The sequence below is a fragment of the Balaenoptera acutorostrata genome, chromosome 15 (genome assembly GCF_949987535.1).
Source record: "Balaenoptera acutorostrata chromosome 15, mBalAcu1.1, whole genome shotgun sequence".
Lineage (NCBI taxonomy): Eukaryota > Metazoa > Chordata > Mammalia > Artiodactyla > Balaenopteridae > Balaenoptera > Balaenoptera acutorostrata.
In genome coordinates this window covers 21070672-21214850 of record NC_080078.1, presented here as the reverse complement: position 1 = coordinate 21214850, position 144179 = coordinate 21070672, and the positions used below count along the sequence as shown (strand labels likewise).

At 45.2% G+C, this 144179-nt stretch overlaps 2 protein-coding genes across 4 annotated transcripts in view; one reads left to right on the top strand and one right to left on the bottom strand.

Moving 5' to 3' along the window:
- SCNN1B (sodium channel epithelial 1 subunit beta) overlaps positions 1-54354 on the top strand; it is a 77105-nt gene extending 22751 nt beyond the window's left edge. For both annotated transcript variants that reach the window (XM_057530230.1, XM_007198285.2), the window contains exons 2-13: positions 23544-23862; positions 26239-26515; positions 34991-35181; positions 44818-44921; positions 46727-46890; positions 47184-47291; positions 49722-49839; positions 50903-50978; positions 51071-51128; positions 51822-51883; positions 53163-53238; positions 53511-54354. In XM_057530230.1, the coding sequence (XP_057386213.1) occupies positions 23552-23862; positions 26239-26515; positions 34991-35181; positions 44818-44921; positions 46727-46890; positions 47184-47291; positions 49722-49839; positions 50903-50978; positions 51071-51128; positions 51822-51883; positions 53163-53238; positions 53511-53891 (1926 nt within the window). In that variant the 5' untranslated portion in view covers positions 23544-23551 and the 3' untranslated portion in view covers positions 53892-54354. The remainder of the gene's footprint in view (positions 1-23543; positions 23863-26238; positions 26516-34990; positions 35182-44817; positions 44922-46726; positions 46891-47183; positions 47292-49721; positions 49840-50902; positions 50979-51070; positions 51129-51821; positions 51884-53162; positions 53239-53510) is intronic.
- Positions 54355-57335: 2981 nt separating this feature from the next.
- COG7 (component of oligomeric golgi complex 7) lies at positions 57336-135210 on the bottom strand. 2 transcript variants are annotated; one of them, XM_057529798.1, is made up of 17 exons: positions 134827-135209; positions 128491-128639; positions 128067-128183; positions 126312-126480; positions 115880-115962; positions 114985-115107; positions 109221-109419; positions 103224-103351; positions 102136-102290; positions 96838-96954; positions 94659-94724; positions 88904-89090; positions 87144-87284; positions 81216-81299; positions 77372-77486; positions 60389-60532; positions 57336-57757 (listed from the first exon to the last, which is right to left on the bottom strand). In XM_057529798.1, exons 1-17 carry the CDS (start codon positions 134993-134995, stop codon positions 57591-57593), a joined length of 2313 nt encoding a protein of 770 aa, XP_057385781.1. In that variant the 5' UTR covers positions 134996-135209; the 3' UTR covers positions 57336-57590. The 2 variants fall into 2 exon arrangements, with proteins under 2 accessions (XP_057385781.1, XP_057385782.1); XM_057529799.1 differs by lacking the exon at positions 60389-60532 and having other exon boundaries at positions 134827-135210.
- Positions 135211-144179: the final 8969 nt, after the last annotated feature.

The window sequence follows — 144179 nt, the reverse complement described above, 5'->3', positions numbered from 1 at the left end:
TTCCATTCATTTTAAATGCTGCAGTTTTCTTTTTGTATTTGGAAAACAATAATTTTTTTTCACTTGCATAGGCCCTTGAATAAAAGCTATTAGGTGCTGAGGCGCGTATATTGCTGCAAACCAGGCATTGTTCTAATCACCCTCAGAGGTAGGTGTAATACTGTCCCCAGTATTCAGATGAGGAAATGAAGGTACAGAGGCACCTTGTAGCTTGCCCAACGTTGCACAGCACACCTGGATTCAAACTCAAAGCTCGGCTTTAGCACTTAAGTCCTGAGCTGTTCCCCTATACAGGGAGTTGTGGGTACGCCTTTACTGAAAACTATCTTTATTGAATTTTTTCCTGGGGAAATTCATCCCCACATTCCAGCCAATGCATGGGAGAGTCTTCTTTTGAAAATATGGCCCAGCTGAGCCAAATGTTGGCGACTGTGGCTCTGGGAAGAAGCTGATGGTTGACAGGACCTCCCCTTCTAGCCCATACGACGCCTTCGAGCAAATTAGAAAAAGGTGCCTCTCTGCCCGGAGCAGCCCTTGGGGGCTCACAACTGGGCACGCGGAGCATGGGCTGGACTTCGGTAACTCTCCCCCATCCTCCAACCTGAACAGACTGAACCTGTATAACTCCTCCCAGTCCCCCGATGGTTAGGGAGAAAAGCAGGTACAAGCAGCCATTCCTGGGGCCTAGATGCCTCGTTTCCATCAGGGACATCAGTCCACCATGAAGCACTGAAAAAGCGTTTCCTCCCAAATGCCTCTCTCTTTCGGATTCTGCAACCTGCTTTTTGTGTAGTCCCTGAGGGGCGAGGGTGTGTGGCGTGCTGAGCTCTGAGCAATGGGATCTCTTGTGCTCCATGGAGCTGGCTGGGGCCGGGGTCGGGGTGGAGGGTTGCGGGGAGGTCTCCCATCATGGCTTCACATCTGGAGACTAGACCAGGTTTTCTAAGAACGCTGGTGCCTGCTTCCTGCAAGGTGTGGCCAGTGTTCTTCGCCAGCTCTGAGCGCTTATCTGACGTGATGACTCATCTTCCATCCCAGGACCAGCCAGACTGGCACAGCAGGGCCGCTTGGAACAGGCAGGTGGGCAGGATGGAGCCTGACGTGGGGTTGGGGTGAAGATGACAACGGCCTCTGCCCATACGCTTTGCCCCATGCTGGCTCCGTCAGGGTCACCACTCTGTCCCTATTCCTCCTGGGCCGTGTCCAGTGCCTGACGGGCTCCCTTCCTTTCCCAACACCCCAGATCACGAAGTGCATGTCCTAAGTGGCCTCTCCCGGAAAGACAGTTTCATTTTGCTTGGGGACAAAGAGAGAGTGCTAGCACCTGAGTCACTGCAGGATGTTCCAGGTTTTTAAAGAAGGTGCAGGGAGGGAGGTACATGGGGTGGGGTCCCCTGCCCCTCAGCTTGACACAGCAGGGCTTCAGCAGGGACCCGTGCCACTTCTTTCCCAGGATAGCTTAGAGTTGGCACAGGAGGAAGGGATCCTGTATTCCAGTTCTGGGTTCTGCCTTGCCACCTGCATCTTTGTGGGTTGGCCATGGCCGTGCAGAGGGATGGGATGAATCTACACCGCCACAGGTGTGGGTTAAGGGCTTTAGAGGGTAACCCACAAGGCCAAAGTCAGACACACAGTCATGTTTTTGTTTTTGTTTTTGTTTTTTAATTCATTAATTTTTTTTGGCTGTGTTGGGTCTTCGTTTCTGTGCAAGGGCTTTCTCTAGTTGTGGCAAGCGGGGGCCACTCTTCATCGCGGTGCGCGGGCCTCTCACTATCGCGGCCTCTCTTGCGGAGCACAGGCTCCAGACGCGCAGGCTCAGTAATTGTGGCTCACGGGCCTAGTTGCTCCGCGGCATGTGGGATCTTCCCAGGCCAGGGCTCGAACCCGTGTCCCCTGCATTGGCAGGCAGATTCTCAACCACTGCGCCACCAGGGAAGCCCGCAGAGATGTTTTTGATCCCCCAGGTTTCCCATCATCCCGCAGACAGACATGCCAGGGCTAGGGTATGAAGAGGTGAGGGCTCTATGTTGGGGAGGGACCCTCAGCTCCATGGGTCTTCTTTCATATGGAACAAGCGTAGAAAGTCTTTCATATGGAACAAGCGTAGAAAGTGCTCTTGTCAGTGGCCAGTATACATGGTCTGTGTATACGGGCTGCATACACAGCTGCTGATGCCAGGCAGCCTGGGATTAGGTACAGCTGTTTATAGGAATTGTCTGGGAAAGCCAGTTGCCAGCCATGGGGACTTTGGGGACCACTAGAGACCTTGGGGATCATGGGATTTCCCTGTCAGGGAAGGACTCAGTCCCACAGGAAGCAGAGCCTGGGTGCCACTTCTCCAGCTGGCCATTTTGCCACAAATGACAGTCCCCAAAACTCAGGCTGAATACTCTGGTTAATTTTGAATAATTCTTCTCGTTGCATAAAATAATAATAATAATAGCATCTATCACTTATCAAGACTACTACGTGCAGGCACTGTGCAAAGTGCTTCCCACTCATTATCTCATTGAATCCTGACAACAACCTAGAAGGCACAGCTACTATTGTCCCCACTTTGCAGATGAGAAAATTAAGACCCCTAAAGGCCAACCCCTTGTTGTCATGAATTGAGCCCCTCCCCACTGGAGGAAACAACGGAGCCAGACCCTAACTGGGGACTGACTCCCAGGCCCTCCCCTGTCTGACCCTGATGAGAATGTAAGTCCCTTCTGGGTCCTTAACGTCGCGTGTTTGGTGGCCTGTCAAAGCCCCAGGATGTGCTTGTCTGTGCTGTGTGTGGGAATCCCTCGTTGCCCTGGGAGGGTGCTCCCTGCCCTGTAGGATCAGAGGGTGACTCCGCCATCACCCCTCCGTGGAGCGAAATAGTGGGACACCTGCGGCATCCCCCATACCACCCCCGGACCCCACCCCCAAGGCGTGGGGCAGTGACCCCAAAGGACATCTCCACAGGGCGCGGAGTGTGGTCACTGCCTCGACACCATAGAGGAGGAGGAGGGTGAGGACTCGGACGTGACCTCGGCAGTACAGAGCCACGCATTCTTAGCATTTCGGGGCTAGAATGAACATGAAAGCGCTTCTAAACCAGTGCTTTCCAACCTCTCACGTCATGGAAGAGAGAGAATGGGCATGTTTGTATCAAGCATTAAGGTGAAGGGGCAAGACGGCTTGTGCCTGCCAGCGATGGGGGGGCGGGTGCTCCTGCTGCCCCAGCCCGCGCCTGCCACCCAAAGGCCAAGGGCACCAACGCCTCAGCTCACCTGAAGCACTGACTCCGGCACACCTGTCGGGACTGCTCTTCCTTGCTTTGCTCCCATAGCTCTCGTGGAGAGCAGTTGGCACCTATCCACCCTCCAGCAGCCTCTTCATTCTGGGCACTGAGGTGGTTTCTAGTTTGAGAGTATTACAGTGTTGCAGTCACCATCCTTCCTGTGTGTACCTGCACACGTGCGCACACATGTGCACACGCTCACGCACACACTCGCGCAAGCACCCATGCACACAGGCACCTAGGGACACATGCCCAAGAAGTGGAACTGTTGGGTCCTGGCTGTCACATTTTAAATGCAATAGGGGGAGTTCCCTGGTCCAGTGATTAGGACTCGGCACTTTCACTGCCAGGGGCCTGGGTTCGATCCCTGGTTAGGGAACTAGGATCCCTCAAGCTGCGCAGTGTGTCCAAAAACTTTTTTTTTAATAAAAAATAAAAAGGGACTTCCCTGGTGGCACAGTGGTTAAGACTCTGTGCTCCCAATGCAGGGGGCCCGGGTTCCATCCCTGGTCAGGGAACTAGATCCCATATGCATGCCACAACTAAGGAGCCAGCGAGCTGCAGCTAAGGAGCCCGTGAGCCACAACTAAGAAGCCCGCCTGCCGCAACTAAGACCCGGCGCAACCAAATAAATAAATAAATAAAATATATTTTAAAAATAAATCAATAAATAGTAAATGCAATAGAGACTGCCAAACTACTCTCCAGTGACTGCACCAACTTAAACCCCATTGGCATGTAAAGGTGTGCTTTGTAATACCTGGTATTACAAAACGTTTTCATCTTTGCGAATCGAATGGTTGCCATGCAGATTTTTTTTCCACTTAACTCCAATCAGCATAAATTTTAAAATTGCTTTTTTAAATGTTTTTTTTCTGTCTCCTGGGAGCGTGTAGGCTACACAAAGGCAGGGACTTCTTACTGAGGGTTGCTGGGTGCCTAGAACAGTGCTGAGCACACAGTAGGTGCTTAGTAAATATTTCGTGACTGAATAAATGAATAGATTAAACATTGAAATGGTCCAAAATACAAAAGGTGCCAAAGGAGTAACTCATTTTTAAAAGTCTCCTTTCCTGCCTGTGCCCCTAGCACCCAGTTCCCCTTCCTGAAGGCAGCTTATGTCAGCACTTTGTTGTCTGGCCCCTTGGAGATGGGCTATGCACACACAACTAAATATCTCTATGCTGTTTTCCTTTTTAATGTATTTATTTGTTTATTTATTTTTGCTGCATTGGGTCTTCATTGCTGTGCGTGGGGTTTCTCTAGTTGCGGCGAGCTGAGGCTACTCTTCATTGCGGTGCGCGGGCTTCTCACTGAGGTGGCTTCTCTTGTTGCGGAGCATGAGCTCTAGGGCACATGGGCTTCAGTAGTTGTGGCTCGCAGGCTCTAGAGCGCAGGCTCAGTAGTTGTGGCGCACGGGCTTAGTTGCTCCGCGGCATGTGGGATCTTCCCGGACCAGGGCTCGAACCCGTGTCCCCTGCATCGGGAGGCGGATTCTTAACCACTGTGCCACCAGGGAAGTCCCCCCCTTTTTTTTTTTTTTTAACACAAATGCATACCAGCTTTATATATGGTTTTGCCCTTTCTTATCTCTCACTTAATGATATACCTTGGCAGCACTCTTCATCTCTGAGCAGCTCAACTAAGACCACTGTGTCTCCTCTCCTGGAGGACGGGAGGGAGCCACTTTTTTTTTTTTATTGAAGTATAGTTGACTTACATGATTAAATTAGGTTCAGGTGTACAGCATAGTGATTCAATATTTTTATAGATTATACTCCATATAAAGCTATTATAAAACATTGGCTATATTCCCTGTGCTGCACATCCTTGTATCTTATCTATTTTATACCTAGTAGTTTGTACCTTTTAATCCTCTTACCCTATTCTGCCCCGTCCCCCACCCCCCTGGGAGCCACTTTTTTAAGGTCTTACCAGTCACACTGCATTTGGCTTTATGGGAGGACCCCTGGAGGCCCGGGAACCACAGCCTTGGGCAAAGGAGGTGCATATGTGCACACACAGGAGGTGGAGCCTATTGCTCCCCTGCAGACTTCCCCAGCACCCACCAGATCGGGAGCAAGAGGTCACATGTCCCATCAGGCGTGTCAGTAAGAGGTGGCTGGAAGCCAAGGGACCTGATTTCTGTTTCCAGATCTGCCTGACTCACTGTGACCGTGAGTAAGTGCCTTTGTGCTCTGGTTACCTTCTCTGTGAAATGGGCATAATTTTGGCTACCCGAACTCGCTTGAAAGGCTGACATGAAAACGCAGGAGGAAATGCTTGATAGAGATTGTGTGCTCCAAGTGGGCAGAAAACAATTAACAGAGAATTTCCTCAAGGATCATAAGGAAGATGGTTTTAAATCTTTTGAGAGGAACCCTTTATTCAATCGTAGAGTTATTTTAATATGTCTTAAGAAAAACATGGCTTAGCACATCAAACTTATTCACAGGCATAGTGTTGCTTAGGATGAGGGTGAATTTTTTTTAAGCAAAAAAGACAAGTTCAGATGATGTTATATATTAAGTGAATAATGTTACAAGTGCTATCGGGATTTAGCAAAAATCGTGAAGGTGGTATGCAAATGATTGATGTTTGGGAAACATTGAATTAGCAGGTATTTGGGGGAGCAAATAACGAAATCAAACTTACAAATACTTATTTGAAAACCTATTTTAAGGATTTTTTTCTTATTTAATGCAAATATATAGGACACAGTAAATCAGGTTTTGACAAACTTTTTCTGTAAAGGGCCAGGTGTAGTTAATAGTTAAGGCTTTGTGGGCCACAAACACTGCATATTCTTTTTTTTTTTTCTTTACAACTCTTTGAAAACATAAAAACCATTATTAACCGGAGGGCCACACAAAAACAGGCTGGCTTTTCAACTTTACAGACCCTTGCAGTAAATTAAGGAATTTATTGAACATAATAGCTGCTAGTGCTCCAAATACAGGTACAACAACCTGTGTGGGACCCATTTATTAATGACACATTTATTAATAACATTAATGTTCTACTTACTCCCATTTTTCAGTATTATTATGAACTCATGGATTTTTAATGTATTTAATATGTTTCAATTAATCGCATGCTTTTTAAAAATTTTTTATTTTATTTATTTATATTTTTATACAGCAGGTTCTTTTTTTTTTTTTTTAAAGGGCAGTTTTTAATATGGATACATGGGAGCCATTTTTTTTTAAAGTATTTGTTTATTTATTTATGGCTGTGCTGGGTCTTCGTTTCTGTGCGAGGGCTTTCTCTAGTTGTGGCAAGCGGGGGCCACTCTTCATCGCGGTGCGCGGGCCTCTCACTATCGCGGCCTCTCTTGTTGCGGAGCACAGGCTCCAGACGCGCAGGCTCAGTAATTGTGGCTCACGGGCCCAGTTGCTCCGCGGCATGTGGGATCTTCCCAGACCAGGGCTCGAACCCGTGTCCCCTGCATTATTGGCAGGCAGATTCTCAACCACTGCGCCACCAGGGAAGCCCCTACAGCAGGTTCTTATTAGTCATCCATTTTATACATATTAGTGTATACATGTCAATCCCAATCTCCCAGTTCATCCCACCACCGTGCCCCCACCCGCTTTCCCCCCTTGGTGTCCATACATTTGTTCTCTACATCTGTGTCTCTATTTCTGCCTTGCAAACTGGTTCATCTGTTCCATTTTTCTAGATTCCACATATATGCGTTAATATACGATATTTGTTTTTCTCTTTCTGACTTACTTCACTCTGTAGGACAGTCTCTAGGTCCATCCATGTCTCTGCAAATGACCCAATTTCGTTCCTTTTTATGGCTGAGTAATACTCCATTGTATATAGGTATCACATCTTCTTTATCCATTCATCTGTCGATGGGCATTTAGGTTGCTTCCATGACCTGGCTATTGTAAATAGTGCTGCAATGAACACTGGGGTGCATGTGTCTTTTTGAATTATGGTTTTCTGTGCATATATATGCCCAGGAGTGGGATTGCTGGATCATATGGTAATTCTATTTTTAGCTTTTTAAGGAACCTCCATACTGTTCTCCATAGTGGCTGTATCAATTTGCATTCCCACCAACAGTGCACGAGGGTTCCTTTTTCTCCACACCCTCTCCAGCACTTATTGTTTGTAGATTTTCTGATGATGCCCATTCTAACCGGTATGAGGTGATACCTCATTGTAGTTTTGATTTGCATTTGTCTAATAATTAGTGATGTTGAGCAGCTTTTCATGTGCCTCTTGGCCATCTGTATGTCTTCTTTGGAGAGATGTCTGTTTAGGTCTTCTGCCCTTTTTAATTTATTTATTTATTTTTATTTTTGGCTACGTTGGCTCTTCCTTGCTGCGTGCGTGCTTTCTCCAGTTGCGGCGAGCGGGGGCTACTCTTCGTTGCTGTGCGTGGGCTTCTCATTGTAGTGGCTTCTCTTGTTGCGGAGCATGGGCTCTAGGCACGTGGGCGTCCGTAGTTGTGGCTCGCGGGCCTTAGAGTGCAGGCTCAGTAGTTGTGGTGCACGGGCTTCGTTACTCCGCGGCGTGTGAGAACTTCCCAGAGCAGGGCTTGAACCCTTGTCTCCTGCATTGGGAGGCGGATTCTTAACCACTGTGCCACCAGGGAAGCCCTGCCCATTTTTTGATTGGGTTGTTTGTTTTTTTAATACTGAGCTGCATAAGCTGTTTATATATTTTGGAGATTAATCCTTTGTCCACTGATTCATTTGCAAATATTTTCTCCCATTCTGAGGGTTGTCTTTTCATCTTGTTCATAGTTTCCTTTGCTGTGCAAAAGCTTTTAAGTTTCATAAGGTCCCATTTGTTTATTTTTGTTTTTATTTCCATTACTCTAAGAGGTGGGTCAAAAAAGATCTTGCTGTGATTTATGTCAAGGAGTGTTCTTCCTATGTTTTCTTCTAAGAATTTTATAGTGTCCGGTCTTACATTTAGGTCTTTAATCCATTTTGAGTTTATTTTTGTGTATGGTGTTAGGGAGTGTTCTAATTTCATTCTTTTACATGTAGCTGTCCAGTTTTCCCAGCACCACTTATTGAAGAGACTGTCTTTTCTCCATTGTATTGTATATCCTTGCCTCCTTTGTTGTAGATTAGTTGACCATAGGTGCGTGGGTTTATCTCTGGGCTTTCTATCCTGTTCCATTGATCTATATTTCTGTTTTTGTGCCAGTACCATATTGTCTTGCTTACTGTAGCTTTGTAGTATAGTCTGAAGTCAGGGAGTCTGATTCCTCCAGCTCCGTTTTTCTTTCTCAAGATTGCTTTGGCTATTCAGGGTCTTTTGTGTCTCCATAACAATCTTAAGATTTATTGTTCTAGTTCTGTAAAAAATGCCATTGGTAATTTTTTTTTAAATGATGCTCAAATTGTCCCATCTTTGCCAGTAAGATGGGACAATTTGAGCATCATTTTAACCGACCCAGTAGTCTTTGATAGCTTTCTTTGCTTTCTGGTATGGTAAGAGATCTCAGACTCATCTTGTACATTTCCTGCACCAAAACTCGTATCAGCCATTTTTCTAAGAAGCCCTGGTTCCCTTTAGTCGAGAATGGTATTTAGAGACCAAAATCTAGGTGTCTGGAATGCACACATTTGCATTTATAAGTAGAAATGATGTCGAGGATATGTCCTGGTCCCTGGGGAGGTTCTGACTGCCCCCCCTAAAACTCTCCTTCACCATCTCCAGCCTGGTACAGTGAGCCCCATCAATGGCTCTGACCTGGCTAAGTTTTCAAGAACAAAGAGTCAGTCATGCTCTGGGGCTAACGAGGCAGAAACGTGAAAGATTTTTCAATAACCAGAGTCCAACCCATTTTCAGGTTAACCTTCAATTAACTATAAAAATCCAGCTGCCCAGAACTCTTATTCCCTGATAACCTTGGATAATTGAGGTTTTGCTGCAAAAATAAATACAGGGGATTTTAATGAAAGCATCTGACCTGTAATTTATAGGGGTCACAAAGTCAGATGTCCGCATAAGCCAAGGCAGGAGTTAAAAAATGAGTGAAGTGGGCTGAGTATAAGAAAATAGAGAATGGGGAGAATTGGGGTGAACTGGGGAGCACAGTCTCCATCTAAGGAGGGCAGCCACTAGTCATTTCGAACAGAAACTGCCATGTGGGGACAATTACCAGATCTTTCTGATTTTTCAAAAGTTGAAGAAAATCTAGACTTTTTAAAAATGTGAACTTGCATAATTTTGAGATGGCAGTGGATTTAAGTGTTTTGTTAAAACTTTATTTAGATGTAATTTATTGACAATTAAATACATCCATTTCAAGTATAGCATTTGATGCATTTTTACAAATGCATACATCTAATTAACCACCATCTCACTCAAGACATAGAATATTTGCATCACCTCCAAAAGGTTCCCTTGTGTACCGTTCCAGTCGATCCACTATTCACATCAAGCACAGGAAATCACTGATCTGCTTTCTGTCACTATAGATTAGTTATGTCTTTCCCAGGACTTCATATAAATGAAGTCATATCTTATGTACTTTTTTGTGTCTAGCTTCTTTTACTCAGAATAATGGCTTTTTAAAAAAATATCCATCCATGTTGTTGTATGTATCAATAGTTTGTTCCTTTTATTGCTGAATAGTATTCCATTGTATGGATATGCTACAATTTGTTTATTTACTCACCTGTTGGTGGACACTTGCTTATTTCCAGTTTGGGATTATTAATGAATAAGGTTGCTGTGAGTATATATGTACACACCTTTGTGTGAAAATATGTTTTCAGTTCTCTTGGATAAATAAGAGTGGACCTGAAAGGTCATATAATAAGTACCCATTTAACTTTATGAGAAACTGCCAAACTGTTTTCCAAAGTGACTGTACCATTTTGCATTCCATCCAGTCATGTAGGAGAGTTCTGATTGCCTCACATCTTCGCTAACACTAGATACTGTCAGTCCTTCTAGTGGGTGGGAAATGGTATCTCATTGTGGTTTATATTTGCATTTTCCCAGTGACTAATGAGGGTAGGCGTTTTTTCATGTGCTTATGAGCCATTCATATATCTTCTTTTATGAAGTGTGGTTTTAAATCTTTTGCCCTTCATTGCGGGGGTTGGGTTGTTTGTCTTATTATTGAGTTGCAAGGATTGTTTATGTATTCTGCATACAAATTCTTTGTCAGTCATATTACTACAAGGATTTTCTCCCAGTGACTTGCTCTTTCATTTTCTTAACAGTGTTTTGAAGAGCAGAAGATTTAATTTTAATAAAGGACAAATCTTTTTTTTCCTTTTATTATTCATGATTTTACTGTTCTATCTAAAAGGTCTTTTGCCTACCCCAGGATTGCACAGATTTTTCTCTTATACTTTCTTCTGGATGTTTACAGTTTTAGCTCTTGTGTTTAGGTCCCTGATCCATTTCAAGTTAACTTTGGTATCTAGTGTGAGATAGGAGTTGAGATTCCTTTCTCTTATATGGATATCCATTGTTCCAGCATGTTTTGTTGAAACGACTATCCTTTCTGCATGAATTACCTTGGCACCTTTGTAGGTCTATTTCTGGACTCTATCGTGTCCCATTGATTAATATGTCCATCATCACACCAGTATTACACTGTTCTGATTATTATACTTGATAGTAAGTCTTGATATCAGATAGTATAAATCCTTCAATATTGCTCCTCTTTTTCAAAATTTTTTTTCTTCTATTTTGAGTTTTTTTACTTTTCCATATAATATTTAGAATTAGCTTGTCAATTTCTACACACTGTCTGCTGGGATTTTGATTGAGATTGAATTAACTCTAGAGATTGATTTGAGGTTAATTGACATCTTAACAACATTGAGTCTTCTGATCCAGGAATATGTTATATCTCTTCATTTATTCAGGTTTTCTTTAAATTAAATATATTTTTTTAAAACCACCAAGGCACCAAGACAATTAAATAGGGGAAAGAATAGTCTTGGTGTTGGGACAAGTGGTTATCCTCATGCAAAAGAATGAAACTGAACCCCTACCTCACACCATATACAAAAATTAATCCAAACTGGATCAAAGACCTAAATGTAAGAGCTAAAACCATAAAACTCTTAGAATAAATCATAGGAATAAATCTTTATGACCTTGACTTAGGCAATGAATTCTTAGATATGACACCAAATCATAAACAACAAAAGAAATATAGACAAGTTGAGCACCATCAAAATTAAACATTTTTGTGTTTCAAAGGGCACCATCAAGAAAATGAAAATATGACCCACAGAACGGGAGAATATTTTTGCAAACCCTATATCTGAAAAGGGACTTGTATACAGAATATGTAAATAACTCTTAAACTTAATAATAAAAAGCCAAATAACCCAATTAAAAAATAAGCAAAGGATTTGAATAGATATTTCTTGAGAGAAGATATATTGGCCATATAATGGATATAATGGCCAATAAGCACATGAAAAGACATTTAACATCATTAGCTATCAGGAAATGCTAATGAAAACCAGAGTAAGATGCCACTTCACATCTACTATATTAATGGATAATAACAAGTGTTATAGAGAATGTGGAGAAATTGGAGCCCTCATACACTGCTGGTGGAATTGTGAAATAGTTCAGCCATTTTGGAAAACAGTCTGGCAGTCCTTCCAAAGGTTAAACATAGAATTACCATATGGTCCAGTTGGTATATCCACTCCTAGGTATATACCCAAGAGAAAGGAAAACCTATGTCCACACAGAAACTTGTACATGATTGTTCACCGCAGTATTATTCATAATAGCCAAAAAGTAAAAATAATTCAAATGTCCATCAATTGATGAATGAATACATAAAAAGTGGTGTATCCATAATATGGAATATTATTTGGCAATAAAAAGGAATGAAGTAGTGATGCATGCTACAACATGGAGGAACCTTGAAAACATTATGCAAAGTGAAAAACCAGTCACAAAAGACCACATAATGTATTTATGTGAAATTTATATGAAATTTCCAGAATAGGCAATCTATAGAGACAGAAAATAGATTAGTGATTGCCTGGGGTGGGGGAGGGTAGAGGAAGGCGTGAGAAGTGACTGGTAATGGGTACAGAGTTTCTTTTGGAGGAGATGAAAATGTTTTAAAATGTACTGTGGTGATGGATGAACAACTCTGTGAATATATTAAAATCCACTGAATCTATACTTTAAATGGATGAGTTATATGGTATATGAATTCTATCTCAATAAAGCTGTTATTTACAAAAGGAAATTATATTTTTAAAAATACTGTGCTACAGTGTTCATTGCAGCTCTATTTACAATAGCCAGGACATGGAAGCAACCTGGGTGTCCATTGACAGATGAATGGATAGAGAGGATGTGGCACATGTACCCAATGACTATTACTCAGCCATAAAAAGAAACAAAATTGAGTTATTTGTAGTGAGGTGGATGGACCTAGAGTCTGTCATACAGAGTGAAGTAAGTCAGAAAGAGAAAAACAAATACTGTATGCTAACACATATATATGGAATCTAAAAAAAAAAAAAAAAGGTCATGAAGAACCTAGGGGCAGGACGGGAATAAAGACGCAGACCTACTAGAGAACGGACTTGAGGACACGGGGAGGGGGAAGGGTAAGCTGGGACAGATTGAGAGAGTGACATGGACATATATACACTACCAAATGTAAAATACATAGCTAGTGGGAGGCAGCCGCATAGTGCAGGGAGATCAGCTCGGTGCTTTGTGACCACCTAGAGGGGTGGGATAGGGAGGGTGGGAGGGAGGGAGACGCAAGAGGGAAGAGATATGGGGATATATGTATATGTATAGCTGATTCACTTTGTTATAAAGCAGAAACTAGCACACCATTGTAAAGCAATTATACTCCAATAAAGATGTTAAAAAAAAATCTTTTTCAAACCCACAAAAATTTAATGAGAAAAGTGGCATTGGTTTTTGTTTTCACCAAATCTCTTTAACATCTTGTTTAATATATTGCCATATCTGTTTTGGTATTTATTGTGTTGGAAAATACTATTTTGCTTGGAGTACATGAAATAAATTCAGCTTCACACAGAAAAAAAAAAACTGTGCTAACAACAACAAAAAACTTTTGCAAATCCAATACAGCTCATGGGTCATCCATTTGCAACCCCTCGAAGTCCATACGTGGACTCAGTCTCCACTTGGTTCCCACTGTCCTTCCCCCCAGGACACTGAGTCAAATCTCAGGTACAATTTATCTCTGAAAGTGAGCAGATATTTTCTCTTATAAGAGAACAGAAACGGTTGTACACAACATTTATTGTTTTTGCATTTGCTGCCAGGAATGTTCTCCACGAGTTCGGGGTCAAGTTGTAGATAGTGATCTGTGACTCTCAAAGCATGACAGTGTCCACTCTTCCTGAGTCCATACCTGGACTCAGTCTCAACTTGGCTTGTTTGGGTTGGTTTAAGCTGTAAGCTGATTCAAACCTTTCTGCACAAGCTGTGTATACATTCCAAACAGAGACCATCTATCACCCTGGTGGTGAAATCTGACAAGAACAACATAAAGTGATTTATAGCACTTATTGATTTTAACTTGGCTAATGTCCCAAACTAGTTAGGAGATAAGGCAGTACTCAGCAAACTTCTGTTATTTGCCTACCATTGTCACAGTTTTTGTTGTATGTATTACTATTTTTTGTAATTAATAATTTTCTTTAAACCTATTTCTCTTTTTTTTGAATTTTATTTTATTTATTTTTTATACAGCAGGTTCTTATTAGGTATCTATTTTATACATATTAGTGTATATATGTCAATTCCAGTCTCCCAATTCATCCCACCAGCACCACCACCTCCCCTGCCACTTTCCCCCCTTGGTGTCCCTACGTTTGTTCTCTACATCTGTGTCTCTATTTCTTCCCTGCAAACCGGTTCATCTGTACCATTTTTCTAGGTTCCACATATATGCGTTAATATACAATATTTGTTTTTCTCTTTCTGACTTATTTCACTCTGTAGGACAGTCTCTAGGTCCATCCACATCTCTGCAAATGACCCAGTTTCGTTCCTTTTTATGGCTGAGTAATACTCCATTGTATATATGTACCACATCTTCTTTATCCATTTGTCTGTTGGTGGGCATTTAGGTTGCTTCCATGACCTGGCTATTGTAAATAGTGCTGCAATGAACATTGGGGTGCATGTGTCTTTTTGAATTATGGTTTACTCTGGGTATATGCCCAGGAGTGGGATTGCTGGGTCATATGGTAATTCTATGTTTAGTTTTTAAGGAACCTCCATACTGTTCTCCATAGTGGCTGTGTTAGTTGACATTCCCACCAACAGTGCAACAGATGCCCATTCTAACTGGTGTGAGGTGATACCTCATTGTAGTTTTGATTTGAATTTCTCTAATAATTAGTGATGTTGAACTTTGAAAGTTGAGCACAGCTTTTCATGTGCTTCTTGGCAATCTGTATGTCTTCTTTGGAGAAATGTCTATTTAGGTCTTCTGCCCATTTTCTGATTGGGTTGTTTGTTTTCTTAATATGAGCTGCATTAGCTGTTTGCAAATATTTTCTCCCATTCTGAGGGTTGTCTTTTTGTCTTGTTTGTAGTTTCCTTTGCTTTGCAAAAGTAAGTTTCATTAGGTCCCATTTGTTTATTTTTGTTTTTAATTCCATTACTCTAGGAGGTGGGTCAAAAAAGATCTTGCTGTGACTTATGTCAAAGAGTGTTCTTGCTATGTTTTCCTCTAAGAGTTTTATAGTGTCCAGTCTTACATTTAGGTCTCTAATCCATTTTGAGTTTATTTTTGTGTATGGTGTTAAGGAGTGTTCTAATTTCATTCTTTTACATGTAGCTGTCCAGTTTTCCCAGCACCACTTATTGAAGAGACTGACTTTTCTCCATTGTATATCCTTGCCTCCTTTGTCATAGATTACTTGACCATAGGTGCATGGGTTTATCTCTGGGCTTTCTATCCTGTTCCATTGATCTATATTTCTGTTTTTGTGCCAGCACCATATTGTCTTGCTTACTGTAGCTTTGTAATATAGTCTGAAGTCAGGGAGTCTGAGTCCTCCAGCTCCGCTTTTTTTCCCTCAAGACGGCTTTGGCTATTCGGGGTCTTTTGTGTCTCCATACATATTTAAGACTTTTTGCTCTAGTTCTGTAAAAAAATGCCACTGGTCATTTGATAGGGATTGCATTGAATCTGTAGATTGCTTTGGGTAGTATAGTCATTTTCACAATATTGATTCTTCCAACCCAAGAACATGGTATATCTCTCCAACTGTTTGTGTCATCTTTGATTTCTTTCATCAGTGTCTTATAGTTTTCTGAGTACAGGTCTTTTACCTCCTTAGGTAGATTTATTCTTAGGTATTTTATTCTTTTTGTTGCAATGGTGAATGGGATTGTTTCCTTAATTTCTCTTTCTGATCTTTCGTTGTTAGTGTATAGGAATGCAAGAGATTTCTGTGCATTAATTTTGTATCCTGCAACTTTACCAAATTCATTGATTAGCTCTAGTAGTTTTCTGGTGGCATCTTTGGATTCTCTATGTATAGTATCATGTCATCTGCAAACAGTGACAGTTTTACTTCTTCTTTTCCAATTTGTATTCCTTTTATTTCTTTTTCTTCTCTGATTGCTGTGGCTAAAACTTCCAAAACTATGTTGAATAATAGTGGCAAGAGTGGACATCCTTGTCTTGTTCCTGATCTTAGAGGAAATGCTTTCAGTTTCTCACCATTGAGAATGCTGTTGGCTGTGGGTTTGTCGTATATGGGCTTTATTATGTTGAGGTAGGCTTCCTCTATGCCCACTTCCTGGAGAGTTTTTATCATAAATGGGTGTTGAATTTGTCAAAAGCTTTTTCTATATCTGTTGAGATGATCATATGGTTTTTATTCTTCAGTTTGTTAATATGGTGTATCACATTGATTGATTTGCATATATTGAAGAATCCTTGCATCCCTGGGATAAATCCCATTTGATCATGGTGTATGATCCTTTTAATATGTTGTTAGATTCTGTTTGCTAGTATTTTGTTGAGGATTTTTGCATCTATATTCATCAGTGATATTGGTCTGTAATTTTCTTTTTTTGTAGTATCTTTGTCTGGTTTTGGTATCGGGGTGATGGTGGCCTCATAGGATGAGTTTGGGCTTATTCCTTCCTCTGCAATTTTTTGGAAGAGTTTGAGAAGGATAGGTGTTAGCTCTCTCTAAATGTTTGATAGAATTCACCTGTGAAGCCATCTGGTCCTGGGCTTTTGTTTGTTGGAAGTTTTTTTTTTTTTTAATTTATTTTTGGCTGTGTTGGGTCTTCGTTTCTGTGCGAGGGCTTTCTCTAGTTGCGGCAAGCGGGGGCCACTCTTCATTGCGGTGCGCGGGCCTCTCACTGTCGCGGCCTCTCTTGTTGTGGAGCACAGGCTCCAGACGCACAGGCTCAGTAGTTGTGGCTCACGGGCCTAGTTGCTCCGCGGCATGTGGGATCTTCCCAGACCAGGGCTCAAACCCGTGTCCCCTGCATTGGCAGGCAGATTCTCAACCACTGCACCACCAGGGCAGCCCCTGTTGGAAGATTTTTAATGACACTTTCAATTTCATTACTTGCGATTGGTCTGTTCATATTTTCTATTTCTTCCTGGTTCAGTCTTGGATGGTTATACCTTTCTAAAAATTTGTCCATTTCTTCCAGGTTGTCCATTTTATTGGCACAGAATTGCTTGTAGTAGTCTCTTATGATACTTTGTATTTCTGCTGTGTCCATTGTAACTTCTCCTTTTTCATTTCTAATTTTATTGATTTGACTCCTCTCCCTCTTTTTCTTGATGAGTCTGACTAAAGGTTTATCAATTTTGTTTATCTTCTCAAAGAGCCAGCTTTTAGTTTTATTGATCTTTGCTATTGCTTTCTTTGTTTCTATTTCATTTATTTCTGCTCTGATCTTTATGATTTCTTTCCTTCTACTAACTTGAGGTTTTTTTGTTCTTCTTTCTCTAGTTCCTTTAGGTATAAGGTTAGATTGTTTATTTGAGATTTTTCTTGTTTCTTGAGGTAGGCTTGTATTGCTATAAACTTCCCTCTTAGAACTGCTTTTGCTGCATCACATAGGTTTTGGATCGTTGTGTTTTCGTTGTAATTTGTCTCTAGGTATTTTTTTATTTCCTCTTTGATTTCTTCAGTGATCTCTTGGTTATTTAGTAGCGTATTGTTTAGCCTCCATATGTTTGTGTTTTTCACGTTTTTTTCCTGGTAATTGACTTCTAATCTCATAGCGTTATGGTCAGAAAAGATGCTTGATATGATTTCAATTTTCTTAAATTTACTGAGGCTTGATTTGTGACCCAGAATGTGATCTATCCTGGAGAATGTTTCGTGTGCACTTGAGAAGAAAGTGTAATTTGCTGTTTTGGGATGGAATGTCCTATAAATATCAATTAAATCTATCTGGTCTATTGTGTCATTTAAAGCTTATGTTTCCTTATTAATTTTCTGTCTGGATGATCTGTCCATTGGTGTAAATGAGGTGTTAAAGTCCCCCACTATTACTCTGTTACCGTCGATTTCCTCCTTTATAGCTGTTAGCAGTTGCCTTATGTAATGAGGTGCTCCTGTGTTGGGTGCGTATATATTTACAATTGTTATATCTTTCTCTTGGATTGATCCCTTGATCATTATGTAGTGTCCTTCTTTGTCTTTTTTTTTAAATTAATTAATTAATTTATTTATTTATTTTTGACTGTGTTGGGTCTTCGTTTCTGTGCGAGGGCTTTCTCCAGTTGCAGCAAGCGGGGTCACTCTTCATCGCGGTGCGCGGGCCTCTCACTGTCACGGCCTCTCCCGTTGCAGAGCACAAGCTCCAGACGCGCAGGCTCAGTAGTTGTGGCTCACGGGCTTAGTTGCTCCACGATATGTGGGATCTTCCCAGGCCAGGCTCGAACCCATGTCCCCTGCATTGGCAGGCAGATTCTTAACCACTGTGCCACCAGGGAAGCCCAGCCTTCTTTGTCTCTTGTAATAGTCTTTATTTTAAAGTCTATTTTGTCTGATATGAGAATTGCTACTCCAGCTTTCTTTTGATTTTCATTTGCATGGAATATCTTTTTCTATCCCCTCACTTTCAGTCTGTATGTGTCCCTAGGTCTGAAGTGGGTCTCTTGTAGACAGCATATATATGGGTCTTGTTTTTGTATCCATTCAGCAAGCCTGTGTCTTTTGGTTGGAGCATTTAATCTATTCACGTTTAAGGTAATTATTGATATGTATGTTCCTATTACCATTTTCTTAATTGTTATGGGTTTGTTTTTGTAGGTCCTTTCCTTCTCTTGTGTTTCCCACTTAGAGAAGTTCCTTTAGCATTTGTTGTAGAGCAGGTTTGGTGGTGCTGAATTCTCTTAGCTTTTGCTTGTCTGTAAAGCTTTTGATTTCTCCATCAAATCTGAATGAGATCCGTGCTGAATAGAGTAATCTTGGTTGTAGGTTCTTCCCTTTCATCACTTTAAATATATCGTGCCACTCCCTTCTGGCTTGTAGAGTTTCTGCTGAGAAATCAGCTGTTAACCTTATGGGAGTTCCCTTGTATGTTATTTGTCATTTTTTCTTGTTGCTTTCAATAATTTTTCTTTGTCTTTAATTTTTGTCAGTTTGATTACTATGTGTCTCGGTGTGTTTCTCCTTGGGTTTATCCTGCCTGGGACTCTCTGCACTTCCTGGACTTGGGTAGCTATTTCCTTTCCCATGTTAGGGAAGTTTTCAACTATAATCTCTTCAAATATTTTCTCGGGTCCTTTTTCTCTCTCTTCTCTTTCTGGGACCCCTATAATGCGAATGTTGTTGCATTTAGCGTTGTCCCAGAGGTCTCTTAGGCTGTCTTCATTTCTTTTCATTCTTTTTTCTTTATTCTATTCCACGGCAGTGAATTCCACCATTCTGTCTTCCAGGCACTTATCCGTTCTTTTGCCTCAGTTGTTCTGTTATTGATTCCTTCTAGTGTATTTTTCATTTCAATTATTGTATTGTTCATCTCTGTTTGTTTGTTCTATAATTCTTCTAGGTGTTTGTTCTTTAATTCTTTTAGGTCTTTGTTAAACATTTCTTGCATCTTCTCGATCTTTGCCTCCATTCTTTTTGCGAGGTCCTGAATCATTTTCACTATCATTATTCTGAATTCTTTTTCTGGAAGGTTGCCTATCTCCACTTCATTTAGTTGTTTTTCTGGGGTTTTATCTTGTTCCTTCATCTGGTACAGAGTCCTCTGCCTTTTCATTTTTTTAAATTTATTTTATTATTTTCATTATTATTTTCAATTTATTTTTGGCTTGGGTCTTTGTTGCTGTGCGTGGGCTTTCTCTAGTTGCAGCAAGTGGGAGCTACTCTTTGTTGCGGTGCACAGGCTTCTCATTGCGGTGGCTTCTCTTGTTGCGGAGCACGGGCTCTAGGTGTGCGGGCTCAGTAGTTGCAGCTTGCAGGCTCTAGAGGGCAGGCTAAGCAGTTGTGGTGCACGGGCTTAGCTGCTCCGCGGCATGTGGGATCTTTCTGGACCAGGACTCGAACCCATGTTCCCTGCATTAGCAGGCGGATTCTTAACCACTGCGCCACCAGGGAAGTCTTGCCTTTTCATTTTGTCTATCTTTCTGTGAATGTGGTTTTCCTTCCACAGGCTGCAGAACTGTAGTTCTTCTTGCTTCTGCTGTCTGCCCTCTGGTGGATGAGGCTAAGAGGCTTGTGCAAGCTTCCTGATGGGAGGGACTGGTGGTGGGTAGAGCTGGCTGTCGCTCTGGTGGGCAGAGCTCAGTAAAACTTTAATCCGCTTGTCTGCTGATGGGTGGGGCTGGGTTCCCTCCCTGTTGGTTGTTTGGCCTGAGGCGACCCAGCACTGGAGCCTACCCGGCTCTTTGGTGGGCCTAATGGCAGACTCTGGGAGGGCTCACGCCAAGGAGTACTTCCCAGAACTTCTGCTGCCAGTGTCCTTGTCCCCACCGTGAGCCACAGCCACCCCCTGCCTCTGCAGGAGACCTTCCAACACTAGCATGTAGGTCTGCTTCAGTCTCCTATGGGGTCACTGCTCCTTTCCCCAGGTCCTGATGCGCACACTACTTTGTGTGTGCCCTCCAAGAGTGGAGTCTCTGTTTCCCCCAGTCTTGTCGAAGTCCTGCCATCAAATCCCGCTAGCCTTCAAAGTCTGATCCTCTGGGAATTCCTCCTCCCATTGCCGGACCTCTAGGTTAGGAAGCCTGACGTGGGGCTCAGAACCTTCACTCCAGTGGGTGAACTTCCATGGTATAAGTGTCCTCCAGTTTGTGAGTCACCCACCCAGCGGTTATGGGATTTGATTTTATTGTGATTGTGCCCCTCCTACCGTCTCACTGTGGCTTCTCCTTTGTCTTTGGATGTGGGGTATCTTTTTTGGTGAGTTCAAGTGTCTTCCTGTCGATGATTGTTCAGCAGTTAGTTGTGATTCCAGTGCTCTCGCAAGAGGGATGAGCGCACGTCCTTCTTCTCCGCCATCTTGAACCAATCTCAGGTCTTTTTTAATTTTTAACTTGAGTGTATTTATGAACCTAAAGCAAAAGCCAGTGTCTCTTACCATAAATAGAAGATCCCTCTTAAAAAGAAACCCAGTGAAAACAGAAGGTTGTTTTTACAGATACAGTTGCCTGACAGGGCTCTGAGCGAGCCTGAGGCCTCTTTGTTAAACTGGGAGATTAGAGGGGGTTAGATGGATGTTAAGGACCTAAAACTTTCTTCTTGACTGAATCAGAATGGTTAAACTAGAATGGAAGAGGGTAGATATCAGAGAGGCCCTTGGTCTATTTCTTCCACTATTTATAGGAGCCTAATGTGCTCTTCACCTCTTGGGCCTTGGGGTGTTGGACTATACAAGACAGATGAAGCCCCAGTTCTTTCCAAGTTTAAGGTTGTGGATAAAAATGTATAGGAATGAAGTAACATATGAAGCACATTGCAGTTCCTGGATCATGGTAAACACTTAGTACTTTAATGTTGCTCTCATAGTTGTTATTATTATAGTTATTATTACTTTATTATCCCAGAGCAGGGACTGGGTCCTCTGGGGAAAGGTGGGGGTTGGGTTAGTCTATGAACATCTGTCCTACAGCCATGATGGCCTGGACAGGCACATGGAGCTTGATTTCCATCAGAGAGCAGAGGTAGTGGTGTTAAGAGAGTAAAGCCCTTAATGCTTTGGCCAGGCAGGTGAGGAATGTTACTGTGTCAGACAGTTAGGTCAGGAGTGAACATGCCTGGGTAAGTTTAAGATCTCTGTTTAGATATGAAGGTCTGGCATTATTCATTTCGATATTCAGTGGTGTTCTAGGTGCTGTGCTGGGCTTGTCGGGAATGCAGTGCTGCTACCTTCAGGAGGATTATGATCTCATGGAAGTGAGAAGCCACAGGACAAGCAACTATGACACAGAGTAGAACGAGGAGAGTTTCTTTCTCTGTTGGTTGCAAATGATAGACATCCAGCTTGTATCAGCATAAGTAAGAAAGAAAATTTATTGGTTCCCATATCTGCTGAGTCCGGGAATAAAAGCCTTCAGGAATGGCTGGATCCAGGTGCTCAAACGATGTTGTCAGAAATCTGTCTCCATCTTGTGGCTCTGCTTTCCTCTGTGTTGGCTTTCTTCTCAGGCAGTCTCCCCATTTGTGATGCCAAATACCACCAGCTTAGTAGTCTTAGCTAAAAAGGAGGTCTCTTCCTCAGTTATTCCAACATAAAGTAACAGAATTGAGTCTAATGGTCCAAACTGGGGTCATGTGAGCCCACCCCCCCACCCAGAGCTAGGGATGGTAGCCTGGCCACTCACACCAACTGAGACTGGGGGAGGGGTTCACCCAAGGAAACATCCAAGCAAGGGGAGAGGGTGATGGGAAGCAGGCAACACCCTGCCCACCACAGAGCCCCCAGAAAGGCAGAGGCTCTCAGAGGGGGTCAGGGCTCATTCCAGCCAGGGAGTCAGGACAGCTTCACGAAGGAGGTGGCCTTTGGCCAGTTGGGGCTCCAGGGCTAGGGCTGGGGTGCTCCTTCAGCAGGTTCTGGCTCTGTATATGGGCAGAAGGAAGGAGGAAACGGGTATTTCCTGAGAGCCATCATGTGCCAGGCTCTTTGACAACTGTCTTGGTTAACGTCACAAGAACCCTGTCTGCTCACGCAGGTGGGAAACAGCCTCAGAAAGGTGAAGCATTCCTGGCTGACCCACAGCTAGCACCCAGCACTCCTGGACCCACCCTCACCCTGCTCCAGTCCGTCTCCACCGAGCAGCGGGGGCGCTCTTTTCAGACCGCAGAATTGACAGCATCTCGTCTCCACAGGTTCCAACTGTCCTAGGATTGAAACCCCACTCCTTAACATGGCCCACAAGGCCCTGCGCGGCCAGCTCTGTTCATGTCCCCAGGCTCCCTCCCGATCGGCCTCTGCTCCTGCTGTCCCCTCCCCCTCCCACCACCACTCGTCTTCTGTCCTTTAACTCAACTCCTCCAAGGACTCCCAGACTTCGGCCCCCCCCCCCGCTTTGTAATAACAGTAGCTGACAGGTGCCAGGCATTAATCCACACTCTACATATTCTCATTCATTTCAGTCTTCACATCAACCCTGTGAGGTGGGGACCGTTATTATCCCCATTCTACAAGATGAGGAAACTGAGGCACTGAGAAAGTGAATTGCTCAAAGTCACACAGCTAGAAAGTGGCAGAGCCGAGATTCAAAGCCAGACGTTTCACTCCAGAGTCCTCATTCTTAACCACTGCCCGCTACTGCCTCTTGGTACTCAGGGTCCCAATCCTTGCTATCACATTTTGTAACCGTTTGGTTGACCTCTGTCTCATCACTCACAGCTGGTAATAATGGTAGCTAACATATTGAGCACTTAGCCTGTGCTAGACACTGTAGTTGGCACTTTTTATGTATCACCTAATTTCACCCTCTCAGCAATCCTGTAAAAACTAGGTACAGTTGTCCCCGTTTTGCACACGGAGAACCTGAGGAGTTAAGAGTTTAAGTAACTTGTCCACGAAGCTGGAAATTCTCAGAGGGAAGAAACCTTGTCCATTTTGCTCATCATTGAGTCCAGAGGGGCTAATTCAGTGCCTGGCATACAGTAGGCACTCAATAAATGCTTTGGGGTTGGTTGGATGGATGGATGATAAATGGCAAGAGGGAAGGAAGGAAGGGAGGGAGGGATAGAAAGAGGGCCTTCCTGTCCCCAGTGCCCATGCTCTGGCCACGACTGGGAGATCCTGGGACGGGAGGCTGGTGTGGTATCTGAAGTGGCGCTCCCGGGTGTATCTGCAGGAACCACGATGCACGTAAAGAAGTACCTGCTCAAGTGCCTGCACCGGCTGCAGAAGGGCCCCGGCTACACATACAAGGAGTTGCTGGTGTGGTACTGTGACAACACCAACACCCATGGCCCCAAACGCATCATCTGCGAGGGGCCCAAGAAGAAGGCCATGTGGTTCGTGCTCACCCTGCTCTTCACCTCCCTCGTCTGCTGGCAATGGGGTGTCTTCATCAGGACCTACCTGAGCTGGGAGGTCAGCGTCTCCCTCTCCATCGGCTTCAAGGCTATGGACTTCCCCGCCGTCACCATCTGCAACACCAGCCCCTTCCAGTAGGTGGTCCCTGGGGCGCGGCTGGTCTCAGCGGGGCTGCATTTCTTCTTTTTTTCCATTCCTTCCAGCTCTCCTTCCTTCTTTCCCTTTTTCCCCTTTCTCTCTTTCTCTTTCCCTCTTTGCTTTCATCCCTTTGTAGCAAGTAAGATTCAAAATTCATAAACCTCCTAGGCTTAAAAAGAACCTCAAAAAATACCTAGTAGTCCCTGCCTTCAGGTATGCCAGTGCCTTTTTATTGATTCAGTGTGTATTTATTGAGCACCTACTATTGCCAGGAACTGTTCTAGGCACCAGGAATGCATCAGTAACTAAAACAACATGCCTGCCCTCGTCACAGCCTACCAGAGAAAACAGACATTAATCATTTTTTTCCATAAATATTGAATTCATTGTAATTGTGAGGATTAAAATATATATATAGCAACCATACATTGAGTGCTTATGAAACACCAGGCAGCGTGTTGAGTGTTCTTTGGGTAATTCATGTCATTCTAATCCACACAACCACCCTAGGGGTGGGCACTACTATAGTAGCCCCAATTCATAGGTCAGGAAATGGAGGTTCAGAGAAGTGAGGGAACTTGCCCAGAGACACACAGTGAGCAACTGTAGAATTTGAATCCAGGCCTGATCTGACTCTAGACCTGCCACTGTTTAACCACGTGATGGCAAGGCCTAGGAAGGGGACACCCAAGGACACCCAACCTGGTCAGGGTTGAGGAAAGGCAGACGGTCAGTCAGAGAAAAATGCCCTGAGGAATGAGTAGAAGTTAGCCAGGCAGAGTGAAGAGAATGCCCCAAGTGGAGGACACAGCACATGCAAAGGTCCTGAGGTGAGACAGAGCTTGGTGCATTCAAGGACTTGACAAAAGGGCCAGCATGTCTGAGTCTCAGGGAACGTTCTTGTCCAAAAGAAGGTCCTGGAAGGGAATTCATATTTCCTGATTACATTTCCAGCTATCAGAAAGTCACTTCTTTCTAGTAATAGGGCTGCTCTTCCTTGCTTGGGTGGTCTTTGAAGCTACTTGAGAAAACTCTTAATAATTATAATAATAACACACCCTGCTTTATAAGCATCACCTAATTGAATCCTCCAAAAGCCCTCTAGGGTAAATATTTCAATCCCCCCCATTTTGTAGATGAGAGAACAGAGCCTCAGAGAGGTTAACCTACCCAAAGTCACACAGATATTAAGTGGCATGCCGGAATTCAAACCCAGAGCCCATGAATTCCAACACAGGACTTACCAAGCTCAACAGCAGCTGTGGACATCTAGGCTGTAATAGCAGCCCCTACCCCGCAGCCCGCCACCTACCCAATCCTCCTTGCCCTGTGTGCACAGAGGCAGCTGGTCTGATGGTCAGGGTACAGGTTGTATCGGCATCTGAGGCTGGTGTCAGCTCTGGCTGGTGTACACCTTCATACCAGGACTTGGGCCTGTGTCCAGGGTTTAGTGCTGTCTCCTGCAGGAAGTCCTCCAGCCAGAGCTGATACACACCACCCTGGAGATCACACTCTGGGGCAAGGTCTTGGATAAATTGGGTTTGGAGTGACTGGGGTGCAGAGCCTGGGGCCCCCACCCAGGGCCTAGTGGGAACACCCGCTGGTGTGGACACATTTCTGCCAGACTGACTGGTCACCATTTCCAATATGGGGGCCTCAGGGGCTGAGAGAAGATCCTGGATCCCAGCCCCACAGTCCCATCTGCCTTCTCCCTCCTGAAACTGGCTCCTGTTCCCCAAATTGCTGCTGGAGAATTAGGACCTCAGATCACAGACCTGCCCCTCCCCCAACATTCTCTATCCCTCCTGGGAGGGAGAAGTCAGAGCCCCGTGCCTACACAGCACACCTACTGGAGCCCACCAAACCCAGGTTCCAATCTCAGCTCTGCGGCCTCATCAGTGGGATGAGCTCAGGAAATCACAGCAACTCCCAGAGTTTCTATATCCATATGTGGGGATGATTATAGAATTGTGGCAAAGATTAAATAAAAATACGTAGGAAGCACCTAGCACCTGGCACATGGTAAGTGATCAGTAACTGTGAGCTCTTAGGATTCTTTCCCACTAGCCTGTGAATTTCATAAGGAAAAAGAACCATTCTGTCTTGTTTGCCATAATATCCTCTGTGCCTTGCACAGGACTTGGCACATAGTAGATGCTCACCAAGTACTGGGTGAATGAATGAGTGAGCAGGTGGGTGGAAGGACGCATGGATGCCTGGGTGGGTAGACAGAGAGGTGGGTGCTTGGGGTGGAGGAGCATTCTTCTCACATGTGGTGGCAGCCACACGGGAGTAGGAGGGGATCCCAGACTCCAGTCGTTCTGCTTTGAAGCTGCCTCTTGCCTCCCTGACTTGCCCTCTCTCCCACACAGGTACTCCAAAGTCAAGCATTTGCTGAAGGACCTGGATGAACTGATGGAGGCAGTCCTGGAGAGGATCCTGGGCCCTGAGCTCAGCCATGTCAACGCCACCAGGGCCCTGAACCTCACCATCTGGAACTACATGCCCCTGGTCTTTATCAATGAGCAGAACCCCCATCACCCGGTGGTTCTTGACCTCTTTGAGGACAACTACAATGGCTCAGCAAGCAGCAGCCCAGCACCAGGAAGGACCTGCAGTGCCCAAGGATGCAAAGTAGCCATGAGACTAGTAAGTGGGCCCCAGGCACAGGTCAAACAATGGGCCCTAACTAGTGAGGCTGATGGGAGTTTCTTTCTTTAAATAATCTGGGTCTTGCTGGGGGAAAAACAGGCTGGAGCCAGTGCCTATTTTGTATGTTTGCAGTGCTTTTTTAAAGTTAGAAATAGTTGGAATGTTAGTCAAGACACTTTTGGATGCCAGTGACCCAGCTCAAACTAGCTTAAGCAAAGCAGGGAATTCCTTGGTTCACAAAATGAGAAGTCCAGGGGTGTATTAAGTGGAGATGTGGCTGGATCCAGGCGTTCAGATGCTGTCATCAGGGGTCCATCTCTCTCCACCTAGGTTCATCTTTTCTCTCAGTTGGCTTTGCTCTCTGGCTGGCTCTCTCCACATGGAAGACCCTGGCAATGCCAGACATACATCCCACAAGCTTAGCACTCTTCCCAGAAACAAAGCTCTTCTTTCCTAATTGCCCCAGTGAAAGTCCTGAGACTGATCATCAGGTCACATGCTCACCCCTAAACCAATCACTGTGAGCTGGAGGACAGGCTTTCATGATTGGCCAGTCCTAGATCATGTACCCTGGAGCTGAGGATGATGTCAGCCTTCATCAGACCACATGGACTGAGCCAGGGGGAAGGGGTGGCTTCCTGAAAGAGGAATTAAGTCTTTCTTTTTTTTTTTTTAAAGATCTTTATTGGACTATAATTGCTTTACAATGGTGTGTTAGTTTCTGCTTTATAACAAAGTGAATCAGCTATACATATACATATATCCCCATGTCTCCTCCCTCTTGTGTCTCACTCCTACCCTCCCTACCCCACCCCTCTAGGTGGTCACAAAGCACCGAGCTGATCTCCCTGCGCTATGTGGCTGCTTCCCACTAGCTATCTATTTTACATTTGGTAGTGTATATATGTCCATGCCACTCTCTCACTTCACCCCAGCTTACTCTTCCCCCTCCCCGTGTCCTCAAGTCCGTTCTCTAGTAGGTCTGCGTCTTTATACCTGTCCTGCCCCTAGTTTCTTCAGAACCTTTTTTTTTTTTTAGATTCCATATATATGTGTTTGCATACGGTATTTGTTTTTCTCTTTCTGACTTACTTCACTCTGTATGACAGGCTCTAGATCCATCCACCTCACTACAAATACCTCCATTTCGTTTCTTTTTATGGCTGAGTAACATTCCATTGTATATATGTGCCACATCTTCTTTATCCATTCATCTGTCGATGGACACTTAGGTTGCTTCCACATCCTGGCTATTGTAAATAGAGCTGCAGTAAACATTGTGGTACATGACTCTTTTTGAATTATGGTTTTCTCAGGGTATATGCCCAGTAGTGAGATTGCTGGGTCGTATGGTAGTTCTATTTTCAGTTTTTTGAGGAACCTCCATACTGTTCTCCATAGTGGCTGTATCAATTTACATTCCCACCAACAGTGCAAGAGGGTTCCCTTTTCTCCACACCCTCTCCAGCATTTACTGTTTGTAGATTTTTTGATGATGGCCATTCTGACCCGTGTGAGGTGATACCTCATTGTAGTTTTGATTTACATTTCTCTAATGATTAGTGATGTTGAGCATCCTTTCATGTGTTTGTTGGCAATCTGTATATCGTCTTTGGAGAAATGTCTATTTAGATCTTCTGCCCATTTTTGGATTGGGTTGTTTGGTTTTTTGATATTGAGCTGCATGAGCTGACTGTATATTTTGGAGATTAATCCTTTGTCAGTTGCTTCGTTTGCAAACATTTTCTCCCATTCTGAGAGTTGTCTTTCGTCTTGTTTATGGTTTCCTTTGCTGTGCAAAAGCTTTTAAGTTTCATTAGGCCCCATTTGTTTATTTTTGTTTTTATTTCCATTTCTCTAGGAGGTGGGTCAAAAAGGATCTTGCTGTGATGTATGTCTTAGAGTGTTCTGCCTATGTTTTCCTCTAAGAGTTTTATAGTGTCTGGCCTTACATTTAGGTCTTTAATCCATTTTGAGTTTATTTTTGTGTATGGTGTTAGGGAGTGTTCCAATATCATTCTTTTACATGTAGCTGTCCAGTTTTCCCAGCACCACTTATTGAAGAGGCTGTCTTTTCCCCATTGTATATTCTTGCCTCCTTTATCAAAGATAAGGTGACCATATGTGTGTGGGTTTATCTCTGGACTTTCTATCCTGTTCCATTGATCTATATTTCTGTTTTTGTGCCAGTACCATACTGTCTTGATTACTGTAGCTTTGTAGTATAGTCTGAAGTCAGGGAGCCTGATTCCTCCAGCTCCATTTTTCTTTCTCAGGATTGCTTTGGCTATTCGGGGTCTTTTGTGTTTCCGTACAAATTGTGAAATTTTTTGTTCTAGTTCTGTGAAAAATGCCATTGGTAGTTTGATAGGGATTGCACTGAATCTGTAGATTGCTTTGGGTAGTATAGTCATTTTCGCAATGTTGATTCTTCCAATCCAAGAACATGGTATATCTCTCCATCTGTTTGTATCACATCTTTAATTTCTTTCATCAGTGTTCTATAGTTTTCTGCATACAGGTCTTCTGTCTCCTTAGGTAAGTTTATTCCTAGGTATTTTATTCTTTTTTGTTGCAATGGTAAATAGGAGTGTTTCCTTAATTTCTCTTTCAGATTTTTCATCATTAGTGTATAGGAATGCAAGAGATTTCTGTGCATTAATTTTATATCCTGCCAGTTTACCAAATTCATTGATTAGCTCTAGTAGTTTTCTGGTAGCATCTTTGGGATTTTCTATATGTAGTATCATGTCATCTGCAAACAGTGACAGTTTTACTTCTTCTTTTCTGATTTGGATTGCTTTTATTTCTTTGTCTTCTCTGATTGCTGTGGCTAAAACTTCCAAAGCTATGTTGAATAACAGTGGTGAGAGTGGGCAACCTTGTCTTGTTCCTGATCTTAGTGGAAATGGTTTCAGTTTTTCACCATTGAGAACAATGTTGGCTGTGGGTTTGTCATATATGGCCTTTATTATGTTGAGGTAATTTCCCTCTATGCCTACTTTCTGGAGAGTTTTTATCATAAATGGTGTTGAATTTTGTCAAAAGCTTTTTCTGCATCTATTGAGATGATCATATGGTTTTTCTCCTTCAATTTGTTAATATGGTGTATCACATTGATTGATTTGCATGTATTGAAGAATTCTTGCATTCCTGGGTTAAAGCCCACTTGATCATGGTGTATGATCCTTTTAATGTGCTGTTGGATTCTGTTTGCTAGTATTTTGTTGAGGATTTTTGCGTCTATTTTCATCAGTGATATTGGTCTGTAGTTTTCTTTTTTTTTTTTTTTTTTTTTTTTTAATGAGGATCTTGAATCAGATGCGTATGTTTGATTGATTGATTGATTGATTGATTTTGGCTGTGTTGGGTCTTCGTTTCTGTGCGAGGGCTTTCTCCAGTTGTGGCAAGCGGGGGCCACTCTTCATCGCGATGCGCGGGCCTCTCTCCTTGCGGAGCACAGGCTCCAGACGCGCAGGCTCAGCAGTTGTGGCTCACGGGCCCAGCCGCTCTGCGGCATGTGGGATCTTCCCAGGCCAGGGCTCGAACCCGTGTCCCCTGCATTAGCAGGCAGATTCTCAACCACTGCGCCACCAGGGAAGCCCTCTTTTTTTTTTTTAATGATACTTTTTTTGTTTTGTTTTGTTTTTACATTTATTTATTTATTTATGGCTTTGTTAGGTCTTCGTTTCTGTGTGAGGACTTTCTCTAATTGTGGCAAGCGGGGGCCACTCTTCACCGCGGTGCACGGGCCTCTCACTATCGCGGCCTCTCTTGTTGCGGAGCACAGGCTCCAGACGCGCAGGCTCAGTAGTTGTGGCTCACGGGCTTAGTAGCTCTGCAGCATGTGGGATCTTCCCAGACCAGGGCTCGAACCTGTGTCCCCTGCATTGGCAGGTGGATTCTCAACCACTGCGCCACCAGGGAAGCCCTGTAGTTTTCTTTTTTTGTGACATCTTTGGTTTTGGTATCAGGGTGATGGTAGCCTTGTAGAATGAGTTTGAGAGTGTTCCTCCCTCTGCTGTATTTTGGAAGAGTTTGAGAAGGATAGGTGTTAGCTCTTCTCTAAATGTTTGATAGAATTCGCCTGTCAAGCCATCTGGTCCTGGGCTTTTGTTTGTTGGAAGATTTTTAATCACAGTTTCAATTTCAGTGCTTGTGATTGGTCTGTTTATATTTTCTGTTTCTTTCTGATTCAGTCTCGGGAGGTTGTGCTTTTCTAAGAATTTGTCCATTTCTTCCAGGTTGTCCATTTTATTGGCATATAGTTGCTTGTAGTAATCTCTGATGATCCTTTGTATTTCTGCAGTGTCAGCTGTTACTTCTCCTTTTTCATTTCTAATTCTATTGATTTCAGTCTTCTCCCTTTTTTTCTTGATGAGTCTGGCTAGTGGTTTATCAATTTTGTTTATCTTCTCAAAGAACCAGCTTTTAGTTTTATTGATCTTAGCTATTGTTTCCTTCATTTCTTTTTCATTTATTTCTGATCTGATTTTTATGATTTCTTTCTTTCTGCTAACTTTGTGGATTTTTTGTTCTTCTTTCTCTGATTGCTTTAGGTGTAAGCTTAGGTTGTTTATTTGAGATGTTTCTTGTTTCTTGAGTAGGATTGTATTGCTATAAACTTCCCTCTTAGAACTGCTTTTGCTGCATCCCGTAGGTTTTGGGTCATTGTGTTTTCATTGTCATTTGTTTCTAGGTATTTTTTTATTTCCTCTTTGATTTCTTCAGTGATCTTTTTGTTATTTAGTAGTGTATTGTTTAGCCTCCATGTGTTTGTATTTTTTCCAGATTTTTTTCCTGTAATTGATATCTAGTCTCATAGCATTGTGGTTGGAAAAGATACTTGATATGTTTTCAATTTTCTTAAATTTACCAAGGCTTGATTTGTGACCCAAGATGTGATCTATCCTGGAGAATGTTCCATGAGCACTTGAGTAGAAAGTGTATTCTGTTGTTTTGGGATGGAATGTCCTATAAATATCAATGAAGTCCATCTTGTTTAATGTATCATTTAAAGCTTGTGTTTCCTTATTTATTTTCATTTTGGATGATCTGTCCATTGGTGAAAGTGGGGTGTTAAAGTCCCCTACTATGATTGTGTTACTGTGGATTTCCCCTTTTATGACTTTTAGCATTTGCCTTATGTATTGAGGTGCTCCTATGTTGGGTGCATAAATATTTACAGTTGTTTTATCTTCTTCTTGGATCGATCCGTTGATCATTATGTAGTGTCCTTCTTTGTCTCTTGTAATAGTCTTTATTTTAAAGTCTGTTTTGTCTGATATGAGAATTGCTACTCCAGCTTTCTTTTGATTTCCATTTGCATCGACTATCTTTTTCCATCCCCTCACTTTCAGTCTGTATGTGTCCCTAGGTCTGAAATGGGTCTCTTGTAGATAGCATATATACAGGTCTTGTTTTTGTATCCATTCAGCCAGTCTGTGTCTTTTGGTTGGAGCATTTAATCCATTTACATTTAAGGTAGTTATCGATATGTGTGTTCCTATTACCATTTTCTTAATTGTTTTGTGTTTGTTATTGTAGGTCTTTTCCTTCTCTTGTGTTTCCTGCCTAGAGAAGTTCCTTTAGCATTTGTTGTAGAGCTGGTTTGGTGGTGCTGAATTCTCTTAGCTTTTGCTTGTCTGTGAAAGTTTTAATTTTTCCGTTGAATCTGAATGAGATCCTTTCTGGGTAGAGTAATCTTGGTTGTAGGTTTTTCTCTTTCATCATTTTAAATATGTCCTGCCGCTCCCTTGTGTCTTGCAGAGTTTCTGCTGAAAGATCAGCTGTTAACCTTATGGGGATTCCCTTGTATGTTATTTGTTGCTTTTCCCTTGCTGCTTTTAATATTTTTTCTTTGTATTTAATTTTTTTTAATTAATTTATTTTATTTTATTTATTTATTTTTGGCTGTGTTAGGTCTTCGTTTCTGTGCGAGGGCTTTCTCTAGCTGCGGCAAGTGGGGGCCACTCTTCATCGCAGTGCGCGGGCCTCTCATTATCGCGGCCTCTCTTGTTGCGGAGCACAGGCTCCGGACGCGCAGGCTCAGCAATTGTGGCTCACAGGCCTAGTTGCTCCATGGCATGTGGGATCTTCCCAGACCAGGGCTCAAACCCATGTCCCCTGCATTGGCAGGCAGATTCTCAACCACTGCACCACCAGGGAAGCCCTACGGCTGTTATTTTTGACAGAAGAGCATTCAAAGTCTTTGCTGATAAATAGTGCTTATAGTAGTACAACTGAAACAGAAGAAATGCAGAACTTATCAACGTTAAAAGTGCCAAAATCACGTTCTTATTGATCCTACTCATTAGTCTGTAGTGCTCACTTGGTTGTCTTTTGAAAGTAACCCAGCTGGTTTCATCTTTTTTGGTAAGAACATAATCTTGTTTTCTGTGAACAGAGAGATGTTTCTCAGCCAACAGCAGCAGCAAAGAGGAATTAAGTCTTATTATCAAAAGACAGAGGCATAAATATCAGACAGGTGAAAAACCACAGCTATGCAGTACAGTCATTGCCAAAGCATAACTGGGATGCTGGGATGCCCGCAAGGCAGCAGTAGAAAGAAGGTTCCCTGTCTGTGCCCCGGGATCCCCTGGGAGCTCTGTAACTGCTCAGATCCCTGGGCCCCATTCCTGGAGAATCTGAATGGGCAGTTCTGGGCCCAGACCCAGGAATCTGTCTTGTTAATAGGCTCCATGGTGATTCTGATGATCAGCCTTGTTTGGGGACCCAGGCTGGGGCTAGACACTCCCCAGAAGGAGGCCATTGCCTCCCGTGCCCCCCATGTGGTCAGGACTTCCACAATCCAGCCCCCCCACCTCTCCACGCAAACCAGCAAACAGCACGAGGCTCCAGAGGCCCAGTACCCGCTCTGACCCAATGCCCTACTACTTTTTGGTGCAGTTAGCAGGCTTCCTGTGTCCATTTCCTCATCTGTAAAGTAGGCGTGGTCCTGGTGGCTGCACCAGCTCTCAGCATCAGGCCCCACGTGTGTGTGTGAGCGCATGTTGTGTGGGTGTGCAAGTGGGCTGGGGACCTCAGTGTCTTCATGATGATGGAGCAGGGCTGCTGTGAGAATTGATGAGATAATAGAACTAAAGCCCTGAGTTGGGAATTCCCTGGCAGTCCAGTGGTTAGGACTCCAAGCTTCCCCTGCAGGGGACCCAGGTTCTATCCGTGGTCAGGGAACGAAGATCCTGCAAGGTATGGGGTGTGGCCAAAAAAAAAAAAAGTCCTGAGAACAGAGCCCAGGACAGAGTGAGTCATGTTTTTTTATATATATATAAATTTATTTAGTTATTTATTTATTTTTGGCTGCATTGGGTCTTTGTTGCTGCATGCGGGCTTTCTCTAGTTGCAGCGAGTGGGGGCTACTCTTCGTTGCGGTGTGCGGGCTTCTCATTGCAGTGGCTTCTCTTGTTGTGGAGCACGGGCTCTAGGTGCGTGGGCTTCAGTAGTTGTGGCATGTGGGCTCAGTAGCTGTGGCTCGCAGGCTCTAGAGCTCAGGCTCAGCAGTTGTGGCGCACAGGCTTAGTTGCTCTGTGGCATGTGGGGTCTTCCCAGACCAGGGCTCAAACCCGTGTCCCCTGCATTGGCAGGAGGATTCTTAACCACTGTGCCACCAGGGAAGTCCCGAGAGTGAGTCTTAAGTAGTATCATCTCCCTGAGGTGAGGTGAGGACCTCCAGGAACCGGCCTGAGGATAGCGCCCCATGCCGGCCTAGAGAGGGCTGTCTCAGAACTAAGGAGAAGCTTCTCCCTCAGGCCTCCTGGGTTCCCACCAGGAGGACCAATAGAGGCAGAGTGGCCAAGGCTGGAGTGTCAGGGCCTAGTCTGTCCTGTGTCTACAGGGGACCTGGGCTTCATGGTGGAGGGGCCTGCACCCCTCTGTAGGCTCAAGCTGACAAGGCCCGGGTCCTTCTCCCAGCCGAGGGGTGGGCAGACCTGGAGTCTTGGGTCCTTCATGGTCCACACAGCCTCCAGGGAGCTGCCTCTGGATGTCTGGGGAGGGGGCTGGGAAAGGAGTCAGGGGAGTGGAGGGTCCGAGTGTGTGCTGTAGAGGTGCCCACGTGAGCATGAATGTGGTGCCACTTGTGTAAATCAAGGTACATGGACGTGTGTGTGGAGTTGTGACCCCAGGACATCATGTGACTGCAGGTATCAGAAAGCGGGGTCTGTCTGTGTATACGTGTGTACGTGTGTGTGTTCCCTTGTGCCTGAGGCTGTATTATATGGGGGTGGCTGGTGCTGCGTGTGAGTCCTTGTGACTGCAGGGCTGTGGGTGAGGGAACAGCCTGAGCCTTGTGACCGTGAGTGCACACACACTCCCCCCGGCCCAGCCGTGGGCAGCCCTCGCACCCAGGCGCCCCCTGCAGAAGGGCAGCTGGCAGTGCCTTCACCGCCCTGGCCCTCGGGGCGGAGGCCTGGCCGCAGCCCCCGCCCACAGGAACCCCTCTTGCCCCCGCAGTGCAGCCACAATGGGACCACGTGCAATTTCCGGAACTTCAGCAGCGCCACCCAGGCCGTGACGGAGTGGTACACCCTGCAGGCCACCAACATCTTCGCACAGGTTCCAAAACAGGAGCTGGTGGCCATGGGCTACCCCGCCGAGCGGCTGATCCTGGCCTGCCTCTTCGGGGCGGAGCCCTGCAACTACAGGTAAGAGCCGCCGGGCCCCCTGCAGCCAGGGTCCACCTCCCGCTCCACACCCCAGCTTGGCCACTCAGCCCGCACCACAGTTGCCTGTGCCCAGGTGTCTTTGGTTTTCTGGGGGCAGAGCCTGGGACGGGGATGCGCTGAAGGCCCCATCACGTACTGAGGGAAGCGCTTTAGGAGAAGTCTGCAGGAAAGAGGACTGAGCTAAGGGAGGCTGTGACCACAGGTGACATCTAGGCCTGACCTGATCCACGGGGAGCGTAAACCGCACCGCAGAGCTGACCTCCCCTAAGCGGAGGTCGGGGGCGGGGGGGTGGGAGCAGCCCCTTGTACGTGCCCCCATCAGTTACTCACTGGCTCTGTGCCACCCCCAGGAGGATGGGCCGGGGTCTCCTAATTTCCCAGGCAAGGTGGCGGGAGAAGGGGCGGCTGTGAGCTGTTAGCCTCCAGTACCCTGCAGCTGGGGGTCTGTGCCGGTACCCCAGCATCTACTGCCCTCGGTGTTCTCATCCCTAAGACAGGGACAATAGCCGTATCCACTTCCTGGAGTTCCTGTGAAGAGTAAATGAAGTGGGGGGCTTCCCTGGCGCTCCAATGGTTGAGACTCCGCGCTTCCACGGCAGGGGGTGCGGCGTTCGATCCCTGGTCAGGGAACTAAGATCCCACATGCTGTGCGGCCAAAAAAAAAATTTTTTTATAGAAAAAAAAAGAGTAAATGAAGTGGCTCATGTCAGCACTTAGGGCCCTGGAAGTCTTCGCTGTAAACACCTTTTTCCCAAACAACCCCCAATGTTGAAAAGATGGCAGAAGGAGGGCAGGGTCAACCCCAAAAGCCTGTGTCCTCTTACAAATGGCCCACAGATCTCCCCCTCCTTCCCCTCCCCAGCTTCTGACCATCCAGACCCTGGGCCTGAGAGCCAAGCTCTGTCCCCGAATCTGGGGCAGCCGTCAGAGGGCTGCAGGTCGGCTGGTGGGTCAAGGGGGAAGGGAGGGGCTGGGTACAGGCAGAGCTGCTGAAGCCCCAGGGCCCCCTCCTGGCTTCCTGGCCAGGCCTCCGGGTGAGGGGGACCACACCACCTGGGTCCCGCCCCGGGCTTCAGCCAATCCTGTTTCCCAGAGGTGCTGGCGTCTTCCTGGCCTGGGGCTTCAAATTCCCACACTTAAGGCCTCTGGAGAAAGGGGCGTTTTGCTGAGTCTTGCCGCTTTGGATGAGTGACAGGCTACCGGTTTCACCCTCCCAGGGATTGTGGCCTCAGCCCAACTCAGTCAACTCGTACACCTTCAGGGACCTCTGTTGAGAATCTGCTGACAGCTATGGACCCTCTGTCCCCCAAAACGCACAGGCACTCAAAAGGCAGGCATCTCGTAGGCTGTGTCATGGAATCAAGGCCCACTGGGGAGGCAGAGCTGCACATTTGGTCCGTTGTGAGAATCAGAAAAGGCCAGGCCTACAGGTGGAAGAGCTACGTGATGGCTCCCTGCTGATGGCATGCATCCTGGCTGGTTGGTTACAGGCTGGATCCCAACCCTCTCTCTGGGCCAGGGCACTTGGTTCAGAGCACACCTGCCCAACCATTCCTGGCAGCCCTGCCTGAAGGTTGTTGGTACCCAATGGACTAGTGCTGTGCCCACAAGTTCATCTTTTACCCTCTCAGCTAAAAGAGAGAGATGTAATACTGTTCATTGCAAATACATGGCCCATCTGCTCAGTCAGAATATGTCCTGAAGTGCAAGTGAGTCGGGACAGTGGGTTCTGCCAGGATCCACTGGGATCTGCTGTCGGGTCCCTGGTGCCTGAAGCGTGAGCATCTCCCATTGAGCAGGATCCCAGTGCGCGAAGGTGTGCGCTCTGCACACAGCACGGCCCCTAAACTGAGCCAGCTGTTTCCAGGCCTGCTCCAGGGCCAGAGGCAACCTGGGGATGACCTGCTTGTTGCCAAGATGGCACCCTCCAAAACGAGTCGCATTTGGGTCACGTGGACTGAGGGTGGTCCCCCAAAGAGAAGATGGCTGATGGGCAGGCAACACCCGCTATTGGCCACACAACTTTCGTGGTGTAGCTAGGGCTGTGGAGTTAAGTCCAGTGAAGGGGTGGGTCAAGGCTGGACTCTGCAGTTAGACTGTTGGGTTCAGATCCTTGCTCTGTCTTACAAGCTGTGTGGCCTTGAACAAATTTCTTAAGCTTTTTTTTTTTTTTTAATTTATTTATTTTTGGCTGCGTTGGGTCTTTGTTGATGCACACGGGCTTTCTCTAGTCTTCGTTGCCGCGCGCGGGCTTTCTCTAGTTGCGGCGAGCAGGGGCTACTCTTCGTTGCAGTGCACGGGCTTCTCATTGCGGTGGCTTCTCTTGTTGCAGAGCACAGGCTCCAGGGGCACGGGCTTCAGTAGTTGTGGCACACAGGCTCAGTAGTTATGGCTCGCGGGCTCTAGAGCACAGGCTCAGTAGCTGTGGCGCATGGGCTTAGTTTCTCTGTGGCGTGTGGGATCTTCCCGGACCAGGGATTGAACCCGTGTCCCCTGCATTGGCAGGTGGATTCTTAACCACTGCACCACCAGGGAAGAAGTCCCAAATTTCTTAACCTTTATATGCCTCCATTTTCCTCCTCTGTAAAATAGATAATAACAGTGCCTACTCTACAGGGTTATTTTGAATATTCAGTGAGTTAATATGCATGACAGGCTGACAGTAGTGAGGACTCAGTATTATTCTCATTAAACCCACATTTGACAAGGAACTCATTCTTCAATAATGATGCTAACGTTTATTGTGCCCTTCTGATATGCCAAGCACTATTCTTAGCACTTTACATGTATAAAATCAGTTTGACCCTGGCAACAAGCCCTCGTTTTATATGATGCAACCACTGCCCAGAGAGGTTAAGCAACTTCTCTGAGGTCACACAGCTGGTGAGTGGCAGAGGTGGCAGTCTGGGCCAGGCCCACCCTGTGTCACTTCACCACCTCATCAGAAATCGAGATCATCTTTCCTCCCCACCCACCCCTCCCAAGCCTGTTTCTTCAGCACTCGGCAGTCTGAGTGGAGGGTGTGACCCAGCCACTTGGCACAGAAACCCTAGTCCACCCATCTCTGTGCTCCTGCTCACTCCCACAGCCAACTGGTCACCCACCTTCCTGAATCAGCCTCAGACTCAGTGCTGAGGACACGTGCCTCTCTCCGCCCTCCCAGTGCTGGGCTCCAGACACTACGGCTTCCTCACTCTGTTCTGGACTCCTTCCTCTCCCACTCGTATGTAGCAAATGCTCAAGACTCAGCAGCTGCAGTTTTAGGAAAATATGAGCCACGTTTGGACCCTGACACCAAACCACCCAGATTTGAATGCCAGCTCTGTGTGTTGTTGGGCACGCTACTTAGCCTCTCTGTGCCTCAGTTTTCTCATCTGGAAAATGGGGATAGTGAAATGACCCCATAGGGCTATCATGGGGATTAAATGAGTTAACATAGATAAAGTGCTTATGTGAAGCAATTATACTCCAATAAAGATGTTAAAAAAAAAAAAAGTAGAGGAGACCAGAAAAAAAAAAAAGTGCTTAGAACAGTGCCGAGCATGTGTTAAGAATTATATGAGCACTTTAAAGATAAACTTTTTATTGTGGAATAGCTTTAGATTTATAGAAAAGTTTCAAAGAGAGTACAGAGTTCCCTTGTACTCCTCACCCAGTTTCCCCTCTCGGTAACATCTTACATCACCATAGTAATTTATCAAAACTAAGAAACCGACATGGGCACATCATTATTAAAGAAACCTAACACTTTATTCGGATTTTGTCAGTTTTTCCTGGTGACCTTTTCCTGTTCAAGATTCCATCCAAGAGACCCCTGTCGGTTGCTGTCGGTTGTCACGTCTCCTTTGTCCATTCTGGCTGTGACACTTTCTCAGACTTCCTTGTTCTGGATGATTGTGACGGTTTCAGAGTACTGGTTGGGTGTTTTATAGAAAGCCCTTGATTTGGGTTTACACAGATAAGATGGATTTGGGGGAAGAAGACCACAGAGGTGAGGGGGCCCCTCATCACATAGTGTGTGGGGTACATGTTAGCCATTCGACACCACCCGTGATGTTGGCCTTCCTCCCTTGGTTCAGGTGCTGTGTGCTGGGCTTCTCCGCTCTAACGTAACCACTTTTCCCTGCCTGTGCTCTGTATCATGGAAGCACGTCTCTGAGTTCAGCCTGTACTCTGGGGGGTGGAGGTGACGGCAGGGGGAGAGGGACTAAACTGCACTTCTCCTGGAGAGGGGAACAGACACTATTTGGAATTCTTCTGTAAGGAAGATTTATGTCTTCTCCATTTGTTTATTTATTCAGTCTCTTAATTTATACCGATATGGACTCATGTATATTTGGGTTGTAATCCAATACCACACTATTTATTTTCTTACTCAAAATTTTCCATCTTTGGCCACTGAGAGCTCCTTTAGTTGTTGGCTCCTATGTCTCTTTGACATGTTCCCATCCCTTTATTTATTTTTTAAGTACTTCCTTACTTTCTGGCACAACAAGATGCCCCAGTCCTAGAATCAGCCAGTTCTCTGAGGAGCTCCAGTCCTTTTACTGGAGAATGGTATTTAGAAACCAAGATCTAGGCATCTATAAGTGTTACTGTTGTTGTTATTATTGCTTCAGGGATTGGCCAGCTAGTTTCTGCCCTTCCCCAAACCCTACTACACAGTACCACTGTTGTTATACTGCTTCCTGCTAGGATGCTCTGTTTCCCAGTCTTTTCTGGAGGCTTGCTGATCTCTGTCTATAGGCCTAGCCTCTGTTCCAGGGAAGGTTTTTGGAGGGAAACGCCTAGCTCTGGAGCCGGAGGTAGCCAGTGCTGGGAGCAGCCTCTCCAGGTAAAGAACATTATCAACAAGCAAATAGTTGGCAAGACTGAGAGTGCAACCCAGGACAGGAGGGGATCTGGCCGTGCCCTGAGCCGCCTCCTGCTCCTGAGCTCTAGATGACCAAGACAGCTCCTTGGGCACACACCGTATCCCCACAGCCCTGGGGTGGGGTCTCTCCTTCCAGAGCAGGGCCTGCCTGCAGCTGGTTTGCCCTGCTCCGTTCCTTCCCTGTGGCCACAGCCCTGATCCCACACAGGACAGAGACTCTGTAGTGCCCGCCCAAAGCTGTTTCTTCCCTCTGGGACTTCGCATGTGTCGTGCCCCTTGCCTGGGCTGCCCTTTCTCCTCCCCACCCCCCAGGCTCGGCTACCTCTTACTCATCCTTAAAGTCTCAGCTCAGGCCTCACCTCCTCCACGAAACCTTCCCTGACCCACTCCCTACCCCGACACCCACTCTCCCAGGCTTATCTCTGTTGATAGTCTTACCACATATTATAATTTATCCAACAAATATTTACTGAGTGTCTACCGAGTGCCAGGCTCTGAGGATGGGGGGTGAATTTGTTCAGTATTTCAGTGTGCTTGGCTTCCAACCCTCACGTCAGTCCCTTTGGGTGGGCGCTGTTGTTACCCCAATCTTACAGGTGGAGAAACGAGACACGGAGAGGTGAAGTAACTTCCCCCAAGCTCACCAGCTAGTAAGTGGCAGAGCCAGAATTCAAATTCAGGCAGGCTGGCTCCCAGGCCTGAGCTCTTAGCCTTTAAATTCTTTCTCCCTGCAAACAGACAGCTGCCCTCCCTGGGATTATGGTCTAAAGCAAGAGGCAGCTGATAAGCAAGCAGTTAAAGAAGATGAGTTCAGCTTCTGATGCATGCCAGCAGGGGAATAAGCAGGTGGAAATGGTCAAGTAACTGGGAAGTGACTTTGCGTAGGGAGGTCAGGGGACGGCTCCGAGCAGATGAAACCTGAAGGATGAGGAGAAACCAGCAATTTCTCCTCAGAAATTGCTGCTCAGAGAATATCCCAGGCCCAAGGAGCAGCGGGCCTTGAATTTGGAAACATCTTGGAGTGTCTCTGGAGTATAATGAACAAGGGGGGAGAAAGCCCGGTAGGGCGTTTGCATTTTATTCTGTGAGCAGCAAGGAGCTTCTGGAAGGTTCTAGCAGGGGCGTGCCGTGGGCTGATTCACAATTTGAACACTCGCCCTGACCACTGTGCAGGAGGAAGACTGTGAGGGAGCAGGAGTGGAGGCAGAGGCTCCAGCAGGAACTGGGGTGGGAGATGCCGGCGGCCGGGACCAGGGTGGGAGCCTTAGAGGTGGAGGAAGGCAGGTAGGCCAGAGATGCACTTTGGAAGGACAGAATTGCCATGACGCTGCTCCGTGGCGTCCCCCACGCTGTGAGCTTCGAGGGTAGGACTGTCTTGCCAGCCTCAGTGTCCCCAACGCAGTGTGCGCCTCAATAAATGTTGGGTGAAGAAATGCACTTTCTTCCTGATTTCCCTTTCACCGTGGGGGACACCAGAGCTCAGAGGTTGAGGAAGCAGCTCCCATGTGTCAGGCAGGGTCAGCTCCCAGATCGGATTTCACTGCCTGCCCTGGACCCACCTCATTCTGCTGGCACAGACGGTGAGACAAAAGACAGAGGAAATGGTTTCCTAATCTGAACACAGGGACAAAGAGCAGCTGACCTCATGGGGTTATTTTGATAATTAAAAGAGAAATCTTCAGCACGGGCCTGGCCCGTGAAAGTTGCTTAGTAAAAGTTGTGGAACAGAAAGCTTAGAAAGTACTGCATTTCAGGTGATATTTCTGCAGTACTTGATGCACTGAGCCCCATTCCTTCCTGCTTTTTAATAAAATAACAAAAACAGTATAAAAACATCCAAAGACATTTTAAATGCTATTTCCTATGAAGACTTGAGAACATACACATAGATAGAACAGGGTGTGATGAACTCACATGGACCTACCACCCAGATCCAACAAGCGTGATTCACATCCTGTCCTGTGCTGTATTTAAAGCAAATCCCAGACATCATATTCTTTCATCTATATAGTATTCAGAATGTATCTTAAAAGAGAAGACTTTTTTTAACAGAAGCACAATATCGTTATCCTACCTGAGAAAGAGATGAACAGTGATTCCTCAATACCATCAACTATCCAGTCGTGTTCACACTCGTCAATGTCGTACTTTTTTGTTTACTTGTTTGAATCAGGATCCAATTAAAGTCCACACATTGTGATTGTAACCAAGTCTTTGAAGTTTATTTTAATCTATAGGTTATCCCCCTTACCCTCTCTCACAATTTCTTTGTTGAAGAAACTGGAGTCTGGATTTTGCATATTGACTTTTTGTAGTGTCTTTGAACTGTTCCTCTGTCTCCAGTATTGGCTATAAATGGTAGAGACAGATGCTCGATCCTGTTCAAGGCTGGGTTTTGTTGTTGTTTTGTTTATTGGCAAGGCCACTTCCTGGACAGCCTGTGCTCTTCCATCAGGACACCCAGCATTGGTCACTACTGGTGCACATTGCCCAAAATCCCCAAAATCAGGGGTGCAAAATGATGATCCCCTAATTGTATCACTCCCTCTTCAATTATTAGCTGGATGAAACCAGAACTCTTTTATTTATTTATTTATTTATTTATTTATTTATTTATGGCTGTGTTGGGTCTTCGTTTCTGTGCGAGGGCTTTCTCCAGTTGCGGCAAGCGGGGGCCACTCTTCATCGCGGTGCGCGGGCCTCTCACTATCGCGGCCTCTCTTGTTGTGGAGCACAGGCTCCAGACGCGCAGGCTCAGTAATTGTGGCTCACGGGCCTAGTTGCTCCGTGGTATGTGGGATCCTCCCAGACCAGGGCTCGAACCCGTGTCCCCTGCATTGGCAGGCAGATTCTCAACCACTGCACCACCAGGGAAGCCCGAAACCAGAACTCTTAACAGCTATTTTACAAGGACAAAAAAAAAAGTCAGATGAAGGGAGCCATAGATTAAGAGATTTAAAAGGCATATCAACTAATCACATGTCAACGTCATTTGGATCCCAATTTAAACAAATAAATTGTAAAACCAGAATTGACCTCTGTGAGACAATATAAATTGAATGTTTAATAATATTAAGGAATTTTTGTTAGTTATGTTTAGCATGGTTTTTTAAGAGTTCTTGTAGAGATACATATAGAAATGTTTACAAATCAAACTATGATGTCTGAGATTTTCTTCAAAATAATATGGGAGGGAGAGTGGGGGCAGGTAGAGATGAAACATGACTGGCCGTAGGGGGTTGGTTTTTTTTGTTTGTTTGTTTTTATATTTATTTTTATTTTTGGCTGTGTTGGGTCTTCGTTGCTGCGTGCGGGCTTTCTCTAGTTGCGGCGAGCTGGCTTCTCATTGCGGTGGCTTCTCTTGTTCCAGAGCATGGGCTCTAGGTGTGCGGGCTTCAGTAGTTGTGGCACGTGGGCTCAGTAGTTGTGGCTCGTGGGCTCTAGAGCACAGGCTCAGTAGTTGTGGCACACGGGCTTAGTTGCTCCGTGGCATATGGGCTCTTCCTGGACCAGGGCTCTAACCCGTGTCCCCTGCATTGACAGGTGGATTCTTAACCACTGCACCACCAGGGAAGTCCCGTAGGGGATTGTTGAAGCTGGTGGTGGGCTTCATTCTCTCAACTTTTTACGTTTGAAAAGTTCCATATCAAAAAAAAATTAACCAAATTTTCTGAAACTACATTATACTGTCGCTTCTTCCGTGAGCATCTTTATGCAAACATTTTGTGTTGTTGCTGAATTATTTCCTTAGGAAACATTCTCATGACATAAGATAGGATCCTGGATAGGGCTCTTCACACCTCGTTGTGAAGTTCTCTCTTTCCTGGCCTCTGCTTGCACCCTCTCCTGATTCACAACCCTCCATCTCCGTCTACTTTCCTCTTTACCTGAGCTCCCGAGGTTCCCCGACAAGCCCACCTGTCTGGATTCTGCCAGCTCCTTGGAGCAAACACCTGGAGCTGCCCTCTCACTCTTATGATCTGTATTAGTTTCCTGTGGCCGCTGTAACAAATGACCACAAACTGGGTGGTTTAAAACAACGGAAATTTATTCTTTCACAGAGGAGGCTAGAAGTCGGCAGTCACGGTGTCAGCAGGACCAGGCTCTCTCCAGAGGCTGCAGGGGAGAATCCTTTCCTGCCCCTTCTAGCGTCTGGTGGGCCCAGGTGTTCCTTGACTTCTGTCTGTGTAACTCCAATCTCTGCCTCCATCTTCACGTGGCCTTCTCCTCTGTATCTGTGTCTCCTCTTCTGTCTCTTTAAGGACACTCGTGGTTGGATTTAGGGCCCACGTGGATAAAAGAGGCTGATCTCATCTCAAGATCCTGAATTATGTCTGCAAAGACCCCTTCTCCAAATAAGATCACACTCCCAGGTCCCTGGGGTTAGGACGTGGACATCTCTTTTTGGGGGTTACCGTTTAAATGACCACATGACTTACAAGGCCTTGTAGATGAGACAGATGAAAACATCAGATAAGCTTCTTTTTCATCACTCATGGCTAAGCCAGAGAGCCTAGTTCCACCCTTCCTCACCCTTCTTTCCCAAGGGAGTCTGGGAATCTCCTCTCTGGTGGGTGCATGGGTGCAGGTAAAGGGACAGAATGACCTATCGCTCACCGCTCCCTTCCTAAGCCTCTCTGAGCAGTAATCTACCAGCTCCCCTCTGCCACGAGCCCTGGGCAGGGGGGGCATCAGCTGGGGTGGGGTGGGCCCTGCTCTCTAGCTGATGGTGTTTCTTTCAGGAACTTCACACCCATCTTCCACCCGGATTATGGCAACTGTTACATCTTCAACTGGGGCATGAGGGAGAAGGCCCTCCCTTCAGCCAACCCCGGAGCTGAGTTTGGTAAGTCTTGGTTTGTCCTGGAGCCAGGGCCATGAGGATTTAAATCCTATCATGTGGAGCTGAAAGACCAAATTACCATCGGCCATTGAGGGGCAGGACCGAGGTTAGACGGAGGCCGGCACGCGGAGGGGCAGGCTCTACTGTGTGCACGGGGGCTGGGCCAGGTGCCTTCTCAGCCATCCCCCCACCCAACGCTCATAAATCCCTGGGGTAGCGACTGGTGTGCCCATTTTGCTGATGAGCAAAGCGAGGTAGCAGTAAGCTTAGTGGTCGAGAGCGCAGGCTTCTGTGACCGGGTGGAATCCCAGCTCCACCATTTATCCCCGGGTGATGCTGAGCTGAGACTTAACTTCTGGAAGCCCTTGTTTCCCCATATCGTACAGAGCAAAGCATATATATAGTATAGAACTCATCGAATCATCCTGGCCTAAGGCAGGTAGACCTCTGAGCACAGAGCAAGCAGCCTTGTCTCTAAGCCTGGCAAGTAGCAAATGCTCAATAAATGCAGATATTCTGAGAAGTTGTAAATAATTTGCCCACACTCACATAGTTAGCCTGGGGCAGAGCCCTTACTCTCAGCCTTGTTTCTGTGCAGTTCTTGAGAGACAGAGAGCAGGTGAAGTAGTAAACAGAAGGGAGGAAGAGGAAGTGGTTGATGGCAGAGGCTGCTCGTTTTGGGAGAAAGGCTGGCGGACTCAGCGTGTGCACCAGGCCTTGGGGAGCAAATCCTTCCTCCCCGCTCAGGTTCTGCCCTCCCCAGCCATCAGAGGGCAGGTGTCATTCAGCAACTGTCAGGGCTGCTGGTCAATAGGGGTGTGGGTGGGCTGCCTACCCTTCACCACCCCTGTGCCCTTGAAGACACTGGGCATCACAGAGGTGCTGGTCAACTCAGTCTATAGGAGAAGATGATTAAGATCAAGGAGCCTGGCTGCCTGTTTAGAAGCCCAGCAACCCTCCACGTCCTCACTGAGTGACCTATGACAACATCCCTTCTCCTCTATGAGCCTCAGTTTCCTCATCTGTAAAATGGGGACGATAATTGTACCTAACTCATACAAAAAAAGCACCAGTGGGATCATGTAAATAAAGCCCTTAGCCCAGCACTCAGCATGTAGCAAGTGCTCAATAAATGCTAGCCTTCTTGTCCTAACCACCTAGCCCGGTCCCATGGTGCATAAAATAATGGGTCTGGTCTCTACCTTCAAGAAGGCAACAGTGGAGTGGGGCAGGAAGACAGATAATAAAAGAAGAATCTCAAGAGTGAGAGAGGTACTTGGAAGGAAGGTTCCAGGGCTAGGAGAGCATATCACAGAGATCCTGAGACCCAGTCTAGGTAGTCAGGGAAGGCTTCTGAAGGATGTGACACTTGGGCTGAGATCTGAAGGAAGAGCAAGAGTTTCTAGGTGAAAGGTGAGTCTGGAGACAGCATTCCAGAGAGAAGGGAGAGCGTTACGAAGTCCCAGCAGCAGGAAGGAGCACGGCAGCAAAGGGAAGTGAGTGGAGAGAATGAGGACCTGTGTGATTGGAGGTAGGACCGCCTGTGCTGTGGCCCTAGGTCTACCTGCCCTGTGGAAGAGAGATCACGGGGGGTGGTACAGGGGGCAGAAGGAGCCCAGAGAGGAGACCATGGTCGCTCGGACTCGAATGGGGGCCTTAAAGAAGGCAAGAAGTCTGGATTTTCGTAAAGTGGAGCCAGCTTCCTGCACAGACCCTTGGCTGGAGGGGACTTGGACCAGTGGGTGGTGGGTGTCCCTTCAGCCTTGGGGAGCGAGCTCAGGCAGCCCTCGGCCCCATCTTCCCCTCAGGCCTGAAGCTGATCCTGGACATGGGTCAGGAAGACTACGTGCCCTTCCTCACGTCCACAGCCGGTGCCCGGCTGATGCTTCACGAGCAGATGTCGTACCCCTTCATCAAAGAAGAGGGCATCTTCGCCATGTCGGGGATGGAGACTTCCATCGGGGTGCTGGTGGTATGGCTGCAGCCCAAGGGCACCCCACCTGCCCAGCGCCCACCTCCCAGGGCCTGAGGGTAGGAGATCTGGGCCTCCCCAAGTCCTGGACCTCCTCACCTTCTGGCTGGAACCCCACCGGGCGGCCACGCTCTGGGGGAAGATGAGTGCCCCCCAACCCCTGGCGCCTGCTGGGGCATCGGCCCTCTATCCCCTCTCAACATCCCCTAGACCTGCATGCTAGATGGGAGGGAGGAACAGAGGGGGCTTCCTAGCGGTGACCAGGGGCCCCCCACAAACAACCTCTCACACAGGACAGGCTGGAGCGCAAGGGTGAGCCTTACAGCCAGTGCACCATGAACGGCTCCGACGTCCCCATCCGAAACCTCTACAGCGACTACAACACGACCTACTCCATCCAGGTGGGAAGTTGGTGCAGCCTCATGACCCTGGGGCCCCGTCCACGTCTACCTAGCCTGAGGCCTGAGGTCTCTGGGAAAGCTAATCCCAGCAAGGCTGACTCTGCTGGATCTTTGGGACCACAGGATGCCCTGGGGGTTACGGAGCCAGTCTAATCCTGGTTCTCACCAGGGCCCAGGGCTGGCCGCTTCTCCACCCTGCTTTGTAGGTGTGCCCTTGGGGTCTTGCTCTGGGGTCTCCCAAGAAGAAGCCTTGTGTGTGTTAAGGGTTTACATGAATTACATCATCATTTGATCCTTTCAATACCCCTACGAGGCAATAATATACTAACAATAATTACTAATTATTGTTAATGTATTATGCTATTAATAGCATTTATTATATATGCTATTTATTATAAGTATTACTATACTAATAACAGCAGGCTTCTGGAGTGCTAGGCAGGCACTGTTCCACGTGCTTCACATATATACATTAAATCATTTAACCCTCACAACAACCCTAAGATGTAGATACTACTATTAGGAATGAGGAAATTGGGGCTTACAGACCCCAGTCCAAATGCCTCACTGATGTACCTGAGAAGTCCCTCTTTGTATCTGGCCTCAATCCCCCTTGCTGCAGCTGGGGGCTTCCCCCTTATGCTGATCTCCAAGGTCAGCCCAGGAGGCCTGGCCTCTGACCTGGCCCCAGTGGAGAGGACACACTGAATCTTTGCAAAAGTGACCACTTGCTGACATTTTCTCTCCCAGCCCAGTCTGCCTTGGTGGATAAGGAAACTGAGGCATAACAAGGGCCAGGGCAGAGCAGTGCCTGGCTCCGTGTCTGAGGGCCCCAAGCAAGGTGTGGTTTTCCCGTTTGCCTTAGTCAGGGGACTCCACTCTCCCCCCTGCCCGCTGCCCGCCCACTCCATCCAGCTGACCCCAGGCACCCCGCACTCTGGCCCTCCTGTCTAGAGGGGCTTCTGCCTGCGATGGAGAGCTCAGGGAACCTTCCAAGCCTCTGGAGGGACAGATGGACAGACAAGACATCACAGGGAGGTGGGGAGCACAGAGGAGGAGGCCAGAGACATCAGGCCCCAGCCCTGGAGAGCTCATTCCAGAAAAACCTCAGTTCTTGCTTCGTCCAGTGCAGTCACCACTCTGGCCGGAGACCTTGGCAAAGCCCCAGGCCCTGGTCAGGTGCTCGGCCCGCCCAGGCCCCACCCTAGCCCAGCCTCAGCTGGGCCCTGGAGAGGACTCCCACCTTCCAGGTGAGACAGTGAGGTCTGGGCGAGTGTGAGACACTTGGCCAAAGTCAGGGCTCCCTTCTGACCCCACTGCCCCTGACCTCGCCCCAGACCCGCTCCTCCCGGCTGTGCCATTTCATCTGCCACCTCCCCCCGGCCACTTCCTCCCGCAGGGAGCCCACAGGTTTGCCAGGGAGAGCAGAGGAGAGGGTGCGTTAGCCTGGGAAGCAGCAGGCAGGAGAGCGGAAAAGAAGCTGTGGGCTCCTTGGCCAGGGTGGGAGCAGGGAGTCCTCCAGAGGCAGCACTTGGGAACCTGGGCAGCGAGAGACGTGAGGGATGGCTGCTTCCGTTCGCTGAGCGGCCCCTGGCAAGCCGACCTCCCCGCCTGAGCCGACGGGAGCGACAGGAGTAAACTGAGGCTCGGAGGCTACGGGCTGGCCCGGGACACATAGCTCGTTTCTGAGTGGAATGACCTGAAAACCCAGTATGAGTAGATTCATCTCATCCAGCCCGGGGCCGGGGTGGGGGGAGGGGAGGGCTGAGTCCACTCTCCCCCTCCCCCATCCCCAGCCAGGGGACATTCCGTAGAAGGTCACTTCCTCTTCCATCCACTCTGAGCGCTCACATCACACTTCTCGCCTTCCCTGAGTGTTTCTCCCCAGGAAGAAGGAGCACAAGCCAAGCCTGCCTGTCTCCCCTTCTGGGTCCTTCCATGTAAAGGGCTCAGAAGCCTGCTGGCAGCCTTGTGACAAGAGCTATCTAAGAGTTAGCTTTTCTTTTTTTTTTTGGCCACACGCAGATCTTAGTTCGCTGACCAGGGATCAAACCCGTGCCCCCTGCAGTAGAAGCACAGCGTCCTAACCACTGGACCGCCAGGGAAGTCCCTAAGAGTCAGCTTTAGTGTTGGAACAAGCCACCCCTCCCCATGTCCTCCGTGGGGCCCCAACTCTGAAAGGTGGCAGGGGCCATCCTCAGAGAGCTGGCGTCTGGCCTGAGTCCCTCTGTGGGGGCCAGGGACAGGGGAGGACCACCACGCCCCAACTTGGCGGCAGCTTGGCCACCGCTTCTGCGTGGGAGGGGCCCTTCCCCCCGCTTCCCCAGCCCCCTTGGCCTGGGCAGCAAGCTCTCCGGGCCCCCTTCCCCCGGGGCTGGGGTGGGGACATCACTGTCAAGTCTGCATTCTCTGCTCCTTCTCCACCCCCAGGCCTGTATTCGCTCTTGCTTCCAAGACCACATGATCCGTAACTGCAGCTGCGGCCACTACCTGTACCCGCTGCCCCGCGGAGAGAAATACTGCAACAACCAGGAGTTCCCAGACTGGGGTGAGTGGGCAGCCCCCGCCAGCTGGGCCACCGCCCCCGAAGGCCCTGACCACAAGGGAGGTCAGAGCTCCATGCCCTCAGTCCCCGTCCTCTCGGACCACAGCCCCTCTCACCGCTCCCCCTACTCTTTGACTCCGTTAAGCGTACACTTGAAACATGTATGTTCGGGAGAGGATTTGTCCTTGAGACCTGAAGCCACAGGAGGAGGAGTCCCTGCTGGGCTCACACTGAGCTGGGATCCAGGCTTGGAGTCCAAACACCGATGGATGTTGTCAGCAGCGAAGAGCATCCCACCACCTCTTTTTTTTTTTAACCTTTTATTTATTTATTTTATTTTTTGGCTGCATCGGGTCTTAGTTGCGGCACACGGGATCTTTCGTTGCAGCATGTGGGCTCTTCGTTGCGTCGCGCGGGCTTCTCTCTAGCTGTGGCGTGCGGGTTTTCTCTTCTCTAGTTGTGGCACGTGGGCTCCAGAACGCATGGGCTCTGTAGTTTGTGGCACATGGGCTCTCTAGTTGAGGCGCAGGGCTCAGTAGTTGTGGCTCATGGGCTTAGTTGCCCTGTGGCAGGTAGGATCTTAGTTCCCTGACCAGCGATCGAACCAGCATCCCCTGCATTGGAAGGCGGATTCTTTACCACTGGACCACCAGGGAAGTCCCCTACCACCTCTTAAAACTAACAAAATGTGTGGACAAGAGGGGAAAACCTTACCCCTTCCAACCACCCATCCCTTCCCACATGACCCCATCACCCCAGCCCACCGGCCAGGATCAGGGGTGACAAGTGGAGGGAAAGCTGCTCTGATGCTGCTGAGCTGGGGCTGGGGTGTCTGGGGAGAGGATCCCCCAGGCCAGGCTGGGGTGAAGTGGCTGGCGACGGGGCAGGTTGGGGGTGGACGTAGGTGATTATCCATGACCAGGGGAGTTCGGATTGAGATATAACTCCCCCCACTCAACCTAACCACAGGCCTTAGGTGGCCCAGGGCCAGGAGGGCAGAGGGCAGCCAGAGGCTCAAAGCACAAAACCCCGCTCAAAGTCTCTCTCCCCACCCCCTACCGCTCAGCCTATTGCTACTCGGCCCTGCGCATGAGCCTGGCGCAGAGGGAGACCTGCATCGATGTCTGTAAGGAGTCCTGCAAGTGAGTCCTGCCTGGAGGCTCGGGTGGGCGGCGGGGCGGGCTGTGGACGGTGGGGCGGGCGGGGACGGTGACAGGCACCTTCTCTCTTCCAGTGACACTCAGTACAAGATGACCATCTCCATGGCCGTCTGGCCTTCTGAGGCCTCTGAGGTGAGTCAGGGGGGCGGCCAAGCTCCTGGCTGCCCGTCTCTGGGTGGGAGGCAGGTCTGGGCAGAGGTCTGTGGGCCGTTTGGAACTTTACAGAGGGGGCTCCTCCCTCCTTGCCCTCCCTCCCCGCTTACTTCCACCCATGTCCCCCAAGCACTGTGCTGGGGACACGGCAGTAAGCGAGACACACAGTCCTTTGACCTTACGGAGCGTACTTTCTACCTGGAGAGACAGACAATATACCGAAATAAGATCATTTCAAATGGCTGTGTAGGGTAGACCAGATGATGAGAGGGTAACTGGGGGAAAAGGCCTTAGACAGGGTAGTCAGGGAAGACCTCCCTAGAAAGGTGACATTTGAGTTAAAACTGGAGGATGGGGCTGAGCCAGGCTGGGCAGGTCTGGGGAGGATCTGGGCAGAGGGAACAGCAGGTGCAAGGGCCAGAGGTGGGGAAGAGCTGGCACAGGGAGGCCGGGCCTGTGGGGGAGAGCCTAGAGACCCGGGTGCCTTCTCCCCAGAACAGCAGCCACAGCGTGCACTGTCACACCCTCCCCGTCCTCCCTGTGCCAACACATGGTCCCCGGGGGCTTCAAGAAGATACAGGGCTGTGGTCTGCCTCCACAGGTAGCAGGGCCCGTGATTGGGAGGGGATGCTGCAAGGCACCATTGTTTTCAGCTGCCTTTTTGGGTTCCAGGACTGGATTTTCCATGTGTTGTCTCAGGAGCGGGACCAAAGCACCAATATCACCTTGAACAGGTGAGCTCAGAGTCTGGACAGGCCAGGGAAGGCAGAAAAGAGGAGGAACCAGAGCCTCAGGGGAGGGGCTTGGGCATAGAGCAGCTACTCAGATACCTTCTCACGCTGGTCAGATTCAGAAGCAAGCCTAGAGGAGGAGCACTGGGGCTGAGAGAGAGGCCAGCCGGGGGTGGGGGGGGGCTCAGAGCCTACCGCTTCCTAAAGGACAGCGTGTTCTTCCACCTGTCACCTGTTCATCCAGCCATCCACCCCTCCAGTCCTTCATCCTTGTACCCATCCACCCATCCACCCACCTGTCCATCATCCATCCTTCCAGTCTTCTACCCATCCATCTCTCCACTCACACATCCATCCATCCATCCATCCCTTCATTGTCCATCCTTCCATTCTTCCACTCATCCATCCACCCATCTGTCCATCATCCATCCTTCCAGTCTTCTACCCATCCATCTCTCCACTCACACATCCATCCATCCATCCATCCCTCCATTGTCCATCCTTCCATTCTTCCACTCATCCATCCACCCACCCACCCTCCATCCATTCAACCATTGTTCCATCCATTCAACATAAACATGCATTGAGCACAAGAAAGACAGAAGGTTCAGTCTATCAGGAAGTTCGAGTCTAGAGGACAGAGGTATGCGAACAGGGCTTATGATGATGGGAGCATGCCCAGGACCCTTCCCGTGGGAATCCCAGCAGGGAAGGAGGCTCCTTCTTCCTGAGAGATAAGGGAGGTCTGTATAGGGAGGTGACACTTGAGCTAATCCTCCAAGGAGGAGTAGTAACGGTTCAGACAAATAAGAGGAGGCAGCAATGTCCCGGCAGAAGCTTGGAGGTGTGAGAGAGCATCGCCTTTCTGAGGACCATCCGGTGTAAGGGAGAAGCCCACTCGGCCACCCTGCCCTGCCTCAGGTCCCCTGACAGAGAGCCAAGGCTGAGGACTCTATGTCAAGCCTACTGTACATGGGCTGGGAGCGGGAGGGGGGAGCCCAGAGCTGATCCTCAGGACTGTCTCAGGCCCCAGGGTCCTTTGGAGAGCTGGTTCAGAAAGGGGCACACAGGACGGGTGCTGGGCAGTGGTGCCTTTTGTGGCCCCAAGGCCTAGAGGGGCCCTTCCTGGCTCTTGTTTGGACCTGACCACTGCTGGGAGTGGCATGTGAGAAGCTCGAGCCAGAGGAGGGCTGGGGGGCCCTTGCTGCCTTTCGCGCGCACGCGCGTGTGTGTGTGTGTGTCTTGGGGAGAGGGCACCAGCTCCCTTTGCTGCCTCCTGCAGGAAGGGAATTATCAAGCTCAACATCTACTTCCAAGAATACAACTATCGCACCATTGAGGAGTCAGCAGCCAATAACGTGAGTTTGGGGGCTCCTGGCACCTCAGCCCTGCCTGCAGTCCCTCCACCTGGCACCCTGAGAGTGGGGAGGGTCCTGAGCCCAACAGAGGAATGAGGAAGGTCCCTGAAGCCGTGTCAAATTACTTCCCTGGGCTGAGACGGTCACCCTTTCCCCCTTCCCGGCCAACAACCCACCTCACAGGAACCCGTGAGGCTGGGCTTGAGGCAGGAATCTGTGGCCCGACCAGCCCCCCTTCCCCGGCCAGGCCCTCAGTCCCCTGCTCCCCACAGATCGTCTGGCTGCTCTCAAATCTGGGAGGACAGTTTGGCTTCTGGATGGGGGGCTCGGTGCTGTGCCTCATCGAGTTCGGGGAGATCATCATCGACTTCGTGTGGATCACCATCATCAGGCTGGTGGCCCTCGCCAAGAGCCTGCGGCAGAGGCGGGCCCAGGCCTGCTACGATGGCCCGCCGCCCACCGTGGCTGAGCTGGTGGAGGCCCACACCAACTTCGGCTTCCAGCCTGACACGGCCACACACGGCCCCGATGCTGGGCCCCACCCCCATGAGCAGACCCCGCCCATCCCAGGCACCCCACCCCCCAACTACGACTCCTTGCGTCTGCAGCCACTGGACGTCATCGAGTCTGACAATGAGGGCGATGCCATCTAGACCCTGCCCATCCCGGGCAGCCCAGGAATTCGGACCTGAGCCGTGGAGACCGTTGCCCAAGGCTGCATTTTATGATGCCCTCTCCACAGGCCTGGGACGGTAGGTGGCCAAGGCCAGAGTCCAGGTCCCTCTACAGAGAGCCAGCAGCTCCTGGCCAGTCCCAGGCCGAGGGCTCCGTGGAGTAACGGTGCTGGTACGGACGTGGGAATTGTGTTCCTGCCCGCACCCTCCAAGCTGACCCAATCCTTGGCCTGGGATGCCCCCAGCCAGGCTCCAAGACCCGAAGCATCCTCCCCTGGAGGCAGGCCACTTCCCTCCCAGGGCCGCTCACCGTCTGCCCCAGAGATGAACAGGCAGCACGCCTGTGACCTTGTGAATGGGTTTAGTGAGGGCAGCTTTGGTGGACAGCAGGCATCAGAGGCCCTGCCAGGTGGCACATGTTTTGTTCTGGAAAATAAAAGTAGAAAACACGGAGTCTAGCTTTGTTCTTTGTCTGGGCAGCCAGAGTGCCCTGATGCATCTCTGGGGGGTGGTAGGGCGTCCATAACAACTTGAGAGCAGAGGCCTGGCCAAAGAAAGGTCCAAGCTGGTGATTTTTAAAGTTTCTTTCAAGTTGTCCCTGAAACAGTGGCTTTATACCTTTTTCAGTGTCGTCCAACTTATTTCTTTGGGTTGCAAGAATCAAGAGAGAGAGAAAGAGAGGTAAGATGGGAGAAATACTCATAACTGGCTTAAGCAAAAGCATCTCCAGCAGCTCAAGTGATGTCTGTTCTCTCTGCCTTCCCAGGCAGGCTGTCCTTACATTACAGCAGCAAAGGGCCATCTGCAACTCCAAACTCAGCTAGGAGAGAGCACCTCTTTCCCAGTTGTCACAGCAAGTTCCCAGGCAGACTCTCACTGGTCACTGAGTGGGTCACATGCCTCTCTCTGAGCCAATCAGTGTGCCCAACTGGCAGGCTGCTGGGATTGGTCAGACCCTGCCCATACCTGAGGCCAGTTGGCCCCCAGCAGAATCACATGGTCTGAGGGTGGTGGGGACATGGCTCTTAGGGGTGCTGGATAAAATATAGGCCACCAAGTTAAACTGGAACTTTAGATAAACAGCAAATTAATTTTTTAGTAGACGTACATCCATGTAACATTGGGGGCATATTAATAAATCATTCACTGTTTTTCTAAAATTCAAATTTAACTAAGCTTCCTGTATTTTTAATTGCTAAATATGGCAACCCTAATGGCTTCCCAAAGAGAGATCAGGGAGCTGTTATCAAAGAAGAATGTGGTCTGGCAGCTGCAGACGGTTGACCACTGCAGGGCCCTGCTGTCACCTGCTGGCCCTGGTGGTGAAGGAGCTCTCGCTTCAGACCCTGGGACCAGGGCATCCCAGCCCTGCTGGTCTAGAACACCTGGGTCCTTGGCCTGAAAGGCCAACAAGCTGTCCTCCCATTAAGTGCCCACGATGGCTGGCACCTGTGGAGGAAGGAGGTGTCACAGGCTGATGCCACTCCAGCCAAAGGCAGCATTGCTAGGGACTGAGTGGGGCAGGCCTTGGGGAAGCCGGGTTTCCGAGCTCAGGGCCAGGCGAGTCTGTACGCTGGAGTCTCAATTCTTGGTAATTACCGCACTTACTACTATGACTAGGACTTTTATCAATAGCAATGGTGGTGGTTGTCACCACACTCACTATTATCATTTGTTGTTTTTAAACAATGGCTCTATTGTATCAAACACTTACGACATGCCAGGCACCAAGCCAAGTAGTTTATAAGTCTTATTTCATTGAATTCTCATAACCACTGAGAAATATGATCATGCCATTTTACAAGTAAATAAACTGACGCTTGGAGAGGTAGAGTAAGGTGCTAGACTAGATTGCTATTCTTGTAAGTGACAAAGGCGAGACTCCTGGTCATAAGAATACCAGTTCCTCAGAGAAGCCCAGGGCTTTCATATTTATTATCTCATCTGAGGCTCTGGGGCAGGCAGAGCAATGATTATTATCTAACTCCATTTGCCAGCCCTTTGGTCACAAGTTAATTTGAACTTGAGCTAAAAGGGGAATTCATTGGTTCTTATAAATAAAGTGCAGGGATTTCAAGCACGGCTGTATCCAGGGGTTCAGCTGCAGGCTCTATTTTCTTCTGTGTTGATATCCCTCTCAAACGGTTTCTCTTCATATGCCGCTCCTCCCTCCACAGTCCCAGACTCCATTCCCTCAGCTCAGCAACCACAGCAGGAAGAAAGCTTTTCCTTCACAGTGTCCCAGCAAAAGCCTCCACAGTGAGGCTCATTTGGATCGGCCTGGGCCACATGCTCATTCTGAACCGACCACTGTGACTGAGGATGGGAGATGCCGCCTGGCCATCCCGGGGTGTATCTACAGCGGGCAGCCCCTTACAGACTCCTGTGAGAAGTTTTGCTCAGAGACGTGTTGAAGCGGAGCGGGAAGGAGCTTCTGGCCCCCAAAGCTGCTTGTAGACGGGAGACGGGGACCAGGCTGACGTGGGTATCAGTTGCCATCCCTCTCTTGGGGAGTACTGAGGGCTGGGGTGAAGATGGATTATGGCCCCATCTCCAAAAGCAGGCTCTGGGTCAGGCAGACAGGCATTCCTCTCCCCTCCGGATCTAGAGGAGATAAGGGCTGTCCTATTCCTACTCTGGGGTCCCATTAGAGCTGTTTAGGGGTGACAAATTAGTCTAGCAGGGCCAAAATTGCCCAGAAAAATGGCATTCTGTAATTCCCTCCTCTACCCCCAAAGGGAAGGTAGGTTACAGACGCTAGAGGACTATGAAATTAGCAGCTATTGTGCACGCACTTACTACATGCTGTTGCCCCCACTGTGTCTCAGTGGCTCTTCAAATAACCCTATGAGTTAGGTACCATTATGACCCCTGTTTTTCGGATTAGGAAATGAGGCTCGGAGAGGCGAATGACTTTCCCAAGGTCACACAGCTGGAAGGTGGCAAAGCTGGGAATCAAGACCAAGCCTGTCCTGGTGGCTCTCACCCACACTGGCACAGAGGTCACTGCAAAGAGGTTTCCACTTCAAAGCAGCTCTTTTCACCTTCCAGGTTTCCAGCTCCCACTTCAAGGCAGGAGCCAGGCTTGAGCCCTGCCACGGACAGTCTGTGATCCGCCACATGAGAAACCAAAATATTTTTCTTGGTGCGGATTCGCAGCTGATGCTCTTTCGGGGCCAGCCAAACTGGTTCCAAAGATGTGGGGACAGAATGTGTGGGAATCCCTGGATGACAAACCCAGAGAGACACGGCCCTGGCAGCCCAGTGGGGCTGGTTCAGAGGCCACATTCGCGGCAGTGCCCCTCCGGAGGGCTGGCACGAGCAGGCTAACCCAGCTGGGATTATCCTTTCCGCCGAATCCTCAGTGCAGACAGCGCAGCACATGAGAAGCACCCAAATATTCACTGAGGAAAGAAGACAGCCTTCTTTCATTTCACAGTATGTATTAATTGCACTTTCAAGACAGGATCATTTAAAAAATCACCTGAAAATTCCTCCCTGATAAATAATACACCTCTAACTTACAACCTTTTTTTTTTTGATTATACAAATGAACCACATCTTTCTGAAACAAATTCTGCCCAATCCCAGGCAGATTTTTAGAGCAAATCCATTCTGGGGGCTTCTGTGGCCCCGGAACTCCAGCCCCGACCCTCTCATCAGCCGGGTGCGCGGGGGTCAATAGTCCACACCCCGCATGGCGGCCACCGTGGTGGCGAGGCGACGGGGCAGGCCTTTGCTGACCTGTCTGTAATCCTCGGGTTTGGCCTTCAGGAGCATCACGATGTTGTGGAGGGTGCGGGACGGCTGCAGGCCCAGGGCGTCCATCACGTTGATCAGGTAGTCTGTGGGGTGGGGGCAGACAGACACAGCTTGACAGACTCAGCACCGAGAGGACGAGCCCCAAAGGCCTCCCCGCGGTAAGGGACAAGACACCCCCCAACCCCCAAGTGCTGGCTGCCAGGTCTGCCCTCAGCCCACAAGCCTTCACTCTGAGGGCTCTTCCAAGGGGCTCAGACCTGCCTGTGAGCTCGGCCTGGGTCCAGGAATTCTAATCTCATAAAGGAGTTGCCAACATCACCCCATCCCCGCCACTCCCATTGCACACTCAGCCCTCCAGCCCAGCCAGCCGACCTCAGCCGAAGCTCTACCCTGGGGACTCCTGTGTTCCCAGCCCTGCTCCCCAGCGGACCCCACTGACGACATGGAAAACCCAAGGGGTCAGGAGACACAGGGCTTGTCTAAGCAGCTCCCGAAGACAGGGGGGACTTGGACGGTGCAGGGGGCCAGGCCTGGTGTAATGCAGTTCCCACACCTCCCAGATAACCCCTTAGGGTACGAGTTAGGACAGATTACTGAGCCCACCCCCAGGCCAAGTCGATGAGCATTTCCAGGAGAGGGTCTGCGGCTCCTGCCCTTCTGAAAAGCAGCAGTGCCCTCCAACCGGCAGGCAAGCTCGGGCAGCGCCGGCACAGTGGGGGAGAAAACCGGGTTTCCGAGGTCAGGGTGACCTCAGTGACTGCATCCACCTCTCGAGCCTCTGCTTCCACCTGTGGATGCAGTTCGTACCCATCGGGCAGCACGTTCGGGGGATGAAGTGGGACAAGGACCGCAGACGCGCCTGACGTGACGCGGGTGGTCAGTAATCGGCTGCTCCTTCCCTTCCTCTTCCTGGGCAGCAGGGCTGGCTGAGCCCGAGGAAGGGCACTCTCCAGCTCCTCCCTCTTCCTGCTCTGAGGGACTGCGAGACGCGGCAGGTCCCCCCTTATGTTCTGATGACCACCCACGTTGATCTTTTCTGCCCGACTAGGCTGGAGCTCCAGGCACGGCTCTATCTTCCCTGTGTCTTCTTTCTGAGGCCCGGCTCAGGGCAGAGCCCATAGGAGGTGCCCGTTCTGCCCTGGCTGCCTGACTCACGTCCCAGCAAGCCGCTTCCCGGGAAGGGCACCACCAACCAGCCAGGCACCTGCCTCTGGCACAAATTCACCCATAAAACTGAGTTCCCCTCGACTGCAGGCCAGGACCTGCGAAGCGGCAGCCCATGATCTACCATGATGTCTTCTGTTCAGACAGCAAGAGTGTTTTTGGTTTTGTTACATTTTAATGTTTAATTTGAGCGTCTTTAAGGTGGCCACACACTGCCACAGACCTCTCCGCTCTCTATCGTGTTACCACCTGGCAACTTCCCGGCCCCTAAGCACACTCCCTCACGGCGTAAGCTCAGTGAGCACAGGAACTGTCCAAACCTCTCTTGCATCCCATCTCCTAGCACGACGGCTGGCACGTAACAGACACTCAGTCAACGCTGAGCGAGTGAGCCGACGGATGTGGACGGCAGCTTAACAGGGAGGGCAACGCGGTGTGGACCAGTGAACTCTAGGGACCACTCCCACATCTCACACATTAGCTCCGCTGGTTCTCCCCTCAATGCTCCCGCCTATGCTAACAGGGACCACCGACGAGCATCTGAACCCCTTCATCTCTTCTCTGAACCTGTACCCAGTGAGATGACAAAAGCTGGCTGCTGCCCTGTAACTGCTGAGAGCTGACCACGAATGAGCACAGCCGGGGGTTGGGGCAGCTGGGTTCCAGGCCTGGCCCCATCACTCACTGCTCTGGGACCCGGAGCAAAGGGCCTCACTTCCATTTCTTCCTCAGCAAAACAAGAGGCTGGCTCGGGCCTGGGGTCACCCAGGGCAAAGCTCTGGCTGGGTCCCCAAGGAGCTAATCTTTAAGGCTCCCACCACCCTCTCCCTCGCCTGCTCCAAGAGCTGCCTCCAGCTAAAGAACAGGCAGGCAATGGACTGATACCAAGAGGCTGGGGAGACGCCCCGACCACCTGCCTGCAGTACCCCCTGCCTCAGAGCACCCTGCAGGCGGCATCAACTCCAGGGACGTGCGCCAGCAGGAGCAGGTGGGCACACGCCCCTGTGACCCGGGGGGCAGGCAGGTACTTGGATGGAGACCACGGGGCAACCCTGGCTGGGTGCCCCCGCTTCCTTATCAGTGTGACGAAGGCAGAGGCGCTGAGCTCACAGGGGAGTTTTGAAGATTGCGTAAGCCAGTGGGTGCGAGTGCTTGGCTCAGCACCTGGCATGCCTGCGCACAGTGAGAGCTCATTCATCGTCAGTTTGCATGATGATTCTGTCGATGGGCAGAAGGCCAGGCGGGGCAAGTCTGCCTCACTCATCCCAACCCATCTCGGCAAAGCGCCCCTTAATGGCTCTCAGCCTCGGCAGCTGTCGGAGTCCACGGGGACACCTGTCAAAACACTGGTGTCTAGGCTTCTATCCAGGCTTATTATGTCAGAATCTCTGGGGGTGGGGCCTGGGGAGTCCACATTTTTAACAAAGCTTCACAGACAAGCCCAGAGCTGAAGTTGAGAGGAGACCTGGGACGACGGTCCAGGAGGGTAGGGGGCCTGACGGATGCAACAGGCCAGAGCTGACCCCCCCCCACCCGTCCCAGGGACCCACCAATGTCGGTGGCCAGCTGCTTGGTGGAGTGCGGGGTGAGCTCAGGGATCTGGAGGACCGCGTCACAGTAGGTCTGCATCGTGGCTCTGGCGACAGAGCCCAGCCAGCTGTCGGCCATGTTGTCCAGCTCGGGCAGTTCGTCCCCTGGAAAGGGAAAGAGGGTCACCCAAAGAAACACAGCCTGGTCAGGAAGAACCGGCCACCGACAGCTCTTACGGGGCTCTTCGGGGTGACCAGGCCCCATGATAGGTGCCACATGCAATACACAAAGCTACAGTCTCAATGGGCAACGCAGGAAACGGAGGACAGTTACACCTTAGGTCAACTGGTACTGACTCAGTACAATGAGGATTCAGAAAAGAAAGCAATCAGGTGAGGCGGGACAACCTCAGAGGTCTCAGAGGCTGGGGGCAGAGCAGCCAGGCAGGCCAGGAGGGGTTCTGCAGACAGAGCAAGAGGGAGCGGGGCCACACCACAGGTGAGAGGGTGGAGAGCTGGCCCAGCCCAGCAGGAGACAGACGGCAGTGCTGAAGACACAGGCGGCACAGCAGAACCGAGACCTGGGCTCAAGACCAAGCCTACCACTAATGAGCCGGGTGCCGCCTGACTGTTCGCTTCATCGGTAAAATAGAGATAACATCAGTCCTGGCTTTTCAGGGCTGCTGTGGGAATTACACGGGGCCCTCGCGTGGGCCCTTCCGCACGCTTAGTGCCATGTGCACGGTAGCCATTAGTGCTAGAATGACTATTGGGGGTGGGGGGAGTATGTGCAGGGAGCAGTGGGAAGCGTGTTAGGGGACTGGGCTGGGTCACAGAGGGCACCCCGAGAACCACGTGCACCCCATGTAGTAGGGAGCAGGCGGTGACTGCAGGTTCCCTGCAAGGTTGTGAGAAGACGAGCCCATGTTGGGAGGGCCTGCCAGGCCAGGGCGGGGTGAAGGAGGGAGATGCAGCGGCCATCCAGGCACGAGAGGCACGGGCCTGACGCCTGAGGGCAAGGGGGGCACCCCGCAGCAGAAGTGGAAAGAAGGGGAGAAATGAGAGCAACATTTTTTTATAAGTAAGTACGGAGCCAAGCAGTGGAAAATTAGAAGAAGATAAGCAAAATGCTACCACTACCACCACTAATAATAATAGTGACAGAGAATATAAAGTTATGTGTAAATACCATCTGCTTACAGAGGAGCCCAAAGGGCACGTGGGAACACGGCAACACCGGTGAGTGCAATGGTGGGATGATGGGATCTATTTTCTTTGAGAACTGTGACCTGTTTTACATAGAGCATCTGTACAACAAATACAAGCCAGAAGGCTAAAAATCAAAACAGGATAAACACAAATGAGGACAAGGACAGTAACGTGTGATCTAGCGTTTCCGCCTTGGAACTGGACTGGCTATAGTGTGGCCAGAAACGCAGCTGGGAGGGAGGCTGGTTTGGGGGATAAACCTCCTTCTCACTGACTCTGACCCAGAAAGGGCTGAACCTAACAGGCCAGAGCACCAAACACCTAGATTCTAGGGTTGTCGGACAGAACTGAAAGCTGATAGAAACGGATGAGAGGGAGACGTGAAAATGAGTAAGAGACTTAGGCTGGTGCTTTGGGAGACCCTCCAGGTCAGGGGAAGAGGAGCCCAGAGACACAGACACATGGACACAGTGGGTGGCGGGCAGTCGTGTGTTAACTGCATAAGTCCCATTTGTGGAGACCCTGCTGGGTCTGGCGCTGTCCTGGGTGGCCCTGCCCTTCAGGCACTCTCTGGCCAGGCAACAAAGACAGCCCTCAATGAGGTCAGTGCTGCAGCAACTGCACATTCTGAGACCAGCGGGAGCCCACAACCAGGAGCGAGTGCCTGTGCTTACTTGGACAGATGGGCAGTTTGCCAAACGCACATGAGGAAAAAGAGCATTCTGAGCAGAGAGAACAAAACTCGTTTTTAAAAAGTGCCCGTGATAAACAGAGCACGTGTGAGACGGTCCAGCTTGTGAAGAAGCGCATGTACGTGCAGATCCGCAGAGAAAAGCACGTGGGGAGAACAGTCCCTCAGATGCTACCAGTGACTGTCTCAGGGCAGTACATTTTTAATCAAAACTTTTTTTTAATTTTGAAAATGAAGAAAAAATCCTTCTGAGTGGCTGGAATGTGCGCATATGGGGCACAGGAGAGACAGAAAGGGAGGCGATGAGGCCGCAAGCACTCCCTTGGGCAGGACTGGGAAGGTCCCCAACACCAGGCCACGAGGGGTTTGGATTTTGTCCTGTAGGTCCTAAGCGGCCATCAGAGGTTTTTAAGTGGGCAGGGAATCATTAGTCAGAGGGTGAGGGCAAGAACCAGGAAAGAGAAGCAAGACAGACAAAATGCAGGAAAGAAAAGAAATCTCAAGAAAAAGGGGTTTTAAAAGGCCAGGCTGGGCTCAGCAACGCTTGAGCTTTTGCACTGACTTCAGCAATGGCCTGGCCACGACAGACAGCAACCCCTTCCTGAACCATAGTCCCCGCAGGGCTGGCTCTTCCCGGGGGCCCAGCACACAGCAGCAGCTCCGCAGAGAGGCTGCACCTGCCCATCAGATGACCTGCCAGAACCAGGAGCTGGGCCCTCTCTGCCTGTCAGCTGGGCCACAGAGAGTGCAGGAGCCTCCCGGGCCCACTGCCCACACCTGGGAAGCACTTTTCCCCAGTGCCCAGAATCATGACTCCACGGCAGCTCCAGCTGCCTCCATAGATCTCCCAAGTCCACTGCAGCCAAACCTGGTAACTCCACCAAGGAAGAGGACCATGACACGTGGAGGCTGGAGTTTTCCTGCAAATGCCTCTGCTCTAACCCACTATGTTTGTGACCCTTGGACACATCCCTTTACAATTCCCAGAGTTCAATTTCCTCACAGGAAAAAGACTCGCAATGATTTTTAAATCTCCCTCCTACTCATCATTTATCTAAGCCAAAAAGTTCCTATTGGCTGTTTAGCCATCTGCTTCATAAAACTTTCAATGTTAAAATGGGAGAAAACTAGAACTAGTGCCAACTATTATATATAGGATGGCTAAACAATAAGGTCCTGCTACTGTATAGCACAGGGAGCTATATTCAATATCCTGTGATACACCATAATGGAAAAGAATATTAAAAAGAATATACGTATATGGGGCTTCCCTGGTGGCGCAGTGGTTGAGAGTCTGCCTGCTGATGCAGGGGACACGGGTTCCAGCCCTGGTCTGGGAAGATCCCACATGCCGCGGAGCAACTAGGCCCGTGAGCCACAACTACTGAGCCTGCGCGTCTGGAGCCTGTGCTCCGCAACAAGAGAGGCCGCGATAGTGAGAGGCCCGCGCACCGCGATGAAGAGTGGCCCCCGCTCGCCGCAACTGGAGAGGGCCCTCGCACAGAAACGAAGACCCAACACAGCCAAAAAAAATAAATAAATAAATAAATAAATAAATAAATAATTAAAAAAAAAAAAAAAAAAGAATATACGTATATGTATAATTGAATCAGTTTGCTATACACCAGAAACTAACACAACACTGAAAATCAAATATACTCCAATAAAATTTTTAAAAAAGAAAAAAACCCCTAGAACTAGAATGCTAGCTAGTTCACTGGGTAATTCTTTCCTATTTTCTGTATGCTTGAAAATTTTCAAAATAAAACGTTGAATGAAAGGTAAAAACAAAAAAATTACCCGGATCAGCTTCTTCTTGTTGTTATGTATTCAACCATTGTTCAAATGTTACTTTATGGCCGGGAGCTTTTTCCTTCTGAACAATGCTCAACCCAGAGTCCAGCACACAGAACGATTAATAAACATTTCTTAAGTGAGTGAATGAATGAACGAGTGAGCAAATGAAAACAATCACATATTCACTAAATCTGTATATATTTATTTGCAGTGGAACAATAAGACATTATGCTCTTCCTGATGTAAGGCAACAGACGATAAACATAGCACCACATTTCCTTGCCAAAGAATTTGAACCTGAATTTAATCCTTATCAGTAAGAGATACATAATGAAGTATTTATGGATGAAATAACATGATGCCTGGGATGTGATTTAAATACTCTAGCAAAAAATGTGAGCAGAATACATGAAACAAGAAGCCATTCTTGAAGACAGGTGATGAGTGTCTGCGTTTCCTTCTACTATTCTCACTACTTTTGCGTGAGTGTGTGTACGTGAAAAGTTCTATGAAAAAAAAGTTTAAAAAAATTTTAAACTTAAAAAGTGTATTAGCCAATAGATGGAAATAAGAACCACTTGGAGCCCTTGAGTCCAAGACGGCAGCACAGGAAGCCCCTGAATTCACCTCTCCCCCAGCACACCACACCCACAACTATTCACGAAGTGACACCCACTGCACAAGGACTGAGCATCAGCTGAGCGGCTTCCTCCACAGCAAGGGAGGAGGGGGCCCCATGAAGGTGGGGAGGAGAGGCAGACATACAGCCTCACGAAGCCCCACACAGTAGGGCAGGATCTCACGGGCAGAGCCCCTTCCTGAGCGGCAAGAGGTCTGTCTGTGCCCCGCACTGGGCACCCCAACCCTGGGACCTGCAGCCAGACGAAGCCCCCAAAACATCTGGCTTTGAAACCAATGGAGTTTATGTGCAGGGGACCCGGGGTCTGTGGGAATCTGAGGCACTCCTGCTGAGGAGCTCGTGCACAGACTCACCCCAGGAACCAGCGCAAAGGCAGCAGTTTGAGAGGTGACTGGATTCTGTGCGAAGGAGATTCAGCTGCTAATCCTAAAGCATCTGCCAGTGGGGCAGGGAGTATCTAGGGTTGACCTCGGGGACAAAGGGGCTGGAAAACGCCATTCTGCACTCTCCCTCTCCCTTGGGGCGCAGGTGGACAGGCGCAGACATGGCCTCGGGAAAGCTGAGGGTGCGCCCCGCTCCACACTCTCCTCCCACATCACTACAAGCACGGGTGTGCCCTGCCCCCAGCGTTCCTCCCCAACCTTGCTAACGCCAGTGGGCAAGTGCAGTCCACACAGGGAACACCTCGACTGCCTGGCTCTGATAACCAGAGGGGCTTGTGCTCCTGGGCACAGGACTGCAACAACCAGAAAGCCAGTTCTGGGCAGGACATCACACCCAGGACACTACGCAGCAGACTGAACCACATCCCCAGTCCGCAGGTGAAAAAGGGCCATTTAATTGTCCTGGAGCTTCAACCTGAGGATAGGCTTCAGGTCTGCCACACACCTAAGGGCTACAGAGGTGCTCTCAGGGAAGCAGGCAGGCAGGCACCATTCTCGCACCCTCCCTTGGCCTCACCACTGCTCACTGGTACCTCCCAGCAAGGAGCTTATACACTCGTCTGAAGTCCCGATGCTTGCAACTGTTGCCCAGGAGACACCTCCAGATCTCCCAGTCTGGAGGTCAGCAGGGTCTATGATTGCAGTCCCATAGGACTGTATACATCTGCATACTTGAAAAGCTGCTGCCTGAGTATCTGGCTTCCAATCAGCCTGAATCTGGGTGCTGAGTGAGATCATTCCCTTTGGAACACTGACAGGTCTTGGTGCATCCTCAACAACTGGAGCCTATCAAGAATAAGCCAGGCTACTTAGACAATCACAGAGGTTTGAGAGACAACCAAGAGCTAGGGAAAAGTTGAATGATAAGGCTCATCTCCTATACAAGGTCACTCCTTCAAGACTGGGAGAGGTGGCTCTTTTGCCTATTACATAGAAGCCAACATAGAGAGTCAAGCAAACTGAGGGAACAGAGGAATAGTTTCCAAATGAAAGAATAAGACAAAACCTGAGAAAAAGGCCTTAATGAAACAGAAATAAGTAATCTACCTGATAAAGAGTTCAAACTCACGGTCGTAAAGATGCTCACCCAACTTGGGCGAAGAATGGATGAACATAATGAGAACATCGACAAAAAGATAGAAAATATAAGAAAGTACCAAACAAAAAGTGCAGAGCTGAAGAATACAATAAGAGAACTAAAAAATACATTAGAGGGGTTCAATAGCAGACTAGATGAAGTAGAAGAACAAATCACTGACCTGGAAGACAGAGCAGTGGAACTCATTCAAACAGATCAGCAAAAGGAGAAAAGAATTTTAAAAAGTGAAGATAATTTAAGAGACCTATGGGACAACATCAAGTAGAATAACATTTGCATTATAGGGGTCCCAGAAGGAGAAGAGAGAGAGAAATGGGAAGAAAATTTATTTGAAGAAATAATGGCTAAAAACTTCCCTAACCTGGGGAAGGAAACAGACACTGAAGTCCAGGACACACAGAGTTCCAAACAAGATGAACCCAAAGAGATCCACACCAAGATACGTTATAATTAAAATGTCAGAAGTTAAAGAGAGAATCTTAAAAACAGCAAGAAAAAAAAAAACAACTTGTACATGCAAGGAAACCACCATAAGATTATCAGCTGATTTTTCAACAGAAACTCTGAAAGCCAGAGGGATTGGCATGTTATATTCAAAGTGCTGAAAGGAAAAAACTTCTGACCCAGAATACTCTACCAGGCAAGGCTAGCATTCAGAATTGAAAGAGAGATAGTTTTCAAGACAAGCAAAAGTTAAAGGAGTTCATCACCACTAAACCAGCCTTATATGAAATATTAAAGGGTCTTCTTTAAGCTGAAAAGAAAAGGTACTAATAACAAGAAAACATATGAAAATAAAAATCTCTCTGGTGAAAGATGAATATATAGTAAAGGTAGTAGATTAATCACTTTTAAAGCTAGTATGAAAGTTAAAAGAAAAAAGTAGTAAAATTAACTACAATAATTAGCTAAGGGATACTCAAAATAAAAAGACGTAAAATATGACATCAAAAACATTTAACGTGACGGGGGGAGTAAAAATGTAGAGTTTTTAAAATGCATTCAAATTTAAGTTGCTACCGGGCTTCCCTGGTGGTGTAGTGGTTAAGAATCCATCTGTCAATGCAGGGGACACAGGTTCGAGCCCTGGTCTGGGAAGATCCCACAAGCCGAGGAGCAACTAAGCCCATGCACCACAGCTACTGAGCCTGCACTCTAGAGCCTGAGAGCCACAACTACTGAAGCCTGCATGCCTAAAGCCCGTGCTCCACAACGAGAGAAGCCAACACAATGAGAAGCCCACGCACCGCAACAAAGAGTAGCCCCTGCTTGCCACAACTAGAGAAAGCCCGTGCGCAACAACAAAGACCCAACGCAGCCAAAAAATAAATAAGTAAATTAGAAAAAGAAAAATTTAAGTTGCTACCAACTTAAAATATATTGCCATATATATATTTGGCAGTATATAATATATATATTTATATATATACTTAATATATATTAGTATATTTTATATATGCTAATATAGTATATATATTTTTATATATACTAATATAGTATATTTTATACATGTTATATATATATATATATATAGAGAGAGAGAGAGAGAGAGAGAGAGCCACTGTTATATGTGAACCTCATAGTAAGCACAAATCAAAAACCTACAGTAGATACACAAAATATAATGAGAAAGGAATATAAACATAATACTAAAGAAATTCATCAAACCACAAGGGAAGAGAAGAAGGAACATAGAGGAATTACAAAACAGCCAGAAAATAATGAACAAAATGGCAATAAGTTCATACTTATTACTTTAAATGTAAATGGACTAAATTCTCCAATTAAAAGACACAGAGTGGCTGAATGGATAAAAAACAAGACTCATCTGTGCTTCCTAAAAGAGACTCACTTCAGATCTAAGGACACACACAGACTGAAAGTGAAGGGATAGAAAAAGATTTTCCATGCAAATGGAAATGAAAAGAAAGCCAGTGTAGCTATACTTATATCAGACAAAACAGACTTTAAAACAAAGAATGTAATAAAAGACAAAGAATGTCATTACATAATGATTAAGGGGTCAGTCCATCAAGAGGATGTAACATTTGTAAACATTTATGCACCCAACATAGAAGCACCTAAATATATAAAGCGACTATTAACACATCTAAAGGGAGAACTTGACAGCAATACAATAATAGTAGGGGGCTTTAATATCCCACTTACATCATTGGATAGATCATCCAGACAGAAAATCAAGAAAATATCAGCCTCAAATAACCTGTTAGACTAGATGGCCACATGTATATATGTGTGTGTGTGTGTGTGTGTGTGTATGTATATATACGAAACATTCCAGCCAAAAAGCAGCAGCAGCAGAATATACATTCTTCTCAAGTTTGCATGGAACATTCTCCAGGACAGATCACATGTTAGGCCACAAAACAAGTCAATAAATTTAAGAAGATTGAAATCATATCAAGCATCTTTTCCAATCACAATGGTATGACACTAGAAATCAAGAAGAAAACTGGAAAAATCACAAATATGTGGAGATTAAACAACATGCTACTGAACAACCAATGGGTCAATGAAGAAATCATAAGGGAAATCAAAAATACCTTGAAACAAATGAAAATGGAAATACAACCACCTCAATCTATAGAATGCAGCAAAAGCAGTTCTAAGCAGGAAGTTCAAAACAATACCGACCTACCTCAAGAAACAAGAAATTTTTCAAATAAATAATCTAACTTAACACCTAAAAGAGCTAGAAAAAAGAAGAATAAATGAAGCCCGAAGTTAGTAGAAGGAAGTAAATAATAAAGATGAGAATGGAAATAAATGAAATAGAGACTGAAAAACAATAGAAAAGATCAATAAAACTAAGAGCTGGTTCTTTGAAAGGATAAACAAAATTGACAAACCTTTAGCTAGACTCACCAAGAAAAAAAGAGAGAAGGCTCAAATAAATAAAAGCAGAAATGAAAAGAGGAGAATGATACCATAGAAATACAAAGGATCATAAAAGACTACTATGAACAATTATACACCAAAAAACTGGATAACATAAAAGAAACGGATAACTTCCTAGAAACATACAATCTTCTAAGATTGACCCATGAAGAAATAGAAAATCTGAATAGACCAATTACTAGAAAGGAGATTAAGTCAGTAATCAAAAACCTCCCAACAAACGTAAGTCCAGGACAACACAGCTTCACTGATGAATTCTACCAAACATTCAAAGAAGATATAATACATATCCATCTCAAACTCTTCCAAAAAAACTGAAGAGGGGGGAACATTTCCAAACTTAATTTATAAGAATAGCATTACTCTGATACCAAAACCAGAAAAGACACCACAAAAAAATAAAACTACAGGCCAATCTCCCTGATGAACATAGATGCAAAAATTCTCAACAAAATATTAGCAAATGAAATTCAACGATACATTAAAAAGATCATACACCATGATCAAGCGGGATTTATCCCAGGGATACAATATTCACAAATCAATGTGATATACCACATTGACAAAATGAAGGATAAAAATCATAGGATCATCTCAATTGACATTTGACAAAATTCAACATCCATTTACGATAAAAACTCTCAACAAAGTAAGTATAGAGTGAGTACCTCAACATAATAAGGGCCGTATATGACAACCCCACAGCTAACATCATACTCACTGATGAAAAGCTGAAAGTTTCTCCTCTAAGATCAGGAACAAGACAAGGATACCCACTCTTGCCACTTTTATTCAACTTAGTATTGGTAGTCCCAATCATGGTAATTAGGCGAGAAAAAGAAATAAAAGGCATCCAAATAGGAAAGGAAGAAGTAAAACCATCACTATTTGCAGATGACACGATTCTACATATAGAAAACGTTAAAAGACTCCAGCAAAAAACTCTTAGAACTAATGAATGAATTCAGTAAAGTTGCAGGATATAAAATCAATATACAGAATATTGATTGGGTTTCTGTACACTAATAACAAACTATCAGAAAGGGAAATCAGCAAAGCAATCCCATTTACAATTGCATCAAAAAGAAAAATACCCAGGAGTAAATTTAACCAAGGAAGTGAACCACCTGTATACTGAAAACTGTAAGACACTGATGGAAGAAATTTAAAAAGACACAAATAAATGAACAGATATTCCATGGTCATGGACTGGAAGAATTAATATTGTTAAAATGCCTATACTACCCAAAGCAATCTACAGATTCAATGCAATCCCTATCAAAATTTCAATGGTATTTTTAACATAATTAGAACAAATAATTAAAATATTTGTATGGAACCACAAAAGACCCTAAATAACCAAAGCAATCTTGAGACAGAAGAACAAAGCTGGAGATATCACACTCCCTGATTTCAAACTATATTACAAAGCTATAGTAATCAAAACGGTATGGTATTGGCATAAAAACACATAGATCAATATAACAGATTACAGAGCCCAGAAATAAACCCACACATATATGGTCAATTAATTTGTGACAAAGGAAGCAAAAATATACAAAGTGGACAGGACAGCCTCTTCAATAAACGGTGTTGGCAAAACTGGACAACCACATGCAAAAGAATGAAACTGGACCACTGTCTTACATCATATACAAAAATTAACTCAAAATGGTTTAAAGACTTGAACCTAAAACCAAAAACCATAAAATACCTAGGCAGTAAGCTCCTTGACATTGTTCTTAGCAATATTTTTTGGGATCTGACTCCAGAGGCAATGGCAACAAAAGAAAAAATAAACAAATGAACTACATCAAACTAAAAAGCTCCTGGGGGCTTCCCTGGTGGTGCAGTGGTTAAGAATCCACCTGCCAATGCAGGGGACATGGGTTTGAGCCCTGGTCCAGGAAGATCCCACATGCTGTGGAGCAACTAAGCACATGTGCCACAACTACTGAGCCTGCGCTCTAGAGCCCATGAGCCATAACTACTGAAGCCCACGTGCCTAGAGCCCGTGCTCCACAACAGAGAAGCCACAGCAATGAGAAGCCTGCACACTGCAACGAAGAGTAGTCCCCAGTTGCCACAACTACAGAAAGCCCACGCACAGCAACGAAGACCCAACACAGTCAAAAATAAATAAATAAAATAAATAAATAAATAAAATTTTAAAATAAATAAATAAAAAGCTCCTGTACAGCAAAGGAAACCATCAACAGAACAAAAAGCCAACCTACTGAATGGAAGAAGATACAGTAGTCCCCCCTTGTCTGTGGTTTTGCTTTTTGAGGTTTCAGTTACCTAAAGTCAACTACAGTCCAAAAATAGTAAATGGAAAATTCCAGAAAAAACCAATTCATATAGCAAGCTTTAAAATGCACTAAGTAGCATGATGAAATCTCACCCTGTCCCACCCTGCCCCACCCTGCCCCACCCTGTCCCGCCTGGGACATGAGTCATCCCTTTGTCCAGTGTATTGTTACTGTATATACCACCCACCCATTAGTATAGGAGAAAACACAGTATATACAGGGTTCAGTACTATCCATAGTTTCAGGCATCCATTGGCAGTCTTGGAACACATCCCCTGTGGATAAGGGGGCACTACTGTATTTGCAAATCATATAATCAATAAGGGGCTAATATCCAAAATATATAAAGAACTCATACAACTCAATAACAAAAAACAACAATCTGATTAAAAAATGGGCAGAGGAGCTGAATGGACATTTTTCCAAAGAAGACATGCAGATGGCCAACAGGCACACTAAAAGATGCTCAACATCAGTAATAATCAGGGAGATGTTAATCAAAACCACAATGAATATCATCTCACACCTGTCAGAATGGCTACTATCAATAAGACAAGAAATAACAAGTTTTGGTTGTAGAAAGAAAGGAACCCTCATCATACACTGTTGGTGGGAATGTAAATTACTGCAGCCACCATGGAAAACAGTATGGAGGTCCCTCAAAAAATTAAAAATAGAACCACCATATGACTCAGATATTCCACTTCTGGGTTTTTATCCAAAGAAAACAAAAACAAATTCAAAAAGACATACACACCCCTATGTTCATCACAGCATTATTTACAATAGCCAAGATATGGAAACAACCTAAGTGTCCATCAATGGATGAATGGATAAATAAGATGTGGCATATATACACAATGGAATACTATTCAGCCATAAAAAAGAGAGAAATCTTGTCAATTTCAACAACACGGATGGACCCTGAGGGTATTATGCTAAGTGAAATAAGTCAGTCAGAGAAAGACCAATACTGTATGACTTCACTTATATATGGAATCTGAAAATCAAAACAAACGAACAAATGAAACGAAACAAAACTCATAGATACAGAGAACAGATTGGTGGTTACCACAGGGGAAGAGAATTAAGGGAGGAGGCAAAAAGGGTGAAGGGGGTCAACTGTATGGTGACAGATGGTAACTAGACTTCTTGTGGGGATCACTTTGTAGTGTATACATATATCAGATTATTATGTTGCATACCTGAAACTAATATATTAATATTATATCAATAAATATATATATAGAAAAATTGAATTAAAAAAACTCACATAAACTCATTACCCTTCAATAACTATTACTAGCATTGTAGTTTACATATATTTTTAACATACAATAGAGAAATATATTCTAATTTTAAAATTTCAGACAGTACATAAATATCATGAGTAAAAACTAACCATACTTCACATCTCTGCTGCCACTTCCCTGCCCAGAGGTGGCCATTGATACCAGTTTGGTACGTGTTCTGCCAGACCTATTTTCAATGCTTTTATGTGCATATGTATGTACAGAAATACACAGGGTGGGGCTTTTTCAAAACATAAATAATATTGTATGTATTATTTTGTATCTTGCTTTTTTGTCTTAACAATGTAAGATCCATATTTCTGAAGATCTTATCTCTAAGTTCAAATAGTTCTACCTCTTATAAAGAAAATCAAAGAGAAATTTTCTACATTATGGATATATCACAATATACCTACCTACTCCCTGAGTAATAGACATTTGGGTTTTCTAATTTTTTGCTATTACAAACAATTCTGCAATGAACCACCTCATATGCACCTCCGTGGGCACATAAGCATGGATTTCTCTTGAATGGGCATCTAAAAGAAGAACTGCTGGATCAAAAAGGATGGGTTTACTTTAACTCTGGATAGAAACCACCCTCCAGACAACCTTTATCGATTTATTCTCCTAGGGTCTTATCTTTGGCTTTTTCCTTTGTTTAAATCATGAGATATACCATACACCTGGTAGAATGTATAAAACACATTACATGTTTTACAGAACAACTATAAAGCCAATGCCAATGCAATCACCTCTATGTTCAAGAAAAAGGCCACTGCCAGTACCCCAAAGCTCTCACATGCCCCTCCAAGCACACGCAGCAGGATCCCAGGTACCCCGCTCTGCAGCCTCTCCCCGGTATGCAACCCCCAGCAAGCCTAACTTTGGCTGTTCAGATTCTTTCTGTCTTATTTCTTTTGCTCCATCATGTGACTGTGAGAATCATCCATGTCATTATGTATAGCTGTAGCTTGTTCACTTTTAATACTGCATACTATTTCATCCCATGACTGTACCATAACGTAGGTGTCCACTTTACTGTTGGTGGACATTCAGGTTACTACCAGTTTGGGGCTATTACCACATCACCACAAATATCCTTATAAATATATGTGGGGGGCACACATGGAAGAGGTTCTAGGATATATATCTGGGAGTAAAACTGATAGGCCAGAGGGTATGCACACTGTCACTTTTACTAGAAAATGCCGAACTGTTTCCAAAGTGGATATACCAATTGATAGTGGTGTGAACGTTCTCTAGTCTTTTTTTTTTTTTTTTGGCCTTGCCGTGCAGCTTGTGGCATCTTACTTCCCCGACCGACCAGGGATCAAACCCATGCTCTCGGCAGTGAAAGCTCAGAGTCCTAACCACTGGATCGTCAGGGAAGTCCCCTAGTCTCTTCTCCTTGTGCTTACATGCACAGCGGTTTTTTTTTAAATGGACTCATACTGCATATATTATTTTATAACCATTCTTCACACTCAATATGCTGAGAATATATGTATGTCATTAAATATTTTTTATAATATCATTTTAATGGCTGTATATAACTATACGGATGTACAAAAACAGTTTAATCAAACTTTCTAGAGTTTCACATTTATTTTTCTTTTTAATGTTTTGCTTTTATAAACAATGCTGGGATGAACATTCATGGAGTTACACTCATGGTTATTTTATTAGCATAATTATCTAGCAGTAGAATTCCTGATCTAAAAGGTATGCACATCTCTAAGGTCTTTGATCTTATGTCAAATAGCCCTTCAGAAATTCAAACTGTACAATTTAAACTGTTTTCCTCCATCTTGCCAATATTAAGCATAAACACTTAAAATATATGCATGGAGCTTCCCTGGTGGCACAGTGGTTAAGAATCCGCCTGCCAATGCAGGGGACACAGGTTCAAGCCCTGGTCTGGGAAGATCCCACATGCCACAGAGCAACTAAGCCCATGTGCCACAACTACGGAGCCTGTGCTCTAGGGCCCATGTGCCACAACTACTGAGCCTGTGTGCCACAGCTACTGAAGCCCGTGTGCCTAGAGCCCATGCTCCACAACAAGAGAAGCCACCACAATGGGAAGCCCACAAACCGCAACGAAGAGTAGCTCCCGCTCACCACAACTAGAGAAAGCCCGCGTGCAGCAAGACCCAACGCAGCCAAAATAAATAAATTAATTAATTAATTAAATTTATTTTAAAAATAAATAAAAATAAAATAAAATAAAATATATGCATGTATATATAGTCAATTTGATAGGTTGTAAAATGATCCATCCTACTTTCATTTGCAGCTCTTTGAGGATTACTAAAGTTAAAACATTTCTTTATATGTTTTAGCTTATCTGAATGCCTTCATGTTGTTTACTTATTTTTCCGTGGGTGTTCATCTTTTTCTTACTGACTTGTAAGAACTTTTATAAAATGAGGATATTAACCATCATCTATCATATATGTTGCTATTTTTTTCCAGTTTATCATTTATCTTTCAATTTCCTTTACAGTTTCTTTTTTTTTTAAAATATTTATTTATTTATTTGGCTGCACCGGGTCTTAGTTGCGGCACGCGGGGTCTTAGTTGCGGCACGCGGGATCTTAGTTGCAGCATGCGGGATCTTTAGTTGTGGCATGTGGGATCTAGTTCCCTGACCAGGGATCAAACCCGGGCCCCCTGCATTGGGAGCACGGAGTCTTAGCCACTGGACCACCAGGGAAGTCCCCTCCTTTACAGTTTCTATCTTTCATTTCAAAAAAGTCTTCCCTTCCCTATCATGAAGATTATTAATAGTCACTCATAGTTTAGCTTAGCAGGTTTCACATTTTAAATCTGAATTTTAAATAGAATTTTTTTTTCAAAAATTATATAAGTACCATTAATATTTATAATCCTATGAAACTTATGGAGATTTTATTTGTATTACTTTTGCAAACAGTTTATGGAAATTTGACAACTATGCCTATTCTCTGTGGGATAAAAATCTTGACATATTGATTCAATCAAATGTGCTGATTATACGGAACAATTCCTCTTTTCTTCTCGTTAATTTTCCTTTTTGATCTGTCAAAGCCTAAATGAGAGGTACAAGATTTTCTCAGTACTAATGTGGTTTTGTCATTATACGTCTGCCAGCTTCTTCTTTATATACTTCAGTGCTGTGTTACTGGCCACAAAAGCGTACCTGACTACTACAGGTTCACTGTGGAATCCACCCGTTATTGACATGAAGAATCATTTAGTCTCATTTATTATCTTTTGATTTGATTCAACTTCTTTAATAGTGATGCAGTCATCTTGTTTTCTTTTTATTTGAATTTACATGAGATGCCTTTTAGCCACCCTTTATTTTTAACCTTTCGATGTGATTTTATTTTCAGTGCGGTACCTTCTCTTGAGCTGCTGAATCCTTTATATACCAAGTGATTTTTTTTCTGTCTATTCAGTATTACAGAGGGAGGCCTATAATGCCCAATGTTAGGGATAAGATGATTTTGGATCAGAGAGTATGTGGTCCCTGTTCAAATCTGTCAGGCCCAGACAATGAGAAAAAGGAAAAGTGTTAACGTATTGTATTTTTTTACCTTGCCAGTTTAGAGACCCACGAGCCTTGGGGAGTTGGAAGCTCGCTACAGCCAAAGGCATTTGGACAGAAGTGTTAACCTCTACCCTGAAGAGTTTATTATTGTCTTGACAAGAAAAACTCTTCTTGGATGGAGTTAGAGTCTGTCATACAGAGTGAAGTAAGTCAGAAAGAGAAAAACAAATACAGTATGCTAACACATATATACGGAATCTAAGGGGAAAAAAAAAAAAAAAGGCCATGAAGAACCTAGTGGCAAGACGGGAATAAAGACAGACCTACTAGAGAATGGACTTGAGGATATGGGGAGGGGGTGGGGTGAGATGTGACAGGGTAAGAGAGTGTCATGGACATATATACACTACCAAATGTAAAATAGATAACCAGTGGGAAGCAGCCGCATAGCACAGGGAGATCAGCTCGGTGCTTTGTGACCACCTAGAGGGGTGGGATGGGGAGGGTGGGAGGGAGGGAGATGCAAGAGGGAAGAGAAATGGGAACATATTGTATATGTATAACTGATTCACTTTGTTATAAAGCAGAAGCTAACACACTATTGTAAGGCAATTATACTTCAATAAAGATGTTTAAAAAAAAAAAAAAAGAAAAAAAGAAAAACTCTTCTTATGAGGTGCCACTTTACTTGACAGGTGGCCCACACAGAGGCGGAGCAGAGAGAGAGAAAACACCTGGCGGGCCCCTTGCCCTGTGACCTCCCTTCTATCACCAATGAATGCCTACGACCCCAGGCCCACCTGCCACCACCTCCCAACTGACGGCACTGGGGGAGTTCCCCAGGGATGCCCTGCATACAGTGAGCCTTCCCTAATCCACTCTGTCCCGTAGAAGTCCCTCAGAGGGTGCAAAAAGAGAACCCCAATCTTTCTCAGCCACGACTGTACACTTTGACAACTATTTCAGTGCGAGTGTGGAGGACGGGTATGATGAGGGTAAGGTGTTACAAGGGGCATGGGATCACATCCAAGCCCGCCGCTCTCTTTCCTGCAGGTCTCTCTTACCTTGCTCAGGAGGAAACGGCAGCTTTCCAGCGTGCAAAGCCAGCTCTAGGGCTGAGTCCTCCTGAGTCACGAATGGCTCAAGGTTCAGGGGGAGGGACATGATATACTGCCCAATCTGAAACAAAAGAAAGCACTGTCAGCCCAGCGTTGACACATGCGGCGGTAATTATTTCATGCAGTACATTTATGTGAAGGCAAATGGTGGACAGACAAAACTGCAAGACCCTGCAGCAGTTCCAGGTCTGATCTTTCCAGTGTGTGGTAATACTGGTGAGGCAACATCTGAAAAAAAGCCACCGGTAGTTTGCACATAGATCATAGATTCATCCTTCTCACTCATGGCCTCAGTATTTTTGGAATGCATTCAGTGCGAGCTCTACCTCAAATGAGTAATGGATACTGGAGTGCTTTGCAAAATTTAAAGCACTTGTGTAAATATAAGTTATTATTACTGTTCATAGATGAAAAACCAGTAAGATGCTAATGTCAACAAGTGCATGGTCAAGCAAGAATTTCAATCCTGTCTTCTGGATTTGGATCTGGGTCTCTTCCTTCTAAGTGATTTAACCAGGCGAAGGAAGGAATTTTGTTGGGGAAAAAAGCAGTTTATAATTATAAATTAATTTGGAGGGAAAACTGTATGTTTTCATAATACAAACTCTAGAAAATAAACCTTCTTGGTTGGTGAGGAATCACAAAGGCAGGGTTACAAGACATTTGGGATGAGGCCATGAATAATTCAGGATTTGTCATGTGTTTGTCAGATACACAGACTGTCATCATGGATACATTTTAGACACCTATTTCTATTACAACTCACAACTGTTTAGTATTTTAAGGTAAGTATATGTGTCATTTCAAAATGAGGCTGATTTTCAGGTTATGACAACGTAATATATATTTTCTTAAAAAGGTACTGGAGCCTGTTGTTGATTTTTTTGGCTCCATATTGATTTCACACATTCATTCCAACTTAGAGTTGATACTGATTCTGCAAGCTAAAAGTCCAAGGACTATTAGAGAAAGATCTTCTCGATCTGGCCTTACATACACCTATACGGTAGCAGGTGTCCAGAAGTTAAGACAGACTCCCAAAATCTACCAGCCCAGAGGACTACAGGATGATTACACCTTCATCTCCAAACACTTAATGTGGCCCATCGTGCTAACGAAAAATTGTGTTTGGTCTCCCTTTAAAGCGGTAGGTACATAGATGGTAAAATGAAAAAAATCAGGGCTTCCCTGGTGACGCAGTGGTTAAGAGTCTGCCTGCCAATGCAGGGGATGCGGGTTCGCGCCCTGGTCTGGGAAGATCCCACATGCCGCGGAGCAACTAGGCCCGTGAGCCACAACTACTGAGCCTGCACGTCTGGAGCCTGTGCCCTGCAACAAGAGAGGCCGCGACGGTGAAAGCCCGTGCACCGCGATGAAGAGTGGCCCCACTTGCCGCAACTAGAGAAAGCCCTCACACAGAAACGAAGACCCAACACAGCCAAAAATAAATAAATAAATAAAATGCTGGCTTAACTCCTAGAGAGTTTCATTAAAAAAAAAAAAAAAATCAGCACCTTTTCCTTTCATTTACTTAGTAAGTGAAACACTCAAACTAGACAAGTGGTCACTTATGTCACTAATAACCACAACCACTGTACATCTCAGCTTGAAATGGCAACAAATTCATCATTTTTCCCCAAGGCTGGAGGAAGAGAAGGATGCTGACTTCTGGGGTTAGAATTTCTCCATTGTAATTCCACTCAGCAAGCACTTCCTGAATACCTACTATGTGCAGAGACCACAGACATATTCCTGTATTTGGTACCCCTTTCATCCGTAGCCATAACCTCTTGGCTAAATCCACAAACCCAGTTTTACTTGAAATAAAGAATCATCATCAATATGCCTTGCATCTATGTTGTTTTATTTCTTCAAAGGATTTTCTCCTATTTCATCCCCTTATAATGCTCACACGGTCCTGCGTGGGTGAGGGCATTCACCAGCAAGGCAAAGCGTCGGTTAGGTGCAAATTTTCAATAATCTGACATCTCAAACTTGAATTAATTGGCCTTAGACTGTGGGGATTGCTGTGGTTTCTAGAGACATTCCACAATGCCAAGTTTTTCTTGGGAGTTCTGTCTATGTTTATTTCTTGGAAATCAGTGTGGGAAGGGATGCTCACCATCACACCTGTAGATGTTTGTCTACTATTCTCCCATATTCAATAAATACTCCTTGATATCCTGGCTGGGTAAGCGCAGTGACTCAGGAAAAGTGAACAGCTCTGTGGTCAGAAGGACCTGGGTTTGAGTTTTGGCTCTACCACTGTGTGACGTTGGGCAACTTACTTAATCTGTCGGGGCCTTGGTTTCGCCATCTCGGAAATGAGGGTGATCTCATACTTACTTCAGAGGGCTGTGGCAAAGATGAAACTAATACTGCGTGAGACACACATAAAGCACCGGGCATCCTAACAGAGCGACTGCTGAATGAGTGGCTTCCCTGCCCCACTCCCATCCCCCAGAGCCTTGGTGCTTCTGACCACAAAACACGGCTGCCGCCAACCGGCTCACAAAGTTGTTGATTCGGTCTATACTGCACACTATCTCATGGCACCGATAAGAGCCTAGCACTGCCCCTGCACACAGTACATGCTCAGTAGATATTCATTTCCTGAGCTGAGGTCATCAGGAGATGATCTCATGTGGACGATGCCTACCTGGGGGCGGACGAGCGGCAGCCGGTGGGAAAGAGCCCTGGCCTGCAAACGCCCCCTCGCCTTCCTTACTCCTCTGTGTTTAAAATCAACTCGATAGCCTCTCAAGTTCCTTCTACGCAACATCGTTTCTGGAATCAATTTCGATTGCAATACACGTGTCTCAATTCTAAAAATAAGATTATTCTCATTGGTTGTAAACACCAACCAACATTTTTAGTTCCGTCCAGGGTATTGAATAATGCCCTGAAAAACAGAGGAAAACAATTGCCGTTTTGGACTTGCTCAGTGAACAGAGAGAGGAAAGCCATCCTCCTTGCTACCCACCAGTGGGATCACACACACTTCCTCTAACTGTACAATATTTACTTCTAAAATTCCTTTGCAGGGGCCTCCCTGGTGGTCCAGTGGGTAAGACTCCACGCTCCCAATGCCGGGGGCCCGGGTTCGATCCCTGGTCGGGGAACTAGATTCCGCATGCATGCTGCAACTAAGAGTTCGCATGCCGCAACTAAGGAGCCCGCATGCCGCAACTAAGAGCCCACATGTCACAACTAAAGATCCCGCATGCTGCAACAAAGATCCCGCATGCCGCGACTAAGGCCCAGTGCAGCCAAAATAAATAAATAAATATTTTAAAAAATAAAATAAAATTCCTTCATATCTATTACAACAGTCATAACTTACACAGGGGTGGATTCTAAAGTGAGAGCTCAAGGCAGAAATCACCTATCTCAAAATCACCCCTGAAAACTGCAGAACTCCCCCACAGTGTGAGGAAGACACAGTTGGGTCTATCGTTCCGGTACAGCACTTCCTATGCTCACTGACATTCAAGAGCAATGGAGCTGGACTCACACCCTGATGCCCTCAGGCACTGGCCACACCTCACACTGAGAGGGATCGGGGAGGGGCGGGAATGTGTTAGGCTTTGAAATCAGCATGTGTTTCATCAGCTGATTTAAGGAAATCAACCACATTTCCTTAAAGTCCTGGATATGGATGGAGACTATCCAAAAGGAAAAGGTCCAGACAGAACCGACGCAGCAAGGACCACTTTACCCAGAAGGGCCAGACAAGACAAGGTCTCAGATGCCGTGACCGGCGCAGAGAAAAGCGCACAGAAGCTCTTACGTTGCTGATGTACTCGAGAGGAGTGAGACTGAAGGTGGGCAGGTCATCGGTCAGGGTTTCTCCAATGCCGGCGGTGTTCCAGCTCTAAGGGAGGAAGGAGAGGAAACAGTCAATGTCACAGCACCCAGGCAGCACGCGAAAGCACCACGTGCTGGAAACTACATGAAGAACGCAGCATCACCACAGGCACCATCTCTGCTCAGAGCTGGCCTCGGGAATCATCACCACGCGGCACACCAGGGATTTCTCTTCTTTAAGGCATCACCTTGAAGCCCGCCACAGAGAAAGTAATCCTCTCTCTCGCTGCATCCTTTCAGATCCATAAAGCAGGAAATCCCACCTTCTCCACTCAACTATTCGATGGGAACCGATCCCTTCTGTGTTTACCCGCTCAGAACGTGAAAGGAAGAGTTGGATATTCTTGTTCTGAATTTCTCTACAGGGCGAGGGCAACCGGTTAACAGCTGCTGGCACAGGTAGCCTCACTAACTCCCAGGTCATCAGCCAGCCCTCTGAAGAGACCAGGACCCCCTAAAATCCTCCACAGAGACCATATGTGAATTGGAAGCCCTGTCTGGTTGCCGGAATATCCAAACCACATTCACCAACACTGCTTTACTAAGTTAAAGGTGCTGCTTTTATTCCACCTGCTTTCTGGATCTATGTCTCATCTGATTCAGAACTCAAAGGGAAAGGGAAGAGAAGGAGCCTCCAAACCCCACCAACAGCCCCTTTGTCCTTTTCAGGACCCCCTGTCTGGAGACCTGCAGCACCAACACGTCTTCTTTCATCATTCGATGGGACTATGACGTCACTGTGGGAGCCTTCCCGGCCTCCCCTACAGAGTTAGGCCAATTACCACCACACATGTGGTTAATTATCAGCATGGCACAGCTTTCCACAGAAATCTAGTTGCTGAACTCTTACCTGAGTCACCCTAAGGCCAGCCTGGAAAACAAGACCCTTTCTGGCTGGACTCCTGGAGTGACTCCTGAGGTCACGTGGTAGCTGCTCTCTGCAGCCACCTGTTGCCCGATCTGGTTGCTTGATCCTTTAAGGAGCTTTCCGGGAATGTCATGACCGTGTCCACCCCTGGGATCCCGGCCCAGGCCAAGCCTCAGCCGTCCTCCCCACACTCTCTAGCACCAACTCGACTCTAATTTTCCTGCTCTAGACAAAGACTTTTCTTCCCCACCCCTGCCCCTATAGTTTTCTAAACTCCTTGCTGTTTTTGTTTTATAAATGTATTTATTTATTTGTTTTTATTTTTGGCTGTGTTGGGTCTTTGTTGCTGTGTGCAGTCTCCTCATTGCAGTGGCTTCTCTTGTTGCAGAGCACGGACTCTAGGTGCATGCACTTCAGTAGTTGTGGCACGCGGGCTCAGCAGTTGTGGCTCGTGGGCTCTAGAGCACAGCCTCAGTAGTTGTGGTGCACAGGCTCAGTGGCATGTGGGATCTTCCCGGACCAGGGATCGAACCCGAGTCCCCTGCATCAGCAGGAGGCTTCTTAACCACTGCACCACCAGGGAAGCCCTCCTTGCTGTTTTCTGAGAATCCTCTTTTGTTTCAAAATATCCTACTTTTTTTCAGTTAACTCCCACCCCACGGGGAAGGAACATGCCGATCATGCACGTGCACCGAGTGCCCATGCTGCACAGCACCCTGTGCCAGGCTTTGTAGGGAGGAGACAAAGAATTGGCAATCTTGGTTCTTGCTCTCCTTGGGGAACCAAGACCCCTGACACACACCCACCCTATACCCCCTACACCTACACACACACACGCACAGGCTTCCACTTCAAGAGTTCTCAGTGGCAGAAGTTCTCAGTCAGGTTTTATACAACAAGAGTTCAGAGGAGCAAGAGCCTAGGGTGGCTAGAGAAGGGGCCGGCCACAGGATGCATGAGGTGCAGAGAGGGAAGGCTAGAAAGAGAATGCACAGCTGTGAACACCAGGCTAAGAAAAGGGAAAATGACGGGGCTTCCCTGGTGGTGCAGTGGTTAAAAATCCGCCTGCCAATGCAGGGGACACAGGTTCGAGCCCTGGTCCGGGAAGATCCCACATGCTGCAGAGCAACTAAGCCCTCGTGCCACAACTCCTGAAGCCCGGGCACCAAGAGCCTGTGCTCTGCATCAAGAGAAGCCGCCGCAATGAGAAGCCCACGCACCGCAACGAAGAGTAGCCCCCGCTCACCGCAACTAGAGAAAGCCTGCGCACAGCAACAAAGACCCGACACAACCAAAAATAAATAAATAAATTAAATTAATTTAAAAAAAAAAAGAAAAGGGAAAATGAAAGAGAGAGAGAGAAGAGGGAGGGAAGGAGAGAGGGAGGGAGGGAGAGAAAGAGAGAGAGAGATGGAAAGGTAACCTGTAGAGTTCAAAAGAGACGTAAAAGACACATCACACATCCACCAATCCCAACGTGCAGAACTAATCTGGATCCTGATTCAAACAGTTAAATCATGACACTTATAAGACAACTGGAAATTTGAACACTGATGATATTAAGGAATTATTTTTAATTGTATTTTTAAGGGTGATTATGGTATTGTGATTATTTTTAGAGTTCTTATTTTAGATAAGGGGTATATATGAAACAGAACGGCCAGGAGTTGATCATTGACGAAACAGGGTGATGAGGACACAGAGTTTATTACACTCTTCCCTCTACTCGTGCATATGTATGAAAATTTCCAGAGTAAAAAGTTTTTAAAAATAGATTATCACACTGACTGTGGGGAGCCAAGTAAGGGATCTGAATGCGGAGAGACAAAATCAGAGCGATGCTTTAGGAAGATTAATGCAGCAACTCTGAGAAGGATTGTGGGCGGAGAGGAAGATGAAAGGCAACAAAGGCAAACAATTCAGAGATGAAGAGATCCCAAACCAGGGCAGTGGCCATGGAAACAGACAGAGACAGATTTAAAAAGAAGGAACAATACAACCTGGTGGTGAAGTCCTGGCACAGAGGGGCACAGGGAGGGAGCAGAGGTGGTGAGGGTCAGTGAGGCAGAGAAGGGGAGGCCAGGAGCAAGGGCTGAGTTGTGGGGAAAGAGCACATCACCGGAGTGCATCTAAAGGACCAGCACCGTGGGCTGCAGGCCCTGGGAAGGCTTCACAGAGGAGGCGGGAGGAGCGAAGTCGGAGGGTGATCGGGCGGAGGGCAGAGGGAAAGAAGAGCCAGAGTGGAAAAGTACTTTGGAATAAGGGTGAAACAGAGTGGACTGATGAGGGAGGGCCTGAAAAAGCAGGCAGAGAGGGTGGACCTGAAGAGGGTCAATAGGGAAATGAGGCAGATTATTTTTGAATTTAAAATTTCCTTCTAAGGGCCTTTTCTAACCATCTGTCACCAGGTAACGCAGGTAAACTTCAACAATCTATTTTGAAAGGGAATATAGTGTTGGTTTATATTCTTGTAATGTACAAGAGTGATACAATTTACCAGCAAACATTAAAAACAAACATTTAATGACCAGGGTTTAATTTTCAAATCCTTAAGCCCAAGTGTTTGCCTTTGTATTGTGTGCTTTCAGGCTGGCACTCTGGGAGAACTCCTCCTAATCGCCAAAGCTGCCTGTGTCCATTCCCAGCGCCCGAGCCATTGTGGTGAGGCCTGAATGAGAAGGCGAGATCAGGCAACCAAGGACCGGGGCAGAACAATGAGCGTGGAATGCAGAAGTAGAGGGCAAAGGACAGGTGGGAAGCACCGAGCTGGGCTCAGTGGAGAAGAAGACTAAACAACTGGCAGAATTAAGGTTTCAGAACAGAAGGTCAAGACGTTAACCTTTGACAAAATAAAAATAATAAAAACAACCAAACCAGGGAGGTTGGGGAAGGAAGATGTGAGATGTAAGGAATGCTAATCCCATCGGCTTTCAGGGCAGGTGAATCAATGTCAATATCTATCTAAAATAGAAACATGATTAACAAAAACCAACGACTCCCATCTATCTGCAGTTTTCATAATCTTTCTTTCTTAATCTTGAAGAGATCTTCTGGGGACTGATATCTTTCATGGTGAAGAAACTATTATCTCAAGTTCAACCATTCCTTTGGTTTCGTTTATCTTCTTTTTCTAGTTAAATTCAAATAACGTTTATATTGTACACATTTTTTTTTTTTTTTTGAAAAACAGCATGTGTAGCACAATTCCATTTCTTCCTATGGATCATTTCCCTACCAATGACCGTCTAGCCTTCAACATGTGAGTGGGCAGGAAGAGATGTCTGGCTTGATGATTTCTGGATGTTGGGACTTTGAAGGGGTTTACTGCTTTTTTTCTTTGTACTTTCCTATATTGCTTGAATTTCTGAAAATGGATATATGTAATTTCTATTTTTAAAAACTGTCATTACTCTTGAGAATCACAGAAAAAAAGAAAACCACCACGTATTAAGCATCTACTCTGTGACAGGGGCTGTGCTAAATTCTATCATATACACAATCTCACTTAATCCTCACATACCCATATGGTGAGGATTACTGTATCCCCATTTTAAAGATAAAGAGATGAGGCTCACAGAGGAGGTAACAGCCTCAGCCGTGTGACCCAACGAGACCACGCATGGGCAGTGCCCGGAACAGCTCCATCGACAGCACTTCCACTAGGATGTGACAGCAGGGGCCCCACACCACCAGCCCCACACACAGCCCTGCCCCAGCCAGGCCAGAAGTGCAAAATCTGGTTGGAGTAGATCTCACGGCATTTCGCACAGACCTAACCAGATCATATGGTGAATAAAGTGAGTGGCCCTTGGCTCCCGGCCTAGTATGCTTTCCAGAGGGCAGCAAAAAGCAAACGACTTCCTTAAAGTATCTCTTGGTTAGTAAAAGCCCATAACTGGATCTTTCCCAAAAGACCATCTTTACTCTTTTGTTTTGTTTTATTTTGGCCGCATTGGGTCTTCACTGCTGCACGCGGGCTTTCTCTAGTTGCGGCGAGCGGGGGCTACTCTTCGTTGTGGTACGCGGGCTTCGCATTGCGGTGGCTTCTCTTGTTGTGGAGCATGGGCTCTAGGCATACGGGCTTCAGTAGTTGCAGCATGCGGGCTCAGTAGTTGCGGCACGTGGGCCCTAGAGTGCGTGGGCTTCAGTAGTTGCGGCACGCGGGCTTAGCTGCTCTGCGGCATGTAGGATCTTCCCAGACCAGGGATCGAACCCATGTCCCCTGCATTGGCAGAAGGATTCTTAACCACTGCACCACCAGGGAAGTCCCAAGACTATCTTTAAAATAAGCCAAATCCAGATAGACTTGAGGAGTCAGTGAGAAAAATTAATCAGGGGACTGTCTCAGAAATCTGAAAGGAAAGTCATGAGATCTGGACCCAGGGAAAGTCAGAGCCAGTAGAGAAAACAGGACTGATAGGCAATTCCTTGAAAAGGAGTAAGGACAACCAGAAAAGAGAAGAGTGTGCAAGGCGAGGAAAGTGAGGTGTTCTAAGAATTGCCAAATAGCAAGAGTATCAAGGACAGAAAAGAGCAGAACCCTTCAAACTCTCCTCAAAAACACCAGATCAAATCGAGTAAGGCGCTCTCCTGAACAAAGTTCCAGAACCAAGTCTCCACAAATGTTTGGCATGAAAACAATTCAACCTCATCAGACAATTAGTTCCTCTGACCGGCCCCAACTTTTCCAGTGGCACATAATCTCCCTTACTTCTCCCTGAGAGGGCACAGCTAAGCTGCTGTGAAAGTTAATCAAGCAATAGTAATAATCCCAAGAAACAGTCTGAAAACACAGCATCACAGTAACTACAATTAAGATAGGACAGTCTCGCTAAGCAATGAGTTGCAAGGGAACAGTGACTCTACAGGTGGACTTCTAGCCTAGGAGAGTCAGCGGGGGCACCGCCCAAAGCTCGGGGAAGGGGATATTAGGCCTAGGCTGGGGGGTGAAGGGGCACGTTTTCCAGTTAGTGGGAAACTTACATCCATCTTGGAAATGAGGAGCAGCTGCTGCTTGATGCGCAGGAAGACGGAATCGAAAGCCAGCTGGTGGGCCTGCTGGTTAAGCCGAGTCAGAGCCGCTCGAGACGCCGACAGCAGGTTGTGGTTACTTGACCCTTTTTCCTAAGACAAGAAAATGCAGAAGGCAGGGTGTTAGGCCCCGAATCCAACCAAGGTATTAGCTGAGCGTTTTGAAAAGCCACTGAAAGGAAAATAGTAAGAGGGTTCTCTACTACAGTGGTTTCAAACCTGGCTGTGCCCCAGAACCCCCTGGAGAGCACACTGAGTTACAGATACCCAGGGTCTACCATAGAACTACTGAATCTGGATCCACTGGAGTTCTGGAGCCCAGGAAACTATTGATATATTTTTCATTCACTTTCCCAGGTGACTCTGTTGCATTTAAGCTAATATAAGCTCATGGATTGGTAGTTTAGGAAAAATTAACCTGTGACTGTCCCTCAGGGATAGAGGAAGAAGGAAAAAATGATCAGAAGTGTCATGTAGAAACAAGAGTGATAGACAGAGCCCTGATTCCCAGTGAGGTCAGGTCAGTTATACTCGGCTGTTACACCACAGTATGCACCACCTGTGTGAGTCCCGAGGTATTCCAAACAGCCTGAGAAAATACAGAGGTGGAAAATGCAACCTTAGTTTTGCTATTATAAATGAACTGATTACAACAAACAGACATAAATCAGATCAGCAATAAAGATAAACAGAGTTGCTTTAACGTAATCACAGAAGCACGGATGAATGAACTTGCAGAATGGCTTCAAGAAGTGTTTGTCAAGCTCAAATGCAGCCAGTTGCTGGGTCAAGGTACAGAGGGATGGGGGAGACCCTGTGAGGGCAACGCTGAGGCCTCAGACACATCCTGAGGCACACTGTGAGGTCACCTCCAGAGCTCGTGGCCCATCAGGATTATTTCAGATAGAATTTGGTGCTATGGGAACAGCCGTACCTCCTTGGCTTATCACCAAGAGAGTGAGGTTCAAATCAGACTGGGGGCGGGGGGTGGCTCTGGAAAGGAGGCCGCGGCCCTCGAAGAACCCTGAGGCCATTCCCAGGGAGCGTGTGGCTCATTCCATTTGTCGGGAGGTCCCCCTGTCCCTGGGCCCCAAGAGGCCCAAAGCTCAAAGTCAAGGGCCATTTTATGGTAGACAAACGAAGAGTTTAAGCCAAAGGAACAGCCAGGAGGGAACACTGATTCCCACGTCGTCGTGTTGCCACATGGAAGAACCTGCACTGGAGGGGTGCTCCAGGCTCCTCCCCACCCTTGCTCCTCCCCTGGCTCCTGGGTTGGGGTCCACCTTCCCAGGTTCTGCTCACCCCCCGGCAGTACAGGAATTCCGGTCCCCTCTCTGCCACTCAGTACGGGGGGGCTGTGCCCGCGTGGGGGCCCGGGGCCGTCCAGCTCTGCCCATCCTGCTGACGGGTCTAACTCCGGAGAGAACCGCGAGCTTCTGCGGCTGCAGATCGAGAGCCACACTCTCCAGCCTACCTTTCGTCAGTAATAAAGCTCCATTTATCCAACACCTCCTACAGCTGTGTTTCAATTGGTTCGACCCCAGTTTAGTTGATTAGCTTCTTAAAACCCCAACATAAACGAGACAGAGACATGGGAGGGCATGCCACAGCCCAGGGCCCACACACAGGGGCAGAAAGCCTGGGTTAGGGAAAGGGTGAGTGACAAGGGAAAAGTTTTCATTTGCAAGAATGCCATCAGTCAGGTCTCATACCTTGAGGGTATAGAGTATTTCCATTAAACTGCCATATTCGGCAGGGCTGTCTTTCTGAAGGTAATTATATTCTTGCCATGGGTTCCTGGCAGAGCTCTTCTTGTCTGTCAAGATGCTATCCTGAAAACCGGTCAGGCTCCGAGGGCTGTAGGACTCAGAGAGATACTTCCCAGCTGTGGACAAAATCCTGTAATGAAAGTGATGACCATTATGCCCTGAGCTATTTGTATGGAATTTTCTTCTTGGAGCATTCAGACTGCTCCTTACTAAATCCCAGGATATCCTCATGAGGCAGATTGATGTGGGGTCCACTTTATAAGGAAATGGAGACGTCCTTGATCCTTTAGGAGGGAGCTGGACCTCAGGTGCACAGTAAACACCAGGTGTTTTTATTTCCTATTTAACACTGACTCTAACAGAATATGCCATCTTCCTAATATAATGCACAGTCTACAGGGCAGCTGTCAACTCACTACAATCTGGAATACTGTGCACTTTCCATATATGAGCTATATTAGCATCACTCTTTGGAATAGTCAAAACCAGGGGAGCCACCAGCACCGCAGTCAGAGGCACGAGACACGGCAGTGTCCCTGGAGAAGAGTGACAGCAGCTCGCTGCACGCCTCTACCCACAGGACTCACACTCTCGCACACACTGGGCTCGTGTGGTGTTTGTGTTCATCGGCACCGTAAAGTTTACTTCTGAGGTTTAGAGAGATCTACTGAGAGAGGCCGGTGCTTTCCTGAGAAAGAACAATGCCTGGAGGAGGTTCTATGGGATGATCAACCTCTGCGGCTGCTTGGGGAGTGGGATCTCTGTCTCCAACGAGGATGACCTCCCTTGACGGATGCTGAAAATCCTCACTCTGTTTCTTCCTTAGCCCAACCTCACCATTCAGCCTATACGTTTAAATGTGTACAGAATTATACAAACCTATGTAGCCAGAAGACTAGACACTGTAGTACATCCCAACTGTGCCTAATTCCCCAACGCCTCCTTTACCATAATTTCTTATAAAAAAGATCACTTTGGACATGGCAGCCTGTAGGCACTCACTTCTTCAAAAACAAATCCCATGAGCTTGTCAAGAAATGCCTGTACTTGCAAACAAATCCTGGGGACAGGACTTTCCTCAGGAACCACTACTGACACAAGTAGCCACCTGCCTCTGCCACTAAGGTCAAGTTACAGTTTTCCCTGTTGGTTACGCCTACCGGTAATTTTGGTTGCGTCTTTTCTCTGTGAAACTGTGGCCTGTCCCTGCCGCTGCCTTACTTCCAAGTCTTCACTATTTCTTGTCTGGATCATAGTTGCCTTCCCTTCCACGCTCCATTTAATCTGTCCTCCTAAGGGTTACTGGAATGATCTTTCCAAAAGGCAAATCTGATTTTGTCTTTTTCCCAAAGATCCTTCAGTGCTCCCCAAGATAAAACTAAAAATGCCTAGGCATGGCCCCCAGCGTCCTCCATCGCTGGAACCCCCGTATCCTTACAAACATTCCCGCTACCATGCCAACCGCCCCCAGCCCACACACCATGCTTCACACCCTTGCGTGTCTTGCTCGCACGCTCCTGTGACCTGAAATGCTCTCCCCTCCTTGGTGCACCTGGAAAAATCCTACTCCTTCTTCAAGGACCTGTCCCAGGGGCATCTCCTCTGCCCAATCTTTCCCCCCAGGCACTCTGTCTTCTGACTTCACCAGGCTTCACCTCTCTTACACACTAGATGGTGAGGCTAAACCACAGACTGGTCTTCATCTCTGAATTCCCAGCACTTAGCACAGTGCCAGGCACATAGCAGGTGCTCCGTAATTATTCTTTGACTGACAGGTGACCCTGGGTTTGGTGAGCAGGAAGTTGAGAGCTGAGCTTTCGTCTCTGCCCTCCGGGAAGTCAGCTCTCCTTCTTGGGGTTACTGCAATACGTGTCTCAGTCTCAGGCTGCCAGGGGCAAGTGGCATCAATCTGCCATCCAAGCTGAAGAAAAACAGTTATGTTGGGAATGTTCTGAGTACTAAAGATTACAGTTTAAGGGACTTCCCTGGTGAAGCAGTGGTTAGGAGTCCTCCTGCCAATGCAGGGGACATGGGTTTGAGCCCTGGTCCGGGAAGATCCTACATGCTGCGGAGCAACTAGGCCCATGAGCCACAACTACTGAGCCTGCGCTCTAGAGCCCGCGAGCTGCAACTGCTGAGCCCGTGTGCCACAACTACTGAAGCCCGCGCGCCTAGAGCCCGTGCTCTGCAACAAGAGAAGCCACCTCAATGAGAAGCCCGCGCACCGCAACGAAGAGTAGCCCCCGCTCGCCGCAACTAGAGAAAGCCCGCGCACAGCAACGAAGACCCAGTGCAGCCAAAAATAAACTAATTAATTAATTTTTAAAAAATTTATAGCTTAAAATGTCACAATGGTGTGCTCTACAATAAAAACCAAATCTAATATTTTTAAATGTTGGAATAAATATAGCTCCAACCCTAAGGAACTAATGGCATTTTCCCCTAGCCTCCTCTTCATCCAGTCACCATTAGATGACCTCATCATTAGAATCTGATTTCCCGCTATATGTATTTCCTATTATTGAGAACTAAACCATACCAAAATGAACACTTGATCTCATTCATTAAGAAACATTTTCTCAGGACTTCCCTGGTGGCGCAGTGGTTAAGAATCCATTGCCAATGCAGGGAACACGGTTCGATCCCTGGTCCAGGAAGATCCCACATGCCATGGAGCAACTAAGCCTGTGCGCCACAACTACTGAGCCTGTGCTCTAGAGCCCGCGAGCCACAACTACTGAGCCCGCATGCTGCAACTACTGAAGCTCGCGCACCTAGAGCCCGTGCTCCGCAACAAGAGAAGCCACCGCAATGAGAAGCCCGCGCACCACAACGAAGAGTAGCCCCCTGTCACCGCAACTAGAGAAAGCCCGTGCGCAGCAACGAAGACCCAACACAGCCAAAAATAAAGAAAAAAATTAAGAAAAAAAAAAAGTTTTCTCATCATTGCAATGGGCTCTAAGCCAGGTCTTGGCGATATCAGATGATTAAACATAGAGCTTGCCCTCAGAAGCTCAGAGATTAACAGGAGAGTCCGTTAGGTGCCAGTGCTGTGCTACCTGCTGAGCCAGGAGAAGGCAGTGAGTATGAGCAGAGGAGGGAGGGACTAACATCCCAATTCCATCTCCTTCCTCAACTCATCTCCTTTTCTGGAAAAGTTGCTGCCCACTCCTCAGCCATAGGAACCTGGACATTTATTTTGGATTCCCCAAACCTCACTGTCCCACTGAACTGTCCCACTAAAACCTTGTCCTAGTGAAAATACCACTGTTCCAAAAATAAGTGGTGGGCACCATAAAAGTATAGAGGAACCACGGCAATCTCCCTGTATGTCACCCAAGTACAAGAGAAATCCCTCGGGTGACACCCAACTCAACCTTGCTTTACTCGCCCCACTAGTCACACAACAATCCCTGTCTGCAAACAGGTGATCTTAAAAGCCCAGTAGCCAATGTCACTCTTGTCGCTGAAGTAATCTGGAGCGTTTCGAGCTACTGCCTCTGCCACCTGAGGGGGGTGGTCCTAAGTTGCAGTCTGGGTCTGCCGGTGAAACTGACAGGGAGATAAGCTAAGCTTTATAGGTGGCAGCCACACGCATGGGCTCCCTGTTGGGAACACAGATGATGACTGTTACTCTTTTCCCTTTCCAGGCTCAGTGCTTCCAGAATGACGTCACCTCTTAAAAAGGCTCCCTTGGATACACCCAATCTGTTCTCATCTCACACCAAAGCTCGGGCCAGCCTCTCAGCCTCTCTGGGCTGCAAAATGCAGTTAGAGGGGCTCACCCTTTATCTGTCATGCCCCCATTCACCTTCTTAACCAGATCCTTCCTTACCCTTTAGAATGTAATATTCATCTTCATTAAAAGATTAAGGCAAGTCTACACGTTCTGATATGGAAAGTCGTCTGATACATATGCAGAGAAACCCAAGTCTGAGGACGGACACTCATCTGTGAGGAAGGACACTGTGCAGGTGATGCTCACACACTCGGGATGACCCAGCTGACGCCCAGGTTCAGATCACTGCCTCTTCATGGCATCACCTCAGACACAGCTCTTCCCGCAGATAATTTCTTTTATTTAAGAAGTTACTACCGGTGCCAAATTCTAGGCCTCAATGTCTCTTCATGTGTAAAAATGGGGGTAAGAATAGTACCTATCTCTTTGGACGCCCTGGGAGGATTAAGGAGTTAATTCATGTAAAGCCTTTCACGGCAGAGCTCAACAAATGTGATGGGGGCAGGGGGGCTCTTAACGTTTCTTCTCAAGAATTTTTGGGGTGAGTAGACTTTCAGTTTTTAATACTTTGTACACTCCTTAACTTTTAATTTTTGAGCTGGGCCCAGGCTGTAATTACCACCGTAATTAAGAAACTAATAAGCTACATGCCTTTCTTTTCAATATATAAATGTCAAATTTTCACCTTTTCTTAGGGGCCTTCTTGAACCCAGACCTACTCACCCTTCCACCATAGACTCCCCTCACCGTGTGTGTGTGTGTGTGTGTACGCACACATGTGCATATAAACATGAGCATAAGTGTGTGTGGGAGTGGGGAGGGAGGAAGGGGGCGTCTACTTCATCATTTATATTATTTATCCACACTCCGCTGTATGCCTGTGGTGCTCCGGTTTTATTCATTCCAAGAAGCCACATGAGCTCTATGCCGGGCTGCTTGGGAATTATGAACTGCAACAGCTGCCCATTCCAACCCGCCCCCCCACCCCTGGCCCCCTCAAGGCTTTCCCCATAATGAGAACCATGGTGAAAAATCTTGGGACTTGAAGGCAACCCATGGGTTCAGAAATGAAAGGAGACAAACAGTGGTGAGAAGAAGAAATGACCAACTCAGAGCCCTGACCCCGCGGCCGGTCTGGCGACCTTCCCCGGCAGCTCAGCCCTACCGCCCACCCAGTCTCGAGGCCTCAGCGTGCTTTTCACTTTGTACCACTGCCAGAAATTCCCTCCTGCAGAGGTGACTTTAGGACAACAAAGAGTTATCCCAGAAAGAGGTGAAGGGACTGCTGCTAGGCCCTAACACCGCCTAGGAAACAGACTTCTTCCCCTGAATTCCTGCAGAACACAGAAAGCAGCTGCACCAAGGCAATGAGAGATTCCGCTGAAGAAGTGAGGGCATTTGGGAAGCTTGAAGCCCTTGGAGGGAAAAAACAGGTCCGAATGCGGACACTTCGGGGCAGTGTAAAAGCCCTGGCAGGTATCAGAATGGAGAGGGGGCAGGAGGGACTTTCCTAGGCCTGACCCCAGAAATCCTCCTTTGACACACACACTGGCTTCCGCAGCACAGAATCCTACTGCAGAACCCAGAAGGCAGGCTGGCCGGATTCATCCCGATTCTGTGGGCTGGCCCAGGGGACCTCGCCACCGCCTATAACTTTCCATTCCCAATAACTGACTTGCAAACATGCAGTGGGAGCCCTGCCCACTCATAATTTGGGGACAACACGTACTGCTTCCTCATTTAGGCTGAAACTTCCATATCTAAGTAAAATTACGTGCCAAGGAGGTCAGAGCCTTGCTCCTTTTAGGTGCTCAATAAATGCTGAATGGTGACAATACTGACACCTCGTATCCTAGGTACAGAGAGTCCTCAAGCTCTGTGGCTTCAGACTGCGCTGCGTACTCTGTCAAGGTTTCCCCCAGCTGAGAGCCCAGGGACCGGTCCACAGCCCTCTCCTACCTGTTGGCTAGCTGCTGCTCAAAGTCCCCGCACTGCCGCAGGAGCTCTCCACAGGTGGCTATTATCCTAAACAAAACAAAAAGCACTTCAAGTATCTGGAATGCCGACATTTGCAGGACAAACATTGTCCCATTCATAAAAATTCTAACTATTCACCCCTTTCGGTGGTGTGCTGGGTTGTGGGAAAGCAGTTAACCATTTGAGGGCCTACCTGAAATGTTCCATTCATTAGTAATTCATGTAGAAGGGAAATGCTGGTCCCTTCTAATATCCTCCTGTCATGGGTCTCTCTGCTACGAATCAGAATTCTATCCAACATGATCTCAAATAATTTTACATTTCCAAAAATACTGAGGTTGCTTTTGGGCTTTGTCCTTAAGAAAATGGGTTGGAGGGAATTCCCTGGAGGTCCCGTGGTTAAGACTCCACGCTTCCACTGCGGGGAGCACGGGTTCGATCCCTGGTCAGGGAACTAGGATCCCACAAGCTGCACAGCGTGGCCAAAAAAGCAAAACAAACAAAACAAAACAAAACAAACAAACAAACAAATAAAATGGGTTGGAAATTCTTTGTATCTAAAATTTAAAAACCAAAATTCATTAATATTTGTGAGCTGCCTGCTATTGCCAGGCATAGAAGAGAAAACTGTTTTGATCTTAGAATTGTTTCTCTCTGATCACATGAAAGGCAGATGAAGATTAATCCATTTGTTTCTCAGAGATAAGCCTGAATGATCATTTCTGTATTTAATAATCCTTTAATTTTCAAGTAATTTTATGCTAGGCCTCGAACTCCAGCTACTGAGTCCTTCAACACCAAACTATAATGTCAGGACAAATCCAAGGATTAAAAACATCTTAGGTCTAGTTAACTTTTAACTTTCTCTAAAAGTGTCTATCATCACCAGGATATCTAGGCATTCCATCATAAGAAAGGTTTATGAGAAAGTGAAATATTCCACTCACATCAGTTACAAGAGAACAACCTTGCACATATTTTCTGGTGTACCAAGCTGCCACAGCTGATAAGGGATATTAGCATCTAGAACATTAAATTTCATCAAAAACAAAAGTTCAGATCAGAGCCCATGAGGAGACACTCCAAATGGTCCTGGGAGGCCCTGGGTTTACCCTGATTAAAGACAGCTTTTGGAGGGTCTGGATCTGCACTGAGACCCACATGTGCCATGGGCACTCTGCACATACCACCTAGGCCGGGGGTCAGGCAAGAAATGTAAGTGGGGGGAGAGCAGCTTGCCTTTTCAGAACGTATGTCTGCAAAGAATGGTTGTAAGGAAAAGAAATTTCTAGATCGCTTTTTATCTCAGGCTGATAGTACAGTTGTTAGACCTCACAGGAGTGGGAGAACCACAGCACAACAGAGAACATACACCTAGTCAACCGAGGCTTCAGGTCATAGCCTTGGGACGATGCAGGCCCAGTGCTTCCAGAGCTTCCGTCTTTTTTTTTTTTTTTTTTTTGGGTCGCACCGTGCAGCATGCAGAATCTTAGTTCCCCGCCCAGGGATCGAACCCGTGCCCCCTGCAGTGGAAGCGCGGAGTCCTAACCACTGGACTGCCAGGGTATTCCTTCAGGCTGGACACATCAAGGGCCAAACTCCTCAGGCCACTGCCAATCACACTCCCACCAGACCTCAGGGCTTAGGGCAACAGGGTGTCTACCTAGTGGCCCACAGGTCACACAGGCTACGCCAGAATCTGTCTGTCAACGACTTGGGAGGGTTACCTCAAGGCCTTTCACGGAACTCTTTCTTACACGGCTCTTTGCAGGCCAAATAGCATTGACTTACCATTTAGTACTGTGGCACAGATCCAGAAACAGGATCCAATCAGCTGTGCATTTTCTAAAATAAAAGCTCTAACTTATTTTACGTTTGCAGAAACTATAGGCTAAGGGGAAAAAAAAAAATCTCAAACCAAACATAAAAAAACTTAAGTCACCAAAGGAGATGAGTTCATAAAGAACTTTTTAAAATATTTTAAGAACAAGAGGGGTCTTTTTGGTGTTTGTTTGGTTTGGCCTGTTTTCTTTGTTTATTGGCTTGTTTTCAGAGTCTAGAGTATTTGCTTTAAAAAAAGTGGGGGGGGGCAGTGAAAGAGAAAAAAGCACACATTTATCATTTTTATATACTATATTATGCATGTTTACCCCCACTTTACCTAATGGAATTCTGAAAAGCCGCCCAATCTTCTTGAAAAAGGGAGTTGAGAGGAATATCATCCAGCCTATACTTCTTTCGTATTGAGTGGAGAGTACTGGTGAAATCAGACACATACCTATGGGGAAAGAAAAAAATGACAGCGGTATCATCATAAACTCCTCAGACCTAGAGACACCTGGAATTATACAGCTTTGGACAAACTGCTAATGACCTTGAGAGCACCTTCAGAGGCTATCCTACCAAGGGTTGTCACTGCTTATAAAGCTCTGACCACAAAAAGGTCTCCTCTATGTGGCAAGACTGTCTTTCTCACCTGGCAGAGCGGCTTTAAGAGATGCTCAAGATGAGGGGGGAAGGGGATGGCCACTAAGACCAAGACTCTGTGACCAACCAGGTGAGAGATGATGCTGGTTAATTACTCCCTCATCCTAACAGGGGCATTGCTTTGGAAGCTGATTCAAAGAACTGTTTTAAAACGTCATGGTCCCACTATAATACCCAACTGTCACCTAGGATACCATAAGGCAGTTCACTGATATCCAGGGTACTTCTGTAGCATTCAAATCCTTGAATTTAGATTAAACAGCTAAGCTCCATGGCAGGCAAGAGTCCGACTTTAATGGTACAGGAGCATGAAACTGGATTCAAAACTGAAAACCCTCCCTCACAGACTGCTGTCTGCTCCCACCTATACCACATACTTTCCTTCATAGCACTTAACACAAGTATAATTAAATAGCTTATTTAATGTATGTGTTTAATGTTTATTGCTGTCACCAGACTAGAAGCTCTGGGAGAATAGGGACTATCCATTTGTAGGTCATAATTGTATCCCCAGGAATTAACACAGACCTGGACATAAAGGAGACATCCAGAAATAGGTCCTGAGTCAATGACAGACCTGCACTGCAAGTACCTAGGTGTCTTTGGGCCTCAGTTTCCTCATCTTTAAAATGGACTTAATGATGACTTCTGTACTGCCCCGCAGAGTTGTCATGATGATAAAATAAAATGAAATGAATGAAATAGTAGACACAAAAGCTCCCTGAAAAGTATAAAATGAAAGCTGATGTGCAGTGGTATCGTTTTTATGTTTTGTACTCCCTGGGTAGCCATGAGGGACTGATTTCAGGATTGCCCCCCTCCCCCCCCAAAGATACCAAAATCCATGGATGCTCAAGTTTTTTATATAAAATGGCATGGTATTTGCATAGAACCTAGGCACATTTTCCCATATACTTTAAATCATCTCTAGATTACTTATAATACCTAATACAACATAAATGTTATGTAAATAATTGTAAATACAATGTAATTGCTACATAAAGAGTTGCCAGCATGCAGCAAATTCACGTTTTGCTTTTTGGTACTTTCTGGAAATTTTTCTTCTGAATATTTTTGATCCACAGTTGGTTGAACCCGCAGACAAGGAACGTTGGATACAGAGGGCCAGCTGTATAGTTCTTGGAACATGAACACGTAAGTCCTTGGGAGGGTGTGGTAAGGAGGACGGGGGTGGATGGTCATGTGCTCTGGAAGCCAGCAGGCTCCCTAAAACCCACGACACCTGCATACATCACAGGAAGTCTCGCCTCTCTCCTTCCCAGGCCATGAGCTCTAGTGAGGACAGTGGACTGTGCTGACGCAGGGCACGGCCCTGAAGAGTAGGCGCGTGTGGTGGAGAGAAAGGCCATTCAGAGAAGCAAGTGGAAGGAACTGCCGCAGACCACTCCACTGAGGACAGACGCCGCCACTGCTCCCTTCACACAGGGCTGAGAAGCTACGAAACCAGAATGCCACGGACAGCACCTTCCCTTTGCACCCAGAGAGGTGACAGCTTTCCTTGGGGGAGGGGGAGGGCCCTCAGGACACACCGACAGGGAGCTGTTGAAGAACGTTTTAATTGTGCTTTAGCTGAAGGACGTTAAACAAGAAGAACATCCCGTCCAACAAGGCATGAGCTGCACAGAACCTCCCGACAGGGTCCCCGGAACAGTGCGCAGCCGCCGAGCACTGAGGCGGGGCCAGGGCGAGGTAGGGGGGTGACTGTTTAGCCACAGCGGGGCTCACACGTGATGTGTGTATCACATCACATTTTTATGGCATTTGTACCAAAACCTTCTGATTCTCTCACAATACACGTTTCCAAGTGTCTCTACCATGTAAGAGCTGCTGCATTAGGTGCTTTAATTGTATGCTTTCACTCAATATTCACAACCACCATGGAAAGGAGAGATTATCACCATCAGTTTACCCAAATAAAAGATACCAAGACTCAGAAAGGCACACTAACCCACCCAAGGTCCCAGCTAGTAAGGGCCCGAGACAGGATCTGAGCCCAGGTGGCTACAACTCCGGGGCCCAGGCTCCCGTCATAGCTGTAACACCCCTCACCCTGCAACACCCCATCAGCAGCCATATTCTGCAGCTTCAGCAGAGTCCAAGTTAGGCCAATCTCCTCCTGCTCTGCCTGCGTCCTCCATCCTCCCTACGCCTGCCTACCTGACCACCATCCCCAAACCCTCCCCGCTCCTGAACAAGGTCCCACTTGAACCCTGGGCAAGTTGGCATCATCCTCATTTCCCTGGCTAATTTTATAAACATCAGCTGTCTCGGTAGCTTCAAAACCTTCCCTTCTAGAGCAGGTGACCTGGTTTCATCATATGTCCCTTTTTGTACAGTTCGAATTTTTAATATGGATTTGTATTACTTTTTAAAATGAAGTAACTGAAGTAACCAACAGAAGAACTAAAAGTGAAAATATCGCCAACAAGAGCTGGGAGGAGAGGGGATAAGAGACAGCCCCAGCCTCAAGCAGGCTCAGTTCCTCACCTTTCAGAGTTGCGTCAAGACATCATAGTTAAAGGTGATAAACAAAAAAATCTTCTTTAAAGTCTGGAGAGAAGAATGAGAAGACTCAAAGCAAAATGTTTAAAACTTGTGACTCCTGAGGACTGCCTAAGGATGCGCAGGAAAGAAGGAAGACTTTCACCTTTTTACACCTTTTCATATTTAAATATATATGTATTTCTAGAAGCATTACTTTTTTAATTTTATAATAAAATTTTTAGATCCCCCCAAAAATTATTTTGTCCACAAGATCCCAGCTGGTGGCAGAGAGAGGAAGAGATACATTTTATTTGATTAAACTTGTTGCTGATGTTTCTCTTCCTGGGGGACACGTCTGGGCTCACCTGGCTCCCCCTGTCTCACGCAGGGGACGTGATCTCGCAGCCCTCAGTGCCTTCCCGTGAGCCACCCTGGAAGGTGCAGACCGCCCATGGCAGTGACCAACAGTACTGGGTCCAAGGACCCTTAGAGCTCACAGGGGCATGGTCAGTATTTCTGGAATGACAAGAGCTCCCTCAACTTACGGCAGCAAAAGAGCATTCGGTTCAATATGAGGAATTTCTCGAGACTCGTGGCAACTTCATTCTAGAACAAGATTTCTTGGAGAGCCTAAGAATGTATTTGTCTATAAGCTAGAGACTAAAGCATCTAACCTCCTGAGGGCCCTTACATCTCAATTACACAGGTCAGAGAATCCAGCCTTATATTGATTTCTTTTTCTTTTTTCTAAGTAAACTTAATTTTTGTTTCCCCTTCTTTCTTTCTTTTAACAGCTCTATTGTGATTTAATTCACATACCACACAATTCAAAGGTTTTTAGGGTAGTCACAGAAAACAGTTGTGCAACCATCACCACAATCAACTTTAGAACAATTTTCATCATCCCGAAAAGAAACCCCATAACTTTTAGCAGTCATCCCTCATCTCCTCCAAATACTCCCCTCTCCCCAGCCCTAGGCAGCCACTCATCTATTTTCTGTCTCTACAGATTTGCCTGTTCTGGACATTTCATATAGATGGAAGCATATAACATGTGGTCTTTTGTAACTGACTTCTTTCACTTAGCATGATTTTATATATTTTTTATTTTATATTTGTAATTACATTTTAAATATAAATTAATTTATATCTTTAATTTTTAAAAAAATCAGAAAATAACAAATAAAGCTAAATCCCCTAAGACCACCACCTTAGTCCCTCCCCATCTCCGCAAAGACAACCAGTGTTTTGAGTTTCTTGCCTAACCTTCCACATCAGGGCTCAGCAAACTTTTTCTGTTAAGGTCCAGGTATTTTAGGCTTTGAGGGTCACAAGGTCTCTGTCCTAACTACTCAACTCTAACTTTATAGTGAGGATTTACAGGCCATAGGTAAGTGAACGGGCATGGTGGTGTTCCAATATAGCTTTTACAAAAACTTTTACAAAAATAGACTTGGCTCATGAGCTAGAGTTTGCTGACCTCTATGCTATAGGAATATATAATGCATTTTTTTTTAAAATAGTAATCTTTTATTTATTTATTTATTTATTTTTTTATTTTTGGCTGTGTTGGGTCTTCGTTTCTGTGCAAGGGCTTTCTATAGTTGCGGCAAGCGGGGGCCACTCTTCATTGCGGTGCGCGGGCCTCTTCACTATCGCGGCCTCTCTTGTTGCGGAGCACAGGCTCCAGACGCGCAGGCTCAGTAGTTGTGGCTCACAGGCCTAGTTGCTCCGTGGCATGTGGGATCTTCCCAGACCAGGGCTCAAACCCATGTCCCCTGCATTAGCAGGCAGATTCTCAACCACTGCGCCACCAGGGAAGCCCTATAATGCATTTTAAAGTGACAAAAAAAGATCTAGAACAGGAATTGGCACTCCTGGTTTTCTGTAAATAAAGTTTTAATGGAACACAGCCACATCCACTCATGTATGTGTTGTCTCTGGCTGCTTTTCTACTACTAGGGCGATGCACTACAAAAGTCTCTGTTGACTGTAAGGCCCTCAAAGCCTAAAATACGTACCATCCGGCCCTTGGCAGAAAAAATTTGCCGAACCCTGCTACAGAAAATATACTCTATTTTTTGTATATTCTTTTCACACACTGTATGAGACTCTATATAGTATTTTGCAACCTTTTATTCACTCAGCAGTATGTTTTGAGATCTATCCATGTTGTTATGTGTAGATCTAATTAACACCTTAACTGCCACATAGGGAACTTCCCTCATTTGAATATACCGTATCTTATTTGGCCATTTCCAAACTGATGGACATTCAGGTTGCTTCAAATGCTCCACCATTACAAACGTGCCACAGTGTTCTTAACATCCTTAAGAAAACCCCCTTGGGCTCAGGTGCAAGTGCCTCTCCCAGGTTCATGGCAGGAATACAGGACACACACATTTTTAATTGGGAGAGACATCATTCTCCAGTGAGGCTGGCCCTGACCCCACTCCCCCAGCCTTACTTGGCAAAGAGGGATTTCAGGGCTGTCAGCAGGCCACAGGTCCCCAGGCCGTTGGTAAATTTGACGCATCTGTCAATGGCTGCAGAAGCAAGGCCAAAGAGCTTGTTCACAGAGTGGCTCAGCTCCTGCACGCAGTCAATGACTTCCCCACGTTCCTGGTCAGCAAACAGAGACAAAAAAAGCTGCCTCAGACTGAAGAACAAATGAATAGACAACATTAAGATGGGGAGAGCTCCAAACCTCCTCATTCATGGTAAAATCACTTAATAGGTACAACAGAAATGCAGTTCCAAACTGTGACAGCTCTTTAAGAGCCTGACCTAGGGAAGAACAGTCTAAGTGGTCAGTGAGATCACAGATATAAACTCCTGGCTAAAAAGCATGATCAAATCCTTATATTCATCTTTATATTTTTCATCTCTTTCCTCTTTTTCTGTGATTTAAGATGGCATCTCTCCCTCTGGCTCTCAAGCTAGGATTTGAATTCTCCATATCACACGCTCCAAAAGAATGCAGTGAAAGGAAAATGCTTCCTTCAGGGGCAAGAACATAACTGAGCGGAACAGACTTTCTAGGTACATCCTTAGAAAACGGAAAAGTGGCGGGAGGCGGCAGATTTTAACTACTGTAAGATCTATTCTTAAATGTCAACTCACATCATGCTAGGCAACCTTAACATTTACAATGGAAATTCCCCTCTGGTGCCCACCTGGTGAACCTGGCCCTAGAGTACTGTCCATGAATACTCAGCTCCTGTGTCCATTTGCATATGCTGCCTTAAACAAAAGACTGTGTGATAATGACTGAATCAGGGGGATAATCAACTTACTCTCAAGAATACTTAAGCCTCTAAGTTTTGCTAGAGGATTTTAAATAAAAACCTGGTAGCATATCTGTGGTCTCATTTTACATTTGGATTACAAGAGCCCAGGAAGCACTTAGAGCCCAGTGTTTGCACACCAGTTCCCACTCTTTGCATTCCTAATGCCACCTCACACCTTCTCCGACGCATCCCACCCACTCCCAACCCTAGGAGCCTGGCAAACAGAATGATTCCTGAATGGCCACTGCCAGTATTATGCCATTACCAGAGGCACCGCACTGATCTGGATGAGGAGGTTCTTCTCTTCCATGTCACCGTACTTCAGCTGGTAGGGTCTGTACGGACCATACACAGCATCCACCAGCTCCACGACTTTCACCAGGTTTTGCTCATCTTCAGGGAATCCGAAATTAAATGCAATAATGAACAAAGAATTGGAAATCAATTGCTGAAAAACAACAGGTGAAAGGACCTCCACTGGAACTTTTCCTATTTCATCTTAGGGGTGACTACTTTCTGTTCATCTGCTTTTACCATTCATGGAAGCTGAAGCAATCATGTCAGTAAATCTTTTGATAAATTTGAGCTTTGTGTATTATGTGCCTAAGGCGCTATTAAAGATACCGATCCCCTTAATCCTACAACCCGTCATAGTCAAGAACCTCTTCAAATGATAACCCTCCTCAGGGTCAAGTTCAAGAACTGCCACAGAGAAAAGGCTCTGCAGAAAGAACATTTTCCAGCTGGAGCCCATACACTAGGCATTCCAAAAATTCCTATATTCAACTACATAAAAATTTTTTTTTTAAATGTCTATTTTTCTTTCCAGTTTTATTTATTTATTTATTTTTAATAGCTACTTTATTGATTTATTTATTTATTATTTTTGCCTGTGTTGGGTCTTCATTTCTGTGCGAGGGCTTTCTCTAGTTGCGGCAAGCGGGGGCCACTCTTCATCGCGGTGCGCCGGCCTCTCACTGTCGCGGCCTCTCTTGTGGCGGAGCACAGGCTCCAGATGCGCAGGCTCAGTAGTTGTGGCTCACGGGCCTAGTTGCTCCGCGGCATGTGGGATCCTCCCAGACCAGGGCTCGAACCCGCGTCCCCTGCATTGGCAGGCAGATTCTCACCCACTGCGCCACCAGCGAAGCCCCATAAAAATTTTAATGTGCATATTCTATGGCACAGCAATTCAACTTCTAGGAATTATCTCTTCAGCTGGAATCCAAAATCTCTTCCATAGCCTACAAGGTTCTGCATCGTTTGACCTCAGGAGGTGAAAGAGGGTGGTGGTTAAGGGTGAAGGCTCTTCTATTGAAGCTCTACTGCTTCCTAGTTAGGTGACTGTGTACACATGACTTAACTTTTCAGTGTCTGTTTCCTCAACTATAAAAAGAGATTAATAATGGCATCAATTTTATAAGGCTTAACTGGAGATTATGTAAAATAGTATGTGTCTAGCATGTGTAAGCACTCAATAAAGGCCAGCTACTTTTATTTTTACTTCCATAGACTCAGCCTCCTTCACAATTCCCCTAGCCTCTAGCCTTCTCTCAGCTCCTCAAAAGCTCCCCTCTGGCCACCTGCTACTACTTCTGTCTGAAACGACCTTGTTCTTCCCTACCCCTCTTCATCTGGTTAACTTCTATTCTTCCTTCAGTACTCCCTAAGTTCAAGTCTGCTAGTCTCAATCACCTTTATTTGCTTAAAACCATTTTGCTTTTCTCCTAGAACCATTTTGCTATTCTTCAAAGTACTCATCTCACTTTGTACTTATACACTCATTAGTGTGATTATTTGGTTACTTCCCACTGGAATATACCTTGTATGAGAGCAGGGACTGTGTCTGGTTTTGCTGAGCATAGCATCCTCAGCATCAAGCACTCTAGAACTAGTCCATTTGTAGTTGAATAAATAAATGAAATACATTTTGACCTATCCATAATAAGGTCATGAAAAATAACTGTATGTGTATATAACACACACACACACCACATGCGCACACACACACACACACACACACACACACACACACACACTCACACACTGCTGATGGGAACCACAATTTTCACTGTAGGAGAAAAGAGATGCAACTGAGAACAGCAAGAGGTAAAAATCTATTGGTGTTGGATTTGATTTGGAAGTACCAGTATAAACTGGTAATTTTAAAAACTATGTATTTCCTGGCTCTGTCCACAAAGGGCATAGGAAGTAATAATAGCCCAGCAACAGTAAGCACCCCTGGTGCCAGATCTTGGTTTCTAAACACCATTTCCCATTCGAAGAAACCAAGCTCCTCGAGAAAATGGCTGATTCCAGGTCTGCGGCAGAGAAAGTACAAAGTGTTCCTGGAACAGTTTGTGCCAAAAAACAATAAAGCACTCAAAGGCTGATAGGGACGTGTCAAAATGATACAGGAGCCAGCCTGAAGGGGCAACCACTGAGCAAATTTGAAATAATTTGAGCATCAAAATGAATAATGAAAATAATGGATCATAATACAATGAATAAAAAAAGAATCCAATGAGTTCATAGTGATATTAAAGAGAAAGAAAAATCTCCTCTTCACAAAAGTATGCCGCCAAGGGACTTCTCTGGTAGCCCAGTGGTTAAGAATCTGCCTGCCAATGTAGGGGACACAGGTTCGAGCCCTGGTCTGGGAAGATCCCACATGCAGTGGAGCAACTAAGCCCATGCACCACAACTACTGAGCCCGCATGCCACAACTACTGAAGCCCGCGCGCCTAGAGCCTGTGCTCCGCAACAAGAGAAGCCACCGCAACGAGAAGTCCATGCACCACAGCAAAGAGTAGCCTCCGCTCACCGCAACTAGAAAAAGCCTGTGCACAGCAACGAAGACCCAACGTAGCCAAAAATAAATACATAAATAAATAAATATATTAAAAAAAAAAGAATGCCAGCTAATACATGTAAAAGGAATGAGATAATTAGAATATTACCATTTTATAATCAGCAATGTAAAAGTTTATTCAGACAAGGATTACCAATGGATGCTAAAGTCACTAGGTAAATATTTCTTAAGGAACAGTATATTCCTATGGGCTCAAAATATCACACCACAGATACTTATTAATTACAAAGAGGACAAGGTAACTTTACAATGTAGTGATCTGGCAGGTACAACTACCAAGTGATTAATCCAACCCATCACCAATAATTGGACATTATGTGTCTCCTGATGTGATGCCATAGGAAGTACACATCCTCATCAATGTAGTATTCTTACTAAAAATGTTTAATCTAAATCTAATCAGAAGGAAACAATTAGATAATTACAGAATATGGGACATTCTACAGGAAAACTACCCTGCATTCTTCAAAGACGTCAATGTCATGAAAGACAAAAGATGAGATGACTGTTTTAGATTAAAAGAGATTAAAGAGACAGGACAACCAAAGACAATGCATGTACGCTGACTGGATTTTAATGGGAGGTAGGGAAACAGCTATAAAGACTTTTGTGGAACCGGGAAAATTTGTGTTTTGGATGACAATATTGAATCAATATAAAATGGGGGGGGGGGTGATAATGATAATAAAATATTCTATTAAAAACATTTAAGTACACATACACTCATATACAAAATTTGCATGTGTATATAATCCAAAATACTGTTTCTGGACAGTTGGTTGAGCATGATCTTTTTCCTTCCTTGTATTTTCTGGTTTTTTCTATACTGAATACATATTGCTTGTTAACTATAAAGTCAACAAATTATTTAACTTTTTGACTTTCTACTGCATAACCTTTTACATATTTTGAATTATACTATGTACCTTATTAATTATTAAAATGGAAAAGTGTTAAAGGCAAACTAGAAAGTTAGAAAATATATCTACAACATACTTGATAATGAGAAAAAAAATCCTTACTATATAAGGATATTTAGGGAATATACACCAAATTTTTAACAGTGGTTATTTCTAGCAAGTGGGATTATAGGAGACTTTCATTTTGTGTTACAGATAGCTATATCATGAATTTTTATAACAATACTTTGTTGCTTTTTATAACATATTTAATAATATATTGCTTTAAATAAATTGCTCTTATAAATTAACCAGAAATAGATTAAACCCTCAAACAGAAAAAGAAGCAAAAGAATAAGCAATTCAAAAGAAAAATATAACTTTTTATAATATAATTTTCAAACGGGCTAGTAATCAAAGACATGAAAATTAAAATAATATATCATTAACTGTCTAAGAACCTGGCAAGGGAAAAAAAAGATAGAGCCTAGAGCTGGTGAGGGCATGTGGGAATGAGCAGCCTCATTTACTACTGATGGACATGAAAACAGGCAGGAACTTTCTAAAGAGCAAAATGTGACAAACATCTTTAAATTTTTCATTTATTAGCAATTGTAATTTTCAAACTTATCCCAAGGAATAATCAGAGTTGGGCTCCAAAATTAATATGTAAGATTGTTAATAATAGTTTTATTTATAATAGCAGATTTAAAAATTAAAGTAGGCCATAGTTATCAAGTAGTCATTAAAAACCATGTCTTAGGAAAATATTTAATGACATAAAAAATGCTCATTATATTAATTTGAGCAAAAAAGAGAATATAAGATCATATAAACTAATATTTTGGGACTTCCCCAGTGGCACAGTGGTTAAGAATCTGCCTGCCAATGCAGGGAACACAGGTTCAATCCCTGGTCCAGGAAGATCCCACATGCCGCAGAACAACTAAGCCCACGCTCCACAACTACTGAACCTGAGCTCTAGAGCCCGCGAGCCACAACTACTGAAGCTCGCATGCCTAGAGCCCGTGCTATGCAACAAGAGAAGCCACCGCAATGAGAAGCTCACGCACTGCAACGACGGGTAGCCCCCGCTAGCCACAACTAGAGAAAGCCCGTGAGCAGCAATGAAGACCCAATGCGGCCAAAAATAAATAAATAAAATTTTTTTAAAAATCTAATATTTTTAAATATGTATTTGCATATATATTTATATATGCATATATTTTATATTTATTTATTAAAATGTATAATTATATTTGAATTACTGGGAGCAAATAAAATGTTCCCATGGCCTTCTCTGAGTCATGAGATTATGGATCATTTTTACTCTTTCATTTTTATTTGTGTGTGTGTTTCCAAAGTATTTTTAAATTAAAGAATACATATACTTTTTTGAAAACCTCAGTAGGAATCATTAAAAATCTAAACTTCCATGGCTGACTAACAAAGCATTTTCTGTATCTGATTCTTCAGAGGGTGGTTCTCTCTTCTTCAATAATGTCCATCACCAGTGGGAGAAAAGCAACCTGCTCCTTGCCCTGCCTTCATTCCACTCTGCTCCACAGGACGCTCAGCCTCCATACTCTTCAGCCACTAGGACCACAGCATCCAAGTCCCTTGGAAGCCACATCCACCATGCCTCTCCCACAACCAGGGCCTGAGCAGTGAGTGTGCCAAAAACACCGATGAGTCATCAGGAACTCGAACAATAAACACACTCCCAGGAATGTACGAGGTAATTACACACAAAGGTAATTAAAGAGAATAACTATTAAATAAACCAAGTCAGTGACACACAGCAGCCAAACGGCAGAAGCAGGCCTTCCTGAAGCGATTTCCTGATTTGACGGTAGCATTCGTGATGAAGTCTGTATGATTGAAAAGTTTATGATGCTTTTAACCTAGATGGGAAACAGCTGGGGACATGCAACACACCAGGCATTGTTTGCCCAAATGCCAAGGAGTGCTTTGCTCTCAGATGGCAGCTGGGGAAAGCCCATTTTCCCTATAGCCACCCTCAGTCCTAATGCAGCACCCCTGCCCTTAAAAACTTGCTGTTGTCCTATCAAAAAGCTCCTCTAATCCATTTGTTCTCTTAAACTTACTTTTTAGGTTGACTTACCCAAGGTTCTGTGATGCCTTGAAAGGAAGAGGACACTACCCTCCCAGTGTAACTCACTGCCAACACGTTGCCACTAATGCCTACCTGCCTCTTACATTCTAAGCCCCTGCAGACGTGTCTATCACTTCCCCAGAGTGTGTAAAGCACCTAGGCAGCACTGCAGCTAGGCAACAATATATTAAGCAACAATTATTTCCATAATGGCAATGTTTTCATGGAAAAGGTTTTCATAGCTGTTGAGAAGGAAAACACTGATCCCTTCCATTTCTGTAAAATCAGTCACCAGAAAAGGCAAACAAACCCAGGCCCCAGAAGCTTCAAAAAGAGCGAGTAAAAACAAGCCAGCGAGCTGGGAGGAAGGATGTTTACCTGCATGGGGGAGCAGGGCCATCTCCAATCCCTTGGCAAAGTGGGCGGTGGCGTCGTAGAGCTCCAGCAGCTTGACGAGCTCCAGCTCGGGCCCTGCCCTCTCCACACTGGCACTGAGGCAGATGGGCAGAGAGGGCACCAGGGCCCCCAGGGTCTGAATGAGCAGCACAGTCACCACCTCGTGGGGGTTCCTGAAAACCTGCAGGGGGAGAGAGGTATGTGTGTTAGCACACTGGAGCAGACCTTCTAAAGAAGCAGACTCCTGGACTGCTCAAAGGAATCCTTCCAAGCCGGAAAGCGGTCTAGTCAAGAGCCCCAAGCTTTTCTCAGCACCCATGTGAACACGCTTAGAAAGCCAAGTAAACCAGCAAGACTTGCATCCTGTCCAGGACAATTGGCTACTTTCTGTCTATCGCTGGCCCCGCCCTCCGCTCACCTCCTGCTGTGCGGCCCGGTTTCTAACAGGCCGTGGACCCTGGGGTTGGGGACCCCTGTTTTAAGTACAGATTCACTTAGTCAAATGTGAAACAAGATGTAAGACTGTTCTTATGCAACACTAAGGCCAAAAAAAGTGTAAGTTTAAAAATTATAAAATCAATCAATTCACATTTTTATTAGAAAATACCTTGAAATGAAGGAAAATGGAAACCAAAACTTATGGATACAGCAAAAGCAGTGCAAAGGGGAAAATTTATAGCTGTAAATGCGTACATTAAAAAAGCAGAAATATCTCAAATCAATAACCTAACTGTACACATTAAGGAACTAGAAAAAGAAGAAACTAAACCCAAAGCTAGTAGAAGAAAGGATATAATAAAGATTAGAGCAGAGGTAAATGAAATCGAGAAAAGAAAATCAACAAAATCAGAAGTTAGTTCTTTTAAAAGATTAACAAAATGGCAAACCTTTTACCTAGACTGACCAAAAAAAAAAAGATATTAGATTCAAATTACTAAGATCAGGTATGAAGGTTGGGACATTTACTAACAATTTTATAGAAATAAAAGGGATTATAAGAGAATATTATGAACAGTTGTATACTAACAAACTGGATAGCCTAGATGAAATGGACAAAAAATTCCTACAAATATTATTTACAAAAAGTGACTTCAGAAAATCTGAATAGACCTATAACTAGAAAGGAGACTGAATCAGTAATCAAAAACCTCCCAATAAAGAAAAAACAAGAACCAGATGGCTTCACTCGTAAATTCTACCAAACATTAAAAGAATTAATACCAATCCTCCTCAAACTCTTCCCAAAAAATTGAAGAGGAGGGAGCATGTTATATTCTGAATTGTGTCTCCCCAAAATTCATATATTGAAGTCCAAATCCCCCAGTACCTCAGAATGTGACTATATTTGGACGTAAGACCTTTAAAGAGGCAATTAAGATAAAATGAGGTCATCTGGGTGGGCCCTAATCCTATCTGACCAGTGTCCTTATACAGGAGGAGATTAGGACACAGGCACATATGAAGGAAAGACACAGGGAAAAGACTGCCATCTGCAAGCCAAGGAAAGAAGCCTCAGAAGAAATCAACCCGGCCAACACCTTGACCTTGGGCTTCTAGCCTCCACAACAAATTTCTATCACGGCCAACACCTTGACCTTGGGCTTCCTAGCCTCCACAACAAATTTCTATCACGGCCAACACCTTGACCTTGGGCTTCTAGCCTCCAGAACAAATTTCTATTCTTTAAACCACCTAGTCCATGGTACTTTGTTATGGAAGCCCTAGCAAACTAATATACAACACTTCCTAATTCATTCTATGAGGGCATCATTAACCTGATGCCAAAGCCAGACAAATACTAAAAGAAAAGAAAATTATAGACCAATATCTCTTATAAATACACATACAAAAATACTCAACAAAATACTAGTAAACTGAATTTAGCAGCATATTAAAAGGATTATACACCATGACTGAGAGTGATCTCCAGAATGAATGGTTCAACATATGAAATTAGTCAATGTAATATACGACATTAACAGAATGAAGGGGGAAAAAGCTCATTAATCTCAATTAATACAGAAAAAGCATCTGACAAAATTCAACACCCTTTCATAACTGGGAAAAAAAAACACTCAATAAACTAGGAATAGAAAGGAACCTCCTCAACATGATAAAGGCCATATCAGAAAAACCCATGGCTAACATCATATTCAATGGTGAAACACTGAAAGCTTTTCCCCTAAGACCAGGAACAAGACAAAGGTGCCTGCTTTTGCCACTTTATTCAACATAATACTGGAAGTTCTAGCCAGAAGAATTGGACAAGAAAAAGTAATAAAAGCCATCTATATTGGAAAGGAAAAAATAACGTTATCTCTTTTCACAAATGATGTAATCTTATATGTAGAAAATCCTAACAAATTGAAAAAAAAAAACCGTTAGCAGTAATAAACAAATTCAGCAAAGTTGCAAGATGGAAAATCAACAAGCAAAAATCACTCACATTCAGGGATTTCCCTGGTGGCACAGTGGTTAAGACTCTGCGCTCCCAATGCAGAGGGCCTGGCTTTGACCCCTGGTCAGGGAACTAGATCCCACATGTATGCCGCAACTAAGAGTTTGCATGCCACAACTAAGGAGCCCATGAGCCGCAACTAAGGAGCCTGCCTGCCACAACTAAAAGACCCAGTGCAACCAAATAAATTTTTTTTAAAATCACTTGCATTTCTATACTAGTAATTCTAACAATCTGAAAAGGAAATTAAGAAAATTATTCCATTTACAATAGCATCAAAAAGAATAAAGTATTTAGAAATAAATGTAACGAAGGAACTAAAAGACTTGTACACTGAAAACGACAAAACACTGCTGAGAGAAATTAAAGAATACACACAAAAAATGGAAAGACTTCCCATGTTCATGCACTGGAAGACTTAATATTGTTAACATGGTAATACTACCCAAAGCCATCTACATATTCAATGCAATCTCCATCAAAATCCCAAAGGTGTTTTCTGGAGAAACAGGAAACCCATCCTAAAATTCATATGGAATTTGAGGGAACCCCAAATAGCAAAAACAATATTGAAAAAGAGGATCACTGGCTATCTCACATTTCCTAATTTCAAAACTTACTACAAAGCTATAATAGTCAAAGCAGTGTGGTACTTGCATAAGGATAGACATATAGCCCAATGGAATAGAGAGGCCATAAACACACATACATGGTCAAATGATTTTCAACATGAGTGCCAAAATCATTCAATGGGAAAAGGACAGTCTTTTCAACAAATGGTGCTCAGAAAACAGGATACTACATGCAAAACAAAACAAAAAAAAGTTGGATCCTTACCTGATAACCATATACAAAAATTAACTCAAAATTAATCAGACCTAAATGTTAAGAGTAAACTATAGGGCTTCCCTGGTGGCGCAGTGGTTAAGAATCCACCTGCCAATGAAGGGGACACGGGTTCGAGCCCTGGTCCAGGAAGATCCCACATGCCACGGAGCAACTAAGCCCGAGCGCCACAACTACTGGGCCTGCACTCTAGAGCCCACGAGCCACAACTACTGAAGCCCGCACACCTACAGCCCGTGCTCCACAATAAGAGAAGCCACCTCAATGAGAAGCCCACGCACCGCAACAAAGAGTAGCCCCCACTCGCCGCAACTAGAGAAAGCCCACGCACAGCAACAAAGACCCAATGCAGCCAAAAATAAATAAATTAAATAAATAAAATTTTTTTAAAAAGACTCAATAAACAAAACTGTTATATATTCATACCATGTAACAGTGTTCAGTAATAAAAAAGAACAAGCTACTGATACATACAGCAACATGAATAAATCTCCAAAAACATGCTGAATGGAAGAAGCCTCACCAAAAGGACATACACCATATGATTCCATTTACATGAAATTCTAAAACAGGCTAAACTAATTTATGGTGGGAAAAATCAGAACAGCGGTTGCCTTCAGGGATGTTGGTACAAAGACTGACTGAGAAGGAACACAAGGGAACTTTCTAGGGTGATAGTCATGTTCCGTATCTTGGTAGGGGATTAGGTTAAACAGCATTTGTCAAAACTAATTAAATGGCACATTTAAGATCATTGCATTTCATAATTTTACCTAAAAAAAAATCCCAGTAAACAAATACTGAACTCTAGTTAATAATACGTATGTTCTGAAGTGAATGATGTTTGCAACTTACTTTGAAATGAATCAAAAAATAAGATGGGTCAATGAACAGATGCACACGGATAGATGGATAGATTTGTGATAAAGCAAATATAGCAAAATGTTCATTGTAGAACACAGGAGGTGGGTACATGGGTGTTCACTGTACAATTCTTTCAAATTTTTTACATGTTGCAAACTTTCCATATTAAAATACTGGGGGAAAGGGACTTCCCTGGTGGTCCAGTGGTTAAGACTCCGTACTTCCACTGCAGGGGGCCGGGGTTCAATCCCTGGTTGGGGAACTAAGATCCCACATGCTACATGGCATGGCCAAAATATAAAAAATAAAATAAAATACTGGGGAAAAAAATCTTTAGAGACACATTCACCCTGGTGCCTTTGGTTTTCTTCTGTACTCTACTGAGCTTCAGGAGATGACAGTCACCTATCATGCTCACATTCTGAAAAGAATATGGGCCATGGGACAAAAGTGGAAATTAGCATAAACTTACGTCTTACAAAACTTGGGGTGAGGCCCAAATAAAAGTGTGAGAAGTCGAAATCCTTTTTCCAAGATGCTGAAGGGCAACTGTACTTATAGGCATGAACTGTTTTTATCCTCATGATATAAGCAGTAGACGAGACAAGGACACAGAAATGCGTGCGGATGGACAGGATCACTGAAAACTGACGATTACATAAAAAATGGGAAACTTCTACAGGAGGTTGTTTTTTGTTTTGTTCGCCGGTTTTGGGGTGTTTTTGTTTTTTGGGGGTTTTTTGTCCGAATGATGTTGGTTCAAGGAGAAAGAAAAGAGGATGGAGAAGAGCACTTCAACCACCCTGAATGACATGACCCTATACGAGGAATTCTCTCCAACTACAGTGGAGTTCATTCCAGCAAATTACTGACCAATATGTGAAGGGCGATTCACAGCTAATTCTGAAAAAAACATAAGCCACACCATAAACAGGCCCAGTCAGTCATTACTCAGACATAAGACAGCCTTTTTCCTCTTCTAAAGAGAAGATCTAGTGCACCTCCTGGCATCAAGACAAGGGATCAATGTTTCATATCCTTCAAGGCTGAAAATGCCTAGAGACTTTAGGAAAGTAAATGATGGAAAGTTCCTGAAAGGAAATGAAATGAAGTTCTCTGTCTCACCTCTCCCCTAAGTCAGAGGGTGCCTTTATAATTATACTGTTCCTCTTAGCATACTGTGAGAACAAGGGAAGCTAACTTTAGGCCGGGTAAATTTTACCCAAAGTTAAGATTAAAACAGCCTTGTTCACTCAAGCACCACCTGACTGAGGGCCTCCTGCTTTTAGATCAAAAGATAACCGCCTCCAGGAATTCCGCGAGCTCCCCTGCTGAACAACAAGCAACATTGTCACATTAGATTCTATTTAAGATATAGATAAGAGTGATAAGAAGAGCTAGAACAGAGACCTAAAGATTTTCCTGCCCCTTTGGTGACGACAGCAGATGGGGAGGTTCTTCCAGCGGTGCTCTCTCTGGGTGGCCCGGGTGCTCTGCAGTCGGCCCGCTCCCAAGGCCATCACCCTCTCCCTCGGCACCACGGGCTTTGTTCTCGCTAGAACCCAAAAGAGCTGTTACCTGCATAGCCCACTGGATTTGCGTGTGCCAAGCGCCGAGCAAGGCGTCATAGAGTCCAGTGAGCTGCCGGTCCAGGGGTAGGTCAGTCTGGCACAGCTCCTGCCAGGCTGCTAAAAGCTGGACCTGCAGAGGCAGAACAAAGGAGGCCTTACTGGGTCCGCCAAGACATGCTGCCTGCTGCAACTGCCCTGCCCTCCTACCAGGGCAAGCGACTGGCCACTGCCTACTCTCCCAGGCAATCGGGCACCCACGGACGACCATTCCCGTCAAAAGAGGCAGGAAAAAAAAATGTACAGTCACCTGCTCTGATCATCATCCAGAGCTTGAGTCTGTTGCCCTCCAAGTGATCCTTTCCCCTTTTTTCTTGCCCCCAAAGCATGCCAATGTACTCAGCATGCTACCATTCTTCTGAATAGACCTCAGAGGTGGGCGTGAATATGTGTTTTAGCTTCATGTCCTAACACTACTGCTCAAAAGACAGATGGGCACTGGACTTGAAGGAATTAAGTTAGCCCAGGAAGCTGTCAAGATTTTCAGTAACCTAATTTCAACAAACCTAGAAAACAGATAAAATTCTTAAGGCTTGCTGAAGGCATAATAAACCTAATCGCCCTTAAAAGACAAAAATAGGAAAAATTAAAACTCTTCAATCTGTAAAGGAAATCTAGCTATACATACAAGTGAGGCTGAAAACTAATGACTTTTTCCAACTTGCAATCAAATGAATCCACAGGCTGGACCAAGAGCACCCCCTACTGGCTAATTAAAAGAAAAAGACCAGAGGGCATGGAGGCAAATATTTTTACCTTTGAGTAGGAAACTGGGATTCAAAACTGTGATTCTGTAGCCCAGTTCTACAAGCATTCCACAATGGTAATCACTCACAGCTTCTCACCTTGTGACACTTGTAGTAGTATGCAAGAAGTTGGGGCATCCGGTCAATTTCAGTAAAAACCTTCACAAACACTTTGGACTGATCTAAAGAAAAACAATGGAAAACATGCACATACTGTCACCAGGTTTTCTGTTGCAGCCAAGAGAAAGAATTCAGCAGGATAAATGTGGATTATACATGAGCTAGTATTCAGAAGTTCCCACCAAGACAATGAATTAACTCATGTGTGGAGATCATAAATATGAAAAACAAGTGAAGTTAAGGGTAGAACGTGTGACTCAATCAGATACCACATGCCAATGTTCATTCCACAAAATGGGTTTAAGTATTATTCGCAGAACAGTCCCTGAGTTTTCTCATTTCTATACCATTCAAATATATATTATTCCTTCTGCCCTAAATACTTTTCCTCACCTATCAAAATCTTAGATCCATGAGAAAATGCTCATGCTACATTGCTGACTGGGAGCAAAAAAGATACAAAATTGCATATACTCAATGTATATATACTTTCTTTAAAAGATATATGTACACAAAGGGAAAACTGGAAGAAAATACTAACAGTCATCTCTGGGTGGTGAGTATATCATTTTACTGGTATATCATTTTCTTTTCTATATTTTTCCCATTTTTCAAATTTTTAATAACCTATATATGTATTATTTTATAATCAGAAACAATTAAAAAAATTTTAATTCATCTCTTTCAAGGTTCTGCACATATACTAGCTCTTTCATATAACCTTCCTCGATTTTCTTTCATCCTTTCCTTCATCCTGGGGAGGCCTAAGGCAGTTTTCACATTCCATCTTGTAATAAAATTATTTGTGTACTTGTTTTCTCCCAGCCTCACCCGCCATCAGTGTGTAAGGTCTTTGAAGGATAGCAATCTTGGGACTTCCCTGGTGGTGCAGTGGTTAAGAATCTGCTTGCCAATGCAGGGGACATGGGTTCAAGCCCTGGTCCGGGATGATCCCACATGCCACGGAGCAACTAAGCCTGTATGCCGCAACTACTGAGCCTGAGCTCTAGAGCCCACGAGCCACAACTACTGAAGCCCACACGCCTAGAGCCTATGCTCCACAACAAGAGAAGCCACTGCAATGAGAAGCCCGTGCACTACAATGAAGAGTAGCCCCCGCTCGCTGAAACTAGAGAAAGCCCGTGTGCAGCAACGAAGACCCAATGCAGCCAAAAATAAATTTTTTAAAAAATATTCAAAATTAACCACCCAAAGAAAAACACAATATCATTCATCTGTGTTGAAGCCAGGAAAATGTCTGTACTACAAACTTCAGAGGGGACTTCCCTGGTGGTCCAGTGGTTAAGACTCACGCTTCCAATGCAGGGGGCGTGGGTTTGATCCCTGGTTGGGGAACTAAGATCCCACATGCTGCAGGGCATGGCCAAAAAAAAAAAAAAAAGCCAAACTTCACAGAATAGCAATCAGATATTCAATCATTTTGGCAGATGAGTGGTGATGCTGGGAGAACTCTGGATGTACCACGCATGGAGCAGCGTGATGGAAAGGTAAAGACTGGGCGCCAAGGGAGGACTGGGCAGGCAGGCGAAGGCCTGCTTCCACCCCAGCTCAGCAGTGGGACAGCCACAGGGCTGAAAAGCGCCATTTCCCCCTTCTGAATCGGCATCCTGCCTACAGAGAGTAGAATCTGGAATCAAGCCTGATTCAGATTTGCGAATGAAAGCTGTCAAAAACAGCTAACCCCAAAACCAAAGCCCATGATCCTGACCCACAGAGCATTCTTCAAACCTGATTCCAGCACCAAGTAGCCAACGCACACAGAAGGAAAGGAAAAAACTTAAATTCATGGAGCTGCCTGCCGCCACTCCTACTCCCCTAACCTCACATAACTAGACATACACCCAAAACATGCAGGTGAGCTCCGTGGTCTGTAGCTGCCACAAATTCATGAGAAAACATAAGGAATAAAGCTGCCAGATGGTGATTTTCCAAAGGCCCAGCTCCAGTCCTAGAATCCTGCTAATGAGAAGAAGACTCAAAGTAAAGAATTGACAAATGGGGAAGATATGGAACGAAAAGGCGGGAGATGAGTCCTGAACCCATTCTCTTTGGGCAACTGAAAAGCACAACAGAGAACGTAGCCTTTAAATCAAGGGCAAGAGGAAATCTCTCAATTAAGTCCAGGTCAACAAAGGAGGGGTTTCCAAGGAGATCCCATGCTAACTATTTTTCAGTAAACAGTAGACCCAGAAAAAAGCACCCACATACAAATATGAATAAATAGAAACAAATACAAACAAAAAAATTCCAGCATGTGACCTATGCAAAAGTACCACAGGGTGTAAAAAAGAAAAGGAACAGAGCATACAGAAGGTGCATGCAGACAGCACGTCAAGAACAACCAGAGAGAAGATAATAAGGAAGCAGAGACTTCAACAAACACTACAGGCCAATTAGACCTAACAGACAGTACAGAACATTCCACCCAACAATGGCAGAATACACATACTCAAGTACCCATAAAACATTCTCCAGGATAGACCATATCTCAGGCCACAAAACAAGTCTTAATAAATTTTTAAAGATTAAAATCATATAAATCATATAGTATCTTTTCCGATCACACTGGTAGAAAACTAAAAATCAACAGAAGAAAGAAAACTGGAAAATTCACAAATATGTGGAAATTGAACAACATACTCCTAAACAACCAATGGGTCAAAGAAGATACCACAAGAGAAATTAGAAAATGACAAATGAAAACAAAAACCTATCATACCAAAACTTATGGGATGCCACAAAAGTAGCCCAAAGAGCTAATTTATAGCTGTACCTACTTACATTAAAAAAGAAGAAAGAGCTCAAATCAACAACCTAAACTCTACATCTTATAGAAATAAGAAAATAAAAAACAAACAAACTAAACCCAAAGTTAGCAAAAGGGAAGAAATAATAAAGAGCAGAGCAGAGATAAGTAAATAGAGAATACAGAAACAAAACCAAAATCAGCAAAATCAAGGGTTGAAAAGATTCTTTGAAAAGATGAACAAAATTGATAAAACTTTACCTAGATTCACTAAGGAAAAGGAAGAGGACTCAAATAAATAAAAGCAGAAATGAAAGAGGGGATATCACTACTAATTTTACTGAAATAAAAAGAATTATAAGAAAGTACTATGGACAATTATATGCCAACAAATTGGATAAATTAGATGAAATGAACAAATTCCTAAAAATACTCAATGTACCAAGACTGAATGATGAAGAAATAGGAACTCTGAATAGACCTAAAACTAATAATTGAATCAGTAATCAAAAACCTCTCAACAAAGAAAAGCACACCAGATGGCTTCACTGATTAATTCTACCAAACACTTAAAGAATTAATACCAATACTTCTCAACCTCTCCCAAAAAAACTCAAGAGCAGTGAACACTCTCTAATTCATTCTATGAGAGCAGCATTACCTTAATACCAAAGCCAGACAAAGACATTACAAGAAAAGAAACCTACAGATTAATATTCCTGATGAATATGGATACAAAAATCCTCAACAAAATACTAGCAAATTGAATTCTACAGCACATTAAAAGGATTATACACCATGACCAAGTGGGATTTGCTCTGGGATGCAAGGAAGGTTCAACACATGAAAATCAATGAATGAAATACACCACATTAACAGAACAAAGGAAAAATATCCACGTGATCATCTCAACTGATGCAGAAAGGCATCTGTTAAAATTCAATACTTTTTCATGACAAAAACACTCGAAAAACTAGGAATAGAAGCAAACAACCTCAACAAAATTAAGGCCATATATGAAAAGCCCCCAGCTAACATAATACTCAATGGTGAAAGACCATTTCAAACTTTTCCTCTGAGATCAGGAACGAGACAAGGATGCCCACTTTTGCAATTTCTATTCAACTTAGTACTGGAAGTTCTAGCCAGAATAATTATGCAAGAAAAAGAAGTAAAAAGCATTCAAACAGGAAAGGAAGAAGGAAAAATATCTGTTTGCAGATGATATGATCTTATTTATAGAAAGCGCTAAAGATTCCACCAAAACAAAAACTGTTAGAACTAATAAGTTAATGCAGCAGAATACAAAATCAACACACCAAAACTCACTTGCATTTCTATACAGTAACAATGAACAATCTGAAAAAAAAAATTAAGAAAACAATTCCATTTATAATAGCATCAAAAAGAATAAAATACTTAGAAATAAATATAATCAAGGAGCTTAAAAGACTTGTACACGAAAAGTGACAAAACACTACTGAAAGAAATTTCAAAAGACACAAATAAATAAAAAGACATGCTATGTTCATGAATTAGAAGATTTAATATTGTTAAGATGATAATATTACCAAAGCCATCTACAGATTCAATGTAATCCCTTCCAAAATGGTGTTCAATGGTGTTCTCTGGAGAAACAGAAAAACCCATTCTAAAATTCATATGGAATTTCAAGGGACCCCCAAATAGCCAAAACAATCTTGAAAAAGAAGGACAACATTGGTGGATTCACAATCCATGATTCCAAGTTACTACAAAGCAACAATAATCAAAACTATGTGGTACTGGCATAAGGACAGACATATATATAGCCTAATGGAACAGAATAAAGGGCTCAGAAATAACCTTCACATACATGGTCAAATAATTTTCAACAAGGATGTCAAGACCATTCAATGGGGAAAGGACAGTCCTTTTAACAAATGTGCTCAGGAAAAAAAAATGTTGCTCAGAAAACTGGATGTGCACATGCAAAAGAAAGAAGTTGGATCCTTACCTTGTACCATATACAAAAATTAACTTATAATGGCTCAACAACCTAAATGTAAGAGCTAAAACTATAAAACTCTTAGGAAAAAAACACAAAGGAAAAGCCTCATGACCTTGGATTTAAAATTGAAATTTAGGTACTTCCCTGGTGGTCCAGTGGTAAAGAATCTGCCTTCCACTGCAGGGGACACAGGTTCGATCCCTGGTTGAGGAACTAAGATCCCAAGTGCTGCAGGGCAACTAAGCCCGTGCGCCACAACTAGACAGAAGCCCGCACGCCACAACTAGAGAGATGCCCACGTGCCACAATGAAGAGCCCGCACCACAACGAAGACCCTGTGTGCTGCAACTAAGACCAGACACGGGGCTTCCCTTGTGGCGCAGTGGTTAAGAATCCGCCTGCCATCGCGGGGGACACGGGTTTGAGCCCTGGTCTGGGAAGATCCCACATGCCGCGGAGCAACTATGCCCATGCGCCACAACTACTGAGCCTGCGTGCCTAAAGCCTGTGCTCTGCAACAAGAGAAGCCACTGCAATGAGAAGCCTGCACACCCCAACGAACTTGCTGCAACTAGTGAAAGCCCATGCACAGCAACGAAGACCCAACGCGGCCAAAATAGATACATAAAATAAATAAATAAATAAAATTTTTTTAAAAAGACCAGACACAGCCAAAAAAATTAATTTAATTAATTAATTAATTTAAAATAAATAATAAAAAACAAAATTGAAATTTAAAAAAACTTTTCCTAAGAGAGAGAGCACTTCAAAAGATTTAGCTTAGGAAAGAGGAGAAAATTTTACACTACAACTGCTTCACATTCTCAAGGAAATTACACAAGGTATACGCTTTCTTCAATAGGATCTAAGGTATCACAATGAGATATAAAGGGAGGCTGGCAGAGCTAAGAAAAAAAATTAGGAAAATAAATAATGATATGATGAATTAAAAATTAATTAGAAGAACAAAGAGCAGAACACATAATTTAGAAAATGCTATTGATCAAATGGAAGACAGACTTTTGAAAAATAACAGACTATGGAGGAGAGGAGATTGTCGGCAAAGAGCCAGAATAGACCAGAGTGAACATATTATATGTTGAGGGGGGAAAGGAAGAGCTAATGAACAGATAGCTGATGTTCTCAAAAATGAAAAAGAAAATAAATGAAATAGAAGAAAAAGTCTTTTAAGAAAGAAATTTTCTAGGAATGAAGAAAAATATGAATCAGCAAATAAGATACTATGTTCCAGAAAACATTAAAAATTTTCACAGTGAAGCTCATTCATTTACATATGAGTTTTCGTGCCACAACTGCAGAATTAAGCATTTGTGCTAGAGACCATATGTCCCACAAAGCCCAAAAATGTATTATCTGGCCCCTTACAGAAAATGTTTGCCCACCCTATTTTAACTATTCAAGGAAAATAAACTACATACAAAGAAAAAATAAGCAGGCCAGTCTCATACTGAACATCAGAATATAGTTGGCAGAAGACAAGGAAGCAACATCTCTAGATTCCGGAAGGAAAAATAGTATGAACCAAGAATTCCAAAGCAGTCATTCTTTTCTACATGGAAAAGCAATAAAAACACATTCTTTACTTAAATACCAAGGATATACATATGATCCCCATGCCCTTCCTCAGGGAAAAAAAAGTCTACTTAAAAACAGAATCCTGCTAATGAAGAGAAGCCTCAAAATAAAGAATTAACAGGGAATTCCCTGGTGGTCCAGTGGTTAGGACTCCACGCTCTCACTGCCGAGGGCCTGGGTTCCACTCCTGGTCAGGGAACTAGGAACCCACGGGCCACGTGGCTTGGCCAAAAAAAAAAAAAAAAGAAAAAAGAATTAACAAATGGGGAAAATGTGGGATGAAAAGTCTGGAAATGAGACTGAATCCATTTAAAAACATGATATTAAGCATAGACAACCATGGCAATTTTTGGTTATAAAACAGTTATATAAAAATAAAATATTATAAAACACAAAAATTTTATAATGTTTACATTTCAGAGAGAAAGCTACATGATAAAAAAATTATTAATTTGATGGTATACCATGAAGAAAAATTCTAGACTATGCAATATTCTAGAATAGGGCAGGGGGAGGGTGAAGGGTGGGAGACAGGAAGGGGAGTGTAAATGCACTAATTGAGGGAATCATATATTGTTTCATTTACAAGGTTGATAAACTCAGAAAAAAATTTAGTTTATTATTTGAAGTCATAAATCACTAGTAAAACTAAAAACAAGTTATGTATCTTTCAAGTTATCCATGAGAAAAAAAAAAAAGAAAACATAGCAAAATATAGAGATCAAAAGAAACAGAAACATAAAGAAGAAAATATAAAAATAGAAACATGTAAGACTGGAAATTTCTGCTAAAAAAAAACCTAAATGGGTTAAAGTCACTGATTAAAAAAGAAATACCAGGATTAGATCAAAAAATACAATTCAACTATGTGCCCTCTCCAACAGACAAGTCTAAAATAAAACATCTCAGGAAGTTTGAGGGTTAAGACAAAATAGGCAAAGACACAGTAAAGCAAATACAAACAAAAAAGAAGGCAGAGGTCCTCATACTTATACCCAAGCTGAACTGCAGACAGAAAGCCTTCAATGGGGCCATGGCAATATTTGATAAAAATGCTATTTAAATACTAATAGTAAGAAAGAATGAAACGGTCCCAGTTGTTTTTGTGAAGCCAACACAATCATGATACTAAAACCTAACAGAGATATTCACTTACAGGACCTCAATTTTAAAATTTTAAGTAAAATTTCAGGGGAATTCCCTGGCGGTCCAGTGGTTATGACTCTGCACTTTCACTTCTTTGGGCCCAGGTTCAATCCCTGGTCAGGGAACTAAGATCCCACAAAGCCTCGCAGCATGGCCAAAAAATAAATAAATAAAATATCAGCAAAGATCTAGTAGTATATTCACACACACACACACACACACACACACACACACACACACAGTGAACAAGTAGGGCTTGTTCTTGAATTGTAAGAATGATGTAAAATTAGGAATGCTATTAATATGATTTGCCATATTGGTAGGTCAGAGGAAATAAAAATAACACATTCGATCTTGATAGATGCTAAAAGGCCATTTAATAAAATTTGACAATATTTACCTTTTAAAAATTACCTAACGGGATAGTATCAAGTACTGACTGAGACTTGTTTCTGTCTTTGGAGTTACTGAACAGCACAGGGATTACAGAAGAGATGACTCGCTCCTGGGAACAGACATACACAACTCTCCAGGGCTGAGTTCCAAGGGGGCCCCACTTTGGTGTGACTTCACCACCAGGGCAAGGGAGGCCAAACCTTTGCAGGCCTTGACTATCAAGAGAACTGGAGTGGAAAGAAATCATCTTTGGAGGGAAGATAGTGTTACTGCTCAGAATGAGGAGGTTAAGCTGCTCTCACCCACACTGAAAACTCAACTATCCAGAGGGTCATTCTCCAAGGGTTCTATACTGTATGGGTACAGGGGTGACTATATGTCCCAGCTGGCCCAGGACAGTCTTGGTTTACACCTGTTGCCCCAGCTGCATTATTGAAAGCACTCCCTTTTCCTCTCAAAAGTGTCCTAGTTTAATAATAAATTATATGGTCAAACTCAGCATACTGAAATTTTATAACGTTTTTACATATGATAAGAATTTACATGTGCACATGTCTGCATATTCATATATAATTATCTAGCTATAGACTTTTCTTAATTATTAAAGCCTAGGCTCACCCATCCTAAAACAAAATAAAACATCAATCAGAACTCTTAAGATATCAGCACTTCTCAGTGTTTCATTATTTACAATAGCCAAGATACGTAACCGACTTAAGTGCCCATCAACAGGTGACTGGATAAAGGAGATGCGATATATATAGTGGAATACTACTCAGCCAAAAATAAAAAGATAAAATCTTACCATTTGCAACAAGCATAGACCTTGAGAGTATGATGCTTAGTGAAATAAGTCAGATGGACAAAGACAAATAAGGTATGATTTCACTCAAATGTGGAATATAAAAAACAAACAAAATAAATGAAAAACCCAAACCAAATAAAAACAAACACTTAGATACAGAGAAGAGAGTAGTGGTTACCAGAGGGGATGGGGCACCAGGAGGGCGAAATTGGTAAAGGGGATCAACTGTATGGTGATGGATGGAAACTAAATTTTTGGTGGTAAGCATGCTGTAGTGTATACAGAAGTAGAAATATAATGCTGTACACATGACACTTACGTAATGCTATGAACCGATGTTACCTCAATAAGAAAATAAATTTTAAACAAACTAGAAAAACAAAGATATCAGAACTTCTTATGATTTAATTTCACCATTGGAAATGTACCATCATATAAACAAAATTGATGCTACATCTCAGAAGCCAAGGGAAGAAAGTATTCTCAGAACTGGAGGGAGTAAAAAACATTGTTAACTGTTGTTGACAATGAGAAACAGAAAAGTAGGGCTTCCCTGGTGGTGCAGTGGAGAAGAATCTGCCTGCCAAAGCAGGGGACACAGGTTCGATCCCTGGTCTGGGAAGATCCCACGTGCCACGGAGCAACTAAGCCCGTGCGCCACAACTACTGAGCCTGCGCTCTATCTATGAGACCACAAGCCACAACTACTGAAGCCCGCGTGCCAAAACTACGAAAGCTCGTGCACCTAGAGCCCGTGCTCTGCAACAAGAGAAGCCACTGCAATGGGAAGCCCGTGCACCACAACGAAGAGCGGCCCCACTCACCGCCACTAGAGAAAGCCCACGTGCAGCAATGAAGACCCAACACAGCCAAAAGTAAATAAATAAAATAAAAATTAAAAAAAAAAAAGAAACAGAAAAGTATAAAGTGATATTAGGCCTTGGGGTTTGGTGATGATACAGCTGTTGGAGACCTTCAACAGAACGGGTTCAGGAGAACATTAACCCCAGAGTAGAGGGGCTTGCGTGATATATGAGCAAGAGTGCAGGAAGCAGGGCAGTGGATACAGACTACATTCTGCCAATGTAAATAACTGTGAAGGTAAGAAAACAGCTTTACTGCTGCTGCTTCTTGTTTAACCAATAGTTTTGTGGATGAAATGGAAAGGGAGTTAGATAAACTTATTTGTTGAAAAAAATCACTGGAAAATAACGCAGCATCATAATGGTCTCGATCAGCGTCAAAACTCATCAAATGGTACACTTAAGATTTGTACATTTTTCTAAATGTAAACTTTACCTCAAAAAAAGAAAGAATCATAAACCAACACTGAACTCTAGTTATTGATATGAATGCTAAAGTGCTTAGGAGTGAAGTATACTGATGCCTGCAACTTACTTTGAAATGCATTAAAAAAAATAAGGTGGATGGATAGAGAGGTGAATAGGTGGGTAGATATGTGATAAAGCAAATGTGGCAAATGCTAACACTAGGATCTAGATGGTGTGTTCACTGATGGTTATTTCAACTTTTCTGTATTTTGAAAAAGTTCATATAAAATGTTGAAGAAAAGACAACCACCATAAAGCTACAGATTGACTTCCAATCTACATAATTTAATCGACATTAAGACATTCTAAAGATTGAAGATTCGGAAAGCCTTACCTTCGTGAAGAGGTGTACAGAGAGATGATAAATGGCCAGCACTCACCTATAGACTGAGATGTGAATGCTGCTACAATCTGGGGGCTGGCCAAGGCCTCCAGCCTGTTCTTCAACGCCTCCAAGTGCACACATTTTTCTGAGTAGTCTGGTGTATCAACAAGCATCATTAGGCTATTCTGCATACCTGTGAGCTTGGCAGAAATCACAGCTATGTCCTATAAAAAGACCAGAATAGAGGATATTTATGTTAAAACACCCCTGCTACTTCAATTAAGAATGGACAGGGCGGGCTTCCCTGGTGGCGCAGTGGTTGAGAATCTGCCTGCTAATGCAGGGGACACGGGTTCGAGCCCTGGTCTGGGAAGATCCCACATGCCACGGAGCAGCTGGGCCCGTGAGCCACAATTGCTGAGCCTGCGCGTCTGGAGCCTGTGCCCCGCGACGGGAGGGGCCGCGATAGAGAAAGGCCCGCGCACCGCGATGAAGAGCGGTCCCCGCACCGCGATGAAGAGTGGCCCCCGCTTGCCGCAACTGGAGAAAGCCCTCGCACGAACCGAAGACCCAACACAGCCAAAAATAAATAAATAAATAAATAAAATCAAGTAAAAAAAAAAAAAAAAAAAAAAAACTTTAAAAAAAAAAAAAAAAAAAAAAAAAAAAAAAAAAAAAAAGAATGGACAGGGCTTCCCTGGTGGCTCAGTGGTTAAGAATCTGCCTGCCAATGCAGGGGACACGGGTATAAACCCTGGTCCGGGAAGATCCCACAAGCCGCAGAGCAACTAAGCCCATGCGCCACAACTACTGAGCCTGCGCTTTAGAGCCCACGAGCCACAACTACTGAGCCCGAGCGCCACGACTACTGAAGCCCACGTGCCTAGAGCCCGTGCTCCACAAGAGAAGCCACCACAATGAGAAGCCCACACACCGCAACGAAGAGTAGCCCCCGCTCGCCACAACTAGAGAAAGCCCAGGCACAGCAATGAAGACCCAACGCAGCCAAAAATAATAAATAAAATTAAAAAAAAAAAAAACAAGGTAACAATAACTGACAGAATAATAGATTGTTGACTGGAAAAAAAACGTGCGAAGCAGTATTCACAATGCACTACCATTTGTGGGGGAAAAACAGGGCAAGGAACGTATATGTGTGTGCGTTTATCTGGAAGAACAGGCACAAAGCTGACAACATGGTTTGTATTTAGAAGGGAAATTAGGGGATTGGGAGGGTCAGAACTATGAGAAAGACTTATTTTTCACTGTTTATTCCTGTTTACTCAATTTTTCCCATGTGCATTTAGAACTTTTAAAAAACTTTTTCAAGTTTTTTTTTTTAAACAGCAAAAGAGATGACAAATAATTCATTTTGCTTTACAATTGAAAAAAAAAGTTTTTCATAAGATATCATCTTACTCCATCCTTATAACCAGGTATCAAAAATATCACTATTTTCCACACTTTGCTATCCAAGGAGGGTAAAGTAACTTGCTAAGGTCCCACGATGTGTAGGGCACCCCTGCCCAAGTTCCACACTCCCATTTACTCCATTTTCTCTGCCTTTTTAAGCTTTTGTGAACTCACTTTTGTGACTAAAAGGCTTCAGTCAAGCAGATGATACAAACTAAAGAAGGTGGAAAAACTCAGAGCAGTCTCAGATCGCCCCCAACCTATGCCTGAATATTCCCACACCCGGCTATTTACTAGCCCTTCTGATTGTGAGTGGCATAGCTAGCTCATTTGTTTCTCCAAACCTCAAGTTCCTGCTTAAAGAGATGTCACAACATCCCCTAAACAAGAAACCTACTTGAGTCTTAAATGTCTCCTCGATATCAGCACTCAGTGTGCTCCATTTGTCGGCTTCTTGAAGAGATTCTGCGGCAAGCTGCATTCGGGACTTCACCTGGTCGATTTCTACCAATACCTAGAAGAGAAATGAGGGGTCGAACACTAAAGAAGTGGCAGTTCCATTTCCTCTGCCTTCCATCAGCGACTTGAAACATAAGTATCGTGGCATGCTCCTGCCTTTAGGGAGCCTCTGTACCCCGTACAACACCGATTACATGGCTAAATGGTTCAGCGGTGCTAAAGAGAGATGAATAAGCTGAAAGAACCAAACAAAAGAGTAGTCTGAGTGCTTGGCAGAATTTTGAGTTAAGGTTGACCTCCCACTAGGAAAGTGAGCATCTTCCAAAAACAAGAGTCAACACTTAGGACAGGAGCCAAAATACCTGCATCGACTGAGATGTGTCCTGTTCAAATTTTTTAATGTCCTCCTTGACAAGAATCATTTGTTCTTTCAGAAAAGATGCCTCCTGTTTAAGGGCTTCGACATCACGGAGCACTTTGGGCATGTTCTGAAGGGCCTGGTGACTTGTTTCTGCAGCAAGAACCCAAGAACCAAAGGTGAACATCGGACCACTCACCAGTGAACAATATGAATAAATCAGACGGCAGGAAGCAAATCTTCCCTAAGGCACTACCAACCACGCAGTTTTCTGAGCCTGTGGAAAGTTGGGGGTGGGGGAGAGGCGCAGAGCTGGCCTCTGCCGGGACCCTGTCTTCCCCAGAATGATGGTGAGAGCCCTGTGAATAAACTGTTAACCTGACCCAACATCAGCTGTCTTCTTACTACAACTCCTTGGTTTTTTTTGTTTTTTTTTTTTGGCCACACCACGTGGCTTGTGGGATCTTAGGTCCCCAACCAGGGATTGAACCTGGACCCTGGCAGTGAAAGCACCGAGTCCTAACCTCTGGACCGCCAGGGAACTCCCAAGCAACTCCCTGTTCGAAGAAGGAGAATGGAGGAACGTGACAGTGGTAAATGCCAGCTCTGCACCGGGTGCTTTATATACATTACATCACCTAATGTCCATGGCAATCATTAGCAGCCACCTCTTACAGATAAGAAAACGAAGTCTCAGAAGAGGTTAAGTAACTTGCCCAAGATTTCAGAACTGAAACCAACGTGTGTCTGGACCCAACGTCTGCTTTCCACAGTCTTTTCAAAATGTAGTCCACAGACCACCAGCATCAGCTGGAATGCAGTTAAAATGCAGGGCCCCAGGCCACCTGCCAGAGATTCTTACTTAGGAATCCTGGTAGAAGATCAAGTAAGATCAAGGAACCTGTATTTTTTTAACAGGCATCCCAAGTGTAGAATAAAATCTGAAAATCCTCGCAGACCATGATGTGCTATCTGGAAACAGGAGGGTTAACAGCATAACCCTTTAGCCCGTTAAACAGCAATTCGCTGGGGAATCAACCAAAGAAGGCCAGAGCCTTCTGCTCCACCGGTGCATTGAACGGAACCTTAACATCTTGAAGACGCGCTTCAGGAACCTGTTCATCCGGCTCTGCCATAAAATAACCATCTGTCTCCAGCACTGACCTTAAGTAAAGTTTTAAGAAAACAAAGGCAGAACAAAGATTTCTTCGAGGCACAGAGACTTCACTGATTTTTTTTTTTTAATTTTACTTTATTTTTGGCTGCGTTGGGTCTTCATTGCTGCGCGCGGGCTTTCTCTAGTTGCGGTGAGCTGGGGCGACTCTTCGTTGCGGTGCACGGGCTTCTCATCGCGGTGGCTTCTCTTGTTGGGGAGCACGGGCTCTAGGCGCACGGGTTTCAGTAGTTGTGGCGCACGGGCTTAGTTGCTCCGCGGCATGTGGGATCTTCCCAGACCAGGGCTCGAACCCGTGTCCCCTGCATTGGCAGGCGGATTCTAAACCACTGTGCCACCAGGGAACAGTGATTTCTACAGCGCTGATTTTTACAGCGCTGTCATGGTCCCAGCCTGGCCCCCTGCCTGCTGAACCTCAGAGTCACTCTTCATGTCTGGCTGGTTCCCTGTGAAGCTCTTTTTCCCTCTCCACAGCACGGCCACACACAAGTTTAATTCTTTCTAGTATCCATTTTAAAACTATCACCTCCTGGGAATTCCCTAGCGGTACAGTGGTTAGAACTCCGTGCTTCCACTGCAGAGGGCTTGGGTTCGATCCCCAGTTGGGGAACTAAGACACCACGAGCCTTGCAGTGTGGCAAAAAAAAATCAAAACAAACAAACAAACAAACTCTCACCTCCAGTGGTTGCCTCTGGGAGGGTAAGGGCCAAATCTCCCTGTGAAAGCGGAATGGGGCTCCTCCCGAGGTGACGGTAACATTCTACATCTTGATGGGGGGTTGAGTTACACTAGCCGTATACATCTGTCAAAACCCAAACTTATCAGATAAGGTTCCTCCATTTCACCTTATGTAAATTTTATCTAGTAAAAAAAAGAGCCGTAAACAAGTATTGAACTCTATAATGTTTAGGGTTTCAACTGAAATGTGTAGGGGTGAAGTGTACCGATGTCTGTAACTTACTCTGAAATACTGATTTATTTCGAAATCAAAAATAAGATGGACAAATGGATGGAGAGAGGGATGGATAGAACTGTGATAAAGCGAGAACAGCACACTGCTCATTGTAGAATCTAGGTAGTGGGTTATGAATGTTTACTACAAATTCTCTCAACATTGCTGTACACTTGGCACCTCCATCCAGTTGCTCAGTTCAAGAATCTGCCATCATTCTTGATTTTCTTCCCCTCTCATCCCTCCTTCCAATCCATCAAGTTCTCCCCTTTCTTCCTCCTAAAAAATACCTTAAATCTACCCATTTCTCACCATCTCTAATGCTATAATCTCAGAGGAAGCCACTGTCACCTCTCTTCTGGACTACAGCCATAGTCTCCTGAATAGGGACATAAATCAAACCATCTCATTCCCCTGCTTAAAAATCCTCCAGTACCTTCCCATTACACTAATTTTAAACCAAATCCAAACTCTTTAATGTGACGTTAAAATCCCTGCATGGGGACTTCCCTGGTGGAGCAGTGGTTAAGAATCTGTGCTTCCACTGCAGGGGGCGCGGGTTTGATCCCTGCTTGGGAACTAAGATCCTGCATGCTGTGCAGTGCGGCCAAAAACAAAACAAAACAAAAACAAACCAAAGAGGGACTTCCCTGGTGGCACAGTGGTTAAGAACGCACCTGCCAAGGGCTTCCCTGGTGGCGCAGTGGTTAAGAATCCGCCTGCCAATGCAGGGGACATGGGTTCGTGCCCCAGTCCGGGAAGATCCCACATGACGCGGAGCGGCTAGGCCCGTGAGCCACAACTACTGAGCCTGCGCATCTGGAGCCTGTGCTCCACAACGGGAGAGGCCGCGACAGTGAGAGGCCCGCGCACCGCGATGAAAAGTGGCCCCCGCTCGCCGCAACTGGAGAAAGCCCTCGCACAGAAACGAAGACCCAACACAGCTAAACATAAAAATAAATAAATAAATTTTTTTAAAAAATAGGGATTCTCAATCTTAAAAAAAAAAGAACACGCCTGCCAATGCAGGGGACACGGGTTCGAGCCCTGGTCCGGGAAGATCCCACATGTCGCAGAGCAACTAAGCCCGTGCGCCACAGCTACTGAGCCTACACTCTAGAGCCCGCAAGCCACAACTACTGAGCCCGCGTGCCACAACTACTGAAGCCTGTGTGCCTAGAGCCCGTGCTCTGCAACAAGAGAAGCCACCGCAATGAGAAGCCCGCGCACTGCAACGAAGAGTAGCCCCTGCTCACCACAACTAGAGAAAGCCCGCGCACAGCAACGAGGACCCAACGCAGCCAAAAATAAATAAATTAATTAATAAAATTAAAAAAAAAAAGAAAACGGGTGGTAATGCCACCCCTGCACCCCCCCCCCAATATTTGGAAGTTGGTAGGAATTTTTTAGTTGTTGCTATGGTAGGACATTTAGTGGAAATGACCCAACAATGCTTAATGTCCTACAGTGCTTGGGAGAGTCCTGGGCAATGAAGAAGTGTCCTGGCCAAACTGTTAATACTGCCCCCTCCCCTTGGCATGATTATCTAAATTAAAAATGACAGTAATCCTCAGAGGTAGGCATAGTTATTATTCCCACCTTATAGTTGTAGAAACTGCGGCTGAGGGCAGTAACTTGCCCAGCATCATGTTGCTAATGAATGGGGAGCCTGGATTTGAATCCAGGCAACTGGTTCCAGATCCCAGGCTCTTTTCCATTATATTTTACTACCTCTCTGGTATTAAAGGGAGAGGGAACATGTAGAGGCATGTGGGTATAAAAAGGCCTAACCAGTCCAGAGAAAGGCGGGAAGTTCAAACAGAGCTTCATCAATAACATCAATAAATATTAGTCATTATTATTATTATTGAAGGATTGCACTTTCATGGGGGGAACTTCTGCTAGAGATAAGGTAGAAAAGTAGATTAGGATCAAATTGTGAAAGGTGTTTTTGCCCATCCTGAAGGTTTGGATCTCATCCCAGGGGCAGTGAGAAGCCTTCGGAGGTTTAAAGCTTTATTTTTATGGAAGATGAAACAAGGTCCCAAGTCTGCAGTGAAGAGAAGTTATTGCAGAGGCTCAAACAGGAGTTGTTGAGGAACTCTAATAGGAGGACTGATTTATTCATTCATTCAGTCAGTGGATATTTATTGGGCACAAACTGTTTTCCAGGGTCTGGAGATACTATGTTGAACAAGATCTATTCTTAGGTTGGAGAGGTTGGCAGGAGCCAGATCATGCAGGGATTATTTATTTATTTACTTAAAAAAAATTTTTGGCTGCATCAGGTCTTAGTTGCGGCACTGGGGTCTTCTTCGTTGAGGTGTGTGGGATATTTTGTTGCGGTGCGGGCTTCCCTCTAGTTGTGGCATGTGGGTTTTCTCTCTCTAGTAGTGGCGCATGGGCTCCTGAGCACGTGGGCTCTGTAGTTTGCAGCACACAGGCTCTCTCATTGAGGCGCGTGAGCTCAGTAGTTGCAGTGTGCGGGCTTAGTTCCCCGCAGCATGTGGGATCTTAGTTCCCTGACCAGGGATCGAGCCTGTGTCCTGTGCACTGGAAGGTGGATTTTTTGTTTTTGTTTTTTTTGGCTGCTTTGGGTCTTTGTTGCTGCACGCGGGTTTTCTCTAGTTTTGGCAAGCGGGGGCTACTCTTCGTTGAGGTGCACGGGCTTCTCATTGCGGTGGCTTCTCTTGTTGCGGAGCACGGGTTCTAGGCGCACGGGCTCAGTAATTGTGGCTCATGGGCTCCAGAGCGCAGGCTCAGTAGTTGTGGCGCACAGGCTTAGTTGCTCTGCGGCATGTGGGATCTTCCCGGACCAGGGATTGAACCTGTGTCCCTTGCATTGGCAGGCGGACCAGGGAAGTCCCACCACCCCTGTTGAGAACCACTTAGTTAATACATATAAAGTACTTAAAACAGTGCCTGATGTATACCAAGAACTCAGATATTTGCTATTATATTATTATTCATGTCCTCCCCATCTTTGCCCTGTGAGGTCTTCCTTCAAGGCCTAACACAGGGAAAAGCCCTTTATGATTCTCCCAGACAAGAGATCATTGCTTCCTTCATCCAGCTCTCAGCTTCCGGTTCTACTCTCAGTAAAGCCACCCTTCACTGTAATTAAACAGTTCACGTATGTTCCCCACAGGGCAGCAAGCTCTAGAAAGGTAAACTTTTCATCCCCAGCACTCATTTCTTGGCAGGTGCATAGTAGATGCTCAATAATTACTAAAAATGCAAAGTACAATAAAGAATCTGCAGTGAAATAAAGCGTCCCCCCACCTCCACCTTTTCTTAAACAGTGGACACATCTATAAAGCAAAGTTCTATTTACAGGACCATAAGCTCCCAGTGTGGGCAGTCTGAGCCTCTTTCCCACAGAGCCGAGCAGAGAGACTGGTTGCAGTATGCACTGAATAAACGTACAGTGAATGAAAACCAGGTCGAGGAGTTAATGAAATGGTTCTGGTGTGTTATTTCTTATAATTCACTATTCTGGTTAGTGAATTCGGTACTTAAAAGTCTCCCGTCAGGACAGCCCATCTTCCCACTGACATAAAGATCCACTAAAACAGGGGTGGTGGGGGAGGGTTGGATTGGGAGTTTGGGATTAGCAGATGCGAACTATTACATACAGGATGGATAAACAACAAGGTCCTACTGTATAGCACAGGGAACTATATTCAAGATCCTGTGATGAACCATAATGGAAAAGAATATGAAAAAGAACGTGTGTGTATATATATATAGATATAGATATAGATATATAGATATAGATATATAAACTGAATCACTTTGCTGTACAGTAGAAATTAACACATTGTAAATCAACTATACTTCAATAAAATAATTTTTTAAAATCCATTAAAACAATGTTTCCCAGATTTGTCATTCCTATACACCCTCTATATGCTTTTTTGCCAAATGTAAGGATCAGTTGACTATTATTTAATATTCTTAAAATTCACTCTTCTAAGTTTTAAAAGGAAACTTGACAGCACCGCCAGAGGTGGAAAACCAAGATCCCAAGTCCGCAAGTGTTGCAGAGAGACGAGTAGCGGGCTGAGACCTTCTCCTGCATATCCCCGTAAGGACTGCGGGAGAACCGGAGCAGGGCTCGCTCGCTCTCCATGGGAGGCGCCGACCTTTACTGCCCACTACGTGCAACCCCGGGGGCCCCGGGCCCGTCTGGGAGCTCTGCCCGGCCACTCACCCTCCACGGCGTGGTTCACCTCCTGGATGAACAGCTGCAGCTTCATCACCAGGGTGGCCGCGTGGCTGTCCGCCTTCCCGGCCGCCACCTCCTTGGGGCCAGCCCTGAAGGCCGCGTTGATCCACTCCTTCACGTCGAAGTCTTCGGCAAGGAACTTGGAGAAGTCCATGGCTGCACCGCCGCACCCCAGCGTCCAGGCCTGAAGCGCTGGCTCCGGGCGTCCGCGAGGCTGCAGAAGCGGGCGGCCCTGCGAGAGCACCCGCGCGGGTCTGGGAGGCGGCGGGCCGGGACTGACGACGCCGCCAACTAGCCTCTCCACAGCCCCTCCGTCAGCTCGCTGATGTGTACGGCTGGGATTGACCCTCGCCGCGCGCCGTACTTCTTCCGGAAGTAGGTACTCGTTACTATAGCGACTGCCTGCCTTCCGGGAAGCGCGGCGGGCTGGCGGCCGGAGGGTGTGGGCGCCTCTTTTACTCTGCTAACTTAAGTGACTTTTGGGCACTTAAATATGTGCTTACGCTAAAGCTCTTACTTTTACGAGCGCACTTAGTCCTCACAGTCCTATGAGTGCTGTTATTCTCCCCCAACTTAAAGAGGAAGAACTGAGGCAGTTAAGCAAGTGGTTCAATGTCACGTAGCTAGAAGGTAGCGCTGTGAGAGCTTTTTTTTTTTTTTTTAATAAATTCATTTATTTTATTTTATTTTTGGCTGCTTCGGGTCTTCATTGCTGCTGCGCGGGCTTTCTCTAGTTGCCCGGGCTACTCTTCGTTGTGGTGCCTGGGCGTCTCATCACGGTGGCTTCTCCTGTTGCAGAGCGTGGGCTCTAGGCGCGCGGGCTTCAGTAGTTGTGGCTCACGGGCTCTAGAGCACAGGCTCAGTAGTTGGGGGTGCACGGGCTTCCCGGACCAGGGCTCGAACCCGTGTCCCCTGCATTGGCAAGCGGCTTCTTAACCACTCTGCCACCAGGGAAGCCCATGCCTTCATTTTTGAAGAACAGTTCTGCTGGAAATAGAATTCTTTTCATATTCAGATCATTGAATATGTCATCCCACTGCCTTCTGAACTCTTTATTATTTCCAATAAGAAGTCAGCTGTTAATCTATTATGAACCTATTGTATGCAATGAGTCATTTCTCTCTTACAGCTTTCAAGATTTTATCTTCGGCTTTGGTGTTTAAGTTTGGCTCTAATGTGTCTATGTATGGGTTTCTTTGTGTTTATCCTACTTGAAGGTTGTTGAGTTTTACGGATGTGCAGATTAATGTTTTTCAGCAAGTTTGGGAAGGTTTTGGATATTATTTCTTCAAATAACTTTCCTGTCCCTTTCTCTCACTTGTCCTTTTGGGACTCCCATTATATGTGTGACACCTCATGGTGTCTCACAGATCTCTGCAGCTCTAGTTTTCTTTTTTCTGTTTTTCAGATTGGATAATTTCTACTGACCTATCTTCAGGTTCACTGACTTTTTCTTCTGCCATCCCAAATCTTTTGTTGAGAGGCTCTAGTGAATTCATTTCAATTTATGTACTTTTCAATTCCAGAATTTCCATCTTTTTTATACTGCCTTGCTATTGAGAATCACTATTTGTCATAGATTCCTATAATTCCTTAAACATGGTTTACTTTGGTTCTTTGAACATATTTATATTAGCTACTTTGAATGCTGATTGTTAAATCCATTGTCTGAAGACTCAGTTTCTATTTACCGCTTTTTCCCTCAGTATGGATCTTTCCTTCCTGTTTCTTTGCACATCTCATAATTTTTTATTGACAACTAGGTATATTGTAGCAACTCTAGATTCTGGACTCCCCAAAGATTGTTCCTGTTATTGTTTGCTTGTTTAGTAGTTTGCCTGAGATAAATTCATGAAATTTCTCCCCTATGGTGTGTAGCTTCTGATGTCTCTTTTTGTTTTTATTCTATTTTAAAATCTGACTTCCTGTGTCTACATAGCTTAAAGGCAGTTAATGATCAGACTACAGCTGTACCAAATTTTTTGAGCTAGTAGGGCTTCTGTCCTGTCAGTGGATCTGTGTGTGGGTAAGGGAGCACATTCAAAATATCAGGTCACTTTCAAGTTGGTCCCAGCTTTTCCTTTCCACTGTGCCCCTTTGTGTTTCCTCAGCATGTGAATGCAGCCTCAGTGTCAGCTGGGATTGTGGTTAGCTTGGGCTCTCTCTGGTCCCTGATGCACATGTGCACATCTTCATCAAGGTACATGCTTTTTCTAATGATGACCACAACATCAAACTAGTAGAAGTGCTGGCCCTCCCCACTTGCCCACCACAGCAACTGTCACTTCTGCTAACATCATTTCAAAGAAGATATCAATCCTACAGAGTTGGTGCAAGGGAGAGGCTGGATGCAGCCCCAGGGAAGAATGACAGGAACTGCAAATGTTGTTTACCCAAACTTCAGTGGCTTTTCAAGCATAAACACTTCTCAGATTGCCATCTACCTTTATTTGATTTCTGTAGCACTGAAATGGTTATTTTTGTCAAATTTTTCTAGCTTTATAGCTAGCCTTTTTGGAGAGAGGACTTGCAAATTTCCTTACTGGGCCATAGCCAAAACTTCTGCCTCTGAGCCCACACTTTTTGAGACATGCCAAAACTGAGTCACCCTTCCCTAAATGGGCGTAATGCTTGTCCAGGTCACCCAGACTGGCTTCATGTGGGACAGTTTTGCTTCTTACCACGCCTGCCCATGAGGAACTCTCTTATGGACAGGTTGGTAGGAATGGCTGTTGGAAGTGGAAAGAGAGGACACTGAAAGATCTGGGACTGTCATACCAGCCCTAGACTCACTGCCTCTGGGTTCTTAAATTTGGTTAATACATTTCCTTGCTACCCCATGTATAGGGAGGTGTGCCAGCACATCAGAACATGGTACAAACCTTAATAGCCCCTGCCAAAGGTATATAATATTGTTGTCTGGCAGGTGAGTCTGTCCCATAAGCAGAGCGCTCAACAGAAAGAAACAGCTGAAAAATAACAGGATATGAGGAAAATGCCCAGTGATCAGAATCAGGTTGCAGCTGCATGTCTGGATCATTGGCATAAACCAGGTTTACCAGAAGAGACTGTGTCTTCCTCCTCAGAGCTAAGATGTGTGGAAGCCTCTCCATTTCTACTAGACAGATTCATAGGTCAGGGAAGAGTCCAGATTGGCTACAGCATAGGACCCATCCATCCATGTGAAGGAACAGAGCACTAGATTCCTTACATGTTTACAGACCTTTACAGATTAAACTTGCTTTCCCTTACACTTGCATTTTAATCCTCACAGCCTTTGGAATCAAGGTGGGTATTATTTCTATTTTCCAAAAAGGGAAACTGAGATTCAGATGAGGCCAAGATTGGATGAGGCTATACTATGGAGAACCTTGAATGCTAGGGAAATTGGTTTTACTTAATCCAATGAAATGATCAAAAGGTTGTGATCAGAGAAGTAGTAGGGTCAGATTTGTACTTCAGGGAGATTTAGTAGAGTAGCAATGAAGGTTAACGATAAAGCCTTTAGCAGCATGTCTATATTTGGAAGTTTAGGGTGGGAGGAAGAACTGGGGGAAGAATCAGAAGAGTATCAGAAAGCCATGGGACGAGAAAGCATCAGGAGTGTGTGGTGGACACTGCTAGATATCTCCTGATTCTGTTCTGTTCTCCCCAGCGGGGTCCATAGCCTCTCAAGACAAAGACATCTCCCAGCATTCTTTAAAGTTAAGTGTGTCAAAAAAAAATAACACATACACACTACTGTATAAAAAATAGATAATCAACAAGGACCTACTATATAGCACAGGGAACTCTACTCAGTATTATGTAATAACCAATATGGAAAAAGAATCTGAAAAAGAATGGATATATGTATAACTGAATCACTTTGCTATACACCTGAAACTAACACAACATTGTAAACCAAATATACTCCAATATAAAATTAAAATTAAATAAGTAAGTGGACAAATTAAAAATCAGCTGTAAAAAAAACCAAAAAACAAAAAGTTAAGTGTGTCCATGTAACTAAGTACTGGCCACTGGGATGTGAGCAGAACTTTCATGTGGGACTTCAAGGAGATGTTCTTAAAAGAATGACATGTACACTACTCTCCTTCTTTCCTGCTGGCTGGAATGTGAACGTGATGGCTAGAATTATAACTGTCATCTTGAACCATGAAGTGTTTCTAGGAATTAAGTCACTCACAGCAGGGCAACAGATTGACGGCATCTAGGTGCCTGACCATGGACTGCACACCAGTCCTAGTTTCACTGCCTCTGGGGTTCTTGAGAGTGTTATGGGTTGAATTGTGTCTCCGCCCTGCTGACCCCCCAGAAAAGATACAAATCCTAACCCTAGTCCCTCAGAATGTGACCTTATTTGGCAATAGCATCATTGCAGATGAAACTAGTTAAAATGAGATCTTACGGAAGTAGCGTGAGCCCCTTAACCAATATGATCAGTATCCTTACAAGATGGTCATGGGAGACACGCACAGGAAGAACGCCACATGACAATGAAGGCGGAGACTGGAGTGATGCAGCTAAAAGCCAAGGGATGCTAAAGACTGTCGCAGATTACCAGGATTCTCCTGCAGGTTTCAGAGTGAGCATGGCCCTGATTTCAGACTTCTAGCCTCCAGAACTGCCAGATGATAAATTTCTGTTAAGTCACCCAGTTTTGCTCAGGAATGCCAGGAAGCTAATACAGAGATCTAAATATCTTTTAAGCCACTGTTACCTTGAGTTTTTTCCATTTCCTGCAGTTGACCCTAATCTTAACAAATATAGAGAGGATGGTCAGATTTTATCAAATGCAACCCTTTTTGCTGTCTCTGCAAATATTAGGTTATTAGTATCCTTAGCAAAATTTCACTGGTTTCCATGAGAGCAGGAGAGGTTTTGAAATGAACATAGTGACGAAATGGAAGTCACAAGTTAAGGTAGTAAATTAAAAAAGAGAAATCTCAGATGAGGCAATTTGAGGAGAAATAATAGCACCTACATTTAAAGAGTACCTATCATGTCTGGTATTTTGGTGACCTCATTAAATCCTCACCAAAACCTATTAAGTAGATTTTTACCATTTTTACCATTTAAGAATATAAAAACCAAGGCCGAGTTGTTAAGTGACTTGCCCAAGGTGGCAAGAAAACTAGAAACTTAACCTGACCCCAAAACCCATGCTTGTTTCACTCTACCATGCAGGGCTACCAGAAACAAGGCAGGAGAAAGGGGGAGGGTTGCAGGGAACATTCAAGCAGGCTTGGGCCCACAGGAATGGAGCCAGTGGAAGTGAGAGGCTGGAGATACATGGAAACTATCAGCAACTTCATGTGCCAGTTTTAATACAAAGCACTTTCAGCATATGAGTGATTGATACCATCTGCTGTCAGAAGAGAGGAAAGCAGGGGCTGTTCTTTTTTATTACACAGTTCATACTGATAATGGCATTATCGCCAAGTCATCTATATTGTTACATTAAAAAAAAAGCAAAGTGTGGAACAGTTCATTTGTTTAAAAATGCCTAGAGTATCTCCAAGGACAGATGAGGAACTAGTAATCAGTTGGTGATTACTAGTCTCCTAGAAGGGTAATCAGTTGGTGGGAAGAATTTCCACCTTTTGTTGTTTTAGTTTTGAAAAACTAACATTGAGAATTAAAAATAATGTTTTTTCAGTTTAGAAAATTCAGATAAATTTTAAAGAAAACAAATCTGTAATTCTACGACCCAAATATAAACAGTCATACATACATACAAATACCCGAGTTGTTTGGTTTTAAACAGTAGAAAAGATTGCCATAGTGTCTTCCGGTAAACAGATAAATTGTTACAATATCCAATCTCCCCTTCTTCATTAGCCAAGTGTGTGGCATTGTATGCAAATATGACAATTTCTTAGCCTTTTCTGCACCTCCAAGTGGCCATGCTACTAAATAGCCAATAAGATGTGAATGCAAATATCACATAAAATTTCCAGGAAACCTTAAGAACGTCAGCAGTTTTCCTCTATTCCTGGCTCCCCCACTCCCTTCCTGTTGCCTAGAATAGTCAGCAGTTAAAGCTTGTAACATAATGTTGAGGAGCACGTCCTTGGGTGCTGACTTAGGGCTGGTTGGAGCTCTAGGTCCCTAATAACTTTGTGATGCTTATACCACTGTGGACTAAGAATGTCGCTTGCCACTTCCGTAAACAAAGGATGTTGCAGCCATAAAGCCATCAACCATGGCAGCTGCCCCTGTGGTGTACTCTGAGGGGAATCAGAATGGAAAAAAACAAGATACTGGCCCTAGATAGTTAAGACGCGCACCAAAGGAATGATTTCAGAGTCCAGGCTCTTGCATCTGTCCCATACATAGAAAAGCACAAAATCATTAACTTGAGATGTCTGTTTTTGTGATTAAAAGTAATTTTTTGATGTTTAGACACGTGGGGGAGAGTGTTGGGGTTTTTTCCCCAGCAAAAACTCCTATATATCCTGGCTCTTCCCTTACCTTTTTGGAACAGTCCCTCAGAGCTATGAGTGGCTGTATTGCTGGCTACAATTCTCAGTAAGTCTGCCAGATAAAATTCTCAACTTTTAAGTTGCGCATTTTTTTTTCAGTCGACACCACAAATGGTTTGGCACTATTTCTGGCTTTCTTTTCAATGAGAAAATAAACCTTTGTGTTTAAGCCACTGTTGTCATTTCCTTATTAAACATGATGCTGGCTGTTTGATCCTATTAGGAATAAACAATGAATGAGAGAAAATGCCTTTTCTACATCTACTGAGATGATCAAATTGTCCATTTGATCTATCAGTGTGGCTGACTGCATTCCCAAAGGCTTTACACAGTGTATTCTTTCAATATGCCACTAGCTTTATTTTATTTATTTTAGCCATGCCACGTGGCTTGCAGGATCTTAGTTCCCTGACCAGGGATCAAACCCGTGCCCCCTGCAGTGGAAGCGCGGAGTCTTAACCACTGGACCGCCAGGGAAGTCCTGCCACTAGCTTTAAAGTTAATATTTTACCTATGCATTCAAAAACAAGAATAGACTAAAAAGTATCTGCTTCAGATTTTGGTGACAGGGTTATGAATTTTAGAATTACATAGTCTTGTTTACAAAATTTAACTGAATGTTTCATAGGAAGTGTTGATTAGTTTCTAAGTATATTGTTACGGATTTCTGCTTTTGACTAGACTTAGGCGTAAGGTTTCCAATGTTTTGTTACCTTTCTATACTTGACATTAACTGCATCTCAGTATTAATTTGAACCTTGCCAAAAGTTAAAATATCTGCTTGCATTTATTTCATGAGGTAAACTTCAAATAGTCGTAGGGACTTCCCTGACGGTCCAGTGGTTAAGACTCCACACTTCCACTGCAGGGGACGAGGGTTCGGTTCAATCCCTGGTCAGGGAACTAAGATCCCACAAGCCTCACGGCACGGCCAAAAAAGTTATGGGTAAGTCAAGTCTGTTCATGTATAAGAAGCCAGGTGGACAAGCAAACAGTACATCAAATATGAGTCTTACCTTAGTCCTATGAAGTACTGGAGTCATTTCACATTTATTAACTCACTTCTCAAAACAATCCTATTATGCACTTTACAGGGAAGAAAGCGGAAGAGGACAAATTACTTGTCTCGGGTCACATGGCTAGAGGTGGTACGTGAAGCTAAAGAATGGAATTACAAGTAAGGATTGATTTAATTACTTCAAACTGTTGGGGCTTCAGAAGACCTCAAACTTTAAAAGTATCGGGGCTTCCCTGGTGGCGCAGTGGTTGAGAATCTGCCTGCCAATGCAGGGGACACGGGTTCGAGCCCCGGTCTGGGAAGATCCCACATGCCGCGGAGCAGCTAGGCCCGTGAGCCACAATTACTGAGCCTGCGCGTCTGGAGCCTGTGCTCCGCAACAAGAGAGGCCGCGATAGTGAGAGGCCCGTGCACTGCGATGAAGAGTGGCCCCCGCTTGCCACAACTAGAGAAAGCCCTCACACAGAAACGAAGACCCAACACAGCCATAAATAAATAAAATTCTTTATATAAAAAAAAAAGCCTATGTATCTGGAGCCTGTAACACTGCAATATGTTTTTCAGCTTTTTAAATCATAGTATTACCTCTAGCTGTGGGATAAAATAAGTGTTCAAGAATAAAAGTCAAAGGAGCAGATTGTTTACACATTTTTAGATGCAAGCTTTCTCAGAATGAACATGGTAGAGTCGGGAATGCATTGGGCAAGGGAACAAAAGGCCTGGAGTTTTTCCATTTCAGCTTACATTAAATGTGTGATGAGATCTCTGGACCTTGGCCTTATCTTCTCTGAGGATACTTCCTGCTTATCTAACTGACTCCGTCTCTTTCCAGATGAAAGAGGTCAGGCTGTTACTGCTTAAAAAAATATGAAACAAACTATGGCTAACACTCTATTGTTTTCTTCTTAGTTTAAAACAAACACACTAGTTTGTAGAATTTTATATTTTGGGCCTGGGTAAGCATCTTCTATATTAGATGTATTCAAAGAATTTGTGATTTATGAACACTGTACTAAACACTATTTGTATGAGAATATCACCTTTGCTCTTAACCTTTCATGTCTGATCTCTCTATTTACACTATTTTATTTTTAATGGGTAATATTCATGTTTTTGGTCATTATTTATCCTTTTTTCAACGTTTACTATATCCACAGCGAGTGGCTCACAGATAGAGCAGCATTTTAGCCCAATCTTAAATCACTGAAGAGACAAAAGGAGTTAACTACAGGTGTAGTCAAAGAGATACGAGAAAACATGGCATTACCAAAACATGAAGGGACTTTCTTGTGGCTCTGGCAAAGTGTGCTCTATTCTTGACAGATGATGCCAGAAGGGTAAGGAGCATACAAAGTTACAGAAGGACACTGAACGCCAGAGTAAACAACTTGAATTTGGCTGCATAGGCTTTTAGGGCATTAAGAAGCCATTCACAGTTTTTCAGCAGGGGTCAAGTGCCCAGGTATGTTACAGAATTCTGATGCTGGCAAGTATAACGGCTCAGAGGAGAACTGAGAGGCAGGCTACGGCACCGTCCAAAAAAAAAAAAAAAAAAAGCCAAACCAGGGCAGTGACAATGTGAATGCAGTGGGGAGGGCAAGATGTGATACTATTTTTTTTTTTTATCTTTTTTTTTTTTTTTTTAAAGGATTTTCTTATTTATTTATTTATTTATTTTTGGCTGTGTTGGGTCTTCGGTTCGTGCGAGGGCTTTCTCCAGTTGCGGCAAGCGGGGGCCACTCTTCATCGCGGTGCGGGGACCGCCCTTCATCGCGGTGCGCGGGCCTTTCTCTATCGCGGCCCCTCCCGTCGCGGGGCACAGGCTCCAGACG

Excerpts from the sequence above, each read along its gene's own strand:
- COG7 (XM_057529798.1), bottom strand. The coding sequence starts at position 134,995 with ATGGACTTCTCCAAGTTCCTTGCCGAAGACTTCGACGTGAAGGAGTGG. Across the intron at positions 126,481-128,066 it reads AGGAGACATTTAAGACTCAA|GACATAGCTGTGATTTCTGC; the intron begins GTAGGTTTCTTG and ends GTCTTTTTATAG. Across the intron at positions 60,533-77,371 it reads GCCGTTTCCTCCTGAGCAAG|GGGACGAACTGCCCGAGCTG; the intron begins GTAAGAGAGACC and ends TTCCCTTTCCAG.